This window comes from Thermobia domestica, chromosome 4, assembly GCF_964235325.1.
Source record: "Thermobia domestica chromosome 4, izTheDome1.hap1.1, whole genome shotgun sequence".
Lineage (NCBI taxonomy): Eukaryota > Metazoa > Arthropoda > Insecta > Zygentoma > Lepismatidae > Thermobia > Thermobia domestica.
In genome coordinates, this window is record NC_137457.1 from 230,887,496 (window position 1) to 231,031,674 (window position 144,179).

Consider the following 144,179-nt stretch of genomic DNA (forward strand, 5'->3'; position numbering starts at 1 on the left):
AGACTCGTTGCTTTAACTAACTGAGCTATTTGTTTTTTTACGTGAACTGAGCCTGTTCCGGTAAAGACGATATTTCATTACGATCGTCCTACCAATTCGTCCTTTTCCATAGATAATTTCCACTATTTGCTCTATCTTTATGTTAATACTTAGCATATATTCATATATTTGGAGTTTGCAGATAATGCATATAATAAGACATACTAGAAATATTCGTTAAAAGTTTAGTTTGTAGATTTAATCCACATTTCTCTCAATGTCATAGATGTCGCTGCTTCGTGTTGAACTGCAGAATTCCCTCGTGTTCTTGAAAATTTCCCACTTTAGCAGAGTTGGTAATTCTCGAGATTTCTGTCGATTTAATGTTTTTTGCTTCTAATTTCTTTATTTTAAGCTAATATCTAACACAAATATTAAAAACGGGTTTGTTATTAACCTGTCCTGCTGGGGAAACCTTCCGAAATTTCGAACATATAAAGAAAACGGAGATATTTTCAAAAAACTTCAAAATAAAGAGACGCGTCATTTATTTTGCTCATGGTAGTACAAATTCCTCCAGTTTCATTAGATTTTCAAGCAATTAGTGATATGACAAATTCTCATTCTGTTTACGTCTTAAGGGGAGATGTCCGTCTTTGGAGTGAAAATTTTCGATTTTTGAAAGTATCATTTTTAGAATCTACGATCTTTGAAGTTTTATTTCTGGAAGTTTCATGTTCGTACGACATCAGCTTCACTTCGAGAAATGCAAATTATTATCTGCTTCCGTTGTATTTTCAAGCTTAAATGTATCTATTTTCAGTTTTGACGTTCATTCCAGATTGTTCGACCACCCCATTCTTCTGTAATGATGCAATAAATATACTTTTTGCTTTGTCGTTCCGAAAAGAATACACAGTTCATTTTGCTTACTGTTGTTTACTGTTCTGTGTTCATAATTCTTTATTTTCCTTATTAATCTGTGTTAGTAATCTGTCTTAGTGCCAAAAAATTTGATACCTTGCAGGTATATTGTGCCAAAGCAATCAGAGAAAACGTTGGTAACCTTCAGGAGATGAAGAAAGCAGTGTGGACAATTTACTTTCGTAGATACGAGAAACCAACTCATATACCATGTCCCAAAGGAGAAAATTTTGGTGTGTTAATAACAGATTTCAAGCAACTGGAGAACATTATGAACATAAGCATTCATTGCCTGCTGCAGTGATGGAGGATACCAAACCTATCTACAGAATTTGCGGATGCCGAATTTTTGGGAAAGTGTTTGCAATGGAAAACACAGAACCCCAATGAAAGTTTCAATGGAATGTTATGGCCACGATGCCCAAAATCTAAATTTGCGGATTCTAAAAGTGCAGTGTATGATGCTGTTCTGTGTTTTAATAGTGACGGTAAAGCAAGAACTGGTGTTCTGAAAAAGATGGGAATTTCAGGCGGTGACTACTGCGAGACATGAACAGAAAGCGTATAACAAAATCTGAGTTGGCAATTCTGAATCTTACTAAGGAATCAAGAATGAAGAAAAGGTGTAGGAAAGATGAAGAAGTCACAGCCGAAGACTTAAAAAGTGGTTATGGTGCTTTCTGAATGGTGAGATAAGCCTTATTTATGAAAAGCAATAGTTAATTTTAAAGTTTTGAAAGGCAAGATAGAGGGGAACAAAATAACACAGATATGCTGAACTTCTACGCACACCTACCTACCAAATATTAAACTTCTACATGCAATAGGAAAGTGTGTGTTGGCAAATTTCTCGCAAGGGGCCAAAACACGGACATCCACCTTAAACAAATCTGACGATGTAAATCAAAATAAAGGGTTGAAATCGCGTTTAGAGTTACTTAGGAAAAACTTGCAATTAGATCATTTGGATCCTGAAGAGAAAACTTTAATATCGCATTGTGAGGAATATCATGATTCATTTTATTTCGAAGGAGACAAGCTCCTGATGTGATTAAACATAGTATCCCCATTTATCCCAACAAACGAGATAACTTTGTGACTCACAAACCGGACCGCATTCCCGAGGTACATAAAGAAGGAGTGCGAATCAAATTGGTTAGATGTTAGATGAAGGTATAATTTCTCCAATTAAGAGCCCTTGGAATTTTCCGATACTGATAATGCCAAAAAAGATGGATGCATCTGGCAAACCGGAGATTCGTATATGTTTAGATTTTCGTAGATTATACCAGATTACAATTGAAGATAGTTTTCCTTTACTGAATATTACTGACATTTTAGATCAATTAGTGCAATCCAAGTACTTTATAACCTTGGACTTAGCAAGTTCGTATCAACAAATAAGAATCAAACCTCAAGACCATAGCAAGACCGCTTTCAGTGTCCCATTATGAGTATAACCAAGTGAGTTTTGGATTATGTGGTGCCCCCGCAACTTTTCAGAGAATGATGAATATTGTTTTATCCGGATTACAAGAATTCAAATACCTTCCTTATTTAGATGATTGTTGTATTTATAGTTGATACTTAAAGGAACATATGTCACGGTCATGGGCGGCGATTAGGGGGGCAAAGGGGGGCAGTTGCCCCCGCACTTTTTTGAAGTAGCCAATTAATGTATGTAGTTTCATTTGGAAATGTAAAGTTTTTGCATGTATTACTGGTTCATAGAAAAAACGGTGCCATATAATATTTGGCGTTGCGTGAGTACGTGTTGGTTGTCTTTCCGTGGAGTAAAGGAAACAACAGAAATTGCGTTTTAATTGCCACAGAAAATAACCCAGAAATTAACCTATTGGAGCACAATTCCAGCATATTTTCACTTCTTCTTACAAGGGCTCGATATGTTAGCCAGCCGTTTTGGAACTAATTGAGAGAACATTTCGCAGAAAAAAGAAGTATGTATTTTACAAGTTATTCTTTAATTGCAATTCTTTCTAAAGTAAGGAATATTGATTAGAAAGAGCGTAATAAGAAACAACTTCCACTTTTTCCATTATTTTGTAGTGTAATATACTAGTGAAGTGATGTGTTTAGGGGTGTACGAGTGTGTATACAATTAAATTTAGTGAATTCAACATATTGTAGATTTTAGGATTATTTTGTATAACTGGAGTGTGGAATGATTCTATGTATTGTTGTGTTTTGATGTGTTCCAAGAAAGTGAAAACTGCAACTAATGGCAACGAACATGTTTCGGGAAGTTGCAAAAGCAAATATTTCTTTAAATGTCGTAACATATGCTTGTAGTATTTACTGTCTTTCATTTTCTAAGAGTAATAACATACATTTAATAGCATGTGTGAATTAACAATTAAGTTGTTCATTAATCCCTAGTTTCAATGTAACTTGCAAAACAAGCATCATTATTCATTATTATGATTAATATTATCCTTTCTATTTATTTGTTTTGCAAATTTGTTATTAAATAATCTGATCACATAATTTTCCAGACAGAATTTTAAGATGTTCATGAGCTAGGAATCACATCTCTTCTTAGACTTTCGTTGTTTAATTGTACAAAGGGCTAGTATCTACCTGCTTTGCTCTTGTCAATTTATTTAATGAAATATGAAATACGATATACGTATTTTAACTGATAAAGATAGTATCCAATTAGTTATACAACCTTTCGTCAAACAAAGTGTTAGAAACAATCAGGAAAACTAACATTTATATACAAATATTAAGATCATGTCTTGCCCCCTCTTTTAACGTCCAACCGCCGCCACTGGTCACGTTTGAATTTTGTACTTGATAGATTTCGAACCTACAACCTCAAACTCCAGCCCAATAAATTACAGATCAAGGTCCTAAACCAGACAAATGCTTAATTGAAAAAGTGTTGCTGCATTTTCCTGAATAGGAAAATGTCAAGCATTTCCTGGATTTTTATGATGAAGTTCTTACTATCGTAGATTTATCGAAGGTTATAACAATATAGCAAAACCTCTCACCTTTTTGCTCAAGAAAATGTTCCATTCAATTGAGTAACCAAACAAGAACTAGCTTTCCAAACTTTGAAGGAAAAACTGACTTCACCACCTCTCCTTCAATATCCTGACATGAGTCGTCAAATCGTTATTACCTGTGGCTCCTAAGAGGTCACGATTGGAGCTATCTTGTCTGAGGGCCAAATTGGCCACGACAATCCAATCGCCTATGCTAGTCGTACCCTCAACTGCACTCAGAAATTATTCCACAACCGAACATGAATTATTTGCGATAGTTTGGGCTGCATACTATTTCGTCCATACATCTTTGGAAAAGAAACAACCATTGTGACAGATTATAAACCTTTGCTTTGAGTGTTTAGTGTAAAAGACCCTAGTAGTCGACTTTTAAGATGGAGAATCAAATTAGTGGAATATAACTATAAAATTGTTTACAAAGCCGGTGTCCGTAACGCCAATGCTGATGCATTGAGTCGTATTGCTCACTTAGGTCCAGAAGGACAACCTTCTCCCCTTGATGAAGAAACGAAAGAAAGGATCCTCAAAGAGTTTCACAAACTTCCTATCGCCGGACACCAAGGTTTCCATCAAACTATAGCCAAAATTAAAGCATACTTAGAGTTGAATAATATTTATCCGAAATCATAGAAAAGACTAAACACCGACGCTGAAGAATACATCAAGAAAGGTGAGTCGTTCTAATATTTTATGTATGTTTAGACAGACTCTAGATTTATTGCCTAGCTAGCTTAAACACACCTATAGATCAAACAGTCACTCTTGTACACCTAAACCTTCTCTGGTAAAGCTCCTCTGTTTGATGTGTGTTTAGATAGTCTCTAAGTTTAATGCCTAACTAGCTTAAACACATCGGTAGATCAAATAGTTACACCTATGTCCCTAAACCTTCTACTAGGACTCACTCGTGCCCTCCCAGTCTAGTGAAGTTTTGTTTTATTTTGTGAGTTTTTCTCTGTGAAAGCATTTAGAGATTGGAACCTGCCACGTAAGTCATATAAACATTTTCTGTAGACAATTAATTACACTCAAAGCCCCGGCTCGTGGACTTGTAATATCAGTAGGACCAATAAACTGCACGCTTACTGCAAGGAACTGTGCTTCTGAGTTTTTGTTCTCAAATGATATCCCGAAGGGTTGCTAGGTAATATGTTTTTGTCTAGATAACGAACTCCATCCTTATTAGAAGTCTTGGCCAAGACCAACGTTACCTTGTAAACTAAGATCTTCAGATTGGTTATTAGTTGAGTTTTTGTTCCAGTTCATAACTTTGCCGCTCGAGTTATAATTGTTGATTTGCAGAAACTTTCTTGACCAATTAGGGGTATTTAGGTTAATTACTAAACTCTCTTGTGTTGGTGTCGGTTTACACAAACTCATACCGCCTGCCCGCAACACAGATTTACCGAGAGCAATAGCATCCAAGATAATGAGGTTATATACAATTTGTGACAAAAACATAACCAGAGAAGAGGAATAGTGGATAAAAACCAAGTTTGGGTGAGGGGTATTACTCAACATTGAAGTGAATAGTTACAAAGAATTATAGAATTAATTGTCACGAAAACTAGGGTCTTATATTCCCAGATCTGCGTCCCCGGCTTAAGCAATTTCAAGATGTGCTCGTGTATGCATGTTAACCTCTTAACCACGAAGAATTACACAACTACTGTATAACTCTGCAGTCACAAATTGTAAAGAAAAATGGAGGTTGTAATTACACATTTCTAAATATTTCGAGACTATAAATACAGAACTAATCACGGAAGAGATCATTCCGATTTGGTGAATTCAATTGCTGAAAATGATTGCTAGCACTGGATTCAGCACGAAAAGAAACAGAGAAAAAGGAGGTGTTTAGCGGCAGACCATATACAGGGTTGGAGAGAAATAGGAGTAAAGTGCGAAGGTAGAACGTAGAAAATGTCTAGAAATGCCATATTGATCTTGAAACTAATAGAGGGATTAAGGTCAATATGAGGAATGCATGTAGAGCTCCATCGAATAGGTGTAATGCGAATCATGGGAGACATATGAGAAACCGATGTTACACTTAGCGCAAGAAGAATATACGGGAAAGGGATAATGTTACATGTGGCTCTTGACGCACACCGTCTATTGAAATCAATAGTGGCCAATACAGTTTGAGACCTCTGTAACAGGAGGCGTTTCATGCTATGGCAATGTATCAATACTGTCGTAAAGGTGATGTGAATGAGGAACTAGAGACCCTGTAGTGCGGCCGATGAACACGTTCTTTGTACGAGGCGTAGAAAAGATAGAATCGAATCCTGGACATCAAGAAGAATGTTTGCAACGTGTAACTTAATGAGTAGTAGTTCCACTTGGTGAATGCTGGTTTGGTACCTTGCACAAAGACACCTGTCCCATTCAGGGTGAATGCTGGTTTGGTACCTTGCACAAAGACACCGGGGATATATTAATGACCCTCTCCAACATAACATGCCGGTTGTAACACTGGTGACTCTTCTTACAACCAGTTATATACAATTGGCAGTTAACACACTGTTGATTGTAATGTTGCACACGAGACAAGTATTCGAGCTGTGTCGTCTGGATTTCAATACAGATCAGTCTGACTCGTCTCATTCGACCTGTGATGTTGGTATTGTTAAACCTCGTCTTGTCTCTTATGATTTCGTGGATGTTTCGTCGTCTGGTCTCGTGTGCATGACCCATTGATTTTTTGCACCCATCGCTTAAACGTCTTATTGAAACAGCCATATTCGTCTATCTTCTTATGCAGAACAACCATATTTTCGGGAGCAACTCAGTCATTGGTAGTCCAGAACATGCGTTATCTTTAGTTGATACTTCGCCTCTTTCAAACGCAGCAATTGACTCCTTGATAATATTATGTCTAGGATAATGTTCTTTCATATTGACGCTCATATCATAATCTATTTCTTTTGTTGTAATGCCTCTGAACTCCTGGAATAAAAGATACTTGACCCAAGTATCATTTTACCATGTTAAGAGTGGATCCAGATACTTTTATACCTGTCAGAGATGGCGTGGGACAGTCAAAACCTGGCCCACGAATCACTGGCCCACTATCCATAGTTACCCACGACCCACCATGATCTATTCTGACCCACTACCTACCATGACCCACCAACCACCATGAAACACTCCGACCCATCACCCACCATGACCCATGACCCATCCGGCCTACCACTCACCATGACCCATGACCCATCCGACCTACCACCCACCATGAACCACTCCGACCCATTAAAACCCATCGTTATCAACTGTAGTTCATAATCCATGGCCTCCTCTCCACTGACTAACAGAGTTTACACTAGTAATAAAACAAGGCTGTGAAATTATCACTAATCAGAGTTTAAATTTATATGGTCAATTGCTCAAGCACTGCTCTGTTACAATACCAGTGGATCTTACCTTTACGATATAAAATGCTAAGTGTTTGTCATGGGCCAAATTACGATGAATTTCAATTTAATTACCATATATAATTATTTCCTTGTTGAATTACAGATACTTTTCAGTGGAAAATAGGATGAAATTTGAAAGTCTCAAGTCAAGGTAAAGTAGACCAACGTAAAGAGGAAAAAAGTGTAATTAAGCATGGTACAAAACTAAAATTTACAATCTACAAATTTTATTTCTCTTTTCTTGACAACTTTATGGCTTGATTGCCTTGGCTCTGAACTCTCAATATGATAAACACAGGCTTCAGTAATTATAAGAGAAAGCAGTGGATATAAAATGCGAAGCACTGTAGTTTTTGACTCTCAATTAATAAGTGTTTCTCAACTAGTATCGATCGTTGTCGATTATTTTTACAAATCAAACCACTACCAATTTCCCATATATAGAAAGTCCTCCTGCCCCATAAAAGAGAATTTTAAAAAGTACTAGGACACGTTCCGCACTATGCAAAGTCGTTTTGACTTATGATCAGTGTCATACTAAAGCCCTAACTACTGCAACATATGTTAGTTGAACTCTTTAGTATAACACTAATCACGCGCCAGAACGACTCTGCATAGGCCCGTTCTGTTTATTTTTAATTCAGAGTTATTTTACTGAATTTCAGCTCCCTGCGTTGAACGGATCATGAGATACTCAATTTTTCGCAAAAATTCGGACTCCCGCTCCTTTTAAAGGATATGTATTATATTATAATGCAAACGTTACGATTATAACCCAGTTTGGATTAAGGCCTAACTATATACCAAAAATTTCATTTGACTTTGTAATTTGGCCATGATGATCACGCACTGACCCGTCGAGAGCCAACTCGGGCACCAGCGTTGAGTTATCATCGGACCCGATATAAAAACTAGCAAGTTATATCATATATTTACTAGTTACATTATACTAATTGCATTAAACACATATACTAATTACATTACTAGAGTTACACTTCGTAATTTACAAAACAGCCTTTCTTACTTTCCTGCTAGCAAATGTGTCTATGATATTACTAAAGTTTAACTGACGGGCCAAAGTAGACTCTATTATACGAGTTCCCAAGTTGGATAATCTTTGTTGAGCCATCGATGACTGAAGGACATTCTTTACTCTTGTAAGTGCACTAAACGATCTTTCAGCCTCCGCCACAGACACTGGTAGAGTATAAAAATACGAAGAGCAATAGGAACATTTGGAAAGATGTTGATTAAATTTTGATCAAGAATTGTGTTGAGCAACTGAAATGATGTCAGAGCAGCACTAAAGTTGGCAGATTGGATTGCTTGTAGATTAACCATTTCATTAATGATATCATCTGATAAAATATCCTTGTAAAGTTCTAACCACATTCTTACTTTTCCCTCAAGTTCATCATTGTTCAACGTTGGACACTTCCACAAGAAATTAAAAAAAAAAAAAAAAAAAAAAAAGAAATGAAATCTTTGAGTTTTACGTCCCACGGTTATGCCGGTTAGGCTAAAAGAGAATGTGATGATGAATAATGAATGAAATGGTGGAATGAAGAAAGTGGTAGGAAACGGGAGAACCCCGAGAAAACCCACACACACGGTGTTTGTCCACCACAAAGTTCACTTGGCGGGGGCTGGGATCGATCCTGGGACCCAAGCACCAGAGGTGAATGCTCTATCACACAAGAAATTGAATTTCGTGTTTAGAGAAATGCTATTCAACCTTTTTTCTCGGTACTCCTAGACACAGTTCGCCATACAACTGTGTGCCCCTGAAGTTGTTTAAAAAAAATCGAAATGAACTTATTAAACTTCATACACATATTCTGTTTATTAAAAAGGGGGACAAATAAATACCCAACAAAAGGACAGTGTGCCAAACAAAAGGCTATTTACAGGGGAATAAAAATGAAAATGAAATGAAATTTTTGAGTTTTACGTCCCACGGTTATGCCGATTAGGCTAAAGGAGACGGTGATGATAAGAGATGAATGAAATAGTGGAATGAAGAAAGTGGGAGGAAACGGGAGAACCCCGAGAAAACCCACGCACACGGTGTTTGTCCACCACAAAGTTCACTTGGCGGGAGCAGGGTTTGAACCCGAGACCCGTAGCACCAGAGGTGAACGCTCTACCACTGAGCCAAACAGGGGAATAAAGTGCTAATCAGAAAAAAAAAATAACATGGAAAATTTCAAAACATATGGGAGACACCCAGCAGTTCTACTGACGAGGATTTTCCCCTCATCCTCCCTGATAATTCGCACACTGAGGACAATGTTAAAAATTCAAGAACTAAAAGTAACTTTAGAACTAACCTGTTAATGAGATGTATTATATATTTTTCCAAAATGAGATGCGCATACGGTTTGACGGACTACAGATATAATTAATAAAGACTACAAACTACATGACTGTGGTATTTTTTGTCGAGTTTCCAAAACTGTGGGATGATTTAGAGGTGTAAAAAAATGGATTCATGTGTGTGGAAAAAAAATGAGACTGTGTGCAGTAAATATTAACCGATTATTTGGAAATATTAGACGCGCGTGACGCCATCGCGAAAATCGTTCATTGTAAAGTAGAAATTTTCTTCAAATATAATCATTCAATAAGTATTGGAAACTGCTTATTTTAGGATTATGTACCCCTAAAAACATCTTCACGTACCCCCGGTTGAATAGCACTGGATTAGATCATGTAATGCCTCATAGCGGCATTTAGGGTCTAAGGTTGACTGTAACACAATCCAGAGTTTAAAGAAAGAAAAAAAAACTGCCTGAAAATTTTTCGGGTTTCCTTCTTTCTTGTTTTTCAACAGTTCTGTCTGCTAAACGTTTCTTGATTATGTGCTTTTCTGGAAAATCTGATGTCATTCGCCGATTTCTGCTTACAAGCAGTGTTCGAAGTGAGACGGTATGCGGTGGTATGCCATACCGCCTCTGGTTTTTCAGTGATGAAGGGATACCACCTGTAGTTTCTCAGTGATCAACACATACCTTCACGGAAGAGTAGATGCTAAATACTATTAATAAATTCACTTTTAAACAAAGAAATTGACGGATAGCTTTGCAGTAAAAAGATTTTATTTCTTCTGTAGAAATAATTTCTAAGTTGACAACATCGACATTTTTATCCTTTATCTACCTTTTCCTTTAAAAATGAGGTGTCTTCAAAAAAGTTAATCTAGTTTACATTTTGATGTCTATATTGAATTGTTTCTTTCGTATGTATGTGTGTGTCTTCTTGTCTCAATGCATATAAATGTCGTGTATTGAGCATAGACGGATTTAGGGGTTGTTTGCTGTGGGAGCGGATCTTACGGGGGTTTGAAATACCCTCCATTCGAGTGGGGTCCGGGAGATTTCCCGCAGGAAATTGTTAATATTGAAACTAGGTTTTTGAGAATTTTGTGTATAATTCTCTATTATACCACATAATATATTTTTTTCATTTTTTTCAGGAAGTTCTTGGCGATGGATTAAAGTCTATTCATGTCTCCCCCCCCCCTTTACCGTAACTAAAGACAAACTGTCCATTGCTTTTTCACTCATTATGTAAGTAGAAATGCAATCTTTTAGGCAACATACCCTCACTGTATTTTAGCGTTTAGATAACCGGTATGTCGAGTCAAAATCATAATGAAACATATCGCCTCTGCTTTTTTCCACTTCGAACACTGCTTACAAGTTTACATTCTTGCAAAATGTTTTCTTATTTACTGCGTAGTAGTACTAGATCTTCTATCAAACATGTGCTATTGTCAACTTCGACATCCAAAGTAATTTCTCTTACTTGCTTGGAAAATATTTGTAGCAATTTTCTCTTTAGCACAAGGGTTAAAACACTTGCAGTATTCGCCGGGTCACTCAGCAGCCCAGTCCCTGGGGGAAAAGGCCAGGCTCCCCCACCCCTCCTCGGGCCTGATCACGCACATATAGTTACATTCATGTTTTAATATAATAATTCATATATTACAGGTGATTCAAAGAAATATTTTGAAATATTTTCCAATAGTTAGTTAGCTCCTCCTTTAAAAACACCCAAGTTGTGACTCGAAAGCTAAGTAGTAAGTCTTATTACTATTATTACAAATGTCAATATCCAAAAGTACTTGAAGTTCTTTTTTCACTTAGATTACTCATCTCGGACAAGTAAATAGAAACAAATGAAAAAGGATGAAAAAGAGACCTTGAAAGTAAAACGTAAACAAATTCACCAGAGTTCAAAAGCTGCTCTCCACAATACAATGAGCAGAGTGGGTCGTAGTGCGTCTGAGCGGATCACGGCGGGTGGAGGGTCGCAGTGGGTCACCTCCTGCTGACCCACGATCCACTCACAAATCTTGACCCATTCCATCTCTGATCTCTGTTAAGCAGATAATATTTTCTTCTCATCAATGGCGGATCTAGAAAATAAAAACTGGGGGCGGTCAGAACCCAGACTATGATAGGTATACCATGAGTTTACTACAAACTTTTAAAAATATATAAATAATAGCTTAAATTATTTTTGCCCATTCAATAAACTGGAGGACTAGGTCCCCAGGCCCCAGGCTAGACCCGCCACCAGGGATGCGCACGAGTCGAGTCGAGTCGAGATTTAAGCCTATCTCGACTCGTCTCGCGAAAATGTTGTCCCGACTTGTGTCTCGACTCGACAGTCTCTGTTTTGACTCGACTCGAATTCGAGTGGAGACAAAATATACGAGTTAAAATATACGCACACATCAGCCAGACCATTATGACTACCTACCTAATTGTCAGTATGTCGACCTTTGGCACGGATAACAACGGCGACAAGACTTGGCATGCACGCATTGACCCTTGGTAGGTCGCTGGAAAGAGTTGACACCACATATGCACACACAGGTCACCTAATTCCCGTAAATTCTGGGGTGGGGGGCGATGCGCCTTGACGTCACGTTCAATCACATTCCAGATGTGTTCGATAGGGTTCAGATCCGGCGAGTTGGGAGGCCAGCACATCACTTGGAACTCGCTCCTGCGTTCTCCGAACCACTCCATCACACTCCTGGCATTGTTACATGGTGCATTATCTTGTCGAAAAATGCCACTACAGTTGGGAAACATGGTCATCATGAAGGAGTGTGCATAGTCTGCAAGCAGTGTGCGATATACCTCGCTGTCACTGTGCCTTGCTCGAGCTCCACTAGCCACATGGATGCTCACGTGAATGTTCCCCAGATAATAATTAAGCCACAGCCAGCTTGTCTCCGTTCCGCAGTAGAGGTGTCAAGGAGCTGTTCCCTTGGAATACGACGGATTCGCACCCTCCCATTGTCATGATGAAGAAGGTATCGGGATTCATCAGACAATGCAACTCTCTGTCACTATGTTAAGGTCCAGTAGCGTTGGTCACGTATTCATATCAGTCGTAGTTGCCGATATCGTGGTGTTAACATTCACAAATGAATGGTTTGTCGGCTGCGGAGGCCCATTGTTAGGAGTGTTCAGTGCACTGTGTGTTCAGACTAGTGTTGTGAAGGCCTAGGAAAGAAAACGGAAATTTTGGCTTAAAAAGACAGTTTATTACGGTTTTCCCGAACTTGAAAAAAAATGGAAAATTTAGGTAAAATTGAAAGTTTTTAATATTTTATTATATTATGCTTTAAAAAGTAAAACTATTTTGTATTTACTAGTTTAGAGTTAAGATAATTGAGTACTTATGTTTGCTGTATTAGAATAGGAAAATTTTGTGCACAACTCATCCAAACACTTCAAAGATAGCACCGTGATAGAATGGAGTTATGGCTACAAAAGAAACTTAAATATAATCCTAGTTAGCTTAATTAATATAAACGCATTAAAATTATCTTGAGCAATCTTATGAAGTTCCCCCTTCATGGCAGGGAAGTGTTAAAATAACGGGGCCAGAATCATTTTAGTTAATATGTTAAATCAAACATATATTTTATAGAGATGTCTTCCTTGTTCTATGTAAAATTTCCGGAAATTTTGAAGCCATTAAAAAAAAATAATTTGTTCGGAAATATTGGCAAAAACAGGAAAATATAGCTTAAAAACTATTTCTTGGCCTGATGCTAGTCATCTTACTTGCTGCAACATGTCTGCAGCATATACAGTAGGAAGTTCAAAATCCGACTAATTGGGACCACAGATAGTTCGAATTTTCAAATTGTTCGGATTTTCAAAATTAACAAGAAAATGCCATTTAGGCTTACATATACTGTACGGTATGTTCTTCTATCGATACAGTGGTTATTCAGTACATACAGTAATTACAATACCGTACGTAAGGCTACTTACGTTTAATATTTCAGAAGAACCTGCTCGTACACTAAATTACACTGATCTTGTAAGTCACACTTAAAACTTGTAGGCCTAAGAGAAAATAAAAAATAAAAATAGGTATGACAAACAATTACGTATGAATGAACTTTTGTAAAAACACTTACTTCACACAACGTCGACGGACACACTATTGTTTGTTTATCGCTAGCGTTATATTAAGACAAAATGTAAAAAGCTTCTAGGGACCGCGTTCGGATTATCGACGTCCTGCTGTATATACAATGTATTTCGCTAACGGAAAAATACTTAAAGCAACAGGTTTTAATTCTACTTTTTATTTTTCTGATTTCTGGTCCCTCTTTATTCTTTGTATATTTTTCGAATAAATCAAAAAGAGAGAGGATCTTATTTATATATACACATATACCGCACAAGTGAGTAAATTTGAGCAGCGAGAAATATATTAAAGGGTTGAGTATGTGGAACTTCCGTTCGTTATTATTACAGACTGGCTGAATACCCGTTCTTCGCACGGGGAGAATACGTTTCATTTTGGACACAAAGGACACTAAAACTGTCACTAATGAACTTATGGAGCCCCAAAACTATGAATTCGACATTAATATCGGTAATTTTCAATTATCTTTACATGTCACCATCCCCCCTTAGAGTACTAATGGGTCTGAATTTGGATTTGAACGGCCGGAAGTGTCATTGTACATCTCAGCGACCCCAAAAACTATCGATTTGACACTAATAACGGTCATTTTCAATAATTTTTACATATCTTCTCCCTCTTCCAAGTTGTGGGGCCGAATTTGGATTTAAACGGCATCGGAAGTGTCACTGTTCATTTCTGCGACCCCGAAAACTGTGGATTCGACACTAATATCTGTCATTTTCCCCTCTCCCCTTCCCTCAATTTGCATCTTCAAAGTGAAATAATAAAAACCATCACGAAACCTCATCTATGTTGAATATTTTATCGAGATCGATAAAATTTCCAAAACTTTTGAAGCCATTAATAAAAAAAAACTAATTTGTTCGGAAATATTAACAAAAACCGGAAAATATAATTTAAAAACTATTTCTACCTCTGATGCTAGTAATATTACTTGCTGTAACATGTTTGCAGGATTATACAATATATTTTGCTAACAGGAAAAATACCGAAAGCAACAGGTTTTAGTTTTACTTTTTTAGTTTTCGGATTTCTGGTAAAATCCTCCCTCTTTATTATTTGTATATTTTTCGAATAACTCAAAAAGAGAGAGGATCTTATTTACACATACACACATATACCGCAGAAGTGAGTAAATTTGAACAACGAGAAATATATTAAAGGCTTGAATATGTGAAACTTCCGTTCGTTATTATTACAGATTAGCCGAATAACTTGTACGGGGAGAATAGTTTTATTTTGGACATAAAGGGCACCAAAACTGTCACCAATGAAGTTATCGAGCCCCAAAACTATGAATTCGACACTAATGTCAGTAATTTTCAATTACCTTTACCTGTTCCCGTCCCCCCTTAGGACTGCTAATGAGACTGAATTTCTGGATTTAAACGGCATCTTCTGTTCATCTCAGGGGCCCCGAAAAGTATGGACTCGACCGCCATATTCGATCATGTATCTCTCTCTCTTTATATATATATATATATATATATATATATATATATATATATATATATATAGTGTTTTTTAAATAATAAAGGTGCCGGTATGCTGGACCTCACGTTCACAATGGTAAAAACGATGGAAAGTTGATTGCATACCTTTCAGGGTATTAATAATAATAATAATAATAATAAGAAGAAGAAGAAGAAGAAAAAGAAGGAGAAGAAGAAGAAGCACAATATATATAGCACAATTAGCTCCCAATGTTCAGACTTCAAACCCTACACTTTTGCGTAGAACTGCATTTTCATAAAAGATAATTGAAATATAAACACGTACGCATTAATTTATTTCGGAAGGGAAAATAAAATGAAATCTTAAATTTTACGTCCCATGGTTATGCCGGTTCGGCTAATGAAGACGGTGATAATGAGAAATGAATGAAATGGTGGAATAAGGAAAGTGGAAGGAAACGGGAGAACCCGAGGAAACCCACGAGCGCGGTGTTTGTCCACCACAAAGTCCACATGGCGCTAGCTGGAATCGAACCAGGGACCCCAAGCACCGGAGGTGAACACTCTATCACTGAGCCACCGCGCCCCCTGTTTATTCCTGAAGGGTCAAAGGTATTCGGGGGGTTCAAATTTAATTAGAGGTTAAATTATGTTAAAATTTGTAAACTTGCCCCTAGAATTAGACTAAATTTGCAGAAAGATTAGGATTTCGGTGGATCTGGACCCCCAAATTCCACCCCCTGCGTTCTGTTGAAATATCTACGTTTTATAGCCTATTCCAGACAGCAACGTAAATTACAAAAAGACAGCATAATATTTTAAAGCATGGTTCATAGGATAAGAAGAAATGTACTCAAATGGTCCTTGGCAATTTTAAAAAAGCGACTTCATTTTTTGTCATATCTGGAGATAACTACTCGACGTTCCTCTACACACTGCACTTTTATACCTACGTTTAAGATTCAATTAAAATTTTCAAAATTCGAAAATATTTACAGCTTTACTGTCTGCCACATCACACAACAAATTATACGACCAACTAAATTAAAGAAAATCTATCCCACGACATTTTAGTGTCCCCAAAACCGAAGCCGCTTGCAAAATGTTAAGATTCACAGGATCTCTTGAACCACTGTGGTTGGAACTACAATCTTTTCCACTTGTAATTGAGCACAAACTCGAGAGTGCGACAAAAGGCTTCTCAATGCGAAAAAAACAACAACTAAGATTTTAGACAGAAAGCTTGGTTTGCTAAATTGATTTTCTCAACGTGTCCGCAAGCAACAAAAGTAAGCGGGTTTCGATATCTAAAAAAGTTTCTGCCGAAGCATACAAAGAAACAATAGCACAATAGTTTCGATAACATCTGTGTTGTCCTTCGGTAGCCTACATATCCCGTAAGAAGCTCAATCCTAAATTGTAAAATTAGTAGGAGGAAAGGGCACTTTGGACTGCACCTGTGGCCAAAACAAGACTCGTAGCCGGCTTATATATATAATTGAATGCTAATTTTCTAGTATTTCTCCATCTTGAATGCACATTCCCATTTACTGAATACCCATGTCGTGTATGCATATATATATATATATATATATATATATATATATATATATATATATATGTGTGTGTGTGTGTGTGTGTGTGTGTGTGTGAGAGAGAGAGAGAGAGAGAGAGAGTCTGACTTTTGCTCACCGTCCACTTTTGCCTTATTGCTTTATTTATCTCAGGAATTCAACCCTGAACTTTCCATCTCTAATGGCCATTGAATTAGCGACAGACAAATTTGTGAGACGCCAGTCTTTTCAGAATAAAAATCTGGTCGGTTCAGAGCCTTTATGGTTTATATTACCATGCGAAAAAGGAATGAACAAAGAGAAGCACGAGGACGTACCAGCAAGGGAAAGATCCCTGAATATTATTAACTGGCTTCAAGAAGAAACAAAGATTCGCAGCTCTTTCTCCAGAAAGAAAAAAGGAAAACGAAAACAAACAAACAAAAAAACTGATTTTTCAATAAACCTATACATTTACTATTTGGTATTTTTTAAAGTTTCTTGTCAACCCATTTTTAAGACAGAAAAGGAAATATTCCATTACATTAAAAGGTGCCGGTATGCCGTAGCTTTGCGTACCGCCAGAAAAAATCGTCATATATATATATATATCCTCCCCCTTCCGCAAAATTGCGGGGCTGAATTTGGATTTAAACAGCCGGAAGTGTCACTGTTCATCTCAGCGGCCCCGAAAACTGTCGATTCGACACTAATATCGGTCATTTTCAATATTTTTTATATATCTTCTCCCTCTTCCAAGTTGTGGGGCCGAAATTGGATTTAAACGGCATCGGAAGTGTCATTGTTCATTTCAGCGACCTCGAAAATTATGGATTCGACACTAATATCTGTCATTTTCCCCTCTCCCCTTGTCTCAAGTTACACCTTCAAAGTGAAATGATAAAAAACCGTTCCGAACCTCATCTATATTGAAAATTTTATTGAGGTCGGTCTGATGATTCAATGGTTATTAAGTTAGAAACATAGTCACTTTCATTTTGATTGTAATAGATAATCTGTCGCACTAGAAAACATGTATTTGTTTATATACGTGATTTTGTACATAAAGTTTATATAAGTGTCTATATTAAAATGTTAAATAATAGTAATTATATGTTTTAGTGCATGAGTATTAGTGAAATTTGCCTACTGCTCTTTCTCTTAAGAAGTAATTTAGTTAAAATTAACAAAACTTCACCAGACCTAAGAGCATATTGAGAACTCAGTTTCATTCAAGAGACCTATTTGTTGCAACAGAACATTTCATGTTGGTAGGCTTGTATGTAACTGTAATTAATGTATGTAACTGTATGTAACTGTACCTGTAAGTTCTGTAATTAATGCACATCCACAAATAAACGACATAACATAAATAAGTGCAGATTATTAATTTTCAATTAGCTGAACCTGCGCTCTCTGCACAGCGCATCATTCACATACGTCCTCATTGACATTCCTCCTTGTCATTCCTCATATCCGTACATGTCCCTTTAGAGATACAGTGAAGGACGCCTTCATAAAAATCCGCAAGGGGTATCATAAAGGGAAAAATTTTTTCCATTATTTTTTTAATATCTCGCACCGTTTGCAAGATTTGAGCCCACTTGTGATTGGAAATTCTAATTCATATATGACCAGTGTTTTCTTTCTTTTTGCATGCATTATGTAATAAGTACAGAGCGGATTTTAAGATGCGGTACCTTTTTTAAATGGTAGTTATTATAAGAACCAAAAACGAAGTGAAATGAACGCACTTTGTTCCACCTTTTTAGTGAATTTTGCACCTTTTTTGGTAGATTCATAAAATTTCCCCCTTTTTACTTTTTTTTAGACTTCAGCACCTCTATTGTCCCTTTTTTCCCTCTTTTTTTAAAAAAATGGACACGACAATCAGTTTTATTTTCAATCTAGTTTACACATTCCATAAATTAGACGCAATCTTGACGGATTTGCTAGGGATAAATTTGAACTGAATTTGCGAAACAATCCGGACATGGAAACCTTTGCAACGTTAACTGAACTTCCTGTCCATGTGCTTACAAGATATGTACCACTGGTTTCCGTTGAAGTTTCTCCACATACAAGGATCTCCTGAGCTCCAAGCGACAGATACTAACATTCGAAAACATAGAAATTTGCATAATTAAGTGTAACCAGTTCCTGAAGACCCAGTAGTATGTAACGGTTTCTCAAGCCACAATATTGCTAAATTAAAGTTTTCTCTTTTAAAATACTTAGTTCGTTTTAACCACAATTTTATTACAAGAGTGTTAAATGTTATACAAGTTTGGGATTAAATAAAACAATTTTGCAATCTGTGTCAAACGTTTAAAGCCAAGATTTTAACAATATTTGCTGGTGTAATGAATAAAGAATGTTCATGTAACTGTATACTATAGCACTTAATAAAGATATCCTATTAGCACCTTTTTTGCACCTTTTTGAATGATTTTTCAGTCCCTTTTATTCCCTTTTTCCTACCATATTTTTGCACCTTAAAATCCGGTCTCTAGTAATAAGTAAATAAATTACACACACAATTAATTATGTCAGTGATATACGGAGTTCATAAGGAAAAAAAACTCTCCAAACAATGAAGATCCATCTTAGACTGGAGAAATGGTTATTCTTCGTTTTCTTATAATTTGGCCATGAAACAAACACTTGAGAGCAGGGGCGGATCCAGGACCGATTTCTGAGGGGGGGCGGTAGGTTGTCATACCGCTACTTTTAAGGGCTTGTGATGGGTTTTATTTATATATATAAAATAAGAAAGTCTCCTCTTCTGGGGGGAGCGATCGCCCCGATCGCCCCCTGGATCCGCCCCTGCTTGAGAGATATATAACCTCTATATACAACTATGTGATGTTGGAATATATAACTCGTAGGGTATGATGCTTTACTTTTTCAAAAATTTCAGTACTTCCAGTGTACCCCTAAAAATTTAATGAAGAACTAATGACCACGTTTTTTTAAATATTCATTAGAACTGGACAATTTGGAATCGACCAATGAAAACGGCACGTTTCTAGCATTTCTGGGTTCAAGATCTCATTGTCGAAAGGACCGGAGACAAACATATAAACTTTTCTGTAGGGAGAAGCAAACATATACGCGTAAATCTAGTATTTTAATACAGGTAATAATAGTTTTATATTCGAGTGCTATTTTTTAATATTTGCAATATTGAAATTTTTGAAATTTTTCTCGCGTTTGAAAAAAAAAAAGATATCATTACTAGTAAAATTAACCTAATACAAACATTTTTTATTTTTTCAATGTTTCCAATTTTTCCGGAAAGAAATCGAACAAAACGGATCTTTTACCAACAGGTTCAAAATTTTCGGAAATTTTACAACACTAGTTCATACACACTTGTACTTTGCCCAACATTAAACTCTGATGTTAGTACCGACGCAGTTCGCTGCCTGTCCTATTCTACCAGTCTGCCCAGCCTACGACGTCCGACATATGTAATGAGGTGGGGGGCGCCCAATCCCTCGACGTTTGGACGTCGTTTCCCCTTGGTTTCGCCACTTGTTGAAGACACTCACCACAGCACTCCTCGAACACTTGACAAGTCCTGTAGTTTGCGAAATTCTCGTGCCGAGTGTTTCTGAGTGAGTACTTTTTTCAAAATAATATTAAAAATTATAGAAAGATTTTCGAGACTTTCTAGTCGAGTCGCGATTTTTACGAGCTATCTCGACTCGAAAATTCGAGTCGAGAAATATGTTTGTTTCGACTAGTCTCGAATTTTACAAAGGGTGTCTCGACTCGTGCGCATTCCTATCCGCCAATGTTTCTCCTTTCTTGTAATACTCTCTCAAGTTCACAAAACTGAATTTAAATCAGTTGACTTATTGACGAAACGACACGTACGGTATGGTATGTATGTCTACTTTTGTGCGTAACGGTATGCTGGTTACTTTCGTTACATGAAGTTCACAAATTTTCATTCAATCAAACGAACAGTTTTAGACAATAAAATTAATCTGGGTAGAAAGAAGAAATAAAGGTTGAAGGCAAGAGAATATCTGAAGACCAATATTCGTTTTTACTGCTTGACGTTTTTACTGTTTCTACCCATCTCTTGCAATGTATTAGGTATAGAAATAACACTCTATAGATCTCTATCCAAATAATGAATAGACACTATTTCGCGATAAACTGTTGCAAGAGTAGTAAGAAGAAATCAGGTCAGTTGAAATCAGAATCACAACGTAGAGTAAGACTCGAACCCATTTGCTCTCCACATTATTACTGGCGCCAATGTATACATCCCTCTTATATGGACTGAATGCCGAGAAAGCTTGGCTACAAATTACCTTTATTATACACGTAAAATCAATATAATAAATATAGTAACGCTTTATTTTTTGTCTTAGTAATAGCCTTCAAGTAGTCACTAAAAAAATTTAAAAAATGAAATAAATAAAAGAAGAAAACCAAAGCATTGTAAGCAAATTGGCTTCTAGATTAGGTACCTCCTTCAAGACTTCCCCCCTCCTCCTTGAGACGAAACCTGAAAAAGAAGACAAGAAGAACAATTTACTACATCATCATATATGTATTTCCCCCACCCTCTCTCCATTCCTTGAGGGGCTCCGGAATTTAATGAAGGTGTTTTTCCCATGGCTCGGTTGGCACCACTGGGGAGGATCGAGGAGGCAGGTAGCGCAAGCAGCGCAGTCGAGCGACCGCCAGAGTTTCGGGCTACTGACACTGAGCCAACCAACAACAGGCAGGCTGCGAGTCGGGTTGCCTGGTAACAGCAACCAGTGAGTTAGTAGTGAGTCTTGCCTTGTCGGTGGAGTGAGTAGTGGTGCTGTGTATTGTGTGGCGTTTTTACTCGCATGCGCCGTTGTACCGGAGCGCGGAGCGACAATCACCAATATTGTGTATTGATAGACGAAGTAGGATAACTCTTTTAGCTTGTTTGACCCTTTTGTTAAAGAAAGAAAAGATCCGAAAAGCGAGAAATAAGAGGCGTAAACACTGGACCTGGAACAGCAAGGACGGAAGGTAATTTTTTTTTTCTTCTACTGACATCACTGTTTAGATTTTTCATTTTCTGTTGTCTCTGTTTCTTTGTTTTGTAAGTAAACTTCCAAATATATAGAAAGTCAACGTTCTCGCTTGAAAATATGAGAAGAGTACCGCTATAAGTTATAAAAAGGATCATTTTACACCCACATGCTGTTTACGCTATGTGAGGTAGCCATTTTGTTTAATCTGGTAACCCTTTCCTCCCTGCTACTTCTCCTCTCTTGTTTCATGTCATCCTGATGCTGTGCTCACATGTTGACAAAAGAACAGCCCAACCCATTCATTGTATTTACAAGTCAAAGGAGGTGTATATAGGTGATATATTTTTGTTTCTTTCTCGTTGCAGCAGCCGTCATGCCAACTGACGGAGAGAGATCCTCCACAGGAGTTTCGGAGCATCCAAGGCCAAGAGCGGAAGCGTTTGAAGTTTCCAACATGGCGGCAGCGCACCGTGCTGGCTTTGCTGCTCTTCAAGGATCTTCGCCCGGGTCCTCGTCCTCGTCTTCAACGATGCAACCTCCGTTGTCCTATTTGGGCTCAATGTCAGGACTAGGATTACTTTCGGGCGCCCGGGAATCATCTGCTTTTGTGCCCGTGGTGCCCTCGCGACCCCTGCATCTTGTTCCGTATCCCCCGGAGTTACATCCATTGATATCCGGAAGCAGTGCCGCTGCAAGTGTTGCTGCCAAATTAGATGACACTTCAGGAGGAACTTCCCCAGCGTCTTTCGGGGTGCGAAAATCAGGGTTTGATCTCATATCCCTCATGGCTGACAAACAAAAAGAACTTCGTCTTCGTGACGAGGCAGCAGCAGCGGCAGCTTTGGTTCCTCGTCCCGGTGTGCTTGACCTTCCAAACCCCCATTATTTACATCCTAAATTGCCTGTGTTTCATGGACCTTTTCCGTTTCCTGCTGTGTTTCCTCAACATCTGGATCGAAGGTTACTGAGAGGTCCCGGCCGTGCCTCTCGTCCCAAGAAACAATTTATCTGCAAGTTCTGCAACCGTCAGTTCACCAAATCGTACAACCTGTTGATCCACGAGAGGACCCATACGGACGAGAGACCTTATTCATGTGACATCTGTGGAAAGGCGTTCAGAAGACAGGATCATCTCAGGGACCACAGGTGAGTCTGAAATTTCATTTACATTTATGATTTATTGTATTAATAGTGGAAACATGATGATAGTGTATATAATATTAGGGCTCCCCTGGACCTGGATTGGTATTTTCTAATCATAATATTTGAAGAATACTTCCATTCTACTCTTCAAACGGAAATAACATGAGAATTATTAGAAATATTGGTGTACGTTATTTGAAATACGTTTTTCTTTCTTTAACTCGAAAAAATAATTTAAAGTAAGTAAGTTGAAATTTGATTTTTAGATTATCTCCTTTCGTTTATACTATATTTTAAAATCTCCAGAACGTTATTCAACCAAAGTTCAAAAACAAATCCTAATAATTAATAAATACTGTTCCTATTTCTGTTCAGCAGCAACATTTCAGATTTTGCTTACTTCTTACGTCTTCACCCATATAAAAGCTTCAAGTTTTTTTTATTAGTATATTATTATAAAATTGATTTTAAAAATATATATTTCTCAAAGTCAGGGGAAGAGGCAATTTCCCCCTTCTTCCCGAAATGATGCCCCTGTTACTAGAATGTACCAAACTTTGAATGTACCAAATAAATAGGATGATATTGTACTCTACGCAAATGTTAACAAATAGTATTTACCAGAAAAACATTTACTAAAAAAGACAATATTTAAAAACATTGTTTATTCTTCTTCAAATAATATATTACTTTGTTCTGAACATTTTGTCAAGCTAAAGTTACTCCCACACACTATAACATAAATTGCTGGAAGTGCAGTAAGATCTTTTCCTTAAATGTTAATTTTAGTTTTGGTAAGAAAGTAAAAAATCAAGTTTTAAAATTTAAATTATTATGGTCTAGTATTCAGGTCAAATTAAACCATTTGATCATGTAGATAGATAATGAGTATAGCTTCATTGTTATCGTTCTAGTTGCGAAATAGGGGGTTCCAAGCTCAAACTATTTTCATTTTTTGCATAATAATAATAATAATAATAATAATAATAATAATAATAATAGTAATTGAGACAGACAAATGTGGGGATGGTAGCTACATCTAAATACTTAATCCTTAATTGAGTTTCTACCAAATTATTTCTTATCATTAATTGTGAATTCATGGGGTATGAAAGGCTTTAGCACCTGTACCTGGAACAATAATTAATAAATTAGTTTTTCAATAATAAATAATGAAAGACGTGATTAGATTGAATGAAAAAATAATGAAAGAAAGAGGACATTAAGTCTACTTGAAAAACCCGAAAATTACCAACGTTATTATTTTTATTTATTAAACTTGGTAAGTCAAAGAAAATTTGGAGTAGGTGGATATTTATATCCAAACGAGAAACCTTGCGATTATTCATTCAAAGACTTATTCTAAATTGAGGAAATGTTGCTGACAGTAAAATCTCTATAATTTAAATACTTCTAATTCCACCAAAAAGTGTTCAGTTTTTAAAGATGTTCAGGTCAGAGAGAGAGGTCTGAAATAGTACCACATGTGCAGAAGATTCTTTCAAGTATGCGTAAGATCATTTATAATTAGGAACATAAAAAATATTTCTACGTAGAAACATTCTTACACCTAAAAATTTCCTAATCAGGAAGGTGTAAGAATAAGAAGTAAAATATTATCCACTCTGGTGGGTTTAAATATTGTGACTGAAAATTCTGATAATGTTGGGTTTTAGTTGGATCAAATTGTTCATATATGGTTTATTATTGCGATTGATGATCAGATAATTACACGTTACATTAAACTGCATTAAAATGACGAATGAAGAAAATGAAGGTAGATGTAATACGGTAGACTGTTCAAGTAAAATTTAAAATAATTTTAGAACCTAATAGACAGCAAGATGGAACTTTCTATTTTGGGTATAATGAAAGATAAGTTTAATAATTATTTTTTTCTGATATGTTATTTCTTCCTAAAAGTAAGTGAAATTATTAAAATTTTTATTTCGTTGTGGTCATTCAGAAAATTAACTGGTTGTATTGTTATAAATCTATCATTTAATGTGTTTTAATTGCGACATACTGATATACGAATGCTCAGGGTAGTGCATATATTGGTGATTCTACTCAGTCAGCACATAATAGAATGAGAAGAGTTAGAAGCCAAATAAATTCAACAAATCAAACACATTTCGGTAACGTGTTGATTTTATTCACTTAATGTCCTAAGTACGAACACAACACTTTTTTCATTTCTATGACAAGCTACTGTGGATCAAGAAAGTCAGATATAATGCCCTGGGAAAAGTAAACTGAAATCTTTTAGTTTAACGTCCCACGGTTATACGCTTTAGGCTAAGGGAGATGATGTTTAACGCATACGAATGATGGAAGAATTGGTGCAATGATAGTGTGGGAGGAAACGGAAGTACCCCATGAAAACATACGGACACGATGTTGTCTACCACAAACTAACTTGTCCGGGAATCGAGTCAGGGACCCCATGCACCACAGTAAGTCGCCTACCACTGAGCCATCGTGCCTCTATAATAATGGCCTGGAAATGGGGTGGGTTGACCACGCATCACGTAGCTGAACTTTGTCAATTAGGTTTCTTCATGGGCAGGAAAGTACAGTTTATTATTGTTAATGAGTTATTAGTGCGACTAATGAAAAATGAATCACTGAAAAACTTTGTATCAAATAAGATAATGGTTTTGAAACTTGAAAATATTTCAAGTATTTCTCTGACCTACACTTTTTAGTGCAAACTGTAGAAGCGCTTTAATTTATTTACACCTATTACTTTGATGTATTTACTGAGTTATTTTCTTTCCGTTGTACCTCGTACCGTAATAATGTCACTAGATTCTTTCAATAGCACATTGATGATTCAAACCCTACCTTGACTATCTTTGCGTCGTGTATATTAAGTCACTGATACTTTTGCAACGGAAAAGGGCCAATTTAATACGAGATTCAACATTTGTTTTTGTTGATACCAAAGAACTTTCTGTAAAACAACAACAACAAAAATAGTGACATAAAATCATATATTCAACACATAGGGCCTATGTCAGATAATTTTTAATCCTTTGATGCGAATTGTTTCCTTCGAATTTTGGAAGCAATTTTATTGAATTCTCATGAGAACGTACTCAAAATATTTCGCAATTTTGAAGAGAACCAGTTCACCAGTGGCTGAAATGTGTTATAATCCTTATAAACAATGTTAAGAATTGATCGACTTCTATTTCCACCTTTTCCAAAGCACAACTGACTCGTAAGTAGGCATTCTATTATGTTCTACAATGTCAACCCTGATTCTTCAAAAAAAAGTTCGAAACAATCTTTTAAAAAATACCAAAGTACAAATTTCAATTTTATTAAACTATCTTCATGTCATGACATATTCAATTCACCATGATTACAGTAAATAAATAAATAAATAAATAAATAACAGTAGATCCATCTGCTTGTTTTACCATAATGTCTTCAGGCACATAGCCGAGGAGGGGGGCCGGGAGGTTAGGACCACCCCCTCCCTTTGAAACCAGAAATGAAAAAATAAGAAAGGATGAAACAAAAAGAAACGAGAAAAAGAAGAATTAACGTTAAAAATAAAAAGCTACAGCAAGCGTTTGGTTATTCTTTCTTATGAGGAGCTTTGTATTACTTGCAATATATAGTGGCGAATGAGCGGGATATACTAGAAAAGTCAGGGAATTTGAGAAGTTACGGAATTCTCAGAATTTAAGCTACTAGTCAGGGAAATTTCAACCTTTCGACAACTTAGTACCGTTCTGTAAGAGTATGGACATTTTTTTATCATACTTTTTCGCTTCTCTGCAATATCAAATAGGCCCTATGTTCTTTCAGAAACAGTTTTCTACTGCTCCATTACCTTCTCATTTGGAACAGACAGTAGATGACGAAATAATGAAAATAAAAAGTCACCTAGAAAGAAAATTCTGTTAACGTTTGATTCAATCCTGAAAGGAACGCAGATGTAAAATATTTTACAAGTCATTATTAAATACACAGTAGTTGACGTCATAATGAAAGGAAAATTGTTATATTTGAATGAACAGAGGAAGGAACGTAGATATTGTAAAATCTTTTCAAATACTTTTTTTTTTTTAATCTTCTTTTACTCGAGATTTCTTCATAGTTCATTAAAATACTTACCGTACTAACATATCCTCATTTTATTGTCCTAACTAACCAGTATATGTTTCCAGTAAAATAGCTTAGGTTTGATCGAGCTTCTGGTATGATAACCACAACATTTCATGTCACGCCAATCGCCCCCTCCGCCTCCGCCCGATACAAAATCCTGGCTAAACGAACCAATATATGTTGCCAGTAAAACAGTTTATAATGATCGAGCCCTGGTGTGATAGAAGTATTTCATATCACGGACTCCCTTTACAAAATCCTGGCTACGTTCCTGATATACATAATAATCATATTTATATGTCGTGTTATTTCTTGTTTGACTTATTATTTAATACCACCAGATTAACAGTGTTCCCAAACCAACACAAAGTTATATTTTTCAAATGATACTATGTTAAATTATCACCCATTTCAAATCTACATGTGAAACGAAAATTTACAATATCTCATTTGTTATCCAGTATTGCACCAAATAAGGTTTTACCTTAAGAAAACGTGCACAGAAAATGAGCAAACTAGCTGCATTCCTAGATAAGGACATTATAAAATGTATATTAGAAGGAAAACTAGGAAGGCGTACACAAAGATTGAAGTTGATGAATGATGACCATTCTCGTATATGAAGATGAAAAGGTTGGTTAGGAATCATCATGCATACAATCTTCGCACCTTATACTGCATAAGAGATGCAAGTAATGGGAAAGAACGTATGATAATAATCAAACCTAAGATATGACGAATATGTCAACTATTCTTTTGTGAGGCTTTTATAGACTACATTAATTTCCTCCTCGTTCTAAAAGGAATGCTTTTAATATCAATCTTGCTTGTTTCAAAATATTTTATGTTAGAGCTTTACGATCATTTTGTGGTGACCTTTCGAATTTTAGGTCATGTTAACTATCTTTATAACAAAAAAATACTGTAAACATAGCACTGGATTGAAAAAACATGGCATTATATGCGAAATACTACCTGCTATTGATTTTAATGACAAAATTTATTATTATTATTATTATTATTATTATTATTATTATTATTATTATTATTATTATTATTATTATTATTAAGAATAATTTCTTAATTTCTTGGTTAAGCTGTCAACATTCAAATAATTAGGTTTCAAATATTCTAATAACTGTTCGCGGATATGAATCATTATTCGAAAACATTCAAGTAATTGTTTAAATATTGATTCGAGTAACAGAAAAAAGAATCCATTGATGAATATTTAAATAATTTTAACAGCACTGTTGAGTACTGAGGCTACACAAGACCTTCACCAAAACTTAACTTGGGGGTTTGAAATTCATGAACTTTCATTGTGAACTGAAACCGAGTTTTCTGGAAAATGAGAACGCTAACCATTTAAGTACAAAAGTTCTCTAATGAAATGAAATTAAATGAAATCTTTCAGTTTTACGTCCCACGGTTATGCCGGCTAGGGTAAAGGAGACGGTGATGATGAGAAATGGATGAAATTAAGAAAGTGGAAGGAAACGGGAGAACCCCGAGGAAATCCACACACACGGTGTTTGTCCAGCACAAAGTTCACTTGGCGCGAGCTGGGGTATCTCAGTTGATAAAATTTTTAGATGTTGAATTAGATTAAAATGTAAGTGTAAGAACAAAAGAAATTGCGTTGTAATTCGCTATGTTCTCTTAGGTTGGGAAATATATTTGGTGTGAAATAAGAAATAACGTTTTCTCAAACTAGTATTCATAGATTTTTCATCCCTGTTTCTAATAAAATTTAGGTCAACAAAATTCGGACTGTGGTATGTAAAAGATCCCTCATATTTTACAGGTATACTTCAGATTGCAGAAAAAAAAGATCGTACTTTTCAGAATAAAGAAATGCGTGTAGTTACAATTTCCAACATCTGCGCTGTTTTAATTGTAGTGACAGCAATAGAGCGTCTGCCTCTTGATTTTCTCGTACTATTATTGTGATCTAGGAAGAAATGGAAATGTAGTTAGAGGAAATGACTCCGCTTACCTTGCATTAAGAGGACATTACTGCGTAATAAAATGAATATACATCCTCCTGATCATCTGCATCTTCTACGATTGTATTCAGCAGAAAAATGTTGAATAAAACCCTATTGAAATGAAAACGCATTTACTATTTAGAAACTGATTTTGCTGTACTGTTTATTGTCAGTTGATTCTAAAAATAAATGACACTTTTTTTTTTCTCCGTTACACTCAAATATATTCTGATCCTGCTGACAGATGAAAGAATAAGAATTTAATACTGTTTCACGTTTAATGTAATTCCCGTGAGAACAACAACTAAAAACTAAACTCTGTGACACAGAAGGACTTCAAAACCTGTGCCTTGTATTTGTTGCCCACAAGAGAAAGAATTTCTCGTCTCATGTTTCGGAAACAAGACGATATGACAAATTCTTCGAGTGTCGTGGATAACATTAGATCATTTAGATCTTAGACCTCAAACACTATTTTAGTGTTACGTGATTTATAATATAAAAACTATAAATGTATGAAGTTATTGTACGAACACAATGAATAGCAGTTACCAACGTATTGAAGATGCATATATCATTACACAATATCCTCCAATAATAAATGTTGTTATATCACATCTTTCGTGAACCTTTCGTGTCGCAGAAGGCTTCTGATAACTTCTAGGTGAAATTAAAAAAGAAAAAGAACGACTTAAAGTTTATACATACATTTACAAAATAAGACGAGGCTAAAAAATATTTTCGGCAATCGGGACGAGACATAAAAGTTACGAGACCGATACAAGAAAACCTTGTTTCCCGTCTCGTCTCGTCTCGTCTCGTCTCGTAGACAACACTAGTACCAAGTAGCCGCTTTATGAATTACATGTAGACCTTGTAGTGCACACTGTTATTTCTTCCATACTGTTATTTCTGTTTGTAGTTCGATGCGTTTTTATTCAGGCGTCATATTCTAGTTGTCTCACTGTAACGCTCAGCACCATAAGTTCTGTGTTTCCGTCGGGAATGTGTCTCGAATTGCGTTCACCAAAGACACGCATACAAACCGATCGGCTACGGGGGTATAGCAGGCAGGTGGAAGAAGCAAATAAGCCACAAATTGAATACTGAAGTTTTCCATGTTATAGTTTCTTATTCTGCGTGAAAAACATTTCCGTGTAATCAGAAGCAAACGAAAGACAATTTGAATTATGTTTCTGTGTTTGAATTATAATTTTATGTTTACTAAGGATTGTCGATAAGTGTTTAAATGTGGTGAATTATCAACCATCAGATTAAAACTAATTGTACCCTGTCAAAGAAAGTTTATACTAACATACTCAATGTGTTCAGCAGAACTCGACAAGTGGGGAAATGTAAATTTGTATTATTCCTTGTAGCCAATTCCTACTCACGTGTAGTAGTTTTTATTTGTATAGTTTCAGGTTCTAACCGATGTCTGGTGCTCAGAATGTCCATATTAAACCATTATCCCACATTGATTGGGGACAGTGTTTTATGTAGGGGGATTCGATTTCGAGGCAGGGAGAGGGGAATCTAAAGCTCATGGGGAAGAGCATCACCTATATGCTCAAAGTTTTGGAGGGAATCTCCCTTAACATGTCTGGATAATAGGGGGATAACATGTATGTAGGGGGTTGGTACGGACCCCCTGAAATCCCGACTTCTCTGTAAATTTAGACCTAGTCTAATTTTAGGGATGATTGTACAAAATTTTAATGTAACCTATCCTCATATTGAATTTGGACCCTCCTTCCCTCGAAATAAATTCTTACATACGTGCCTGCTGGATAATATACTGATGGGGAAAACTACTTGATTAAAGCTCACTCAAGAAGGCCGTTCATTGGATTGGAGCTATGACACTGTCTGAAGTAGTTCGGAAGAAATTAGAACTGAGGTAGATTAGAACTGATTTATTGAATGATTTCAGTTACGACATATTTACTTTCTTAGTGATTACTCATTTGTAGTATAACGCTCATTTGTAGCACAGAACTACATGTTCTCTCCTTCGGAGATTGGGACAGTCACTCAGAAAACACTTCCGATGCGTAATTGCTAAAGTCAACTGAACATAGTATATTCTCAGTTTACTAGTACTGGCTTCTTATCAGTTTACTAGTACTATTTTTTGTCCTGATACCTCTAAAAGTGAAAAAAATAATCCAATTGAGACATATTGACACGTTTAAAACTGAAATTCTCAGTTATTTTTTAAAAATATTTTAATTCAGTATTCAACTTTATATTTTCGAATTAGAAAGTATAAACAGCTGATGTAATTAATTACATGAGTATATTATGATGAGAGTTAAGAAAATAATATTATGTAATTATCTCCAAATGGTTCAGATTTCACATTAAAATGTAGGTTCACGTCTCACATGACCTCAGTGCTGAAAAGAACGTTAAACTCAAATAAAATATGTATTGTTTTAAAATTATTTAACTCCTTAACATTTTCAAAAGTAGTGCAAATATTAGCTCAATTAAAATCGAAAATGGAGGCGATTATACAGCAAAAAAGTGGAGAGAATATGGAGAAGTCAGAAGCCAGGATGTTGTCTTTTATTCGCGAGCTTTTTTTTGCGTGTGCATGCGTGCACTCCATGTTACGGATAATTATTCACAATGTGTTTATATACTGAACATATATATGTGTGTGCGTGCGGAGGCAGGAAGCTACTGGTTTATCACTTAGTGCTGCATCACATAGCACAGCAGACACGCGGCTCACAAAAAATAGTGGAAGCTCATGTTACGAGTTGACTCATCAATGACGCCCCTCTGTCACACTTTCGCAGATGGAGTCTTGTTGGAACGATCAACAAGTGGTTCTGTCCACAACCACAAAGAGAGAGAGAGAGAGAGATGGTATAGAAGATTCATTAAATATGTTATGAGTATCAATATCCCAATCGACCTTCTCCCATTAAAAGAAAAAAAAATGTAGATTTGAAAGTGATGAGTGTGCCCTTATTTAACATCTTTTAATTGGACAGTCTACAATGCAGAGTCTGCGCCGATGCAAGGCGGATGCATAAACTTTGCCAGTCAGAGGCGGATATCTTTAAAGTTCTTTAAATTGATTTATAAGCATTTAAGTACGGTTCATTAAATAATTGTCCTTCACCCTCCGTTTAATCCATGTTCTTTTGTAAACAGTTAAAAAAAAGAATATAATAAGTGGGCGACTAGGAACACTTGTATTGCGGTTCATTGTTATTTCGCAGAATCATATCCTTATTCAGCGATGTTGGAGTTAGCATTGAACAACTGTTTCACATCTATCACAACAAAACCAAATTATAGAAACAGTAAAAATAAAGTTTATTCTTAAGCTTCCTTCCAATACCACCCGATAATTGACATGCTTACTTTTTGCACTTGATAGTGGGTTCGATTCCGGATAAGACAATTGGAAATTACTTGAACTAAAAGGTAGTGGCATGAATGAACCTGGGCTGACACGGCTTCTGCTCATTATCCTAGGGTGGGTCTTAGCCAAACTCCACTGTGCCACTTGGCCATGTGGTCTCTGAAACTAATAAGCGTGAGTATACATAGATGCTAAATAGAAGTACAGTTAAGAAAGTAAGATATTAAACATTACTTTTTGAGATTATTTCAGAAAAAGATACTAAAATTGAAATATAAAAAATAAAAATTACGGAATGAGATTTTTAAAAGGCATTTATTTATTTATTTTTAGAAACATATTAGTAAGACTTTCACAAAGTCTTTGTGCAAAAATGCATGCTTCAAATAGCCCAAAACTTCAAATAACTAACGAACAGCATACTTGCAAACAGCATGTTTCTTACGATAACACTTTGCTGATTGCATAAACATAGGATATAATGCGTGAAGTCGTTGTGATGGCCACTAAATGCTTAACTAACAAAACCTAACATAAACCGTAAAATATTGTGTACTATAATGACCTTTTAGGTAATTGAAGAGTTAAAATAGAGATAAACAAAGACAATAACTTACTTAAAAAAGACCAGATTTTTAACCAAAAAGTCATCTTTTTCTGAATCTCCAAGCATCAAATCACAGAGCTTCGAAGTGATAATAGAGGTCTCTAAAAAGTAACCACAAATACAAAACTATAAGTACAAAAGGAGACCGACTTCTCGGTCAAGCATCATCATCATCAGCAATAGGTAGGGTATGGTATTTAAATGCTTAAACTGCCTATTTGAATACATGACTTTGAAACGTTTCTGAAATTTGCAAATTTATAACATTCAGCTTATTTCTATTAGTTAACTCAATTATGATTGCTTTATTGTTGAGTAAGCATATAAATTATGTTAAGCAGTTAAGCTTACATACTGTGTTAGGTGTCAAACTCAATACTATTAAATCCTTCCAGTTAAATGATTGCATTATATTATTAATGAAACAAATGGTTTACAGAAGAATTGGCACACACAGAAATATAGTAAAATATAGCATAGTGGATACATATTCCTGAATATACAGGGTGTTTCAAAACAACACCGACATTGTTTAAGACTTGGTTCCAAGAACCAAGATAAGACAAAAAAATATAGACCATCTTGGGTGCACAAATGGTTCCTAGGCTGCCGAAAACATGAAAAAATGAACTTTAAAGGTCCATAGCTCAAAAACTATGGGACCTACTGTGGTTGGGTCAATATTTCACTTGAGTACTTCAAATTATATGCCCGTAGCCAAACTCTCTATAAAAATTGCTTTGTGAGTACCTTAGGATTTTGAAACGTGTATTTTGGAATAGCGCATATATTAGTTCCTAACTGAAGTCTTGACCCGACGACGGTAGATCCCATAGTTTTGGAGCTGTGGACCTTAAAATTTCATTTTATTTTCATGTGGCAGCCTATAACTCGAAAGGAAGCATTTGTGCACCCAAGTTGATTAATACTTTTTGTCTTATCTTAGTTTAAGGAATCACCTTCCAAACGTTGTAGGTGTTGTTTTGAAACACCCTGTATATCCAATATACTATCGTACTTCCTTTCTATATGTGCCGCTGTAAACCATTTGTTTCATTAATAAAATATTGTCATTCGTGACAATAAAAAAAATTGTAACCACTTCTCTTTACTTTCATCGGGGGCCGCGGTGGCTCAGTGGTAGAGCGTCCACCTCTGGTGCTTGGGGTCCCGGGTTCGATCCCAGCCCCCGCCAAGTGAACTTTGTGGTGGACAAACACCGTGTGCGTGGGTTTTCTCGGGGTTCTCCCGTTTCCTATCACTTTCTTTATTCCACCATTTCATTCATCACTCATCATCACCGTCTCCTTTAGCCTAACCGGCATAAACGTGGGACGTAAAACTCAAAAAAAAATTTCTTTACTTTCATTTACTAATTCACTGTCTTTTTAAATTACTAATATAATTAAAATTAATCTTTTTTCTCAAATTGTTTGGCTGTACGGCTCAAAAATTTTATTATTATTATTATTATTATTATTATTATTATTATTATTATTATTATTATTATTATTATATGAAGTATGAAAAATTCTCAGTCATAAATTCTTAAATTTATTGGATTATGTAAAGTTTTACTCAGAGCCCAACAAGTGAGGTCTGTTTTTGTGTTTTAACATTTTTTATAATAAGAATGTCCATATTATTACATTCATTCTTTATATTGGAAATAATTACTAGCATTTCAAGATGCACATCATGAAACAATGTGTAACGTTTCGAATATTGAAATGAATCAAAAATAATTTTAATACAATCATAGGAATTATAAAGTTTATTTCTTTACTTTGTCTTTCTGCTTATTAATATTTCGAATTCACTAACAATAATTGTGCTTAGATTCATGATAGGTTTGGACGGCACACACACTAAAGAGCGCAGTATACTATTATTAGCTAAATGCTTCATCAGGTATTCACAATTCATTGTAAATTACCTTCAAATTGCTAAACATAACAGCTTTCCATCTTCTTTCTTCTCTTTTCGCTCACCCACAATGAACTTTGGAAGAAAGTAACCGCGATATTATGAAGCTGTTATTGATCTCAAAGAAGGTGGAGAGTATGAGGAGAGGAACAATTTGAGAAGTGTTTGTTTATAATACGGGTTCCCCTTCCTCTTCTCCATAGCAAAATGATTGGTGCTGTAAAAAGGAGACTGCTGTGTGCGATGGTAAATCACGCAAACGACTCGTTTGCTTACTCATTTCAGCCCATTGTTTATGTCTCCTAGTATTTATCCGTAGTTTATGTGCTTTACGATGCAATGCAAACCAAAACAAAAGAAACATGAATGTAAGAAGCTGTATCTTCCACGCAATTTCATTTGCAATACTGTACGAATATGCAGTACAGTATGTATGAAATTCAACACCATTGTAAGCAAGTAAACTACTTTGTAGAGGTTATGATTGACTCATATATATATAAGGCTATATTAAAAGGGTTATTAAACTGAAGGGGAGAGTATAGTTTGTAGAATGTTGAAATATTATTCACGTCTGACTTCAAGGGGGCCGCGGTGGCTCGGTGGTTTAGCGTTCACCATTGGTGCATGGGGTCATTGGTTCGATCCCAGCTCGCTCCAAGTGAGCTTTGTGGTGGATAAACACCGTGTGCGTGAGTTTTCTCGGGGTTCTCCCGTTTCCTCTCACTTTCTTCATTACGCTATTTCATTCATTTCTCATCATCACTGTCTCCTATAGCCTAGCCGGCATAACTGTGGGACGTAAAACTTAATGATTTCATATCTAACTTTAAATAATTATAAAATAATTTGTGAAAACTAGAAGCTTTTTATCGTTTTACAGTAAACGTTGACATTGATAAAGATACGTCCAAGTCCACCACACACTATTCTACTGAAGATACTGTCTGTCTATAGTCGTAAATACAATACAGAACCATGAGTTAACTTTAGTATTGGAAGTCCATATTAATTGTTAACTCCTTACGATTGGACAATATTTTTTCCTTCATTCCTTGCTGTATTTTTAAACTTGTTTATTTGCCACTAGCATATATTACCCGCTTCGCTGGGTTGAAATGAAAATTTAAATGCACAACTCCATATCTCATGTGTTTAATACCCGTGAAATATGCTTGCAGTAAATGTTAACATTATATCGCCTGTCATTTATGTTAACCCGCCGAGTGACACGGTCATGCGGGTTGCATATAAATACGTTTATTTTTACCTATGATGAACTAACAAAGGATTTGTACGTTATGGACACTTGAATGGTCAATTATCTCAAGACACTGGTAATTAAAAATTAAAGTGATATGATAAAAACCATCTAGGGTCCAAATCCTAATAACCCCCCAAAAATGAAAGAAATTGGTTCAGCCGTATTAGCGTGATGAGGGAACAAAGGATTTGTACGTTCTCTTTTATATATAAGATAGCATATATTACCCGCTTCGCTGGGTTGAAATGAAAATTTAAATGCACAACTCCATATCTCATGTGTTTAATACCCGTGAAATATGCTTGCAGTAAATGTTAACATTATATCGCCTGTCATTTATGTTAACCCGCCGAGTGACACGGTCATGCGGGTTGCATATAAATACGTTTATTTTTACCTATGATGAACTAACAAAGGATTTGTACGTTATGGACACTTGAATGGTCAATTATCTCAAGACACTGGTAATTAAAAATTAAAGTGATATGATAAAAACCATCTAGGGTCCAAATCCTAATAACCCCCCAAAAATGAAAGAAATTGGTTCAGCCGTATTAGCGTGATGAGGGAACAAAGGATTTCTACGTTCTCTTTTATATATAAGATAATTCCCACGCTTTCTTATCTGGAAACCTTAAGTTAAGGATTTGACTTCTTAATATCGTGGTATCTTTGTATGTTAATTGACGTATGCAAATGGATATCTCTGCAATGAACACTGGCGGCTCGTGAGGGTAGTCACATCGGTAAACATTTAAATTTAATTCCAGGGAAGGAAAGAACTTACAACTACTTAGTTCTTGTATACAGGATAAACGTACTTCAATTTTTAATCTATCCTTTCACCCTAGCTTCCTAATTTGCAGCTTTCCATCCAGCTGTGTGGACCACAAGGGAAAGAGACTGGCCACTCTGTCCCTCTCACAGGGGCTTAGTGTCCTTAACTTACTTGTTGAGAAAATAAACTAGAGACTGCCTTCGGGAACAACATTCAAACAGTTGCGGGAATTACAAAATTCAAGGTAATTGAACCCAAAAATTTCAATTTGTGGACATGTATTTACTGCAGTTCACTTGGTTTGATATTGCTTTAAACATTAGCAAGCAACAGCAAGATCAAAGCGTACTACATCTGTTAAACTACATATATATGTGTTTTTAAATTGATCGAATATATAAAGATTTTGCTCTTTTTATAAAAGGCCTTGATAATGTATTGCATATTTGATTTCCAATTACAGTCCACGTTGGAAAGGCAATTTGAATAAATGTGCAATCTTCTTTAATAAGCTATAGATGTAACCTTTATAAAGCGAGTGAACGGCACTTTTTAATATTCGAAGTGTGTTGAACGAGAAGCCAGAGCCAACCTGCTTTCTGTCGCATTGCCCTCCTCTTTCTGTAACACAAGAGTAGCAATAACGTCACGTGACAACCAGAGATAATCATCGCATTCACATTGTGGCGACTCCACCATGGGATTTATTAAAACGAACAAAAAGCTAATAACTTGCCTCTCCAGTTCCCGGACACTGCTACCATCCAGCATTGTGGCAACGAAAGAAGTTTGAGAAATTGTTCATCTCAAGGTTATACTACGAGTCTTTTCTTTCCCTTGACTTGTGTTGGCGTCCAGCATTAATTATAAAAGAACCAGCTAGCTACGTTCAGAGGAAAAAAGGATCATGGCCTGGCTGTTGTGAACAACTTTTCAGACCAGCCAAGCGCGACAGCAGCGACACATAACTAACTCCATCTACAATCTGTGGCATTTAGCACTTTTTCTCCTGTGTACACCCTTGGATGTAGCTCCATACACAAAAACTCTAAATTGAAATTATTCTCTTCTTCCCCTTCCAGTCAAAAAATATTACGATACTAGAAATAGGCGTGACTTTAGGTTTCCTCTTCACTGTCTCATTTTTTTCTTGATTCTCAATTGTAATAAGAGATGCCTATTCCAGTAGAATCTCAGGAAATAGTACTTCATAAAATAAGTTACAGGATCGCTTTTATGGTTTACGATGTATATAGATGTGCAATTTTCTTTACAAAGTTGAAATATTTTTCCTAAATGTAAGTCCTTTTAAGCAATACATTTTCTTTTTGCATTTTCTTTTCTTTTCTTCCTTCCCTCTTCCCCTCTCTCCCTGTCTGTGTGTGTGTGTATGTTTTAAACATGACGCTTAGGTCATCGATCCTTCTGAATATATCATCGCTGGACAACAAACTCAGTTCAATGTTATCAGGTAGTAAACTAATTTTAATAGCCCATACACAGGTGACAGATAGCGTTAAAAAATTCGTTTACAAATAGAGGAACTTTTTCGAGTTTCTGGGCGAAGGGCCGTTCTGTTTTCATATCCTGCCTCACTGTTTCAAACTGTTTGTGCGTATCCACAGAAATACATTCAAAACTTGGTCGCTTGGGGCACATTTAATATTATTTAACTGAACTATTTTTTTTTCATGGGTTACTTAGGTCTAAGTCATTGTGTGGGGCGAGACAAAAAAAACTGAAGTTGAAAAAGGACCACTTTATTGTATATATAGAGGATTCGAAGAAAATTCCGGGGCGCCAGCTAGCTGTGGCGACTGGAAATACGAGTTTGCGCCTATCTAATGTATGAACACCACATCCATGAAATCCTCTCAAGCTGTTTAGGTTCTACGTAGGAATTGGAAGGTTTACACAATTACACGTCCACATTCATACGTGTATCCCATGACTAAACGATGTTCTGATTTGGAGAAAGTTGATAGTGATCACTCTTAAAATTCCAAGACATAATAAAACATTAGGATGTAATACTAGTCATACTTTCATTGTACACCCGTGCTTAAATAACTAATTGATATTTCAACAGAAATAATGTTACTTTATTCTAACCGTTCAGCATCATTTTTCTAATGAAACTTGGTTTCGTTAGTACTGACAGAATTTTAATTTCTTGTGAATAATGAGAGCTGTTGTAAGGAAGAGTAATTCTGTTAAGTTCAACGAAAAAAATCATGACTTTGCAGTCCCTCAAACGTTTCCCGTTGTTCTTTTTTTTCTAATCTCTTTTACAATCATAAAACCTGAAATATTTGCAGAGTCATTTTAACATCCGTTCTGAAACACTTAATAAGAAATCTGTTATAAGCAGAACAATTTGTCTGAATTAAAATAAAGTTGCCGAAAACTTGATTTGTTGTTGAACACTACATACGGTTCTTGTGAAGTCATTTTTTTCTGTTGTCTCCGTAGTTAATCGAAATCATATTCGAATACACTTTGAGTAATATTGGATCCTGACCAAACTGATCAAACGAATTTTACTTCGATGTACTCGTGCTTATTTTGATTAGTTTGCATTTTTATATAAAAAAAAAAACTGTATTATATTAATTATTATCCAGACTTTATTATGTTTTTGTTAAATATAAATAAATAAATGTGTATATAAAGTGAATACTGGGATATAAAATAGTTTCCGTTCTGATCTTCTTTGTAAGTTGTTGGAGCCCAAAGAATCAATAATAATTTTAATTTTCTTTCAACACACCAGCTCATTTCCCCACCTTCCCAGAATAGTGCAGAAAAATGCCGGATAAAATTAACTGAATAAGTAAACTCTGGTAAAGATAGTAAAGAGGACCAGCCGAAATATTTTCGTATATGTTATATAGCCACCGTTAACATCACCGTTACCCGTTAAGATGTTAATAAATTGATTGTATTAACGATCTCGCCCAAGATGGTCCTTGTAGGTATCTGTTGCCGTTTCGGTTTTGGAGAAAACCGAAATATCGGTTTTCGGATTTCGGTGTTTCTAGAAACTGGTTTCCGGTTTTTATATATATATATATATATATATATATATATATATATATATACAGTGGCGGATCCAGGATATGATCAAGGGAGGGGCTAAACCATAATTTGCCGTTTCATCCAGTGTAAAGCTGAATTGAAGCCCATTTTATCCAGTGTAAACCTGAGCGTCAAGGGGGGGGCTATAGCCCCGTAGCCCCCCCCTTAGATCCGCCCTTGTATATATATATATATATATAAACTGGGTTTGCCCATCCCTAGTTCAAACCCCAATGTTGGTGGTCCATAATTCGAGAAGAAAGGCCTTCAAACGGGTACAAATCAAGATCAGATGAGTTATTTAAAAATCGCATTCAATATGTGCTGTTCTTGTGATTGATTTTTCTTTTTTTAAATATACAAATCAAATGAAGAATCTAAAAATAATAATGTGGAAAAGCTAGTATATATCCTCAAGCGAATTCGAGAAATACTAGCAGAATGGCCGTTCTTCGCACGGGAAGTAGATTTATAGAAAACATTTACTGTTTTACTAGAGTTACGCAAATATCCATCCTTGTTTGCCCTCTTAGAGGTAACATTTCGTAAAATGTTATCTTATCGTTAGTGTAGGGAACATTAGGAACATTTATATAAGTTTTGGAGATCTGGAGTGCGAAAATAAACAAATAGGGTCTAAATAAACTTTCAAGACTCCTTCTCCTCCTTAAGGGTCACATTTCGTAAAACTTCATCTTATGTCAGCTTTGACTACATGGGTTATTTTCAGAATTTCGCTTCTAAGGAGAGGAAAGGAGCAATTTCTTTAATATTTTAGCTATATATGTCAAGTTTATTTGTTACGGAAATTAATTATACGTAAAAAAACTTATATTAGTAAATGCACTATATTTAAGAGAATTAACATCGTATGGGTAAGTTGAATATATATATATATATATAATATTCAGAACGTTCATAAGGACATTGTTCTTTTAAACTTATAATTACTTTACCGTAGCACCATATATTAAGAGAGAATCAACAAAAGAAAAGAACCAGTAGGGGAGTGGTTGATAGAATGAAATTCTCAAACTAATTACTTACGTTTTTATGTCTCACAATAAAAAAATCTTCGATTTGCATTTTAACAACATTATATATCAAAACACGTGCTATTAGCTAGCGTAACTAACCCCCTTAAAAGAAAAAAAAATCTGGTGTGAAAATGTGCCTTAAGCTATGGGAGTATGTTTAATTAAAATTTAATAATATTCTTAAGTCATTAACCGTGCCATAATACCATAAGTATCAAACTTAAAGCATACAGTCGGACACACCTTGTAATTTCTGTATAACAATTAAGTGAATGTTAATTAAACAAAAGAGGGAATACACATTTCAAGGTTTTGCAAACACCCAAGAGTGTAGTCACCGTGGCATTCAAGGTCGCAGTGGCGTGTTCAAGGGAGCGGAATTAAAATAAAGAAGCCACTACTGGCTTCCGTTCTCACTTGGTCATCGACTTTGTAATTTTGAAGTAATTATACATAAAAAGGATAAGATATGAGAAGATAGAACGCCTCCTCTTGCCTAATTAAGCAACATTGCAATTTTTGCTATATTTTCACGGAAAGAATATTCCAAAGACTTTATCTAGATTATCATTGTCGTGATTTATGTTTTAAACGTGGGGAACATGAAAGACCATCAAGGGGAAAGAAGGCTACTAGACCTAACAGGTCGTATCTTTTAGTGTAAAAGAGATTATGAAAAATCATTTAATGCACCTCCCATCTGGAATTAAGCCTTGGATCATATCCATAACCCAGATCCAGGGCCCTCAAGCAGTTAACAATCGGGATTATTTTTGATAAATTAGCCAAAAAAAAACTAACTATACTTTTTTAATTGATTTAACGTATTTTGGTTTTAGAAAATAGAAATAGTGTTGCCCACGACATGAGACGATACGATTAATAAGGATCCTCGAAAAGTCTTTTTCGTCTCGTTTCGTAAATTTATGTACAAAATTTAAGGCCTAATTTTCTTCTTAATTTTATCAGAGGTTATCAAAATCCTTCCGCGTCATAAGAGATTCACGAATGATTAATGTAACAACATTTAAACCGTCTTTATTAGGAAGAATATTGCGTAATGACTTACGGATTTAAAAAAAAAAAAACTGATAAATCCTTTTCACTATGTACAATTACCTTATTAATTTATAGTTTTTATACTACGAAACATTTAACACTAAAATAGTGTTTGACATCTAGGACTTGTGCGAACTAGTGTACCTCACAAGACTCGAGAAATTTCTCGTCTCGAAAACGAGACGATGAGAAATGCAATATTTCTTGTCTTGTCTCATCCTGTGGGTAGCACTACACAGTAATACACTAAGCTCCTTGAGAGAAAATTGATTTATTTTTATAAATCTCTCCTTGACGGAGATTTGTTTGACGTTAAAAATCAGATAATAGTCAATACTTACTTTGAAAATTTGTTGATGCTCCTTGTATGGATATTATAGCTATACCTAACGTTCTTGCTTTGCAATCGGGAGACAGGTGGCCGGCCATCCTGACTGACGTTTTACCTCAGTTCCATAAGGTGAATATTAGGATGATACCTTCAAATATATGCCTTGGTTGACTTCCACTTCCTTTCTCTACACTGTTGATGTTATTTTCGAGTGTAAATTGGTTTTACGAACTGTATTTGCAAGAAAAAATAAATAAGTAAAAGGGTACATTTTATTTATAAATTTTCAATTTCATTCTAAAACCTATGAACTGACAATAAAAAGGAATGGAAGGGATAACATGGAAATAAATAAGAATTGTAAATGTGTCGAAATATCAGCTTCTCTGTTACTAATTTGATCCGCTAAAGATCTGTAGCGAGAATGAGATTTGTAATGTACATTTTCATCTTTCTCCAAAGCAAAAGTTCAATAATAATAATAATAATAATAATAATAATAATAATAATAATAATAATAATAATAATAATAATAATAATAATAATAATAATAATAATAAGGATGAAGATACCTGCGACATTATAGTAAGAATAAATCCTTGTTTATTACTCGTCTATCCCCATTATTCTTTTAACCCTCCATTATTCTTCTTAGTCTTTCAAACTATGCTATGCATAAGTATGGGAAGTCTTGGGTGTATAATGGTTATGTCCGTCCGTTTGTCGACAAGTATCAGAGCAAGAACGGTGAAAGATATCGAGAAGTGGTTTCTATGCAGTTGATTTAGCGTCTCACTTTCGTCAACTATCTATTGAAATTGAAAGTGATTTAAACTGTCGATGTCGACGTTTATCGTCATAGAACAAAAACGAATCGATTTAGTGTCTCAACAGGACATATCACAACCACCCACAACACACTACCAAAAACAGAATTTAAAATTTAGTAATGCTTCCGGTTTCAATACTGATTTGCATAGAGCAACACTGGCAAAAGATATCGAGAAGTGTTATTTTTTTAAGTCGATTCAGCGTTCCACGAACAATGTTCCAGCTTTTAAAATATTGTAGTCCAGTGATTTAGGGACGTACGCAGAGGGTGGGTCCTGGGGGTCCGGATCCCCGAAATTTCAACTTTTATGTAAATTCAGCCTAATTTTAGGAATTTTAATACAAAACTAGCTGAACCTGCGTTCTCTACACAGCGCATCATTCACATATTAGCATGAATCTCCTTGTCATTCCTCAGAACATCTGTACGTGTTCCTTTACAGACACAAGTGAAAGACGTCTTGATAAAAATCGGCAAGGGATACCTTAAAAGGGAGATTTTTCGATTATTTTTTTCAATATCTCGCACTGTTTTCAAGATTGAGCCTACTTCCAGTTTAAGTTTCTAATTCATGTATGACCAGCGTTTCCTTTCTTCTTGCAAGCAGTATGTAATAAACAAATATATTACATACATAGCAATTAATTAATATGAGTGATAAGTTACGTGGTGTTCATTGGGCAAAACACTCGAAACAATAAAGATTCATCTTAGCCTGGAGAAATGGCTATCCTTCGTTTTTCATCATTTAGCCATGAAACAATAACGCCTGAGAGATATACAACTCCTATATACAAGAATGTTGTGTGGGAGTGTATAACTCATAGGGTATGATGCTTTACTTTTTTAAAATTTCAACACTTCAAATGTACCCTAAAAATGTAACAAGGAATTAACGGCCACGTTTTTTGTTGAATAGAGCTGAAGAATATACACAAAATTTGGAATCGACCAGCGACAACGGCACGTTTCTAGCACATGTGGTTTTCGAGATCTCATTGTCAAAAGGATTGGAGACAAACATGTAAACTTTTCTTTGGAGACAAACATATAAACCTAGCATTTTAATATATAGATACCCTCATTTGAGTTTGCATCCCTTCCGAAATAAATTCCTGCGTACGCTACTGCAGTGGTTTTCAAGCAAGGCACGGATCCCACACCTTTAAATTTTGGTTCCTGCGCAGTAACAGTAGTACTTGAGATGCAGTGGTGTCATTTGGGGAGGAAAGGAGTGCAGTTGCCCTCCACTGTAAGCTTTAGAAACATGCTTTTTAATAAGATTATATATATATATATATATATATATATATATATATATATATATATAATTTGAATATTAGGAAGGAGTCAAATAAAAGAGTAATATTTTAGTGGTAGATAGTCTATATATATAAAAGAGAACGCACAAATCCTTTGTGAACTCATCACGCTAATACGGCTGAACCAATTTCTTTCATTTTTGGGGGGTTATTAGGATTTGGACCCTAGATGGTTTTTATCATATCACTTTAATTTTTAATTACCAGTGTCTTGAGATAATTGACCATTCAAGTGTCCATACGTACAAATCCTTTGTTATTAGTTCATCATAGGTAAAAATAAACGTATTTATATGCAACCCGCATGACCATGTGACTCGGCGGGTTAACATAAATGACAGGCGCTATAATGTTAACATTTACTGCAATTTGAAAGCGAAAAAGTAAAAATTATCTAAGTAACAAAGTTTATTGCGTTCCGGGGTGACCGCAGCGAAGCGGGGTGAACGCTGCTAGTTAGAGATAATTCTTAAAATTTGTGCTTTAAAATTAGGAGCGAGCCCTTCACGTAAAACACACGAAGTTAATACTACAGTATTTATTCATAAAGTTTAATCACTGGTGTTTTTCGCGTATTTTTATTTAATTATTCATATAAATGTTATACTCTTTATCAAATGACCTCCAGGCAATGTTTTATGTATCTTCGTTCATTTTTTCGTTATATTCAAAAGAAAAATGTAATAATAGGCCTTAATTGTTGTTACTAGTATCATTTAGCCACAGCGAAGACACGAGTAGATTTGGTTCTTTGGAGTTCAAGATTTCTTTTAAACAGCAAGGCTACGAGCATATGAGACCTGACGTTCGAGAATTACGTCAGAGTTTTATGTAATATTTGAATTGAGCCGGAATGAGTCTGTATGGCGTACTGCTAGCAAATGAAAATGGCAATTATCACGTAAACTGTAAATAAATTCAAAATAAGCTTTATTATATTGAAGTATACCTAAGACAGGTGTATACATATTGGGTTGTTCATGAGACAATTGGCGCACATAAACTTTGGGGGACAGACTACTGGAGGTACTGGGTTGTATGGAATATGGAACCAGGAAAGTGGGGTTCGGGGGTCCTCCTCTGGAGTATTTTCTTAAAAAAAAACTTTTCTTACATTGCATTTTATAGGATTTTTAATTTAAAAAGCAAATAAAAACATAAAAATTTTGTGTTTTATTTTTACCTTTCATAGTTTTTTTTTTAAGTACACACACACTTTAGAGATAGATTGTTGATTCAAACAGTAAAATCGAACCTAGTTTTAAATTTACAATTTTAGTTAAACTCAAATGACACTAAGTGTATGTGAAAAGTTACGGTATTGTGAAATGAATACTCAGAAATAATGGAGTTTTGGAAACAAGTTTTGGGACTACAAATGTATAACTAAGGTAGCTAAATGAGTAACAGTGTATAGTTAAAAAGTTAGTTGATTTTTTAAAAGCTAAACCAAACTCGCTTTACAGTTTGTTATTTTACAGTTTACTCATAGGACCAAAAACTGACTACATTCTCTCACAATTGGAAACAAACGTTTATGCTAACGTAGCGACCTGATACATGGTTGAGCCTCGTTTGGGTCATAGTTGACCTAAGTTACTGGAAGTATTGGGGGGGGGGGGTTGAAAACCGTTTTACAAATATTGGAGGGACGTCCCGGTAGGATTGACGCCGATGCATGAGACGAGACAAATAATTAATTATACCAGATATGAGACGAGACAGAAGATACAAAAAGAGACAGAGCTCTTCCAATAGAAACAAATACGTTCTTTGAGACAAGACAATCTCAACTCTTTGTCTTATGGCCAACCCTATATGCATACCAGGATACTGGTAGTAATTTATTTCCGGTTCGACCACTGGTTATTTAGCCACATTGAATCAATAATCAGAAATGGTTTATTGGATAACGTTGAAACTTCATGGAAACTAAATTCATTGTACAGTAAATGGTCATCAATGTACTCATCAACATTTAATCACAGTTTTGAAAACAAAATAGACCGTGTTCGTTTACAGCTCGTTTTATCATATTACACATTTTCATTCTGCCGTGAAATGGAAGGAGAATAATTGTCCCGTAATTTTTGCGAAAAACGGTGGTTCAGTAGCTACGCTTTTAAAATTAAGTGTCATGCAGTTATTAGCAACAAAAGACTCCGGTCGACCGATTTAGGTCATGATCGTTTATTATCTGTTGTATTAAAATACATGTTTATAACAACACTCTTAGTGCACTGTATTTTAGTAATTAGTACACTATCATGCTCAATTTATTATATTATGTGGGTATTATTATACCCATATTTTATCCCATATCTTACTGGACTGAAAAAGAGATACATATGTATATATAAATACAAGTTTACTTATGCTTTAGACAAAATTGCATATGCGTTAGTGGTACAGTGTAAACATTTTTGTGTCAGTTTTTCATGAATCTCGGTTGTCTTGTGTCAACTTGCTTGCTTTTGTGTGTTAGCGCTCGTATCTATCTGGGTTCGATTCCCGGTGCGAGTTCATATGATTCGGATGTCATGTTAAGCTGTAGACCAACATCTGATATAGCCACGGTGCCGAAAAGCAATACTAAACCCCAAATCAACTAACCAATTGCCTTGAGCTGCACTACGCTGCTGCCTAAGAGAATAACTTTCTTATTTCACCATGAGACTGTTAGGTGTCTACTGTATTTAGGATCAAAACGCATTTGTTGCTAATTGACTTGTCGGTCATTGCCTTTACTGTCTCGTTCTGAAGGATAAAAGTATACTTAACGCTTCTATAACCAGTTCAATTTAATGCATCAAGGATGTTGGACATTTATTTTAGCGATCTTACTACCATGTTTTAAAACATTATATCGTCGTTATATTTTTTTATGTCCAAAAGCTTTTATTTGATTGTTTTGAACGTTCAAAATAGCAGCTTTGAAGATGTTCAACCTACATCAACTTTAAAAAGTCTTTTTATATTTACTGAGTTAGTATTGCCGTGTACTTGCTAGTTTAGGTTTACAAGGGTTTTAAAATATATATAATAAGTATACATGAAGTGGAGACCATTTTAAACGATTCTTCAGGCGGGTTAAGAACTGAAAACTGAAGATTGCAAATGCAAAGAAAAACAGGGGGAAAAACGAAAGAAAAATACATAGAAAAATTTAGAAAACAATCAGCTGTAATTAAATATATTGAGAATAATCAAAAGTACTTTGAGATTATCAATATTGCAGTCTCCGAAATATTTATTATTAAAATCTGTTTCATTTCGAATAGTTATTGTTTCGTTGTTAATTTGCTTCACTGGCACAAAAAAAAAAAAAAAAAAAAATACATAAAGAAAGAAAACGGAACGAGTTCTTATTTAATATCCTCTTGTTGTGGTATAAAAATTGCCGAAGACCTTTTATAATGGATTTTTTATAGTAAATAGAAATGGTAGAACTGGTCCTCGAAAAAATAAACAGTCAGGCAGATGTTCAAGGACGACGATTCGGTGATCTGCCTCATTGCGTTGTTCCCTTCATACCATTTCCCCTCTTCTGGAGAAAGGAAGGGGCAACAGCTACTCAATAGATTATCGTTCTCTGCAACAGGTTTTACTCTTCACGGCTGGAACAGAGGAGAGAGAAGAGTTGTTGCATTTCTTTTAGGATGTTGTCATCTGATTGCTGTCTTCTTATGTATTGCAAGGAATCTGACTCATATTTTTCCCCTAACAACAATGCATAAACATGTAAAAAAGATAGAAGACAAACAATGCAAGAATACAAGTGTATCCTGTAGCTTAAAGATGTTGCAGTAAATAAAGTAAGTTTTTCATTATATTCAAGATTCTGTTCTTGTTCTATTCAAACAAGATTAAATAGCTCTGGAAATAGCTGTAGAAGGCGTGGTATGTGACTTCCACTTGATGAGAACATAGCCTTCTCTCGAGAACGAGTTACGATAACTTTCCTTGAACAGTCACTTGTTCTTGCAGCTAATAGAAGACATTGCTACACATGCTTTTGCATTATTTACGAATCATAAATATTTATTTATAATTTTTGTATAACTTTGAGGGGTTCTTAATAAACAAAATGTTATTGATTATATCCTGTGTCAAGTGAGTCCCCTCTGGGTTGTTATTACTTACCTCCCGCAGATTGTTTTTACATTAACGTCCCATTTTCATGTTGGCGTCACCAAATCTCTCTCTCTTGGACTTCGCGATTAGGATTCTATAGTGGTGCTATTAACATTCGATTAATTCATTACTCAAATAATGGATTCTTAGAATATTCGTTATTAGATTAATGGGATCTTAGAATATTCGTTATTAGATTAATAGATTCTTAGAATGTGTTATTAGATTAATGAATTCTTGAAATATTCGTTATTCGAATAGATTTTTTAGTATATTCGTTATTCGAATAATGGATTCTTAGATTGTGCGTTATTAGATTAATGGATTATTGGAATGTTCGTTATTCGAATGATTATTCGGTTAATGAACAAGTTTATGAATAACGAATAATTATTAAAACCATTATTGGAAAATTGGAAACGAATATTCAGATAATCAAATAGTAGGAGAAAAATATCAAATAGCGAATAATTTTAAAAGCGCTGCAGTTTACATCCCGCCGTATTTGTCGAAGCGAGCAACATTTCATTCCAAATCTGATCGATTGAAATCATGGCACTACAGTAAGACCCCCCCCCAAAAAAAATCACTGTTTTGTCTTTATTTTATTTTCTTCTTCGTATTTTTTTATGTACGGGAAATCCCTTGTAATTTGTCCTTAAAACACTGCCTTTTTGGTGATGCTGCAGATAAAATAATATTTTTTGATAATAAGTACTTATCAAAGGGCCCGCACTGCAGTGAACTACACTCACAACTACTGTAACTCAACAATCACCATTCCATACCAACTGACTACTGAGAACTGAAATTACAGGAACATTCCCATGTTGAGTTGAGGTGTCTAGGACGTGATCATTGTTGAGTGTGTGGCAACACAAACTATTAAATTTCTATCTCCTAGTTTTCTACCAGAGTTTTTGAATATTTTCCATTTTTGCATTTCCGATATTGGAAACTTAATCAAAACTCGCTATTTGAATCTTCTCAATATAAATGTAAACCATAACTTTCTCCTAAATTATTTGCAGAGAGAGAATATCAATTGTTTTATTGGAGGAAGTTCTTGTTGGTGAAGAAATTATGCAAATATTTACGTAAATGATTTAATCTTATAACTAACATTGCCGTATCATATCTAATAGGAACTGTATGCATTTCCCATCACACTGTAAGGAAAGAAGTCGACGGTAATTGTTTTGAGTTTCAGACTTTTCTGATATATTTTTTAATAAGTTCTACTGTAATCTTTATACTGCGCCACTGAACTGTTTCCTAGCTAGAATGTGTATTCTGTTAGCGTAACGGACCTCTTGTACATGACAAAAAAACTTGCATTTATTTTTACATTATTCAAACAAACCATACACGCATCTGTTTCATATGTATCTGAATCTATAGACATTTAAATTGTCAATACTATCACCTTTTTTTCTTTTTTTTTTTTTTTTTTTACTTCTAAAAGCCCGTGTAAGAAATTGTAATTACTTGAATTACAGAGACAAGGTAAATTATAATGTATGTTATCAAACGATAGACCTGCATAAAATTATTTCATCTTCTAAACACAGAAAGGATAAGGCAAATGTAAGAAACACCGTTGTTCATTTATTCTTTCTTGTGGTTCGCAGGATAACAAAAGCTGTTTTAATCCAAGTTCTGAGAAATACGAAACCCTAACCAAACAAATGCTGTTTTGAACAGTTGAGAATCTGAGTAAACATAGCATACTAATGATAAAAGAGGCAACCGACCGTCATCACGTGATTTTTTTTTTCTGTTTTGTTTTTACCATCATCCACCACCCATCTGTCCAATGATCATCAGGCTTTGAAGGCCATGACTAGAGAATCTCTGTCCAATTTGTTTTTGTCGGCTTCTGTTTGACGTCTGCCCTGGATGAGTCTAAGGTTACACCATCCAATTCGTTTATTATGTCCTCCTCCTTCCGTTTCTTTATGCTCAAATGCCGCGAACTGTTCAGATACATACTCAGAGGAGCTGAAGAATTATTCTTTATCCTTTTTTCTAAAATCATAACTCGTAAGGTAAACAGAAAAGATTTTCCTTGTGCTAACAAAAGTGCTCTTTTTGCGACAGTGTCCTCTTTGAAGCAGAAAAGAGACACCGGCCACTTTAATGCGGTCGCAAAGGAAAACACTTGAAGAAACATCTTTACTTGTTATTTGTGTAGTAGACGAGGTTCTGTCGTGAGAACTTAGATGCAAATGACAAATTACTTTCCCTAAGTAGGGTCATTACTACTGTAAGAGCTAGACAAACGTTCACAATGGTACTGAGTTTTAACGAAACTTTCTAGCCTGTAAAATACCGTATATTAGCACCGAAGTTATTTAAGCGTGTCTTTATGTTGGTACGGAATTTATATATCTATAAATTATACTAAAATGGATTCCAGCTCATAGATGTTGGGTCCGCTGACGTGGTCCTGTAATCCTGTGTGTCTTGAAGGCGTTATAGTGTGGAGGGAAACGACCTGCCTATGAAAATTGATCTTGTTTCATGGTGAAACCATGGAGAATTGGTGGTTTCATTTCTTCGATTTTTCCCACGTGCACTGAAGAGGAATCTGCATCTTAAAAGTATAAACGTAATTGTACTCGTATACTGTGCTAATTAAAACACTATCGTTGCTCTTTTCTTTTTTTAATTAATTGGAGTAATGTGGATAATTTGGCTAAAAGTAGGAAACAATTAATTGAAAAATATGGAGTAAACTGGTTAAATCAAATCAAGAATGTATTTCTACTGTACAGAAGACTTGCGAAAAAAAATCAATCAGCATATTTGCAATGGACATTTATATTATATTTTTGTTATAAGTCAAAAAATAGTTTAGAGGTAGCTGATCATGAAAATTCGTTTGTATTAATTCTAACTATTTGAACTTGGCAATGAAATTTAGATTTCTCATGCATAAGCTGAAAACATTCACCGCCATATTTGAAAGTAATGGCTTAGTTTCTTGGAAAACGGCCTTTTGTATTAACGCAGCTCCAAGTTGCTTATTGTGAATGTTCACAGTATGTATAACACATTTGATTTTCAAGTCTCTTATTTATTCATCCAGTGCCCTTCAAAATATAGTATTCTTTTTAATCTGACGAGTTTTTAAGTTAAAAGATTTGTTGTTTTCATTATATGTCTTTCATATCTCATAAACTCCGTATTGTGAATCCACGAACTTGTATGTATATTTGTTGTCCTTTATTTTTAGTTTGTTTGTTTATTTGTAAAAAAAAAAAAAAATGTAAAATAAAATCAGTCACTGAACTTGCTTGATGGCCAGTGTTTCTTCCAGGTAGGGTCTATACTTCCGGGGGACAATCCCTCCCACCAGAGTACACCAACCGCCCCTCCTCCTCGGCGCTAAGATTAATTAAATTGCGATTACACATCTCCTTTAACAGATAATGCCCCAGTTTAGTCCTTTCATATTTTGACTCCCTGAAAAAAAAAGTTGTAAGAAAGCCTGTATAGGCCTATAACTACTAGAAATGGTATCACAGTGAAACATATGAGCAACATCTAACCGATCACAAATTGTTTCCCTTTCTGTGACGTAGGCAGGCGATTTCATGAAGTTGTGGCGTGATTTCTCAATAACTTAAAAATATTGTGCGAAAAGACTAACTAGTTTATGCTTTAGAATCATTAAATTAAAACTATTGGTCGGAAAATAAATGTCCATTATCAGAAAATATTTATATACGTACGAGTTTTCTTATAAAACATTTTCTGCACTTCGAATAAAGAAGAAGAAGAAAGGACAACATCTTTCAGAACTGAACACAAAATGTATTTGTTCTGTGTACGTGATATAGAATGTCCCAGATTTTAATATCCCAGTAGAGGAGGTAAATGTGAATATATTTAAAAGTCCTCTCCATCTCTTATTTGGCACAAAACAATGTGGCCTTCGAACATGTGAAGGTGGGGTTTCACATTTCCATGACCTTGCCACCATGGAGGAGCTGATGTGAGCACCACACTCCGTTCACATACGTAAGTCTATCCGTTTGACAGAGGCTGTGTGGTGGATTCCTAAGCCGCACTTAGAAGAACGTAGAATGAGATGAATCCCGCCCTCATCGGGATAGACCGGTTGTCATTTGGCAGATAGATCGCGGCTGTATTACGAAAATACATTGAAAAGAAAAGCACTTAAGGAGCCCATGAAGAAGATCATGGTGAAATTAAAATACCGCTAATTTTAAAGTAATTATATATCTTCAAATAGCTTCGAAAGCTCCTTAAACAATATGAGACACCGTTATCACGACTCACTTATCTGCTTTCGATTTCCAGCCATTTAGAAAACCGGCATTTATTTTCGTGTTTCTAAATGGCTACGAATGGTAAGCTACTAGGTGACTCGTGATAACCTCATGCAAAATAATATTGTCTAGGGCGCTCTTGTTCCCCATTTCGAATATCTTCTATCTATTTGAAGATGCCACATAATTATTGTAAAATTAGAGGTATTTTAATTTCGCAGTGATTAGGCCTCTTAATACTGAATGAAACAAGATTCTACAATATTATTAGCGTTTAACGAAACGCAAACTTTTCTGTTTTAGTTTTTGTGGGATCTTGAGGTGGTGATGACGTTTCTCTTTTTTTTTTGGATGATGATACTTGTCGTTTTTGTGATTGTAGTAATAGTAAAGAAGCGCTGGTTTTGTTGATAAATATGAGGCGTGTGCAGGATGTAAATGTACAGGGTGTTACAAAATTTTGTCAAGATTTTGGGAATAGATTCCTCACATCAAAATAAGAAAAAAAAAAGTTGATATGTACGTGTGGTTGGAAGTACATAGTTTCGTACTTATAGGGTGCCGAAAATGTGAAGAAATGAACTTTAAAGGTTGTTAGTCCCACTACTATAGGACCGATCGTAGTCGGCTCAAGACATCACTGAGGAACTAGTATCGGAACTATCCAAATATCCATCTTTCAGAACCTCCGATACTTGCACGATCATTTTTAGAGAGAGGCTGTTTGAGAGTACTTGATCACTCTCCACCTACCTCTCAAAAAATTGATGTACAAGCACATAGGTCACATACCAATTCCTCAGTGATGTCTTCACCCGACTATGATAAGTCCCATAGTAGTGGAGCTATTGGTGCTATGAACTTTTAAAATTCACTTTTTTCACATTTAAGATCTCTATAACTCCGAAACTATCCACTTTTGAGCGCAGGCCCATATGAACTTTTTTTTCTTATTTAAATGTGAGGAATCTGTTTCCAAAATATTGTGACACATTTTAACACTCTGTATATATGGAACAATGTTAAGTAGCAGATCTTATCTATAGTTTTTTTTCTAACGGTGACACACATACTCTTAACAGTGACACATATACTCCTAATACAGGGACGCAAATATGAAAGCAACAAAATTTTACTAACCCAAGAAAAAAACGTCGTCGGCAATTCAAAACCTGCTATGTGCATTTTGCAGGAGAAGCGAAAAACAGTATCCTGGTTAGATTTTTCGCTTTATGAAAGTGATGTTATAAGTAATATTTAATGCTGCACGTAACTTGATACCTTCTCAAGTAACTTGAGAAGATATCAAGTTACGTGCAGCATTAAATATTACTTATAACCACTTTTATAAAGCGAAAAATCTAACCAGGATACTGTTTTTCGCTTCTCCTGCAAAATGCACATAGCAGGTTTTGAATTGCCGACGACGAAAAGCTACTAGCCCCACATCCCACAATACAAATTATTTACTTACCTTCGGTATTGATATTAGAAACTCGCCCGCACCGATGAACCACTCGCCCCGAGCGAGTGACTATTTGTATCTCTGTCCTAACAGTACCGCACGTACTACTTCTAATTAGTTCGCTAAGGATACTGCTCATTCTGGCGATTTTTAGCCGGCGTTGTATGATGTAGTGAGTGATGTGCAATCAAATTGTGTAGTGATGAATTGTAAGTAAATATAGCCTACTTTGAGTAAATTACTTTGATACTGATAACGTTCATATAATAAAGTAACATGGTTTATCCTTATGAACAATGTCCCTCCATTCCAGGACAATATGGGCTTCAAGAAGGGTTAGTACGCTTGGTCAGAAAATAGTGCTGTCCATGAGACCAGACTTGGGGCTGTCTCCTTTCCAAGAGGTGTCGTGGAAATGTTATCTCTTCTCGGAAAGTACTTATGTTTCTATTAGAAGAGTTTTGTCTCGTATCGTATCTCGTCACAAAAATTAAATGTCGTCTCGTCTCATGATGAGACATCGGATTTTTATAAACTTAAAATTCATGATATAGGCCTATGCATGCAATTATGCTGTTATATGTGTTAAAATATACACTAACAAACATTTTGCACTAAAATAGAACACTTGAAACACGCAGCTAAGCTGTCACGGAAGTTTTGCAGGTGAAATATAACATCGAAAGTGTACTCTACGTTTTAGGGATTTCTCTTTAGAACTTATTTTGATGATGTTTACTGTTTGTATATCCTAAATGTTTAAAACCATACACAGATAATAATGAGATTAAAATGAACACATTGATAATGAGATTAAAAAGGAAAACAATGATATTAGAACACAACTTCTAGTGTTTCTTTGCAATTGTATTTTAGAGTGCATTTACTTTGACAAGCCTGTTTTCTACAAAATTCCACTGTACAAAAAATAAGTGTTCGTTTCCAAGGATTTACTCCTTCCCGTAATTAACCTTACAGTATATCACGACATGCTTCTCTCCATTTTCTTGTGTCAGTTTGTGACATGTTGTAGCCTGAAAATGACCTATCAATATCAACAGATGTTTCCAGACAGCATTTATCATGATCAGATTTCTATTAACGTCTTAACAGTTGAAGGTGTCTTTGCTCTACTGATTAGTTGCCATGGCGTATTTGGGGGGGGGGGGCTTCCGGGCTTAAGTCCCCCCCGAAATCTTACTATAGTAAAGTATGTGAAATAACTTGCAGAATTTTCACATTTTCAGGCAAAGCCCCTCCCCCGAAAGTTAGCAAAGCCCCTCCCGAAACAAAATCGTAAATACGCCACTGTTAGTTCCTAACAATATTAGTCCTTCATAAACTAAGCATTCCTTTATCATCCCATGCAAAAAGCCATTTTCTTGTATAAACATTAAAATAATTTGAAAATAAAATTTAAAATTGATTTATTGCATGCTATAATCGTATATTTGAAATTAAAACTTACAGAATATGCTGAATATAATCTTAACCATTAATATATGCTTTAATCTTTGAAATATGCATTCATATGCACTACTATAGAACTTCAAATTCGAGCTATATTATTGTTGTTAGAAACTCCTACCAAGTTTAACAGAAATCAATATAAGCAAACAAAATATGCATTTGCATAAAAATCCGATGCCATGAGCAACACTAATCATGATAATAGTTGTCACGGAACTGTTAGTATCAAAGATACATATTTCTCTCCTCGTATAACGATTTTGTTTCATAGTACCAGGGGCTGTTCTTGTACAGTGATCCGGCAGAATTTAAATCTTGTTAGTTTGAAGCCCATGTAAATAGTATGTCTCGTCCATTACAACTTCAGTGATGTATAAGAACGTGAAGCCAAATCAAAGTTTGATTTTTCTGTTATTCCGTTATTTTCAAAACTAAAGAATGGTAAATCCACGTAGCCTCTGCTAATGTTGTATGTATGTGAGCATATGGGAATTATTCGTTGTACCCCCTAGTTCTTCCGTTGTATTAACGGGAGAATTTCGCAAAGAAGTTCGAATTAGCTTTAACAAACATACTACTACTTAAGAAAAAAAAAAACTGGAATATCACAACTGTTGTATATTCCGTTCACGCCATACAATTTTTTTTGAAACAAACTGACAACGGGAAACACACAGAAGGCCACTTTGATGGAAGTTACATATAGCTCAGCTACTAAGGTTATTCCGTTGAATAGCTAACATGAAACATGTACTACAATTCTGTTTGATATTAGTTCTGGAAGGGAAGAAACACAAAGGGCATAATATTATCCGAACTAAATATAAAATCCACGTCTTGATGAGTGGAAGTTCCAGATGGATAAAATGATAATATTATTTTTTTTTTTTTTATAGATGTACAGTGTATATGTTTTTCTTTTTTATATACGTATAATTTAATTCAGCAACGGGGGCAGCACCTGCTTCCGCCAACAGGATGTGCTGTAGAATGTGTTTTGACAGTTCGAAGTAGTAATTGGACACCGAAATGCAACCCGTATCTTTTTGTTTTAAACGTATAACATATATCTGAGTACATGAAAGCTGGCTGTTTTGTGTTCTGAATTTGTCAGCAGTGATCTGTGGGAGCTTTGAGCCCCTGCTGCTTCTTACCTGAAGGTCCGTTATATGGAGGGATGGCTCGTAAGAGAATACTGGGGAGCCACTCAGTGTGCATCACGTTACTGATCCACCCACACGCCTCTTCGGCGGATATGATGTGATGAAGATCACACAGGAGGCTTAAGCAGGTGACCTATTCTAAAAAAGAAAAAAATAATGCTGTTTTATTTGTTTGTTCTCGAATTCTAAAAACAATTTGGGAGAGGAAAAGAAGGAAATTCACATAAGATGGCATTTGGAATACTCTGTCTTTATAGATAACGTTGTTATATCTGCATTTCTAGTAGCTAGGGTGAATATAGAAACAGAGAAGTAGTAATAAAAGATGCTAAAAGGCAACCAGATGCTTTTATGACCGCCAGGAACGAACGCATTCAAAATTTTATGCGTTATAAAGTGGTTCATCATTTTACATTTTCTAACAGCTGCTGTTGAAATACAAAATGCATAAATATTAAGTTGTGGAGAAAGCGTAGCGTGGCAGTGATATTACATTGTATGATTCTACCAGAAGACATAAGGTTCTAGAATTATATATTTAGTTGGACTAGAAAACAGAGATAGATTAATAGGGATTTCAATTAACTATCATAGTACTCCAGGGGTGGTCAGTTATAGCGCTTTGAATTCGACGAATATGTGTGTATATTGGCTTTCATTAATGTCACGTATCCCTAGTTTTCTAAACTGATGTTCGGTCTTTCTTAATTGAAATAACTCCACAGTTGCGTCATTATACTTGTTCATCGCCGAAAATTCTTCGTCCCAATTACGAATTTGAAGGCGGAACCATACCCACAAACAAGAATATTTTAGTTTTTCCGTTACATTAGGATAGCCTCATGTTATATTGTGTGTTACTGCTTTGTCACTAGTAGTAAATTCGGTTTATCATTTTTAAATCTAAGAAAGGCTATTCAGTATATTTGGTAATGTAAAATAAAACTACAAATAGAATATTTCTCTCTTTTTTTTCTTTCTTTCTTCAGTGATATCAGGACCTTGAATAAAGAATTGAGAAAAAGACTCATAAAATGTACTTTACGAGTACGAGTATTGTACTGTATGGGTCAGAAACATGGACATCACGCAAAAATGATGAGAAAGGACTAGAAGCTTTCGAAATTGGGTGTGGAGAAGAATGGAGCGAATTAGCTGGGTCGAGCGGAAAACGAATGAGAGGACGTTAGAAATGGTGAGGGAGAAGAGAACAATTTTAGATATTATTAAGAAGAGGAAGAGAAACTGAGTGGGACGTTGGATAAGAAGGAACTGTATCATCAGGGATGTGCTAGAGGGTATGGTGGCAGGAAAGAGAGGGAGAGGTCGAAGGAGACTACAATTAATGGACGATATCAAAACAGAAAAATCATAGTGAAGACGAGAAGTTAGGGAAGACCGTGGAGCATGGAAGCTTCTCAGTTGCAGCAAGTGACCTTCCATTAATGGCAGAACATCTATGATGATGATGGTGGTGTCAGGAAAACGGTAATAGCCGTTAAGAAAACTTCTTAAAAGTGAAACACACTAAATAAGAGAAAAACAAATTTAGGTAAATCAGTGTTATTGCCGTATTAACAAAAGTATAGAAAAAAGGCACTAAAGGAGAAAAGACTTTTTGGGGGTGGGGATAAAATGAAGAAACAGTAGTAAGACTAAAAGCATTGGACATGTCCGAACCACTTCCCTTAATATCCATAAGAAATTCTCGTGGTTATATGGTTATTGTACGCGCCTTAGGCGCCGGAGACCCGGCTCGATTCCAGGTGGGAACTCGTAGTTCGGATCCCACGTTAAGCTGTAGTTCCACGTTTCATATACTTTCTGTGCTGAACGGGACGTTTAACTCCAAATCAATCAATCAACCTAATTATTCATTTTAAAAATTAGAATAACACTCAACCTTAGGAAGAGCATCCTCGTCTTAATTCCATTTTTTATTTTACTCTATCCCCGCCCTCCAAAAATCCTTTTTTAGTACATCGTATAAAAGCACTACTTTTAAAAGTTTTTTTAGAACGGTTGTCAGTTTTTATACTTGTATATTTATACTCGTTAGTTCTTACACTAGTTTGTATTCAATATGTTATGAAGGCCAGTGGTCTTTTTCGTAGTATTGCCAAGAGTAAAATGTTCGGAGTTGTTGATGTCAATAAAATGCCTAGTCATTTGCAACCACCCAAACTTCCGTGGAAAGTGGGTGCATAAGAAACAGGCGCACCTAAACTCGTTCTGCGCGTAAATAATATTAATTCTATTAATTTTGCAGTAAAACGAAAAGCTAGAGCGAAAATTGTGTCGAAATATTGTATTGTCATCGTGTTTACGTATTTAAAAAAAAAAAAAAAAAAAAAAAAAAACTGAACCCTTGTTAAGTATGGAAATCTGTAAAATTTAAGTTCCAAGATTTTATTCTACAAATAGAAAACTATGTTAATAAGAGCGTTATAAAAAGTTCAATGATAATTCTATTTCTATTCTTAAAGTGTACTTTTTATGCATGAGAACACTGATGGCCAACTTCTTTGAACTAAGGGGACGCATTATAGAAATTTCTATGTGGCGAAAGCCACAACTTCATATGATACTTTAAATTCACTTTCCCACTTATCTTGAAATTTTCGGTTTTCATACCTTAATCTTCTTTTTCTTACTCATACTGAAGTGACACTGACTTAAAAAAAAAAACTGGAAATAATGTAATTCTGAAGTACGGTATGCTAATGATGTATTGCTCCGGTCTGATACACAGACTCAACGACAAAATACCTTCAACCAGTCATAAAAACTCATTTTGCTCAATAAATATAATGTCATTCTCAAGGTTTGTGTGAAGATAACTTGGATAATTTCTCAAACATAAAAATATATGTAAGAAATTGAAAAAAATATTAAATCGCAAGTAAAGACATATATCTGCCCTCAGTAGTGCTGACATTTAAAAATATTCACAGCCACTCATTTTTCATGCTCCTGTGTGAACAAAAATGTTAGGCCAAATTTTTAGATACTTAACGTACTCAAATAAACTAAATAAAACACTAATCTATCTCATCTTAACCTTAAATTTATTTTTGGTTTCCGCGCCTAGAATGTACATGCACTTTGTGTATTAGTCCAAGTTATTACATTTTAATTATTTTTAAAGATTTTTATATACGTAATAAAATATATAAAAATGTTATCACTTATCTTCTCGAGGACTGCACGAGAAGACCTCGCGGGCCGCATGACGCCCGCTGGCCCGTAGTTGGCCATCCCTGTATTAGAAGGTCAGGAGCTGAGCCGTTAATTCGTCCCTTCTGTTAAGTCGAATGTTAAGTTGATCTCATATGGTAAATATATGCAAAGTATGTTTCGTTTGATGTATTTTTATCGTCTGCGTTAAAACCCGAATATTGTTTTTTTCTGTTTACTTTTTATTGATAATCATTCTTCATGTATTTTGTAAAGCTACGTAAAAAAGAAAATAGTTTATAGATCGGTGATTATACAAGGGCGGAAGAAAGACCGAATTATGAAATCTTGTCCTAATTATAAACGGCAAACTTCTTAGTCACTCTAATAGGTGACGCTATCTGCACTATCACTAGCCTGAATGACAAAATCCTTGAATAATTAGATAAATGTATTCAGGGTGATTGGTAGGCATACTCAAAACAGCCAATTTGTTGGATGACTTTAACCTATCGGCACAATGGGAGGAAGAGAACACCGTAGCCTAGTGGTTGGAGCGTTGGATTCATGTCCGCGTGGTTCCGGGTTCGATTCTCGGCCGGTGCTTTCGGCGTCCACCTAGCTTCGTGAGGCAAACTGGAAAGTCACGTGAATATAAGACATGGTCTAGAAAGCTCTCAATGACGCGGCGTGCTGACTACGCGTTCGTCACTAAGCGGGACGTAGTTCCACCAGTCACTAACAGATATCATGGAGCGGCTCAGGCTCACAAATCGGGCCGTTACGCTAAGTGGTTTGGTACAATGCAATGGGAGGAGGCTCGGACGATACAACTCTGAAAACATAAATTTTAAAATATTATATTTAAAGTTAAAGGTAAAGAGTTACTATGATCTGTTCTCTTACCAGTGTAATAATAAAAGGCGCGGTATATTTTAGTAGTAGTTTCTCCTTAATAAGTGGCGCGTTATTGAGTCTATTATTGGTGATCTCGAATGACGTACAGCATTTCTTTCTTTCGTTTTTTTGGCGCTACAAAATTCACTCCCGTAGATTTTTGGAAAGATTCTCAAGAACATTTACCCTCACGCATGTATAATTTTGCTACACGCATTGAGATCTATTGGTTATATATGCCTCATGTTTGATTTTTTTTCATTATATGCTAATAAATTGCTGAATTTACTTTATATTCATATGAATATACGTGCTTACCATATCTTACGTTTCTGTGCTATTTTGATCTAAGGTCAGTTTTATGCTGTATTAATTTACTCGGATTAACTTAATAATAGAATAGCAAGTGCGTTTGTGTTGAGTGTTAGTAGCACATATATTTAAAAATTCCATGAATATGGACAATGTTTACATCCAATAATGGATATATATATAATTAAGAAAGAAAATGAAGCTAATGGGCTCATAACATAATCCTCAAATTACTTCCAGATGTTCAAGAAGCAGAATCTGAATGCAATATTTATATCCTCTCTTTTCTTTTATTAAAACCCCAGCATGGATGTAATTGTAAGCTCGATTAGCCACTGGGTATGTTGGAAGATGGCCTGTTTGATACATTTCAACCATTACAAACTATCCTTTATGTTCAGCGTTGCTTGTTCACATGTGTTTCGGCGCCCAAGAAGCAATCTGTGTTGAATGATGCAAGCTTCTGCGACAAGGGGCCGTTTCATGCCAGCTGTTTTATCTCAGTAGTTTAGCCATCATGAGTTTCAACTTTATGACGTCATTTTCGGCTGATTGTTGAAAAGGCGGCTTTGAATTAAAAGAGTTCGAAAAGAAGATGCAGTGTTGAAAGAAAGAAACATTTTGTAATAATAATGCACTCAACTGTACGATTATGTATCCTTATCTCTTTTTTTTTCCATACCCTGAATATACAGGAGTTTGTATGAAATTCCTCTTTGCAAGTACTGTAGATTATACGTAGTTTATATATAACAATTTGTCCAAACATATATATAACAACTTGTGACTTTCATCTACAAATTTCGTTTGTTTAGTTTGTTTCCAGCCCACAAAAGTTTGTATAAGACATGGACTGCCTTCTGCTGTTCGAGCTATATATGTGTCAGTGGCGGCTCATGAGGGAAGTTGCATCGGTAAAAAGTACGATTTTATCGCTACAAGCTCAAGGATAAAAGAATTAGAACATTAAGTAGTTTTCCTTCCGTTATTCTGTAGCGATAAAGTAATTTTTTGCCGATGTGTCTTCTAGTGTCTTTCACGAGACGGGGAATACGGGTTTCTTGTCTCATCTCGTATTTTCTTTTTGTTGAAGTCTCGGGTCTATTCTCGAAACATTGTTTCTCACCTCGTTTTGATTCTCGGCAAGCTTCTTCTCGTCTCGTAAATGTATATGCACTAAATTCCCAACTATCCAGCTTATAAGGAAACTTGCGGAAGTATAACTCACTGATTTGATCGAAATTTTGCATTTTTTTTTTTTTTTATTTCGACATTGGTGTGGGCTTAGGGGTAGAAACTACTCTTTGAAAGTTAGGGGTTGTCTCCAAACATAGACAGAAAACAATCATTTAATGTAAAAGAAAACATATTGCCAGGGGGATTTTAGACAGCTGATTTCAAAATTCAAAATAGCGAATTCAATATGGTGATTACAATTTAAAAAAAAAAAGTCTTAAGGTTTGAAAGCTCTGCAGTTAGCCAAGAACAATTATAGTTGGGAGGGGTTACTACGAGAAGGTTGCAGACCAATTTGAAACCTCCTTCTGTACTTATTTTAAGGAATGCTTGATTAAAGTGAGTCTCTGTACCTCTCACTATTTGGGGTTCCTCTTTAAAGTGTCTTCTTGTCTTGTTTTGTTAATTAATGATGAAAATTTATATCTTTGATATTTTTTTTCTTAATTTCATCACTTCATCCAAAAGTTATTAGAAGCCTTCTGTGTCACGAGAGGTCTACGAAGGGTGTAATGTAATAACATTTAAACTATATTTGTTTTTAGAATATATTGTTTAATGACTTACGTATCTTTAAATGTTCATAAATGTTCTTTATTGCGATTGTACACATCACTTTATCAATTCATTAGTTTTTTTTTTTTTAATTATGAATCATGTAACACTAAAACAGAATTTGAGATTTAAGGCTTGGGTGAGATAAGTGTTGCTTAATTATGAGATTCATAAAACTTTCTTGTCTTGTTTTCGAGACGAGACGTGAAATTTCTCGTCTCATATAGAAAGTCTTCTGTTGCATTTACACACACACACACACTTAAATCCTTACTTATATGTTGTGGTCATTTAACAAGAAAACATTAGCCGAAACACTTAAATTAAAATGCATGTTTGTTATGTATATGGAATTGCCTGGAATAAATTAGCTTAGAACAGTGATCCTCAACTTTTTTTTTTTTTTTTTTTTTTTTTTTTTTTTGACTGGCGACACACTTTACTAGACACCTAGGACATCGAGACGCACTTGTTTGAAATTTTGTTATAAATAATAATAATATTTATTCTAATAGTTAAACCTATTAGTTTTTATAATGACTCTATATAGCACTGAGCATTATCGCTGCCGCTGGAGGTGTTGAATAGTAGTCTGTCTTGATTTTAACTAATTGTTATTAAATTTTTCTTAATTTTTAAATTCTAAAATTTTGCGACATACCTTAGAGGACTGCGTGGCACAGCAGTGTATCGCCACACATCGGTTGAGAACCACTAATCTGGAACAATGAATAAAGAGTTTCAATGAAAGATTTTTAAATTTATTTATTTATTTATTTATTTATTGGAAGAGAATTGAATATACAGTATATGGAAATTGACTTGAGCTGAAAATATTATGAATGATATTAGTCTCAAAAATGAATGAATCGTTGACGTCCTCAGCACCAGGAGACATTCCTAGAACTCATCTGCTGGCATTTTCTTAACACTGAATAAAGTACGAAAATTCAAAGAGCGACCCTTAGTTGAACACCTACTAACATCTTACAGTTATATCCCCAATAGTAATGTAGTTTTCTTCAAAACAATATATATAGTAGGGATGGGCAAAACCGCCTTTTATAAAAACCGGAAACCGGTTTCTAGAAAAGCCGAAATCTGAAAAACAGACATTTCGGTTTTCTCCGATGCCGGTTCGGTTTTCACCAAAAAGCGGTTCGGTTTTTCGCCAAAAGCATTTTCGGTTTTATCAAAAAACTGGTTCAGTTTTCACCGAAAACTAAAAGCTAAAAACCCAAAACTGTTTTGAAAAAAAATATATATATATATATATATATATATATATATATATATATATATATATATATATATATATATATATATATATATATATATATATATATATATATATATATATATATTTCTGTCTAAACGGAATCGGTTTTCGGAGAACAACGAAACACTTTTCTGGTCAGAAATAGAACCAGTTTTGGAAAAAACTGAAACCAGTTTCGATGAAAAACTGAACTGGTTTTCGAGGAAACCGAAACCGGTTTCGGTAAAGAAAACGAACCGGTTTTTGGAGGAAAACGGAACCGGTTTTGAAGAAAACCGAAACTGATTCGGTGAAAAACCGAAACTGGGTTCGGGGTAAAACCAGTTTTTTGAAAATTTTCAAAAACCGGAAAACGAAAACCCGGTTTTCGTGCCCATCACTAGGATGTAACGAGAACTTTAGGTTTTGCAATATACTATTAACGTCGAATCACGATCGGGACTGGGATCAAGTACATTTGTCGGGTACACTGAAATTTTGCAAACTTTCACTCCCTTATCTGTTGATACAGATAAAGCCTTAATGAGCAGGCAACAAAATTTGAAATTGCGCAAAAAATGTTGTGTAACGTTGCCATCATTACCATAAGCATTTCGACTAACAAAACATTTTATTTCAGTCAAAATTTCCTGAATCCTGTAGTTGGCAACGTCGCAGTGGAAATTTGCTCAATTTCAACAGTTTCTGCTCCTCGTTAATAAGTCATAGATTAAAGAGATTATCAACGATCTAATCTTCAGGGGAAAAAATGCGCAATGTCGTTGCACCGTATTTGTCAGGTACAGTGACTGTCATGTAAGATCAACCTCCATAGTATTTTGGTCCGTTCCCTATCACATTATCTCGCCTCCAAGAGAGCTGGATTACAGGACCTTGCTATCGGTCACGGCCAGAAAGAACTGTAGATAGAATTACATAAATGTGTTTGTTCTAATTTTATGAATTTTCTTTGTCGCTTTTCCGAATATTAGAAGTTTAATTTAAACGAAATATTCTTTTCATATATTTCGTTGTAATTTCATCGCTGGTGTTTTCCTTTCGAAATTTTGTAACCTGATTTTTTTTTTTTTCTGTTTAATTTTCACACTAGGAACTACAAACAATACGTACGAAGCTGTATTCCAATGAAACCTAATATTCCTGAGTGAAGTATAAATTGTAATGGTTAGCCTCGGGTGTAATTATTATTCCTACGTTTCTCAACCTTCCATATTATTTCTTCCATTGGTTAGAGTGACCCTGGGGCAATTTTTAACTTTCATATTCAACATCGATGAAACGTTAGATATGACGTCACAAGCAGAAATGCTAACGAGCTTGTTAGTGGAGAATGCCCAGAGACACATTTTTACGAAATTAACATGTAGTTTCGATTGTTTACATAAATTAATTTTCTCGTATCATAAATCAAATGTTCTAGAGGTTTAGCCTGGATTTGTTGAGTGTAAGAGAAATCTTTGTTATAGCTTTTGATATCAGTTTTAATTCCTTGTTTTGCGCTTTCGTTTATTTAGAAATCTACATTTCCTTTTTTGACTATATAAAAGTCCTATATTCCCTTTGGTTTATAAAAATATGTGATACATGTAATATATGTATATGAATCTAATATCATATATTAATATTACAAATTACAATATAATTATATTGTAATTAATTATCCTATATTAATATTAATATTAGCATATTACAATGTACTGTGTACAACATACAACTATAACTAATAGATATTTAATATGGAAACTGGCTAGCTATCGTATGTCTACAAGTTGTCCATTGAACATCACGAATACGAAGGTTAGAAATCATCTCAGTCTATATGTGTGTCTGAGGAGAGAATAAGAAAACCTTCTTTACATAGAGAATTCGCATATTTGAATATCGGTAATTATTAAACTATGTGGAATAAGGGATATCGTTAACATACGTTATAGAAAGTGTAGAACAAGGTACAAGTACAGAAAAATATTAAGAACATACGCTTCCATTCGAATACTGTAATTACTTTGAAAATTTCTGACAATAGTGTCGCTCTTATCTATTTATCCCCGAGTAAGTTAATAGTGGGGGATTTTATTCCAAAAGTATTTAGTAGGGATAATTACCCCGATATATGCAGTATGTATGTTTTTCATAACGGAGCTGGCCTATAGTCCCGGACTTTTGATACATCCGCAAGGGCGCCCATTAGAGGGGGCAAGGTGAGGCGCTCGTCCCCTTGAAGAAATTGTATTTCGGAATATCGAAAACTCAATTGAATTTTTAGAACAGTTACAGCAAAATTTGAAACTATATTTGAAATGTCGCTTATACTTGCCCCCCTTGAAAACCACAACATAGGCGCCCTTGTACACCCGGCATATATACATGCCTCTTGAGTGCTTTCTCGGAAGTAAAAAAGCAATAGCTCGGGCTGTAAAATAGTAGGCAAAGATTTCGTGTTAGAAGATAGAAGAGAAAGGGTCCAATAATATCCATGCCGTATCGGGGGAAAGGGGCATTCGGGAATACATATAGGCCTACATAGGGTATATATATATAGAGAGAGAGATTCAAAATGACATGTGACAATATTCTTTATCCGTGATAACGCTGATGCATAGAACGAAGGAAAGTATTTTAAAGAGGGTCACAAGTGTTATGCAGGAAAAAATGTTATTTTCGCCTTCTGGTTTCTGTTTTCTTCCCTACTAGAGAAATGTTATACCGGTATTGTTTTGCTTGGTGAATCCTTCTCCTTTAACCTTCAGAAAATCGACTAAAATTGTTGCTTTTGCAAAGCTGTGCTCTCTTCTAAGCCTCAAACGGAATCATGATGGCAGAAAGTTTCGGAAAATGTTGCTATTTTCACTGCTAGCTTCCCATTTTAGATAGTGTATATTTACAACGAAAGGGGTGTACGTGCACCTCCCTAAATCCAGCCTCCCTAAATTTTGAACCAGATGATAAGGTTGATCCGAACGAATATGAAAATTGACGCTTGATTGAATATAGTAAAATCTGGTTGTCTGTTCTCCAGCCTCGGAGAAGTATGCAGTTATAAACCCATCAGTGCACTTTTCTATTATAAAGTAATCTAAGCAGAATGCCGCAAAATGTGTTATTCGACACATTTTCAATTGCTCTGATGTTTCAATGCAGTACCAGCAAGGGCGCCGATTTCTCTGTAAATTTGGGGGGAGGGTCCCATTCAGATGCAGACGGCATATATATGAGGATTTTAAGACAACGATTCAAATTATGCCAAATATTGTATATTCACAAATACAACGAGGGGGCCCACATGAGCTTTGTGGGGCCCGGGCCCCCCAGGATCGGCGCCCTTGAGTACCAGTCTTAAGCAAAGTTTCCGGTGTATATCTTGATTTACGCAGATTAACGTATGAACGTAATAGCAAGTGCTGTGTGTTCGTAACATATCTAAAAATACCCTGCAACTGAAGTAATTCCTTATGTATTGTTTGATGTCCCAATGAACCCACCAGACATCTATTTCAGCACCTATTCGAAACTTTTTGCGAAATATTTCATTTTTGCCAGTCTCTCTGTGTTAATTTCTTCCTGGCTTTATACGGAGGACTGAAGCATTAAGTTAACAAAACACAATCAGTGTAAGATTCACATGATGTTCAGTGACTTCTGTCTTGTCTAGCATGATCATAAGAAACAAAAGGCGTCAAAAAACTAAAGAAGTTTAAAAAAATATATAGGGACCTAACAGGCTGTCAACCTTGCAAATGCCTATTGTTCTTTCTCCCGTTTGTTGGCGGTGAATAACCCGTGAAATGTTTCAACGTTAATTATTAACAATTAGCGTCTCCGTAATGTTCATTTCAAGATATTTCCGCTGAACATGGTAGTCACAGAGATGTTCCTCAACTGAAAGAAACCCCTTCTGCAGTTGACAGTAGCTAACATACAGCTGTTCTCATCGCAGGCGATTGTTTTTTTGTTTCTTAATGTTATATAAAGAAAGAAAAGGAAGTTAGCAATTATGTTAGCTATCCCAGACAGCTGAGAAAGACAGTCAGGAATAAAGTTAGAAGTTGGAAAAATCCGTGAGAACGGGATGATTGCATGCGAACCAGTTGCTTACTGAACCCACCAAGGGATGACTTTTTTTTTTTTTTTTTTTGCCTCTTTTTTTCTTACCTGTTCATTAAATCATTCCTCCCTGTAAGGGGGCTATGCTTACGATTTTGAAAGGCATTTTTCCTTCACACTCTGACCCATTCACGGTTTACCGGGCTACTGAGAACAGCTCTTTCTTGGTGGGCTTTTGCTAGGGACAATGTTATTATTTCGAAGGAAATTATTATAATTTAAAACATTTTCTTAGTGTAAAGGAAGTATTGAAAACCAACGCCTAAGAACATTTTTGAAATTCGGTTCATATTCTTTTCAATGTACTATACACGTACCGTAGTTTTTAGCTTGTAATTTATGTTTTCTTTGAGTACGCTTAGTCCCCCGTTCGAGCACAGGTTCACATACACTGTTTTAAGTTCGAAACGTGTCAGTTACAATTCACGTAGTCTTGTTGCTGAAAAGAGACTATCTCAAGCTAACAAATAAACAGAAATACTGTTTGATAAATTCTTGCTGGGGTTGTGTTGAATCAGTGGTAAAATGTCTTCTGGGTTGTAAATAAGTTCAATTTCAAGTCACAATAAATGAATTTTATGATCCACCAGAATTTTAATATAAATATGGAAATCCTTGCTAGCTCCAATTTACTATAAGTGAAATTAAAATTAAATAAAGTGCCTGTTTAGTTTTTTTATGATTATACATCGTAGGATAAAAGTATGAATGAATAACAAATACTCTGAATAATGATTAAAGGGGATACGTGGCTCAGCGGTAGAGCGCTTACCTTTGGTGCGTGGGGTCTCTGGTTCGATCCCCAAGTAAGTTTGTGGTGGACAACATCGTGAGTTTTCTCGGGGTATTCCCGTTTCCTTCCAGTTTCCCTTTCCTCCAATTCTTCCATTATCAGTCACTTCCTTTAACCATCGTCTCCCTTAGCCTAACAGGCACAATCATGGGACGTTAAATTCAAAAATTTTATTTGGATGATAATTAAACTAATTCATGGGATGCAAAATTGGAGGAAGCGGGTAAACTAAGAGAGAATTTGGCAACAATAGTCCATCAGAAGCTCACATAATCGGAAATCGAATCGACACCTGTGTATCAGACGTGAGTGTTTTCCCACTATTTCTCCAAATTAAGTGGGATACGTGTGCGATTTAAGACTGATAAAGTGAAAGAAACTTAGGGCGCCACAATATATTTGCTTACCACAGAGCTTAGTAGTTCGAGCAAAACTCAAGCTTTCAACCCTTCCGTGTACCACTGAGTACCATGAATGATAGTAAATAATTATCTGGAATATTTTACATTAAAAGTTGTGTAACATGTGGGTAGTTGTCAAGTGTCTTTAATTTAACATAAACATATTTTGGTTCAAATTTAATCACGGCAATGTCACTCTCAATTAGAATATTTTTGCATAAAGAGATTGCAAGTTTAAGTGTTTCTGATCCGTCGAAAACTTTACACTTGGTTTATTGCATATGCATAATTTAAAGTAATTTAGCATAGATTTAATTCTTCTACCAAATGGAGGACACTAGAGCATTCTTATGTCTGACAGGTAACTACGTAGTTTAACAGTAAAAATTCACACCAAATGCAATGCAATCAGTTTGTATGATCACGAGAAATACATATTTTAGTATTTTACTGTTTAGATTTCCTTCAAATAGTGAGTGTAGGAGTGGCTTTGGATCATATACATAGTTTTATCATGTAGTATAAGAACGAGGGAAACATATTAACCGAAATTACGTCATTTATTAACCAGATGATATTTTCTCGTCTTTTGAAAATTAAATTTTGCAAATAAACATCTTTCTGAACATAGGGTATTCGTAGATGAGAATTGTAGAAATTATGGATTAGATGAATCTACAATCAATTAGACACAGGAAAACTTAGAAGGAATTTATTCATTGCAATTTCTGTGTTTAAGGTCCCTTTTCTAATCACCGTAGCTGTATCAGACAGTAGATCTCAACTTCATTTAGTATTTAACAAATTTACACTCAATCCATTAATTAAAAAAAAAAACATTAAAACAATCAACATTAATTGCAACAACAATGGAATATGAAATCGGATGTGAGACATTTAATTCTACCATCACGGCATTTGCCTGATGGAGAGGATGAATAATAGAAAACCTCAGTCGGAACGTGAATTACGAATCACGCTCTTACCGAGAATCGAAGCAGAACCAGGGTCACACACATGAAAGAACACAAATGTTAAATAATATTTAGCCACACGGGAACACATTTTAGAATGTACTTTTGAGTGTAGGAAATTTTCTGAATAGGTACAGTGAAATATAGAGAACGCCAGGTTTTATACTGACGTAAAAAGATGTTAAACTCTTGCAGTCCCACATCATTGTCATTGAAACAATGTATTGTTGTTGCCAAAGATCTGTTAAAAAAGTCATTTAACCTCACTCCTCAGTGATACAACTTAAACATAAAGACCTCCCGCCATGGATGTGCATAGTCTCTTAGAGTAGCCCCAGAGTTATTTCAATAATGAATCTTAATACATTGATAATTAGCATTAGAAGAGTAATTCAAAAGTTTGACTAAACTCACAATGTATGAATGCATAACTGAATATATACAGAATGATCATCTTCTCGATATGATTTTCAAGGTTTGAGCAATAAGTTGAGCTCCCGCGTGGTTTTATGGTTAGTACATTCGCTATATATGACCCCAGGTTCAATTCTCGATTTAAGCCTAGGGTTTTTCAGCATTGATCTAGTGTAATAATAACAAGTGAGAAAAGTACTGAAGTAAATTAGTTATAGGTCAAGAAAGCAAGTAATAAAATTTGTGAGTCAATGTACTGATCACGCATCTCACTGTTGAATGTAAAACTATCTGATCGGCCAGATTCCTTTACGGTCTGTGGAACCAAATGAGTCTTCATATGCGCTACTTTAATATCACTTCTACCAGTAATTGATTAAAATAAATAACCCAAACTAAATGGTACACTCCATTAAATGTCAAAGCAAACTTGTATTGGAAACATTGGTTTAAAACACGTGGATTACATGAAAGAATATTTGCATATACTTATGATAATAAAGGAAACAGTTTTTTGGTCTTTAGAGAGCTACAACCAGTAGAACTATATTTTGGAAGCCTGACAGCAGCCGCATTTTCTCTTCGTCTGCGAAGAGAATAAATAGTAGGTTGAAAAGAAGTAAATCAAAGGAGTTTTGTGTTAATGGAAAAATATTATGTTCCGTGACAATGTATAGAATTCCAAAGGTTGTGAAGGTTCACGCAGTTTGTGCAAATCTTTCTCTCACGCTTAATTCTTCGGCTGGCCGGGAGCAAGCGAGCATTCGCTACACGTTCCCACGCTTCACTTGCATAAATTATCGGTGAAACGAAATATCAATTTTGACGTGTGTGTTGTTTGTCCTCTACCCGGCAGCACTTGAAGGCCCACTTCCTGCTTTTATGAGTATTGCTTGCATCGCTTAATGATGCTTTTCTTCCTGTGATTTTTGCACGATAGTTCCTTGGTTTTGTAAGCTGTGGAATATGCGTGTGATATTCACGTTTTCTACATTTCTGATGAATGAGTTATGTTTTTGTGCTTTCGTTTCCAGCAGTTATTCTTTGATGAAAACTGATTTGAATGGGTACATCAGCATAAAGATAGATGAAAGCAATGTTCCTTTCAGAAATAATGTTCCGGGGGGAAGTATACCAGGCGATCACTGATGTATTATTTTAGTCTCCTCCGGGGGACACTCTCAGAGCTCCGGGGGGCCAGTGTCTCCCCACCCCCCCAAAAAAAGTCTGGAAGAAACACTGGATGAAAGTATAGCAGAAGTACACGCGGGAAACATACGAAATTACGTGGGATTTTCTTTTAATGATTTTGCTTAGTTAATACAAAATGTATTTCTAACGCGAGGGACGTGTAAATCAGCGTAATTAAATGAATAAAAACACCAAAACATCATATTAAATGTAGGAAATGCATTGCAACTAGAAATATGGCATTTGTGCGTTTTATCTCTACTAGTGTTTTTCTTTTCTTACCATTATTATTATTATTATTATTATTATTATTATTATTATTATTATTATTATTATTATTATTATTATTATTATTATTATTATTGTTGTTGTTGTTGTTGTTGTACTCGTTACTAGTTCTAGATTGTACCTCTTATTGTAAACTACTCTAATACGAGAGGACACGGTGGCTCAGTGCTAGAGCTCTTACCTCTAGTGCGTAGGGTCCCTGCTTCAATCCCTGCCAAGTAAGTTTGTGGTGGACAACATCGCGTCCATGGGTTTTCTTGGGGTACTCTTGTTTCCTCCCACTTTCTCATTCCACCGATATTGTTCCATCATCGTCTCCCTTGGTCTAAAGGGCATAGGTGTAGGACGTTAAACCGAAAGATTTCATATTCTAATACGATAAAACCTAAAGGGCAATCAAGAGCTCTTTCGCGGCTATATGATTGCCGGCATGGTGAGGTCGAGCGTTACGCTGACGCTCCGCCCCTGAGGAAAAACCGTTCGGGGGTTTGAGTTCCTCCGAAGAGCATGGGCGTTTTTAACTGTCCTCAAACTTTCTGTGGTGGTGTTGTTGTCGAATTGGTTAACATACAATTTAGAACTGAGAAGAAGTAAGAGAAAAATATGTGGAATAAATCCAAGCTGGGACAAAAAAAAAAAAAAGTTAGCATGTGCGCCTTCGGGCACCAAGATTCAACTCCCAGTGGGAGCACATGTTATACCTATATGTCCATATTTCATACAACCTTGTGCCGAAAAGGGACGTTGAATTCCAAATCAACCAATAGTTTTTTTTTTTTTTTTAAATTATAGTTTTAATCTATTGAGGAAAAATTAATGGTGTTATTGATAAAGCCTACAAAAGCTTTATTTATGCATTTTCTTTCAAGAATGAACTAAGAATAAATTCAAGCAAATTTTTAACTTAAAATTTTTATCCAATTTTGAGGGTGGAAGATGATAACTTCTTAGTGCTTTTAGTGGCAGTTCTTGGCATAACATTCTGGAATGAAGGCATGTATAATTGAATATTTTAGGTGGACGTATAGTAAACAATGGTCTTAAAGATACAATTTCTGAAACCAATTTTACAATACCCCTCCGTTCCACAGTTCTCTGCTAGTTGCATGCCTAAATTGATAGTTCCCTCTTATATACGTGTTGAGAAAGTCATAAGAAAAGCTGACGGCATGAAACAATTTGTTTACTTTCGCAACCGTGCGAGAATCTGATAAAAATATTCTCTTGCAATTCAATTTGAGGACCTTTATCATCACATGGATTTCATGAATAAACGATATCTCCGCATTTTTTATTGAAACAAACCATTGTCTGCACTTTAGATCTGTGTTTTCGATTCTTTGGACAGCGTAAGTCTAGTATAATACCGCTTCTTAAATACGGTGTTCTCGGCAAAGAGCAGAATTTTTTTCATATTCTGTATAGATTCTTTTAGACGTTTTCTAGTTAATGATGCAGTAAAACAATATTTATTTAATATTCTGCAAAAGTTTAAGAGTACTCACATCCTTTAATTTACTATTTGAAAGACATAATTATCAAAGGAAAGCTTGTGCCTAGTAGCGAGGAAAGCTCGTGAAAACGGGAAGCAAAATCCGCAGATGATTATATAACTAATAAATAACGTATTGATAACAAGCAGTCGTCAATCAGTCATTTTGTGAGCAGTCTTCTGTTTAGTCATACAGTTGTTGCGTAAATTGCCAGAAACTCAATGTGATAGAAAAAGAAGAAATATAACTTGTTTGATGATTGATTGATTAATTTGGAGATTAGTATCCCTTTCAGCGCCTAGACTACATGAGAAGTTGACCTACAGCTTAATGTGGAATGTGAAGCTTATGAGCTTCCATCTGGTATTGAAGTCGGCTTTGCTGCGTGAACCTCATCTTGTCTGTATAAAAGCTTACTTAAAGACTCTTCGTTTTGTAAGCTCACTCTCACTATTTTTTTTTTTTTTTTTTTAATTTTGAAGAATAACTTTTAGGCAAGGAAGAATATCAAAAATGTAGGAATTAATTAGGTAGTAACCCAATCTCTGTAGTCTCCATGCTGAAAAAAAAAAAAAAACAAGAAACATGAAAACACTGCGATATAAGTTTCCTAGTATTCATAAAACGTGATGAATTTTAAAAATCTCTCTAACAAAGATTAATAATAATAATAATAATAATAATAATAATAATAATAATAACAATAATAAAAGTAGTAGTAGTAGTATACTCCTAACATAGTATTCTTAACGTTCTGAATTTGACAGTCCAATAGACGGGGTGAGCGCAACAGTAGTCTAACCCACATTTTTAAAAAATGGAGAAAAATCAAATTAAACACATGTGCTGTTTGTACAATAGGCCTATACCAAAAGCAACCACAAGTGGTTGAATGTGTCATACATCGTGCATATATGTATTGTACAAAAAAAAAAAACACATGTGTTTAACTTGATTTTTCTCCATTTTTAAAAATGTGAGTTAGACCCCTGTTGCGCTCACCCCCTCAATTCTAACTTCCTTCAAAATTTTCCAAGTCGCTTTCTCTCATGTCATTGGTGCTTGTGGTATGTAGCCTCAGCGTTTAATTTTACCTTGTTTTCGCCTTCCCTGCTAGCCTACTTGCTAGCACGTGTACCTTTAGTCCACAGGGTTCCGGGTTAGACTCACGTGAGAGAGCCTTGAATGCACTACCTGGTCCAGATTTCACCTTTAACTACAGGTTTAGGTCTCGTGTAGCCTCGGTGCTGAAAAAGGACGCTAGTTGTTCGTAAATACCTAGGAAGAATAAATTTCCAATCTTGGTAATGGTAATTTCGAGGCACCTTATGTAGTCGTCATCATCACACTTTCAAAAAGAAGGAAGTAAAATGCTTTTATTCTTAATCACACTCAGAAATATAGTGTATCTAGTTCACCTTGTGTTTCCTTGGTAACGCAAGAACCAATAGAAATAGCATAGCGGCAAGGGCGCCGATCCTGGGCCTACCAATTCTAATATCTGCCCCATGTATTTTTATGAATATATATTTTTATTGTTATATGTATTTTTATGAATATACAATATTTGGCACAATTTGAATTCAGTTTGTCTTAAAATCCTCATATATGCCTTCTTAGACCCTTGTCTGCAACCAAACACACATCTGAATGCCCCTTTCCCCCCCGTTGCCAAAGTTACAAAGAAATTGGCGCCCTTGCATAGCAGTAATAAACAATGTGGGGAGGGAAAATAGTGTTATTCAAGAATCAAGAGTGTCACATTTCCTATGAGAAGTGTTGTCAACTCAAGATGAAGTTGTATTTTTTTAAAAAATGCATTATATATCTTAAAATAACATGTAAAACGAAAATCTACAAGTTGTATCATTCAGTACATTTCTTCTGCTGCAGCAGTATAAACATCGGAATTCTAGTGAGGAGGATGAAAAAGTACCAGTAGCGTATGGCTCTGTTGCATAATTAGTATACTTCAATAGTATATTATAAATAAGTATTATTTTTAAATATGATAAAAGGAACTATATCTAGCAGAAGCATGTATTACATTGTATCGTGTAGAAACTTCCCTGCAGATATAAGAATCGTAATACTATACAAATGAATTTAATATTTAACCTTTTCGGAGATATGAAAAGTAGGTTCCCAGTATGCGAGAAATATTGAAAATCAATGTTTTTTTTCTTCTTCTTTCTTTTAACATTATTTAACTCTTAATTCTTTAAATGCTTGTTCTACTCATAGTCTATTTCGATTTACTTACAACCTTCAGGAACCTTCTTGTTGAAGTTAGCTTGATTAGAAATTTATGATTTCTAACAACCACATTAAATATGTATGAAGGAGAAAAGGAAAAAAAAATGAACACTAGTTGAGGCATATGGTGATGTGGGTGTGATGACGATGACGGAAGGGATGAAGTGGCTGTAGGCTTCAGACGATGGTATCAGGTAAATAAAAGAATAAAATGTGTAGGATCAAAAGAATAGGGGATGGTATAAATATGATACGAAAACAAAAGAATGGGATTGGTTTCTGGTTCAAATAGTGCCAGGGGCAAGAAAGAAAACTCAGGCCAGGTGATGGAAAAGAAGTCTTCCGTGAGCTTATGAGAAGTAACAGAAGAGAGTAAAATTGACGACAATGATAATATAGAATATGAAATAGAACGCATCTAAATCGTTTCGATGAATTTAAACAAGAAGACTTGTCGCGAATTTTCTGGGTAAATTACATGGAAATGTTAGTGACACTTTCTGTTTTTCTCGACGATAATTTCAAGCCTTTTTATTATTATTATTATTATTATTATTATTATTATTATTATTATTATTATTATTATTATTATTATTATTATTATTATTATTATTATTTTATCGATGTGTTATTAAGTTGAGGGCGCAAAAATGTTTCGAGCTGGAGTACTCATAATTTCAAACATGTCGGTATTCAGGAAAATCATAGTTTTAAGCAGCCAAGATGTCAATAGAAAGTCAGTCGAATAACTAATTTTGATTCACTTCCAGTGTCGTAACTTGAAGCTGCGGGGGTGCAGTTTACACCTATATTCATTTCACACAATGCCTAATTTAAAATTCTATTCTGGCTAAATGGTTAACGTTCTCGCCATCTTTAAACGCGGAAGACCCGGTTTGATTCTCGATGAGAACTCGTGCCGTTAGGATTCCATGAAAGACAGTAGATCCACGTCGTATATAGCCTCGATGCTAAAAGGAAACCCTAACCTGCAAGGAACAAACAACAAAGTGTCTTATTTTACAAGATTATAGTCATATGTAGGGTCTTTGTAAAAGCAATAATAAAGTGGACAAATAGCATGGGAATTTAAATTATTAAAGATATGTGAGACTGTTGTGGAGAGCTGTGAAAAATCCGTTTCTGATTTACGGACAGAAAATTTCTCTTTGCCTAATAAATATAATGGCACTGACAAATTTATGTGAATATTTTTCCTTTCACTATTCGAGTAATTGTTCAGTATTCCAATAATCATTTGAACAATTCTTCGTTACTCATTTATTTATTTATTTATTCAAACGAGTATTCGAATTTTAATAACACTGATATTGACTCTACCTCATTTTGTAGAGGTTACTATTTTAATATCTTTATAAGTATTGCAGATAGTTCTGCGTGGATGTCATTTTTTTTTATGATTTTCAATGCTTATACCACATTATTGGTTAAGTGTGGCTAAACGCAGAAAGAAGAGACAAAATTTAAAAATCGCTTAAGAAAACTACTTGCGCCATCCATACGAAAAGTGCTCTAAAACTTGTTACTTTGACCATCCGCTTAATTTGGACACGTAATATTTGTGGAACCAGCTAGATATACGAATGAACTATTGTTACAGACAGGTCAGTTGTGTAAGTTGGGCATTTTCTGTGGAACCAAGTGTGATCAACGTAGATAGGTTTCTCTGTAGACCTATGTAAAATGAAATGCAGTAAACAGGAGTAAAATTCAAATAAAGATATAGACAAGTGGCATTGAAATGAAACCAAAGTTATATGGAAATGTGGTCATGTTGCAAGATTACTGTACTTAACCTTTGACTTGCTTAACGTAGGTCTATGTTGATAAAACTTCTGAAGTAGTGGAATTAAGTGTTTATCCTGTGACTAGAATTTCCCTATGATTTCTTCCTTTAGCACCTGCTGTGCCTCTAGACAAATCCATGCAGTTGCAGCTGACTCAAACAAACCAGTGGAAAAAGAGAGAGAGAGAAACATTTCTTCCTTGCCTGCCTAACGTTGCTTCTTCTTCTTTTGTTCCGATCAAGGACATTTTTTTCGTTGTCCATGATTTAGAGCTGGAAGTTGCCCAGCGACTTCACGGAACGCGAGGTCATGGCACAGCGCCGCGCGCGGTAGAAACAGGAATTAAAACTTTTTTTGACAAGAAGCATGAAGAATATAGAATTTTACTGCCTAATGGTTAGTTAATACGATTTTATGTGTATCGGTTCTTCAGATGACGTTAAACACAGACTTAAAAAATAAACATTTTGAAGGGAGAAATTGATACCACATGAAAGGGAAAAAATAACAAGAAATACAACTAAAAAGAACTGGAACGACCTGCAACTTCATAGTTCACGAAACTTCATCCAACTCAGAGGTCACGTGACTTGAATGTTATATCCGAGGAACTACATCATGGTCAAGCAAAACCAACACACGTGTATCCAGCTGTGGATAAGATATTCTTGCATCACAAGAAAGAAAGAAAAAAAAAAGTGGCTCTCGTGAGCAGAAACAAATTATTGCTGTCATATATGGAAGTTTACTAACAAGCTAAGCAAGAGACTAAACCAAACAAACGTAATAATGTGATGTAACATTTCTACTCCAACGTGATAGATAATTGAAACTGAAAACTAGTAATTTTTCATTCGAGCTATTTAAAATTGCTGTTTTTATTATAGTTGACATTGAAACAGGCTAAGTTATTCATACCAATGGAATTTTTTTCATCTCTTTGAACGCTGCAAGCTATTATAGATTTTGAAATTAGTGTTTGAACTTCTACAAGAGGGATACTGAAAAGCCTAGTAGATAGCGCGCATGTGTTTGGTACATGAGTTTTCCAGTTCGATTTCCAGTTGGAGAGTCGGACTCACCACTGCTGTAGATCTTGTTCTATATACTCTCGCTGCTGATAGAGGACGTGAAGAAAAAATTAAGAAATTGTAAACTGATTGGACAATTTTGATAGAAAATCCTTCGAACCATAACAATCATTACACTTTAGATCTCATCCATAACCTCATGGCTAAGCTTTCGATACGTGTGGTTAAGGCCGCGCCTCCATTGCATCCGAATGCGACTGCGAACGCGAATGCGAATGCGAACTGCGAATTCATGTGCCTCTACTACATCCGAAGTTTTGTGAATGCGAATCAAGTTGTAATATCTCTTTCAAACCTTCAATGTAAAATATTTTTGCTTGAAAATTCATATCTTAAAGTTTTCAGAGCAATGATAATAATAATAATAATAATAATAATAATAATAATAATAATACTGTATTAATTTCCTGTGTGCAAAATAGAGTGAATGTCGCAAATGTCGCTCCTGTTATTATTATGCTTCTGTGGTAACCGCTATGTTCACTTTAAAATAAATAAACTAAATACAATTAGAGATTGCAAAATCAACCAACTTTCTAAGAAAATTTTCTCCATGAGTAAAAAACCCGTTTTTGCTATTTCAAACATATTAGTCAATAATTATATGTATTCGTAAAATCATTATTTGAGGAACAAAGAGGAAATATAAATTGAATAAAAAGTTGCGGTTCGTGTATTAATTAGATCTTCATATTTTAAAGAGAAAACAAACAAAATTATAAATATTTTCCACTCCAAGTTCTTTACTTACATCTGCCCATAATTTGTTCACGACGTGTCGTTTGTGGTAATCTGGATGACCTTGGATCCACAATGGAACTTTATAAAAAACACAATTTATTAAAACATCAACATATATTTCCATTATTATTTTCATTTTTATCTCCGCACCTCGCACCATCGACTACTTTCACGCAAAAAGAACTTTCTTCTCTCACGTAGCGCTCAATTTCTCTGCAGACGACGCTCCATTCGCATCAATTCGGACGAACAATCCCAGCATGTTGGGATCGTTCGCATTCGCATCTTTTCGTCGGTTTTCGCAATTCGCAGGTCGGAACTAGTCGGCACTCCAATTCATTTACACGTGCTGGGAAATTCGCATTCGCATTCGCAATCGCATTCGGATGCAATGGAGGCGCGGCCTAAGAACCAAACCTTGCTAGGAATGTACCTTAGACGTAAACTGTAGCAGTGGTTCGGTCCTGCTTTAATAATGGGTCACTTCCGTTATAACCTCGGTGCAATATGTATATACAAAGTCATCAGTCCATATTATACTACAATGTTTGGTGGTTATAGATTGGCAGTGTGCTCTAGGCCTACTCGGTAGGAGTACAATTATTATGTATATCTCAAGGACAAAGGGTAAAAAGATCGATAAACAAATGCAAAACGTAGGCATTCGAATGAGACACAGGGAAGAATATTGTGGTGATCAGTTGTGGAATCCAAATTTAGTTTCCAATTATGAAGCAAGAATGTAATTAATTCTGCTACGCCCAATCTCTGTGAGTATTTAAATGAAGGAATTATTAACACTCGACAATGTAAAAGAAACATATTAAAATTCCTTTGTCTCTTCACTCGGGATGAAATAGGTACGGGGGGAAAATATCACACCAAGAACTTTGGTGTTCGTTGTTCATGAATATCTTATTTTATATAAAGAATAAAATCTAAGTAATAAGTTATTGACTTGTTAATTTAGAATATACATAATAGCTTAATTTCTATTTATGTAAAAGATAATTGCTCAGAAGAGTTTTAAGTAGCTTAACTTTACTTTAAAGGAAACGATTGAAATGTTAACAAATTACAGCAAATTATTTTAGTTGTAGGATTGGCTTGTGGTAAAAAATCGGGCGTATATTGAGAAAATCCACACATTCACTTCTTTCATCTACCATAAAACTCTCATTCAGTGAATTAGCACTCTAGAGTGGACTTTCACCACGGAGCCCATTCTCACCCCAATAATATTATTTGTTTTAGTATAGTATATTAATGTTTTGTAATTCAATTTGTGGCCCTTGCTAATGGTTACTGCATGCTATCCGAAGTTCGGTCAGCAGTGAGATCACTGAATTTTCGGTTGATTCAGTTAGAGATGCTCATAAGAATATGTGCCCCCTAACACAAATCACGGTTCCAATATCTAGGTAGCCCATTGTCAAAACTTTTAATAAATCATAACCATTCTTTTTAGATTTTATTTTTCGAAGATTGGATGAATTAATCAGTTCGTACTGCTAGACAATAAGATAATACTATGGCGATCTAGGAACATTTTTCTTTTCAGCAAAAGAAAAATCGCTGTCCTTCATTCCAAATGAACAATATATGCATATGGATTGGTAAAGATTAAATAATTTCCTTTCCTTAATTTTAAACTAGTAGCTATTAGTATTAAGTAAAATTGTTGAAATTTGATGAACTGACTGCACATCGCTCAGTTGAACGTTTATCATCTGAGCGATCATAAAGCTCTTCATGGGTTCCTACCACTAGTAAAAAATATTCTCTGAGTGATAGAATGGAATCTGTCAATTTGTTCAATGTGCAATAAGGGGAGGGGTGCTCATCTCTGGTGTGCATAGTCGTGATATGATACAAATCTATGTGAATTTTTCGAAACTATGGATGTTTCCTACATCATAGGTTTCATCAGCATTTACTTGTAATCACTGTCATCTTTTAAGTGTACCTTGCGTAAGTTTATGCTCCATTTCGTTTCAATACAGAATCTTCTGTAATAATAATAATAATAATAATAATAATAATAATAATAATAATAATAATAATAATAATAATAATAATAATAATAATAATAATAATAATAATAGTGTGTGTGTGTGTGTGTGTATTTAATGTGATTTTCACACACACATGAGTCACCTAGTGCTACCAAATTTCGTTCACAGACAGACCTTCATAGAATCGCGTGCGGAGCCGTTTTTTCGATTTTCGGCTCGGGGAAAGGATTGGTGGGGATCAAAATGTATGCACGTTATTGGGTATGTCTCAGAACGTTTGTATGCAACCAACATTGCATAGTTGTGGGCAATAGAACGGTTGTGGGAACATTCCTTCTGTAAGAACATTCTCTTTCCCTCTTTTTTCTTTTATTCAGGTTCTGAATTAAAACTCGAGAACGACGGATGCTTACAGCTAATACAAAATAAAATAACTAAAAATTGCATGAGAAGAAAGATGAGAATAAGAGAGAGAGAGAGAAATGAAACAACCGTGTCACAAAATGAACTTTTGCAGAAAATTTTGAACTTGAAACTGAATTTTCTGAGAGCTTCAGTTTCTGCATAAAATATTCGTTTCTTGGTGATAGAAGAAACGTTCCAGAAGTGTATCTTTCGTTGAAAACTTTTCAACACAGCATAATATTATGTATAACTCAAAATCGTAGAAAAACCATGAAGCTAGATTTCTGAAATAACTTATTCAGATATGGTATCTATCTTTACCAACAAAAAACTTGTGATAATATTCAAAGTACGAAGATTCCAAAGTTAAGAATATTTTGAGTGATATTTAAAATTGGAAATGTCTACTGAATGTCATAAGTATTTATCAAAAATTGTGTTTTTGCGTATGCACTAGTGCTGTTGAAATTCGTATACTGGATTCTTCTGATATTCGTTATTCGAATTGTTCGAATAACGAATATCTCTTTCGAATATTAAAGACAAATGTTGGGATATTTGAATAATTGTAACAACACTAATATGCACTGTTATACATGTTGGCCTACGAGCATCTTGGCATACGTGCCTTCATACCAGGGAGATCTCATCTTCCAGCATCCGCATACAGACCATGCTGCAACCTGTTTCTCGATTTTCTCTGACTAGTGACCACGTTCAATATCTCTATCTCTCTCTCTCTCTCTCGCTGCCAACCAACCGGTTTTGCTTCAACGGAGAGAGAAAGAGAGAGAAAAGATTAAAAGAGTGAGCAGATGTATGAAACGAGAGAGGAAAGAGGGAAAAAATCCTGCAGTTCGGTGACATGCAGTGCTACCAACTTTTGGTGCTGTTGTTTACTAGGAGCTGCGCTTGTCTCCCCGACCACATACTTGCGACATCAACCACGGTTGGCTGAACGGCGGCAGGGCAGAGGCTGAGCCGGATGCAAAAGACACCTGCCGGCCGCTTGCTCACTTTGCTGACTGATGCCATCAATTTTCATGCATAGCTTCTGACATCAACAGCCACAACATAACATGGGAATGTCCACCTGTTGACAAGTTACACGAAGAAGAAGAAGAAAAAAAGCTTCTAGTTTTAGGTAGTACCGTTTGTTTTTGTTGAAAAGTTATTTTATGTTACAAAGTTATTTCCTACTTTTGGAACAAAATGTTTCCGGGTTCTGGTGGCGCGTCATTCTTATTTCTATAAAGACAAACTTCCTATTTTTTTTTTTTTTCGGTCAGAGTAAACCTGACTTAAATTGTGTTTCTTTATATTTTTTAACTGAAAGCTACTTACAGTATTTATAGGCGAGGATGAGGAGGACCAAGGGGGTATCCACTTCTATTCTCGGAAAGGTCAGGGTAATTTCAAAAATAACAGTGGTCGTATAGAAGCAAATTCATATCTCAGAAAAATCATCTTCATGAATTTTATCGTAGTAGGCGTTAACACGTACAGTAACATGTTATAGTCTTCTTTAATACGACGAACTCATTTATCCTCCCCACCCTTTGAGAAAGGAACATTAATATTTTTCTTTTGTTTCTTTCTCTCTTTCCTTCTTTTTACGAAAGTTTAATATTTGTCTTTTTCTTTTAAAAATATTACTTGTTTGCGAGTACTTACTGACGTCTACATCGTGGTTTCCAGTTATTTGCTACAGCATCATAACTTCCTAGTAGTTGATTGGTTATCATCCCCGTTGTCCTAAAAAGAACATTTAGTTACCAATAAGAAAATAAACAAAGTGCAGCATTATAGAGAGGGAGATGTTGGCGGGATAGTATTCCAGTTACCGCTCCTTCCATTTCCGTAGCATTATTTTTATTTCTGTGGTGCATTGAAAGTAGAAACAGTCATCTACTCTTTAGTAGCATATATCGAACAAGCAGTGCTGCGTGTGTGTGGTACTTCATTTTATTCGTATATCCGTCTGAGAATTCCCTACAGTGCATTTATTCTTGCCCAAACGTGAAGTTTTACTATCCTCTCAATAAATTATAGTTAAATGTAATGGCTTTTAGGAACAGTTGCAATTTTGAAAACGTAGAATTTCATAATGTTTCATGATAATAAAACATTATCAAAATATAACGTCTTGAAATTGATTTGCCGTTACAAACCTACAGTATTTTCATTCTTTGGCCGGGAGGAGGGACATGATGGCTCGGTGGTACAGCGCTTGTCTCTGGTGTGTGGGGTCCCTGGTTCGATCCCCGACCAAGTAAGTTTGTGGGTGGACAACATCGTGTTCTTGAAGTACTCTCGTTTTCTCCCACTTTCTCATTCTACCAATTCTTAGGGCATAATCGCAAGGCATTAAACGAAAGATTTTTCTTTTTTTTCTTTTTTTTAATACTTTCGAGCGACGAAACGAAAGAAGAAAGTTTGATGACCATGAAAAACAACGGATTTACACGTTTCATGGCCCTGAAATATAATACCGAAAAAGTTATATTTCGACATCTATCTGTCTGTTCGTCCTGATGTACACTCACCTAGAGACCATTCTATTTAACGTACGCTCAACCAAATTTTGTGATCCTTCAAGATTCTTTTCGAATTTTCTTCCTACCTCTAAAAATAAGGGTGTTTAAGTAAGGGTAAAAATAAAAAAAAAAAAATGAAATTTTCTCAGAAACGATTTTGTTTATATTCCATAAATCAATTTTCTAAAAACAACCCCATGCCGTGGTATAAGTCATTTCTCTGGGAAAATCGAGGAGTAGTAGTTTATTTTGGGGGTAATTTTCTTTCGGATGATTTACTCAAAAACAACTCAGGCGATTTTGTTCATATTTCATTAATAACATGACAATTTGACATAATTCATTTGTCCTAAAAAATGTACGAGGGATGCTTTATTCTCGGGGTTGAGTTTTATTTAGACGATTTTCTCAAAAACGACTAAAGCGATTTTGTCCATATCTGGACTGCGCGGGAGAAACAGTGTAAGTCAGAAATTAGCCAAAACGAGATAAGTCAAAATTGAGTATCCATGTGTCATGCTCCACCTCCGGTTAACTTGGTATAACTCAATTCTAAACGGAGTTGAATAATCTCGTCTTGGTACTGTTAGCATAAGTTACCCATACTTAAGTTTGGTAAGATAATAAAAAAAAAATCACGTTCTGAAAACGTGTCTTTTTTGACATACTGTTTCTCCCACACAGTCTCGATATCATAAATAAATGTTTCATTAATAACATGACAGTATAACATAACTTTTTTTTTTTTTTTTTGTCCTGTAAAATGTACGAGGAGTGGTTTATTCTTGAGGTGAGTTTGTTGGGCGATTTTTTCGAAAAGCAACTCAAGCGATTTTGTTTGTACTTCATAAATTTATATTTCATTAAGAACGTGAAAATATGTCATAAATCATTCGTCATGAAAAAAAATTATGAGGATAGTTTAATCTTAAAGTGAGATTTTTGCTGACGATTTTATCAGTAACGAGTGCTACCATTTTGTTCATTTTCATAAATAAATACTTCATTAATAAATTTCATAATATTATGTAAATTATTCCTTACGGAAAAAGATCACAAAGGATAGTTTTCTCTTGGAATGAGTTTATTTCCAGATTACTTTTCCAAAAACGATACGGGTGATTTTGGTCATATTTCATAATGTTTATAAATAATTATTATACTTATAATGTTGCACATATCACTTTTGTGATATATGCACAAGGGTGGAGCAAATGTGACTGTTGTGGTGCTTATATATATATATATATATATATATATATATATATATATATATATATATATATATATATATATATATATATATATATATATATATATATATGAGCACTCTTCAATTTTAACGTCTATAAATGGATGTTGTCTTGTGCAAGAAGAGCAAATGCTAACGCGAAATACTTTGGAATATATACCATTCATATTAACATTTGCCTTTCTTTCACAAGAAAATGTCCTTTTTAAAGGCGTTAAAATTGACGAACATCTCATTTTTGCTAACAAGTGACATTGGCCCTTTTAGATCCAAGCTACAGAGATACATATATACTATTTGTTTATATGTACCACTCATAAGATTTGTTACATTGTAAATAAATATTTCATTAATAACTGCAACACATGATTTAATTTAATGAGAGCAAGAAAGTTTAGTGCAGTGGCTCATACCATTTATTACAAGTAAATTAGTAAATAGCAATTAAAAAAAAAATAATTCTCTGATTACAAAATATTTCTTAAAACATAATATATTACGTCTAAAGCTATTTGTAGCTAAAGAATCCAGGATAAAATAGAAATATTTTGACGTTCATAGTCTTTTGTGAGTTTCATCTGACTTTTCTTTAGTGTTCATCTTCTGGTCACAGATCATAGAAGAAAGTTCTTCAAAGCCTATTGTGGAGCATTGTTGCGGTGAGTCGCCTCTAGTGTTGAGTCAGGCAACCCAAACCAAACCATCCGCCAGGGCCACTTCTGTTTTTCTTCGTACGTTCTGTTTGTCGTGTGTGTGTGTGTGTGCTTGACTCAGACAGAGAACGGACCGGTTTCTCTGTTTTTCCTCGGAGCTGGCAGCGTTGTCAGATGGTGTATTCTTGTGATATCGTCCACGTAAAAGATATTCATTCCGCTGCGAGAAAGATTTGGCGCCCACGCGCTTTTCCACTCTAAATACAGTTTTTTTTTTTATCTCTCTTGGAAGAATATCTATTTTCTTTCTTTTGTATTCTTTTTAAACCTCTCTCTCGACAAGGTAAGGAGCATCTTGCCTTTAGTGAGGACTTTTTCACCTGTAAAATCAATAAATCTAATCACGGGTTAGTGTATCAACTTGAGCTCAAATCGTTATGGTGCATCTTGATTTCCCATATAAGAAGAGTGTAAATATTTTGCTTCTCTAGCAAACATATCTAATACGAAGGTGAAAATGTCGTTTAAAGTCACACAAAAAACATTGAGTAGTTAATAATAATTTGAAGAGAACGACTTGATGATGCTTGTATCATTAGTTTTTTTCTTTTTCACCCTAATATCGTCTTGGTCTTCGTAAAGACCCTGGTTTCTTGATATAGTAAGAAGTCAAGAATGCCTAATCGGTTGAATATTAGTTGACATTTGCAAGTGAATATCATGCAATAAAGTCTAAATACTCAGTTGCAGGGTTCCTACTGGTCAGGAAAGTTAAGAAAAATTATGCAAATCAGGGAAGTTCAGGGAAATTTTATAAAATATAGGCCTATGTTTTGTAACATTAATCGTATACCAATTTCAGCTTAGCCAACCATTATAATGGACGTTGTTCAGATTTTTATTGAAGGCAAGTGAAATGTACGTATGAGCAATTGATTACTATTTATCCCTATAGAATAAATGTTCTTACGTATAAATATTCACTCTTCTTTATTCCTTATTTATATGTCAGCATCATCCGACACGTGTTTTGAAAGTCAGGGAATTTATTGCCAAAGATCAGGGAAAGTCAGGGAATTTATTGCCAAAGGTCAGGGAAGTCAGGGAATTTATTGCCAAAGGTCAGGGAAAGTCAGGGAAATAGATTTCTTCAGATCAGTAGGAACCCTGAGTTGATGTATCAGCGTAAGTATCCTGATTCTCAATCAGTGAATTCACTCTAACTTCTTAATTTCTAATTTTCAATGTTCCCTTTTGAATCTCAAGCGAAAGGTTCTGGTCACACTGTCCCTGCTCTGCTGGCTTAAGCTCCCGAATAGCTGCGTTACGTAAATGGCTAAAATCTGCCTTCAGAAAGAACAGCTGAAGACAATTCTTGAACCCAATCAATAGCATTAAATTACTTTTTGCTTTGACCATTATTTTCAGCGAAATATAAATTGTCTACGAAATAGAATCATACATTTAAAATGTCAGCTATCTGTAACTCAAGTTCCCTGATAAATACAGTATTCTGAATCATCGGAGTTTTTTTTTTTTTTTTTTTTTTTTAATCTCATATATTAAATTTCTATATATGAAATTGATCTTTCTATGTCTACATGCTAGGTTCAAACTGTGAATAAATATCCTTCATTAGAATTTAAGTAGAATCTGAACTCCCTTTCTTCCCTCGATGATCGAACTTCGGATCATGTGTTTAGCCTTTGAACTTGGGAGCTCTGTGCCCATGAATGATTGTATAGATGTTGTTTTTCATTTACTAATTTGCGAATAGTAGTATTTCGTAAATAGGGATAGGGGTATAGAAATAAATTTTAAGAAACACTTCTTGTGAACTCCACCAGGTAAAACATGGCGTTTTCTTTCAAATGACTCGGATTCGCAGTCCAATAATTGTCACCCTTTATTCTAGTGTTTACTTTAGTCAGAATCACAATCAGGGCCATAGCAAGAAGTTGCTGAACTGGCGGTCATCACAGTTACAAAGTTTAAGAGGTGCAAACCGGCTGATTCCAGAAATTGTTCCTTACTTCTCTAAGGCAATGCACTGAAACCTTACCCTTTCTTATTCATTTGTTTATACGTAACGGTCACAACAACGTTAAATTGACTGGAATTTTCCACGGAGAATTACGAAATTAACTGAACAGCGCACTTTTTCTTTCCTAAATCACTATTAACCATATTATTGTGTCTCAAAGATTAAGAAAACAAAGTTTTCATTCAATTGTCTATGATTGTGGTTATGATCAGTCAAAAATGGGATTTTCAATGGTGTAAAATCTACGTCTGGTATACTTAGTGCCACAGTCAATGTCCCTGAGGTTAACTTGTACAAGAGATTAATTTATGTAGTTTCACTATACTAACTCACGGTGATATCTACAAAATTGAACAATTTCACCTGCATATTTGAATTATCTGAAACTACCAAAAAATCAATAATATTTTTCTGTATTACTCTATAAATTGTGCCCACTGAAAGCTATTAAAATTAATAAGCAGAAAGTAAAATGTTAGAAAACTTGGCAATTACCCAGTCATAGTTTTTCAAATAGTCTTAACCAGGCCCGTATTTATATATTGTGTGCCCCTGTGCTCTAAATAGTTTTCCACCCCCCTCTAAAACGACCAATATTATAGTTGAATTTATAGTTTTGGGGGTCGCTGAGATGAATACTGACAGTTAATCCAATTCAACTTCACGGTCATAATCCGTGATTTTATAAGTAATTAATTTTAAAAGTAATCAAAAACGACAGATATTAGTGTTGAATTCATAGTTTCCGAGGTCGCTGAGTTTAATGGTATCAGTTTTCATAATGTTCAAGTTCATCCTCACTCCTGGGTGAGGTGGGAGAGGATGACTTCTTAAAAATAATCAGATAAGCTAGCTGATTAGTAATACTGTAATTAGCGCGAATTAAACACATTAACATATTTTCTCCCGCTTGCGTGGGGCTCTTCGGGTTGTTAGTTTTAAATGTTACTTTATTGGAAATCTTAAAAAAAAAAAAATCAAAATTTTGCCGCCCCCAAATTCTGCCGCCCTGTGCTCGAGCATAGAATAGCACTTATGTAAATACGGGCCTGGTCGTAACAAATAATTTATGTATCCACCCTTATAATTTGACTGTTCATCAAGTATTAATGTATAGTACATATGAAGAGGAAATTTTCCTCGAATTCCTTACAAGGAAAATCGTGTTTTCTTGGAATTACTGAAATAATGTAATTACAGAAGAAAGCAAAATTCATCGAAGTCTTTTCTAAAAACCACATATAGTATGTGTATGCTTTACTCTAGCTTCTGTTGAATCCCACGATATGGTGCACTACACACAAGAAGCTTTTGGCGTTTTTCGGCACTTGGTAGATAGACGCTTCCAAAGAAAGAAGAAAAAGAAAAAAATGGTTCTTTTCGACACGCACAGGTTGGGAATTTTGCTTGCGGTCATCATCTATTCACACACAGAGAATCCCAGAGAGAGAGAGAGAAAAGAAGAAAATAGCTTGATATGAGCATTCAACAAAAATAAAGTAAAATGAAAAGAAAAGGCATTCAGAAATACTTTCCTAATTGATGAATAGTCAGAGAATAAAACTTAAAGAAAGAAATATTCAGGATAGGATATTCTAGCAGATTTTCTGTACTGTAGCTAGTATAACTGTTTTCCTTGATTATACATATAATCAACATTCTTGAATAACCGTTAAAGTTTACAAGCCATAAATATAGTTTTCCATATTCGGAGGCATTTCTGTCTATGACCATAAGAAATCAAGGAGTATTAGTTGCATATATATATATATATATATATATATATATATATATATATATATATATATATATATATATATATATATATATATATATATATATATATATATATAATATGGGTGAATCTATAAATACGCAGTGGAGTATAGTTATTTTACACGTGACATTTCTAATCTTAATTGTCAATCTGTTCACCTGTTAATTCAAGTTGCCCATATATTGTTTCTAACTACATAGAGGAATTGGTCAACTATAGTGGCTTGCCCCTCTAGGCTAGGTGAACCTTGTTCAGGCAGCATACTCCAACAACGTTTCCAAAATTCAGACAAGCTTCCAGTTGAAGGGTAAGAGGAAAAAACAAGGATTGTCCACGTGTGTGCTTTAACGGGTGCTTTGCCCTGTCTGTTGATGACTCTTGGTATTATTTGACTGTATATGACATGCATGCGTAGATGTACATATGTCTAAAAAAAGGGGGGGGGCAGAAGATTTGACTAACCCTATTCATTTTGTACGCGGTTTACAATATTAAAACGTCGTTTTCTCGAAAATACAGTTTTGTGACAATCCTTTTTTTTTTTCTTACCCTTCAGTTGGAAATACGAAAAACTGACATAATAACGATCACATGACCGATGAACATAATCCAATATAAATTGATAACTATTTGAAATCGTAATCCGTTATGATGCCATTATACTTCAGATGGCAAAATATTGGCAAAATTCTTATTTGGTAATGGATGATTTTAAATTTAACTTGACACTAAATATGTATTTTATATTATTCGACAGATTCATTTTATCATATTATTTATTATGATTTCATTATCATTTCATCAAAGTATATGTTAGCTTGAGCGCACTAGAACGAAGACTTGAGCCTTTGAGAGGCAAAAATTCGCTACTATACTTACTATATACTCTGTTGAATTTTCCAATTGTTTTAAACGAATAAAAGTCATAGTAGAATACTCGTAGTTGTCCAGTAAGGTGACATAATTAAAAAAATACAACTACCGGAATAATATTTATCTTGCTGTGCATATAGCATATATTCGTAGCTATTATATGAATATTTTGCATTTTTGGTTAAGAGATAAATAATCCTCATGGGTTTAATGTAACTACTGACATTTATAAGCATATTTAAAACAAGTGAAAAGTGCTGTTACAATGTCAACAACTGTTTCTATCTAATAAAGTCGCTTGCTATGAATATAATTAAATCGCAATCAGGTTAACAAGTTTTGATTTAAACTTCGCGTAGCAAAAGGTTTCCATATTCTCACGGCGTATTAGTTGGATTTGTAGAAATAAATGTATTTATACTGTATTTGGTAGAATTGAATGTAATTGTATTAGTAAATTCTTGACTTGTATTAGTAAATTGTATTAGTAAATTAGGTTACGTCTTAAAATAAATAGAGCAGGCAAGGGAGACAAGGCATCGGATAGAGCTGGAACACGAAACTGGTGACAATTTTGTGAATATCGTGGTGAAACATTATTAATTGCCTATGTAATTGATTGTTTTCTCCAATTTCTTTAGATGGACAATATATCTATTAATGTCATTAATTTATTAAAATAATTTCGAATTGCAATTTTAAAATATTAGGTTAAATTTATTCCTGCCTTTAGAAGGTGCCTAAAATTAAACACTAGTATAAAAATAAATTTTAGATTGATTGTATAAAGTAAAGTTGTCAGTGATTTTTGCGACACTATTTACGTGTTGCGTTTTCTTTGATTTGTTGCCAGCACATTTTGAGTTGTACAGAAGGTCATACATTTAATTTATGTTACAAGTAAAAAGAAACAAAATTCTGGATCCATTGTATGAGATTATAATTAGTTACATTTTACAATGCGGGATTGTACGGGTGCTAATTTAGCTGGATAGTATTTTTATTCTGTGTGCAAACACAATTTGCATTTATATAACGACATTTTTTTTTTTTTTTTTTTTTTTATTCATTACAGAATGGAAAGTTACTGTAAGACATAAAATCTAAAATTTGGCATTTATGCTCTGTAGACTTGAAGCACCGTTTAGCCTTAACAGTTGTCAGTATTAGGTATTATAGGATGTGAGTATAGTATCTTTTTAAATAGAGCTGAAGCTTCTGTATTATACGATCACGTCATTCGTTAGATATGACTTTAGAAACATAATGATTTGCTTTAAAACAATCACACATAAACAAGAACTTCCAACACTGAGAACTGGGAAAGATGATGTATTGCGTGAGGTTTCATCTCGTGCTGTCGAATCAAATCTCAGACGAGAATCTTTTTTCTCTTGAGGCAACAAACCAAAGGACGCCGCTGGAAGCACACAGACATAGCCGATCGGATGGCATGGTTAGATCCCTTCATCACAAACATTGTAGCCTATTTTGTTCTCCCATTTTTCCTCTTCCCCTCGAGAGAATAACAATTGTTCCATTTTCTAAGCTGAAGGGAAGGTTATAGGATTTGTAGCTTAGTAACCAACCCACTCATTACTGGGATCTATAGGTCTACCTGTTTTTCTCTTTTTTTAAACTTGTATTACACTTTGGTTGTCTCCGCCCCCTTATTTCTAGAGCGCCCAAGAAAAGCAGTCTCTTCAGATTAACTTCGTGTGTATGTGTGTGTGTGAGTGCAGAGTGCACCATATGGTACCCCATCAAAGCATACAACCACCCTAACAAAACTAGTGGATATTATCTTCTTTTAATTGATTATTTGTTTGTTCAGAAGCAGTATAATAGCTTAATAATAATAGCACTATTCAACACTAGAGGATTCGTTCTGTACAACAATTTAATATATTGTTATTATACAAAGAAAGATAAACAAGTAAATATTTCTGCTTCTGTTATTATTATTAAATTATCTTAGAAAATTTGTTATGATAACTTTCATGAGACTTTGTTGAGTTTCCATGGGATCTGTTCTACTGTCGTATGACAAATTTTGTCACGTAGAAAATTCGTACCTAGATATTATGAAGCTTATTACAATTTATAGCAAAATAAAGCACAGTTGTTTGAAAACTTTTGATACTGAAGTAAATTAAACCAAAAATACTGCTGACAGTTTTGGAAGAACGTGTTATTTTTTTCCTCAGACCAGGTACAATAAGCATTAACATTTTCTAGTTATTCGAAATAAAATTCACGCCAACTTACGTCTTTCATACCAGTATCAACTGAAAACACAAATATTCAAGCTTGAAGAACATAACACCGTACAATATAGAAAGTACAATGAAAGGGGAAAGTGAGCTCTTTGGATATATGATAGAAAAGCTTCATGAAGCTATGGTATGATAATGGCATCATAGTTCACAGCTGAAAATACCGTCCAAAAATCTTTATCTTTATTTGCTAGCACTTTCTTATGGATAAAAACTCTAGCACTCTCTAGATGGATAAAAACACGAGTTTGTATTCTATTTTAAGCAGTACATCTCTTATTCTCTACCTTCGATGCTGAAATGTAACGTTAAATCAAATGCAAATTTTAATATTACCTTTTACTATGCAGTTACTTTGAAAGAAATGAAGGAAAAAGTGGAAATTTCTTCTTGGTAGTTGTTAAACATTTGCTGCTGAATCTCGTGTACGAAATTCGTATAGCTCTACGTGTAAATATTCATGTTCTAACTTAGCATATTAAGCAGTTGTATTTTAAATTTTATTTATAATAATCAGTTTGATAAATTAAAAATTTAGAAGTTTTAGTGTTGTTAATAAATTTACGTTCAAACTGCCTTCCAGGCTTATCAAAATTTCTCATATCCAAAGTCGAAACGTCTATCTCAAACGTTTGTTGTTTTACGGCATAACGAACAAGCCTGTGATCCATCTACGTAGATATACATAACCTAACGCTACTGTGATGCATGCAGAAATATAATCTTTGATTTAGATTATGGTATGTGATTTGCAATTACCAACTATGATACTGGTGCTTGTATATTGATAGTTTTATTTATTTATTTAGTTAATTAGTTATTTGATATTTTGTAATTTCAAATTCTTGTTGCTCAGTTTTAAAATTGTCTAATATAACTGTATTTGAGCTAAATAGATAAAATAATACGTCATTGTATTCGTTATTGAAAATAAACTTTTTCGGACTTAGGTTAAACACATTTTATTCTTTAAACATCATTTTAATAGTTCATGCTTGAACTTGTCTTTCGTTCTCAAATTCAGAATAACACTTTAATTCAATGTATACAACACTAATGAGAAAAAGACAAGTAATAAATAGTTAACCTTAGACATCTATCTCTTTGACATATTGTGCTTAATTGAAATCTTTTATATAATGCTATTAATCTTAGAGTCATTATTAACATGGAAATTCGTTACTATGAACATATATTGCAAGGCCTGTATGGTTATGGTACGAAAAATTATTTGAGAAACTCCAAAATGCCATAGAAACGTATTACCCTTTCCAATTTGTCAAATTTGTAGAAATAAGTGTATCCATCCCTTTAGAAAGTTCCATCATTTTTATGTAAGATAAGCAGAAGATCAATATAATATAACATATTAAACTACCGGAATAATCCTCGATATGTAAGCAATTTATTTCACTTTTGCATTTGTGTAGCCGGGCAGACGAAAATATTGTGGTAATAAAATGCTTATGTCGAGGACTATTAAAACTTTTATTATATTTCATATCAAAAAGGACTTTAACATTTAATAAGAATTCGTAAAGAAATTGGGTACAATTTTAACGCTTCAACGAAAACAATCAACTCAAGCAAAAAAAAAGTAAAACACTATGACCAAGTGGTGCATACTACATATATTTTCCAAAAGCCAAAAGAGTTCATTATCATTTTGTAAATAGTACGCGTCGTTGTTAATCTTTTACTTATTTCCTATTTTTGAAGTGTTGAAACGTCATCCAATTACTTTAGATTTTCTCCTTACTTGTTGATATACTAGTGATGTCTGTAGTCAGACAGACAGACCAAAATATCACTGTGATGATAAAATGCTTCCACATCAAGGATTATTAAAATATTTCATTATATTCCATTTCATAAAGTCATTGTATTATTACTTCCTAGTTGCATTTCTGTTATTTCAAAAATGTTTATGTGATACATCTAAACTTGATAGGCCAAGTAACTGTTGTGGCATTATAATAACCTTAGGATTGATTGATTTTTTTCTAGCTTTGATATATTGTATATGTAGCATGCATATTATATGGTTTTCTAGTCACTGTATTTGTTTAATATATTATGTTCTTCTTTTCCAGATACATTCACTCGAAAGAGAAGCCTTTCAAGTGTTCAGAATGTGGCAAAGGCTTTTGTCAGTCGAGGACGTTGGCTGTTCACAAAATTCTTCACATGGAAGAGTCTCCACACAAATGTCCAGTCTGCAGTCGCAGCTTCAACCAAAGGAGCAATCTAAAGACTCATCTCCTCACACATACAGACCATAAACCATACGAATGCACAAGTTGTGGGAAAGTATTCAGAAGAAATTGTGACCTTAGGAGACATGCACTTACACATGCTGTAGGGGACGTTCCTCCTGAAGTTTCTGGGCTCAATTCTTCTCCGTCTTCCTCATCATCAAGTGCTCAACCACCACGATTGGTGGCCGGCAACGCTCCCGAAACTATTCACAAAGACATTCCTTCAGGGTCTTCTGGAATTGGTTCCAGTCATTCCAGCTTAGATGCACCTGGACCTAGCTCCAGTGCCAGTAGTTCTAGTAGTGGTGCATCAAGTTCTTTAGCTTCTAGGGAAGACCTCTTCCGTTCTCAATATCCACATTTAGCTAGAACGTCTGCAATTCGGTGTGCTCCTCCATATATGAGAATAGATTTGGACCCGCATATTCGGCGCGAAAGTGGATCGTCTTCTTTAAAACCGGCTACTGTTACTAGTAATGAGGGAGCAACAAATATTGACAGTGAGCGAAGAAGGCCGGATCACGAACCGCCGCGAACAATATTTGAAATTCCGTCATCATCTTCACGAAGACCTTCCACCCCGTTAGTCCCATTAGCCCCTGAAACATCCTCATCAACGTCAACTGCAGTCTCTGGATCGTCCCCAGCCCAAAGCACTAGTAGTAGCAGTAGCAATAGTCATCCACAGTCGTGTTCAAGTAATAGTAACGCTACTGCTAGTAGCACTAGTAGTAATCATAATGGGAACAGTAGTGACGGTAACAGCAATAAGAAAGAGACATCATCGTCATCATCAGTTCCACCTCCCCCTCCTCCTCCACGAAATCCACCCAAACTTCATGGATTCAGTATAGAAGAAATAATGAGACGGTGAGCAATAGTGTGTGAAGTTCAGTTTATATACCAAACAATAATAAGTAATCATGGTTGTATTTTGTACATTTTATTGATCTCTGTGATACAATCAACAGTACGTCGTTATCCCTAGTTGACATATGAGCTGGTTGTATACTGTAAAATTTACGTAGTTGCTGATCAGCTGGTGACATGTTGCAAACTAAAGCTTCACACTGAATTGATAAAAGCTACTTTCCTTATCATATAAAAGTAAAATTAATTTTTAAATATAAACTCTTATGAATACACGCACATTTCAATAATCGTAGCCTACTTGTCTCATGTTTATATTGTATAATTGAAATTCAAACCGATATATTATATCTTCAATATTACTCTTGTATTTTAGTCTAGTACGTCGACTTTGAATGCAACTAGCTTGCTTAAGTACCGGTTCTGTTATTTTTGACTCTCGTATACTTTATGTCGTGCTTAAGTCAGAAAGTTACAGGAGTGAATAAGATAAAGCGTACTGTAAATGTAATATTTAAGTTAATAGTGTACAAAGAATCTATCATTGTAACAAAAATAATAGACAAAAATATGTAAAGTTTTCAAATAAATAGGATCATCGAATAAGAAACTGGAATAAGAAATAGAAATAAATATTTTAGTGGAGTACACTAAAACTATGTATTAGTGTGTAATTTCAGTTGTTATCTCGTTGTTTCTTTATATATTTATAGATGTAAAATATTTTTCTATTTCCTTATTTTCCATACGTAATAGTTATTATTGCAAATAGACATATACTTGTGTGTGTTCATGCTTTTCATAATTTTATGAAAACATTTTTCCCTTTATATTATGAAGTTTTATTAACATTACATATCGATATGTATCACTTTGATCTATTGATTTTTTAAAAAAAATGTATATTTAATGCGTGGTCACTGGCTGATCCTCGAACAAAATTATTTCACTGAGAATTTGTAAATCTAGGGTTACCCCAATCTTTCCTTATGTGTGTTCTTGCTTGTATCGTTCCGAGAAAAAAAATCCCGAGTAAAACAAAATATTGATTTTGTTCTGTACAATACTTATTTGTTGTTTTGTAAATAATAAGAAAGAAATGTGATGATTGTCAGTGATTTATGTGATTTCAGTCAAAAATGGTGCGACGTAAGAAAACATTCTGTAAATATATAATCTATAAAAAATACTGATAGCGCTATTGATCTCTTAGCCAATGTGCAAGAAGTTACGAATACTTGAGTTTTAACTTTCTGCATGATAGAAACCATGATCTTGAGAGTGAACAAAGGAGAAGAGTCGAAATGTGAATATATTGTGTGAAAAAAGATTCGCTTTTGTTATAGTCATCATCCAAATATTTTTAATTCTATATGTAATGTGTTTGTGTCTCATTTCATGTTTGTCACTATATATATATACTAGATACCTGCACGGGTCGGGCTTGGGCTGGCCGACTGTGTTATTTCTTTGAACCGGGCGGGCTTGGGCGGGCCGACACTGATTTCTCTTCAGGTCGGACCGGGCTGGGGCCGACTAATTGCAATTCTTTAATAATTATTGACTTTCGTTAAACAATAATTGGAATAAAACCAAACGTTGAAGAAGTGTGCCCATGAAAAATGTTAGAAAGAATGCATTAGCTATTTACAGTTTATGTTGCTTAGCGGCTCCACTTTCACTATAGAGGATTGCAGGCATTGCGCGATAAATTGAGCTCTGACCTTGACCTTCACTGAGCCCAAAATATGACAAGAAGGGATGGGAAAGTTTTGCCTGTCGCTAAACAATATTGCCATCGTCACTTTATGCTAAAATCAATTAAGTTAGATTTTTGTTACAGGAAATGGAGTTTTTGTTCTCTCGATGACAGGCAAAGTTCTAGGAGGCAATGGTACCATTCGGGAGGCAAGCGTCAGGTTGTGAACCAGAGTTTAGAAAATGTTTCTGAGGGTTAGGTCAAGTTTAATACTAAATTTTGAGAAAGATTGAGGCTCGAGCTAAATTTTCGGACCGGGTTCGGGCCAAAAACTTTTAAAATTTATCGGGCCTGGCTTGGGCCAAGAATTTTAAAAAACTTATCGGGCCGGGCCGGGCTCGGGCCGAAAATCTCCAAAACTTTTCGGGCCCGGGCTGGGCCGATCCTAGGTACTTTCGGGCAGGATTGGGCTCGGGCCGAAACATTCGGCCCGTGCAGGTCTCTAATATATACCTAGGTATATATTTTGTACATATTACATTTCATTTGAGTATGCGTGTGTGAGGGAGGGCAAATATCAAATCCCTCCTTTATTGTTACTTGTCTGCGTCTCAACGCTATTGTCTGGTGAAGCTCACTAAAGAATGTGGTATATATATATATATATAAATAAATGTTGGATTTAAAATATGCTGTCTATGTTTATTTGTTTTATCTTTCTCGTAAGTAATATTTTTATCAAGTAAGTGTTACGGAAATTAAAAAAAAAAAAAAAAAAAAAAAAGCTAAGAAAACATACAGAACTGTGAGAAACGAATTTAGAAATTGAACCACTCAATATAAAAATGACTTAAACATGTCTAAGTTATTTTGCAACGAATTATGATTTGTATATGTACAAACAGTTCAAATATAATGTAAACCTTTTTTCACTTTCAGTAACGTTATTCCCGAGCCTATAATGAAAGTATGAAAAATATATTTTCTTTTAATTTTTTATTTTCTTTTTCAATATGAGTTAAGAGCATGATGAAGCGACACTGTTAATTTTTTGTATTTCTCCATCTGTCACAATTCAAATTAAGTTTGCTCGTAATGGTAGCTTAATTAATATGACTATGAGTTACAGAAAACTAGTATGCATTATCACAATATCAAGAGAACGTAATTTCGCTTCGGAGATGGCAGTGCTTACTTCTTTAAAACGCTATCTTCTTAGTAGACCTGGATTTTACTTCAAAGCTATATAAAATATTTATTTAATTTGAAATTTCAATGTCAAAATAATTTACGTTGTTAGTCAGAATACAGTTTGGTAAAGACATTTAGGAAAAAGGAATATTTTGTATAGTATTCTGAGACATATTCTAGTATTACCTGCTGACAGATTACATTCACTATGATATTCTTATATAAATACGTACATGTTAATTGTATTTCCACGTAAAATCTGATTAGCATTTTTTTAAATTAAGTGTTCTGTCTTTTGACAGATCCTGGATTTTTTTTTTTTTTTTTTTTTTTTAATCTGGAAATGTTTCTTCCACATTTCTCGATTTTCAGCTTTCTATTTTAATTCCCAATATTTTCATCTACATTTCTATTTGGAAAAAGAAAAAGCTAGTATACGAACAAATGGTAAATACTAGAGGATCCTAGGGTTGCAACTTGCTTGATATTCCAGATCAATTGTTCGCAATGTGCTTGTGGAAAATATTGAAATGAAAGGAAATCGTTAACTTTTCTGTCCCACGGTTATGCCGGCAAATCTAAAGGAGACGGTGATACTGAGAAATGAAGGAAATGGTAAAATAAAAAAAGTGGGAGGAAGCGGGAGAACTCCGAGAAAATCCACGCACACGGCGTTTGTTGGAAAATATTGTGTGTAAAAATACATATACATACTATATACACAGATTTCTTCTGTTAACTAAAGGCTGGTATGATAATGAAGGAATAAATCTGAGCTGATTCTGTAAAAAAAAAAAAAAAAAAAAAAAAGTACAATACGTCGATACCTGAATTTTTCCTGTTTCGTGTAATTGAAATGCAATACACGATTATACTCTTCGGCTAAAGAAAACAGATGAAATGGTGACAATTGATAGGACAAAATGGCCACCAATAAATCCACATATGTAATCAGGGTTCGAATCTGCAAACATCCGCTTTAATTGTCAGCTCTTTAGTGCTGCCCCACTGTATTCCTGTTACACTTTGATCATGCTGTGCTCAGCAGTATGAAAGAATTCCTTATGATTAAATTCTCTGATCTTAAGAATTCGAATTTTAAGTAACAAGATACAGCATTTCAATATTTTTTGACAATGTGCTTCCTCAAACATTTTTTCTTAACTTTTAGAAACAGATAAAACAACGCACTGTGTGTAGATATAATATTTTTCCCACAAGCAAATAAACATAGTTTGATAATGGTGACAAGCATGGGAATTTTTGTTATGCCAAAAAGATTTTTTTTCCTTACATTGAAGTAGATTGGATTTAAGTACTATAAAGAGTGGTTCAATTTCAAATCAATTTGTAGCATGTACAGTTATTTTGAAAAGGGCTTTATCTATGAAAATTATATTCCTGATAATTTTATCATAGAATGCTTTAATATTAGTCTCCATTCTTTGGAATTATGATAGTATGTACCCGTCATTTTCCAAAAATTTCATTGATCATTTATCCTCTGGAAGTCCTATAGGAATAGCAATTCTACGTAAACTTACGAAAATTCATTCTTAATCACTCTTACGTTGCATATTGCTCATGGGCTTGCTTAAACTTCATTTAAAAAGGGGGAGGGGGGGAATTGTGGCAATAATTTTGAGTGTAACCGCATAATGAACAAAGAAATGTTACGTACAGCACCAGCGAAAATCAGGAACAATACCTTCGAAATGAATACATTAATTTGGACACAGTTTTATTCCATTTGAGTACAGAATGGTAGTTTTTAAAACAAGATTACTGAAGAGCAATGGAGTAATTAATTTGTTCAGGTGCTATTAATGAGATCAATTAGTTGTATTAAGCGTATGTAGGTTTTGGGCCAGGTATAGAGAATACTGTCTCATACTGATGTCACACGGAAGCAGAAAAAAAAAAGCTTGCTGTGAGGTAATTTTCATCATGTTTCTGGGTTGCGTAATTGAAGTGCTTGATCGCCAAAAGGAATATGTAGAAATGAGGCTAATTATGATTTAGGTGTAATAATACTGAGAGTTCCTTAAGTTACAAGAATTGTTCATGCAATATTAAGGATACTACAAAAGCTTAAGAAGTGATAAATAAGGAAAGAAAATCTAAGTAAACTGTTTTCGTATTTTTCCACATCTTTATTATTTCGAAGGTGAACAAAGTTGTCCCACGTGTCCAAGTATATTTACTTTCGATGCAGTAGGTTTTTCGTACTAGCGTTTATTATTAAGAAGTTGTGCACAAAGAACAAAGAATTAAAAATATACACAATCATACAAAATCAATTCATTTAACAGGTGATCATAAGTCAAGAACAGAGAGAAAAAAATTCGCTCGTGGATTCCTTGCAAAGTAAACTTTTAAAAATAAAATAATAAAATTACAAATATATACGGTTAGTAGCTTAAAGTGACACATATTTAAAAAATGTATTTTTTTATTAATAAGATACTAAAATATTGAATAATCCAAAAAAATAAATTTGATTTTTAGTATAAAATAACAGAAAACTGCTAGGAGGGGAATCAGTGATAGATAAGATTGACAATAGCAACTAGATAGAGAGACTACTCACTAAACAAAGATTTATTTATTTACAACTCTTACAAAATTTGAAGTGGTTTCTAAGCTTATGGCACCTTAAAACACAGCAAATTTCGTGAATTAAGAATTCATACAAATCGATCAGTAAAATTATTGATTGATTGCCTGATTAAATTTTATGGTCGTTTTCAGCATCTAGACTATATAAGATTGAACCTACTATTTAATAGTGAGATGCGAACAGATACTTGTGTTTTACCAACCTAGGGCAACGAGCACAAAAATCATATGCGTTAGTCATTTATTGAATTCTTTATATGATGCAAAATCATGGAGTTTTTAATAGTATAGTACTTAAAATCGATTAGCAATCCAGTATATTATATTGTTAGAATATACTCGTACAAAAGTAAATAAAAGGTGAAGGAATTACCTTAATGTATTTCTTAACATATAGAATTACTGAGATTATTTGACAGTAATTTACATATTGAACATTTATTTCAGGAAATTGATAATTCTGAGAGACACATAAAATAAAATTGCAGAAACACATATTAGCTTTCCGCACCACAAACACAATATACATGTAACAAGTGAGCAGGAGCATTGTAACAATGATTTCAATAGACTGATAGATTCAGACCTTGATTTTTATAGAGAAACATTATCTTAGTTACTCCGAGATAATAGAAAATTTCACAGCATTGCAGTGTTATTTCCAGATAACACAAAATCATCGAGATACAATATGCTTGATTTTTTCCCAGTACTTTGAAATACGAAACCAGGGGCGGATCCAGGACGGACTTCTGGGGGAAGGGGTAATACTGCTACTTAGAGCTACTTTTAAGAGCTCCAAATTCTGGGATGGGTTTTATTTATATATAAAATATTTAAAAAAGTTTCCTCTTCTGGGGGGGGGGGCGATCGCACCCCCCTGGATCCGCCACCGTACGAAACTATAGTAATAATAGAGAATTTCAATGCAATAGTCGAATTTGAAGATACGCATAAAGTTACAGGAAAACACGTTAAAAAAAACTAAAATAGAAGTTTGTAGTAGGAAATTAGACACAAATTAAACATAACTTTCTTACAAGGCTGTCTAATTCTTTATTATAAATTAACGAGAAATGTTACAGTTTCGGAAGTATATCTACTTATTTTCGGAAGTATATCTACATATTCGGAAGTATAGAAGATTAAGTAAATATCGGAAGTATATTTACTTAATGTGTGTTAAGAGTTTAAAATTGTCACAACAATGGGCATAGATTCTGAATTTTAAGGAAAAAAATTGAAAAAAGAAATGATTCTTGATTGGTAGAGATAACAAATTATGTTATGTTATCTATGAATTCAGTTGGAATAGTAGTCTGAAGAAGGAAGTGATATACTTCCGAAACTGTAACATTTCTCGTTAATTTATAATAAAGAATTAGACAGCCTTGTAAGAAAGTTATGTTTAATTTGTGTTTAAGATGGACACAAGGCCTTTTTATAAAAATATCTATGTAGGAAATTAGTTAATTGCAAAATGTACAAGCTTTTCACATAATAATAGGCCCTACAAAAAATATATTTAGAAACACGAAATCACTGGATACTTAATCATATAATAAATGAGGCTGGCAGTGTACAATTTGGTTACAGATATTCATTTTCAATAGGACATACGAGAAACCACAAAGAACTAAAGTATGATTCAGATCATTTCCTCGTCGAAAGAAAATTTAGAAATAGAAAATATATGCGGAGAAGCAGAGTACAGACAAGAAAAAAAGACATGTTGGAATGTAAAAAAAAAAAAAAAAAAAAAAAAATTAAAAAGACAATAAGAAGTGAATTTATAGAACAGCAGATAGAAGAAAAACGGGTGATAACCATGCAGCGCAGATAGCAGAAAATACAAACTATAGTGAAAGAAGTTGTTGAGTACAAGAGAAATACAACACCAATGATTTGATGTGGAACGACAAGAAGCAATAAATGAAGAGTGAAGGTAGAGGAAAAATTATACAACAAGAAACAAAAGAAACTGTGAGAAATGTGAAAATAGGCAAAACGAATAAATAAAATAAAGTACACGGAAACAAAAATGGAAAAATTTTGACATCCAAATTAAAGAAATTGAAAATTTCAGCACACAAAATGAAACTGCAAAGCTTTATGCAACAGTCAGAAGAATAAATAGAACATACCTACCCCGACTAGTTGGATGTAAGAATAAGAAAGAAGAAATGTCAAGTGAGGAGAAATGGACTCTTATTATCATATAATAAGTGAATTATCACTTAATAGTGCATAAAGTTGTTTTTTTATTAACATGAAACAGAATGAACAATTAAAATAATATTTTTTAGTGCGAATATTTGGTACGTGGAAGGTGAGAGAATACCCAAAGCATTCAAAAATAAAAATAACATGAGGCCAAGGTTGTGTGAACTGAAAAATAAACTTTCCCATAACAAGCTATAACATAACACCTAGCTGACCATAAAAGAAAGTTAAAAACAAAATATTTGGTGATGTTCTGGTCGACAAATAGACGGATTTTCCAAAACTAAACAAGAAAACAAAAATAACCAACACTTTATATTTGTATACATAACAATAATATTTATCAGAAAACTATTATTTGACTGGTCTAAGATTCAAAAATATAGTGCCAACTAGTTGTGACAAACAACGACATTTACAAGTATAAAAAAATAGATTTTATAAACCAAGGATCATTCATTCGGAATCAATCGATCATTCATTCGGCTTCCACCATTTCGGATTCACTTCGTTCCGTTCAAAGTTTCGATATGAAGTCTCTGAGTAGCTGTCGTCAGGACATTAAATATAAACTCAAAAAGAAAGTAGAACTAATGTATAGTATAGTGTAACAAGTCAAAATTATCTATTAGCAATTTACATGCTTTTGTAGTTATTGTATGCTTCTTTCATTTAATACCGTAATATATTTATGCATTTAACTTATATATAACTATTTATTTTATTCTAAATATTAATTAATTACATTATGCATTCTTATTATTATTTTTATTCAATCTCTTCTATTCTACTATCTGTCACATCTAAATAAAATGTCGTGGATCATTTGGGTAATGGTCTCCATGTGACAAGGAATACACTATAACTATAATCCCACTATACTAGCCGTTCCATTATTGTAATATACTAATACACTTTACCCATTACACCGTTAAGAATTAATTTTATTTATTTTTTATGTATGTTACTATGAAGATATGAAGATAGATGAAACATTTTAGAAAACAACTGAATATTTTGGGACTGTTCTAAAATTTCCAGAAAGAGAAGAGTTGAAGAGAGAAATAGTTGAAGATAGTGGCGCATGCAAGGGAGGGATTCCGTTCGGATTTCAATGCATTTCGTCTTGAAAATACATTATGAAAAAATAATCATATATAATGCTGAAACGGTATGAGCTTGGGACGTTGAACCTCCCTCCCCTCTCCGTTGTTGAAATTCTGCGTATGATATAGGTTGAAGAAATAGTAGGACAAGAAGAGAAGAGAAGAGTTGACTGGGCAGAAAAAGCATCATCAGAGGGGAAAATAGAAAAGACGGCCAGAAAATGATTTTTTTTTTTTAATGAGAAATTTCAAAGCTCCAGGACAACTGAACAGAATTACAACTGAATTAAAAATATCCAAACCCAACAGTGAAAAAGGAATCACATGAATTACGTAATATAACAGAACTAGAAGGAAGGAAAGATAACCATAGGATGCAAAGAAGACACACTATAACTATTACATAAAAAGGAGGTAAATAACTTGTTCAAATTATAGGATTATGATGCTCTTTCATATTTAAAATTCTTATTAGAATAATTAACAAGTTCTAACAAGGGACCATTCCGATTTGGTGAATTCAATTGCTGAAAATCATTGCCAGCACTGGATTTAGCACCGATTGAAACAGAGAAAAAGAGGCTGTTTAGTGGCAGACCGTATACAGGGTGGGAGATAAGTGAGGGCAAAGTGCAAAGATAGAACGTAGAAAATGTGTAGAAATGCCATGTTAATTTTGAAAAGAGTAGAGTAGAGTAAGAAATTTTCTGGGTGCTTCGACGCCGAGGTCATTTTGCACGCATACAAAGTCAGGGAAACCAATTGAATACAAAATCAACAATAATAAAACTGGAAATAAGTTAATTAAAATACAAGAAAAACATCCAGAAACGAGTTAAAATTAAATTGCATGCAAATCCTGAATGTCTCGTAAAAATACCAGAAGTCAAAAAAAAAAAAAAAAAAAAAAAACCGAGTGTCATCCCCAAGGTCAAATGTTGGATATGAGAAATGCCTGTAGAGCTCCACTTAATAGGCGTAATGTGAACAGTGTTTTAACTGCCAATTGTATGTAACTGTTGTGAGAAGAGTCACTAGTGTCACAACCGGCACGTTTTGTTGGAGGAGGTCATTAATATGTCAGAACTCTGAATGGGATAGGTGTCTTTGTGCCAGGTACCACGCCAGCATTACTCCAGTGGAACTACTACTCATTCCGTTACACTTGGCAAACATTCTTCTTCATGTTTCAGGATTCGATTCTTATCTCTTTCCACTCCTCGTGCATACAATGTGCCCATGGTCCGTACTGCAGGGTCTTTGGTTCCTGATTCACGACTGTATCGATACATAACCCATCGTGCAATGCCTCCTGTTACAGAGGTTTCAAACTGCATTGACCACTATTGATTTCAATAGACGGTGTGCGTCAAGAGCCATACGTCACATGACTCCTTTCCGGTCTTCTTGCGCCATATATTCTTCTTATGCAAAGCCATGGCGACTTTTTAATGTCCCCGATGGTTCACATTAAGCTTATTCAGTAGACCTCTACATGCATTCCTAACATCCAACATTTGACCTCAATCTCTTTAGCCGTTTCAAAATTAACACTGCATTTCTAGACATTTTCTACATTCTATCTTCGCACTTTGCCCTCATTTATCTCCCACCCTGTATACGGTCTGCCACTAAATAACCTCTTATTCTCTGTTTCTTTTGGTGCTGAATCCAGTGATAGCAATCATTTTCAGCAATGAATTCACCAAATCGGAATGGTCATTTGTAAGAATTCTTAGAAAACATGATTGATGAATATAAGTATGAATTTTAGAACAAGGGCAATATAAATTAATTTATTCGTGATTAGGAAAATAATAAAAAAAAATGTGAGTATGGAATAACTTTACACATGTACTTCACTGACTTTAAACCAGTATTTGGGATAATAATAAGAATAGACTCCTTCGAGGGTGTATTAACGATTAAAGTAAAGAGCTCTAGAGAAGATAACATATAACATATAATACTGAAATAATATATATACAGAGTGGACGATTTGTCTTGAAACGCTCTTGTAACTTTTTAACTAATAACTAGAAAATGGTGAATTTTCTACAATTCAGATATAGACAGGAGAAAATTATGAGGTATACTTTCATATACCGTCAGATTAATAGCGTTGACAACCCAACATGAAGTTGTACTTTGTCAAAAATCACTACGTCAGATTATTACATATTTCAAATCTACATGTAAAACGAAAAGTTAAAATATCACTACAATATCACAAACATTGAAATTTTGGAGTCATATATTACAAGAATTAGTCAAAAAGTCTTGCAATATTTTTACAACAAAAACAGCAGCCGCGCGTAAACGCCGTGATCGACCGTAAGTACAAAGTCAAAGTGGCCCAAGAAGTAGTGTAACAAGCAGGCTATTTAGCATGCAGGCTACCATTCCGTCGTCGGTGTCTTCGTGAGTCTTTAGTGTCAATGATGATGTGTGATCAACAACATCTGATACGTGAACTGTTATGAGTTCGAACTCGGGCATAACGCTGTGGTAGCAACCCAAACAACTGCACCCAAAGGAGAGGACACAGTCAACCACAGCACTGTAACTCGTTGGTTTCACATATTTCATGCGAGTTGTAAAGATGTCGATGATCAGCCAAAGCCCGGCTGCCTTAGGCTAACATATTCTGAGGTCATACGACATACTATTGAAGAATATCTATCCACCAATACACAATGATTGTCAAAGCAACTCGACATGTCCCAATTGACTTGCGCCTCCATCATCAGGAGCTGCTGCATTCTGCCACCTGAGATGTCCCAGAAGACAAGTGCTGTAAAATCCGTCTGATTTGCGTTTCCTGAAACGGATTGTCACATGTGACGAAAAGTTGGTGCTTTCCCGAAATTCGAATGTGCAAAAACAGTGGGGGAGCAATAGGGCCGTTTTGAGCATAAAGCTATGCTCTGTGTGTATTGGAACTACAAGAAGTAATTCACTTGAAGTTCGCTCCTAATGGTCGTACCATTAATGCCAAGCTTTATTCCAAACAGTTGGAGCGGATGTGTGTTGCAGTACGCCTAGAGTATCATACACGGATGAACCGAAAGTGCGCGCTGCTACAACAAGATAACGCAAAACTACATTCGGGTCGAAAAATACAATAAAAAAAAATCAGTAACTTGATGAAATTGAACTGATATCACACCTGGTATCTTCGGATTACTACACGTTTCTGTCCATGACACACTTCTGAAATCACGATAAGTCCCCAACTAGCAGGAGGAGGAATCAGCAGTGTCTGGTTTCTTTGTCTATCAGGATAGCACGTGGTATTGACGTGTAATCAAGGAATTGGCAGTGGCTGCAGATAGTTCAACACGAGGGGGCTATATTTTGAATGTTAACTGCTTTAATTGCACTGTAATAAATACAAGTATGTTGTATACCACAATATTGCTAGACCTATGATTCTTTCTTGTACAATAACCCAAATCAGACGTACTTACTATTCTTTAGTGTTTAATAGTCTTCATCCCGGCGAAATTAAAATACCGCTAATTTTACAGTAATTATGTGATATCTTCAAATAGATAAAAGATAATCGAAATATGGAACAAGAGCGCCCTAGATAATATTATTTTGCGTGAAGTACTGTTATCACAAGTCACCTAGCGGCTTTCCGTTTTCAGCTGTTTAGAAACGCGAAAATAAATGCCGATTTTCAAAATGGCTCGAAATCGAAAGCAGATATGTGAGTCGTGATAACGGTTTCTCATGTAAAATGATATTGTCTAGGGCGCTCTTGTTCCACATTTCGATTATTTTTTATCTATTTGAAGATATCACATAATTACTGTAAAATTAGCAGTATTTTAATGTCGCCGGGATGAAGACTCTTAATACTTTGACTATGATATGTTTATTTCGAATAAATAGGAAGGAAGTTAAGAGATTCAAAATTTTACCTTTTTTTTTTTAAAAAAAAAAAAAGCATCACATCTATTCTCATAGGTTGTTTATAATACAACAAGTGATTATAATGCTGTTTACAGCAATGTGATATCTCAAACTATTTCGGAGATGTGAAAAACAGGTAAAGTTTGCAACGTTACTTAAAATTATGTAACTGCGAATCCTTAATTACAACTACCAAATACAGTTGCAGTAATGTTATAGAAGAAAAGCAAAACAACAATCTTAAAACAATCCACAAATAGTACATAGTTCACAAATAATATATGATATATGCAAGGTGGATCATTTATCTTGAAACGCTCTTGTATTGGCAAATTTCTGCCGAGCCGAGCGATTCAAGATGATAGCACGGCAAGAACTCAATTTGTATTCTACCCACTTTGTTCTCTTTCTAACTAAAATACGAAGAAACGCAGAAACTTTTGTTTAATAAATTTTAAAGAAATGTCTAAATACCAAATTTCATGTTTACCTAAATCTAATGAATTTTGCCATCTTAATCAATCATCCCGACCTTTCTTCTACCAACATAGGTTAAATATTAAAAATCGTTGCAATATGAAAATTACAGGGGAAGAAGGAAGTGTGTCACTTTCTTATGATTTTATACAATTGCTCTGTTTTCCATTGACTTACCTACTTCTTTCCCTATAAGCAAACTCTTTAGCATTAAATTTCTTAGTGACTAACCTTCTTGTTATTGTGAGATTTAGTCCATGTAAACTACACCTTTCAGGCTACATTATTATACAGTTAGCTCATTTTCGAGTATTTCTTGACTTACCTTCTTTTTCCCCTGTAGTCTTCAATGTTTAGTTATTTTATTATTTTTTTAATCCAAATTTTGTGTCTATGCTAGACATCTTGATACGATAACTGCAACCCTACTTCCTTTTTTTTCCCTTTGTAGGTCAAGTGAAAAAAAAAAAGCGTGTTTAATAATTTAAAATGAAATGTCCAAATATACTACCAAATTTCATGTCTCTAACGTTAAGCGATTCCGAGATTAGAGTTGCCACCTTTTGGTAGGGAACATGTGCAGATTGCCGAATACTCATATCCAAATTTGTATGTGGAACAATTTTTTAAATAATAATAATGGAAGGAAGTACATATATTCGTGAATAAGGAAGTACATATATTGAAAATTTAAACCTTAAACGTAAAATAGAAAACTCATAGCGTCAACTTGTTGGTGGGGAGTTGGGTAGAAGCTATCAATCATTGAGCTGGCCAAAGAATAACATTATTGGCGATGATTTCACTGCTACCAACACGGAAAGATTTTATCAATTGAAGCAATCGATATCTCGATAGTCATATATACATATCGTGGATCGAAATTTACAAATGTCACATTAAGAATTTCGGTCTCGGTCATATATTTTGAAAATGATTTTGGATAATTTGGTGTCCCTCTTAAATGTAATTCGGGAGCGGGACACTGAAAATGTTCTTAAAATTTGAGATGTCCCGCCCAGTTCGGGACAAATTGCAACCCTATCCGCGATATAGACGTGTTATAATAATTGTATACCCATTTCTTCCCTTTCACATTAAATTTCCAGAGTTCCCTTGTGGCTAAGCAGTTAGTATACGCATCTTTGGCGTGGGAGATCCGGGTTCAATTCCCGGCGGGAGCTCTTGTGGTTCGGATCCAATGTTAAATTGTAAATCCATGTACAGTGGAGTCTCGTTAATTCGAACTTGGATAATTCGAAATATTGGATAATTCGAATAGAAGTCCATTCCCCTTGAAAATTGTATTGAAAACAATAGCAAAAAATCGTGGATAAATCGAACTTTTGAATCTATGTTCTGGATAATTCGAAGTAAATACAGTTGAAAATTTTTAAGATTGGACAGATGTAAAAGGAGAAATACAGTTTTAACGTGTTTTCGGTTATCCAGATGCAGCCATAGGGAAAAGTAATACAAAAGGTCAATAGAAAATCTATGTAATGATAAATATCAAGGTGAGTTGGGGAAGAAGTAAAGCTAGAGAACGTGTGCCAATCTCATCTTGTTTCAGAATTGGTTGGAAATTTAAGATGAATTATTGATAAAGTCAACCAAATGTTATTAATATCGTGTTCCACGCAATACATGAAATTCAAGATTTATTGACCGTACAAAACAATCAAATTTAAGTAAATGAGGTTTACGACTTCTTAAAAGTGAATACAGAATATTCAAATTGTTACTGGTGTTTAATTGTTTGGGCTATTCGATGTATGTTGTAGTGTTGTACGTAAATATATTTTTCATTGTACACGTAGTTTGAATTATGTGGAGTCGTTTGTTAGTTTGCCGTATTCGATCACGCAAATAATAAACTGCTTTAAAGGTAAAGTCTACACCATATGAATATGTTTTTGATGCACAGTATGTTGTTATATATGTGAGAATGAATGTTGTTGGATAATTCGAATTTTGGATAATTCGAAGTTTTTTCGTGTCCCCTTGGACTTCGAATTAAAAAGAATCCACTGTATCATGTAGTCTCGCTGCTGAATGGGACGCTAAACTAAACTAAAATAAAATCAATCACATTAACTTTCCGAAAACCCTTCTGTAGTAGTTAGCATCTTACGTCATAAATCTCTTCCAAATTACAAGTCTCTAGATTAAACAGTTTATCGTAAGCGTCGGTCAGTCAGTCAGTCGTGAATTTTTTTTCTTACTATTAGAGCTTACGCGATGAATGTTCCACTTAGACGTTCAGAAAAACATTCGATGTATATTTCATGGTTGTCTGGAACACCTGTCATTGAAGCCCCCGAAACTAAAGTTTGTCAACTCTAATGCCAATTAAAGATGTAAAAGGGTCTGGGAGGTGAGGGTAGAGGTTTTGTCTCATAAAAAGAACTGCTTGAGAAAGAAGTTTTCGTTTTTTAATGATTTTTTCTAATTCAACTACCACCTTTGTTTGGTTATACTTGTCTCAGGCGTTCCAGAGTTACACTGAAACGTAATATACTCCTCTCTCTCTCTCTCTCTCTCTCTCTCTCTATCTCTCTCTCTCTCTCTCTCTCTCTCTATATATATATATATATATATATATATATATATTGCAAAATTAGTTTATTCTCCAAAGGATATATTAAAGAAACATTTTTGTGTTTTGGTTTGATAGTTTTGCACTTTTTCAATGTAATCACCTTTCTGCAGCTTCTTTCAATGTTATGTTTTTGCATCTTTTTTTTTCTCCTTTCTCGCATTTTGTTCTTATAATAATTAAACAAGGAACACCTAGTGTGTGCGGCATCACATAACTTTTGCTTCAGTACAGTCCTGTTAGTTGAAATATATTGCATTGAAAGTAAAGAGAGGTGGCAACATCAAACTGACCAATACGGGTGTCACCAATTGGTATTATTGAGTGACTGAATGATCGATTTACTTTGACTCTTGAATGTTTCATTTTTATTTTATTTTTTTTTTAAGGAATACAGGAAATAAATATCTTTTCATTTTGTAATGGGAAAAGGAAAGTGGAACATTACTGTTTTGTTAGCGTTATTTTCTCATTAAAGTTCAAATGTTTTACACAGCTCAAAATTTCCCAGACAAAAACGGTCACGGAAAAGAACATTGTTTCTTCCTTCAAAATAATCTATTTTTCAAGAACCTTGAATTTTTTACCAATAATAATTAAATAATAAGATTTAATAGACGTAATGTGAGCCACATAATATCTGCATAATATCAAGTTTCTCGCTACTTCATTTACTTCGTACTTGGAAGCATATGTAGAAAGATTGACAATTGGAATTCCCTCAAGACACATACTCGTGAGATGGAATGCATATGGTTTCATGTAGAAACCCCTAGCCTCTTGTTAACTTATGAACATAATATTATGCATAAGCCGCTCATCTATTCCTTTCACGTAAAACAAACTGCAGGTAATTTAGGAAGCTATGCAATAGAACACTAACGCGTGTTAATTGACATTTAATAATGGGTTTCTCTCCTAATTCCTTTCTACTAATTTTCACTTGTCCCTAAGAGCTAGGTTAATACTGTTGTGAGGTAGATGCAATATTATAAAGGTAGTTTCTCCTTCGGGTATCTTATGAACAGAAAGAGAAACTGAAAATTAAAAGAACTAATGATGTGTTATTAATCTATAAGGTATTCATTTCAAAGACAAAAGAATGTATCGTCTTCTTCTTTGCAAATATATATTGTGGTTTGGTACATTCTGCCCCTTGTAATTTTAGTTTCTTCTGTACCTGAATTGGATGTTATATAGATAAATGCAATCCCGTCCCTTCTTCATCAATCTCGCACCTCCCACCCTCCATACACGCAATCAAATATATATGAACAGAAAGCAGTTAGCAGAATCCGAACATGCCAACATGGTGAACATTCGAAGAATTATTGCGATCATTTGCAGATATATTTTTATTTCTTTGAACTTCATTCTATTAGATAGACCTTAATATGAATTATATGAAGTTCTCACTGTTGGTCTTGTGGTTAGCGCGAGCACCTTTTGAGCATGGAGTCCCGGTGGAAGATATTAGAAAAAAATGAACGCGTTACTGCAGTCCGAATTCCACCTTAACTGTAGATCGACGTCTCATATAATCTCGGTGCTGAAAGGGATGCCAAACTCTAATCCAACAACAACGAATTAATATGTATCTATAGCTATTCTACAGGGTGTCCAATATACAATGCAACCTGGAGTTTGGGATAGTAGAACTTTTGAACCTGAAGTGATACACAAATAATGGTTATACAAAAATGAAGCATTGTTCATGCATATATTTTAAAACTAGGAAGCAACGATTGAAGTACACTAGGAACCACACAGTGTTGGCAGATGTAACCAAAGGTGTAAATCTTTTTTTTTTTTTTTTTCAAAACTTGTAAATTGACTCATAACTCATACGTATAGATGTTCTGTCGTTAATTTTCAGTTTGATTAGTTGGAGTAGTACGGAAACTATGGAGCAGAAAAAAGAATTTTTCATTTCCACCGATAACTAATCGGATGAGGCCTCTGTAAGGGGGAACTAGGGAAATCGTAGTTTTCATAAATTAACACTCTGAATTAGCAACTCTGCTGATGTTTCAGTGCATCAAAAGATGTGTTAAGGATCTGTCTACATTATGCAATTCCTGAAAACAATGGAAAACAAACTTTGAAATTATCATTCCCCCAGTCACGACCCCTCTTCAGTTCTATTAGAAAGGGGAAAAGAAAGAGTGAGAAAGAAAAGAAGGTAGAAGAAAGGAGGACAAGAGAAAGAGGAAAAGGAGAAAAGAAGAAGGAACTAGGGATAAAGGATTACTGGATAATTATTGAGACATGGTAAAGGAACTTGAATAGTTATTAAAAGGTGATTTATATTTGAAAGTTATTACTTGAGAATCAGTTATGAAGTGATCCCTAAAGACACATGTTCCCTCATACAACCCCGACCTGGATCCAGGCAACTGCACAAGTGAAAGTTGCCCTAACCCAGCCCAGGTGACGAGAAGTTTTAATTTAATTGTTTGACTATTGTTTCGAAATGTTGAATAATCTGTACCCAGTATTTGAACTTCTAAAATGAAAATCGAACATACATTTGAATCAGCCAATAAAAAAAAAAAAAAAGTCAAAGTGTATATTTTCTACAAATAGAAGTTTCGAGATTTCTGAGAAGACTGTCGTTATTCTGGCTCATTCTGTTATTTTGGCTTTTCTCCTAGAGCCGATTTAAACTATTTTATCGGTTATCTTTCATAACCTTCGTCATACACTAACACATATGAGATGTTATTATACACTTATTATGAATACTATCACATAAATCAATATTAAATGCTACTACTTAAGACTAAATTAACCATTCATTCACACACACATATATACAGGACAGCATATTAACATGGGTAATAATAGTTTTTTTTTTTTAAAAAAAAACATCTAACTACAATTTGGTGAACATTTATTACATTTACTAAGAAATTAAGACACAAAATTTCATAAACATGCAATAAGTATACATTTACATGGGTCAATTCCCATACGAAATTGCATAATAGTAATGTAGTAGTACACCTATATTTATATATTTTTTTATTAATATACATGCTCAAAAGAAAAAAGGAAATTATATTTTTATTTAGCTTTTGGTAAAAAATAATACACATTTGTTAATAAGTTTAATATACAAATTTGACGAATGGAAAGAAAAGAAAAAATCTTAAAATGAAGATTTGTAATGAGTCTCTGTCTCATTTATGAGTATTTTGAAAGTGATTTTAAACGAGTCCTTTCTCGTACTTCAGGTTAACTATAATATTCCGTATATCGTCGAAGCACCCTTTCTAGTGTCCATATTTTTCACTTTTTGCATTTCTTATCTTTGTACATAAGGATGTATATACGTTAATCATATTTATTCGATTTTATAAAGAATTAAACACATATCCAGTTTGTACAGGTATTCATCAACACTTCTCCCATTTCGGCGGTTTAAAAGATAAAAGTCTCGTCAATCGTATCACGATGACCATGTTACCAATTCTGTCATTGGTTTACTATCACATTCACTATCTTTCAATAAATGTTGCTTTGTACTACTAATTACACATATTTATCGCTAGACTTGCACTATATATATGCCTGCACGAGAATATTCCAAGTTCAGAAGGATTTTTGCTTGTATGGTAAACACAACTATTAAGACAGAAACACTGGGGAAGTTTGAGGATTCGTATGGGAGGGACGGAAATAGAAGTGTAGTTCTAGAGAAGAATTTTAGTTTATTAATTTGATGGTTGATTCAAGGACACATTAGAGTTACGATGACCTGCCTAAATCCCATGCTACATGCAGTTAGTATATTACATACAATGTTAGTTTGTTACATGGATTACTTAATAACATTACAAAGTTTGACGAGAATATCTAACATACGGCGGTATTTTACAAATTTTCCATTTTATGTACCTTTATCGGATATTTTGTAACTATGGCAACCAAGAAGCATACGGGCTAAGTACTAAGACCCTTTACACATTTATCCACTCACTTCAACATTATACATTTTACTTCAATATTATATTCATATTCCACACATATTCATATCTCAACATACATATACATATATATATATATATATATATATATATATATATATATATATATATATATATATATATATATATATTCAATAATTATTTAATCTTTCAAATTATTAACCCCGACAAATTGAGTTTTAAGGTTGCAACACTTTATATAAAAGATCCGACCTATCGTATATATACAAATTAAACTAATTACCCGCGCAAAATGATAAAATTAGAATTCTCAAATATTTTATTTAAACTGGGAAACATTTAACTAGCATGGCAGGCACGTAAACACATAATATGTATAAATATATAGTTCTAAAATGTTAACACTATTTTGGGCCCAATACAACTACAACAACATTTACATTTGTGGTTATCAATGGAACAAAAGTAGAAAATGATTGATAATGGTGTAGGAATTCTGAACGAATAATGAAAAAGTAAAATTATATCGTGTACTGAATCCTCGCTCACTACAGCAGTGGGTCGGAATATAATGTAAAGCGTTCCCTTGACCTTCCACATTAACGAATACCTCTACGAGTCGTGTCTCGCGACATCTCAGCTTTGGTAAGTTAAGTCCAAATGATACATGTCGAATGATTGATATATGTCAAGTTCAAAACTAGAGGGGAAGTTTAAAAATTAAAAAAAAAACTTGAAGAAGAGAATAGAGGAATAGATAGGAGAGAGAGAGAAATCAAAAGCGGCGCCAAAGAAATAAGTTAGGACACTAGAACTACAATGATAAGTGGTCAAATTTCAACATACAACAATCCACAGCCAAATATACTTTCAAATACCGAAAAAAGTGGCCTACTAAAATGCTTAGCCAAAGATAAATATCTCCAAACCCATAGCTAGTCCGTGCCCGGAGCGAGATTTCCAGAAAAACTGGCTTTATGCAAATCTCACTTCGCGCTGTATCCGGCTGAAACCTTGGAGACTCCAGCACTATCGCAAAGTCAGTGTGATTTCTTAATTGAGGATTTCAAAAAAAATTATCCGACCCCTCAGAAACTGAGAAGAGTTATGAGTAAAGTCTGGAAAACTAGAGTAAACTCGAAAAAACAGAAGAAATCCTAACAGGGATTTGCTAGATTTAAAGAAAAAATTAAATAAACTAAATTTTGTATTAGTAAGTTGTCTGCTAAATCTTACTAGTCGCTCCCAGTACGCAAGGGCGCTAACCTTGAGGCGTCAACTAATTTCAAACACTATATACTAGAGGTAAAAGAAGAGAAGAATTATGGGTATTGGGGTTTAGACGCCCTGGTACTGTAATACTAGAGTTTACTGTAACAAATTTTCTATATTATTCGATCCTATCCACTTCGTCACCTCTGCGGACAATAGTGAACTTAGCTTAGAAAGGTGACGTGGGAAAAATTTTCAAAGTTGCAGAGTAGTATCGCAAAAGTAAACTAAACGAGTATTTTTAAATTGTATCCATTCTGCAGACGGTTATTCTATTCTTTGATTGACTGGAAAATATCCGGAATCATTTGCCATATTACTATTATTTATATTTCAGGCCAATTGATCAGCTAACTGGTATGTTTACTATTGGATTCAAGCCACGAAGTGAAAATACCATCCATCATTTTTACGTAACACACTGCCCTCATACAAAATTCTAACGTGATAATTAATGCACTAAGAAATTTATCATTATATATATGCAATCAATATCTCGTAGCAAACTATCACTGGGCACATATACACATGAGCGTCCGACTGTTTATTCATACTCTCTACTATACACATCTATACAGGTATATCAATATTATCATTACTCACTTATTCTCTTATATATGTATTTTTTCTCTACGACGTCGATTTATTTTCAGACACCCTATACTTTATCATTACGCCAAAGACTTCAAAGCAGTCTTACTATGTATATTAAAATCAGCAAATTATCATAATACAGTAACTAACACGTGTGATTTTATATGAACTAAATATGAAATTCTTTCACAACAAACTATGGTATATTTCACTTCACGGTTTCGAATTTATTTTGTATGCAATTAGAATTCAATGTTCTGAATAGCATGCAACTATATATCAGAAAATGTCAACAATGTAATTGCTCACAGAAAGCAACGGATAGAGAGAATTCGTAAATGTAGCCTGGCAACAAAAATAATATCATTTAAACAATCTTTGAGTTAAGTGGAAACACGAAGTTTAATATTATTAATAATTTGATTACTAGGTTATATAAATGATCGTGCTTTTTCGGAAGGGTAATTTACAACATGAATTATCTAAATATTTATTTATATGGGCCACAACTAATATTTACTTATTATTTATAGCGAAAAAGGGGTCATTTTCGTGTTGACGAGATCACTAACTATTTGAGTAACAGAACACTAGCAGCGAATAATTTTTAACTCGGACGAGATGGCGTTAGTAGTACGAAAACAACCTGTGCACGATTAAATATTCTTTGCACTCTGATATCGTCTATAAGTAGTATACGGTACAAAATTACTATAAATTTTAATTATGGATCAATGCACTTACTACGAGGGACCAAATAAGATGAATAATCAATAAACAACAATACACAGTCCGTACATAACTAAATCATACACTCATTGACATGTTACTAAATATACTCACACACATGCATGCTACATATTACATAAACTAAGTAACATATCAAAACATATCATTACGTATGTTAAATGATGTTATCCCACGAATTCACTATATGCACACTGAATGAATCATTGTTTTCACCTTTCTAAATCGGCTCTATAAACTGGGTACAAAGAAACGGAAATAATTAGAGCCCAATGGCCCTACTACTGATTTAAATCATAGTTTTTCAAACACTTTTAATGCCCCAGAAAGGACATATTGAAACTACTAATGGTAAGGGTTCCTTTCCTGAAGGGAAAAGAACCCCAACAAAAAATCGTTCAACCCATCTCTGTCGGAAGCTTGATCAATTCAGGAATAAGTAAGAGCCCCTGTTTATGTTTACTCTGACATAATAATAATCATTCTAACTACAACGAAATTATATATCGCCATGTTAATAGTAGAAAAAAATCACACTTATTACATATACACTACGTGGACAGGTCTATCGTAACCTAACAGGAAAATTTTCAGCATAAAGGAGTTATCTAAAGGAAAACACTAATGTTCACACAATTTTGAAGTGGTTCACACACTATGACGAATCCTGTCCATAGCTATCTGTAGATGCACGAACATGGCGTCTGTCAAGCTGACTTCTATATTTAACCACTTTTCTGACTGTTTTGATGAAATTTTCTGTAAGTTTAGTCTCTCAGAAGCTTCCTGGATGGATCATTTTGTAATTAGAACTAATTTTACCCGGTTTCTGCTGCTTTTTCCTGCCAAAATCCAAATTTTCTGAGAGCTGAAGTTACGTGCTGTAGCTTCAAACTCGTCCCAATTGAGAATGAGAATAATCGCGCCTTAATACTAGCGTTTCAGAAATAGCTCCAATCATAACAAAGAGTTTTGGCGGTCGAAAGAATATAAAACGAATAGAAAGGGAAAAACTGGATGTAACCGGATTTTGGGAGGATGTGGGCATCTCAGATGGACAAAGGAAGTCTAAATTATTCTGCCAAATATCAGGTTGGTAGATAATTTCAAGAAATTCGGTCCAATTGCGGGCCTATGTTTTCGTATAGCATTAAAGTGTATAATTTCAATACTCATCCATTTGAAATGCCCATATACAGGGTTTACATTAAAATAATGTATAAATAAAGATATTATTCCCCGAAATATAATTTCTACTAGATTATTCAAGGCTTTCACGTTAATTTTTACTTAAATAAAGAACTAATGAATTTACTACATAGACCGAAAACATATTTTGAAAAAATCGTATAGTACAGTACGTTCAAAAAATATTGGACCCCTCCAAACAAAGAATCTCATTACATCGACTGGAATGGTACATTACATTGTTATACGAAGGTCATTCCGAGGTAAATTTAATCATTTCTAAGGACTTTGGTTTATCAAATCTGCTTTAAAAATTTTCTCTGCCTGTCCGTCCGTCCGGGAGATAATTATCAAGAACCAATTAATGGATCATCACTAAATTTAATCAGTATGTAGAGGATCAAAAATTAGAAATCGAGTTCGTTGACGGAGGTGGATCCAGTCCGTAAGTGATAGAAATAAACCATTTCCAATTTTTTACGTTGATCACTATAGGGCAAAAAGGAGCGATTAGCGGTTTACTCATATATTTCGAGTGTCCTAAGCATACGATTTATTTTCATCATTAACTCTCTAGTAAATCCGAAAGTGGTAGAAATAAGCTATTTCGAGTTTAACACTGATTACTATAGAGTAAAAACGGTAACGGTAGCGAGAAACTTTTTTTTTTTTTTTTTTTTTTGTAATCAATTAAGCGTCCCAAGAATATATTCCATATCCTCTCTACTTTCCCTAGTAAAATCGGAAGTGACATAAATCAATCACTTCCGGTGTTAATGTTGATTGTTATAGACTGAAAAAGGGTAACAGATAGCGAGAAGCGGTTTTCTGCAATCAATTAGATCTCTCAAGACTATATTTCATCTCCACTGTAATCTCTCTATTAAAACCGGATGTGACAGTAAATGAATACTTCTAGTTTTAACGGATATCGTAATAGAGTAAAAACGGTAAGAGATAACAAAAAGCGATTTTCTGCAATCAATTAAGCATCCGAAGAGTATATTCCACCTCTACTCTAATTTCTTTGAAAAAAATATCACCCTATACAACACAGAATCTTTCACGTGTGTACATGGGACACTGCTACTTTTTCTTCTCTAGAGAATCTGTATTACAAAATGATAAAAACACATGGCCACACACATACACAAACATTTCCTTAAGTCATGACGGAAGGAGTGAGCGGAGGAACAGTGGCGCATGTACAGAGCGCCGAAGAATAGAGTAAAATAGCAGATTTACGTGCCCAAGCACAGTCGAGCCCAAACCAGTATGTCAGAAAGACATGTACTGGAAACGTGGTCTCGAATGGAAGCGTGTGTCGTTCTGTGTTATGAATGGTGGTGTGGGAATATTGTTCTACATAATCATATACGCCTACAGAGCCTCTCTGAAGACAACTTCATGTCCTGTCAAATGATTGAGCATTGGTGTGCAATGTTCAATGAAGGAAGGCAGAGTGTAAAAGATAAAGACCGATATGGCCACTCCTCCATGTCCACGATTGCAACAAATGTACGCGAAATAGTGTTAGCTTAACTGTGTTTGATATCGCATCCACATCAAGTGTTGAACATACTCAAGCCCACTACATGATTCACGACTTGTTGGGATATCGAGGGAAATGATGGCATTGGTTTCTTGTTCAGGATCAATACAGCCGGTGAGATGTGGGTGTACATCTTTACCCCAGAGACCAGAGCCACCTCAATGAAATGGAAACATGCCAGCTCACATATCACGAAAAAATCAGTGAAGGTTCAGGGAAGGTTGTGCTAACAGTGTTCTGGAACCGAAAAGTGTCACATTGCTTGATTTCCTCACTACAGGAACTGTCAATATGGCACGCTGTTGCTACACACTAAACAAGCACCACACGAGACTAGGGCTCTTGAATCGAAGGATTTTGTTCTTAGACAATAATGCAAGACAACACATAGCAAGGAACATTGTGGAATATATTCATCGTCTGCAATTAGGGAGATTATATCATCTGGTCTACAGCCCCAACGTTGCCCCATCAGACTTCCACTTTTTACCTGCTTTGAAGTCAGCATTATCGGGACATCACTTCGGACGCAACGAAGAAGTGCAACAGGCTGTGGAGAACTTACTCAAATCGTTGGACAACGATTTTCACCGGGATGGTTTCTTAAAGTTGATTTCACGGACAACAAATACATCAATGTGTGTGGCGACGATATGATAAAATATCATTTTTTTGACATTGTATTTTTGTTATTTGTAGTACAGTCTCCTTGTAAAAAATATGACGAAACTTAATTTAGGAACGTCTCTCATAGACCAAAAATACAATTCAGGCGAAAATAAGATCGCAATCATGTAACCTTTGTAACTGCATAAATCATTCTGGAAGAAAAGATATTATTATTTCTGATCAAGTATTTACATTATTATTTGATTATTTTCTTAATAAATCTATACTTTAAGTCTTTTTTTCACTGAGCGTGAAGTTATGCTGAATGTGTTGATTGTAGGTTAACGAATGAACAAAATTGGCCACAAACAGTGATATAGGGCTACACAGAATGTCATCAAGGATAGGAGGTTCAAGCCGCCAAGTTCATATCGCTTCAGGACATGTGCGATTTTTTATTCATATCTAAACATAATAAATTTATATTTTTCATAATATGAGTGGGAGGAGCGGGAGAGAAGTTAAACCCCAGAAAGTCTGCCTTTAGGTACGCCACTGTTTATGATTTAAGTTTACTTAAACATCTGTACTTTGATTTGAAGTTTGAACACATTGAAACAATAATTATTCAATACTAGCGCAGAAATTTAAGTTGAATTGGATTTTGGTCTGGGGAATTAGACAGCCACCAGATCTTTTCAACTCCCAGATTTAAATTCTAATATATACGAAATCGAAGCTATAGTTTGAACCCTACACATGTTTAGTTCTCTCTCTCTCTCTCTCTCTCTCTTCGTGCATTTCAGAAAGTCTTTTAGCAATATTTGATGTGATACTTCTTCACAAAATTTATGAAAGAATAATCAAGAACTACTCTGTGCTTCTAAGGAACTCTTTTCAGAACTCTACGTAACCGAAGGCTAAGATTTTTTCGTTAATCACATATTGATCTCAAGGACATAATTTGTTTGTTTTTATTATTTTTAAAATATATTTTCAATAACCTTACGATCAAAATTCACTTTTATTTCCCAATATTCTATGTGAAAGTATTTAAGAAGCAACAACATAATCTTAAGAATTCGTCTCCACTTCTTGAAACTTTATTATTATTATTATTATTATTATTATTATTATTATTATTATTATTATTATTATTATTATTATTATTGTGTACTCTGAAGGTATAAATTATAAATGTTTATAACTCTTTTTCTTTTTTAATCTCACAGAAATAGGAAAACACTTTAATCACTGAGCAGCTAAAAGCAAATAGTAAAATGCCTTCACACATATTGACCAGAACACGAACAGTTCCATCTGTATTAAACATTCAACAATAAATGTTTCGTTATTTTCATAGTTTAGGTGGGAGTATGTAGGTTTCTTTAAACAGGACAGAACAAAGGATTCACAAACTACAGTAAACGATTAACAAATCTCAAAGAATAATCAAACAAAAATGTAAAAATTAGAACAGAAACAAGTCGAGTCTATGGATTGGGTTAATTCTTACATTGGATCAAAATGTACAATGAATACATATAAATCATTGTATACCAAAATTAATTTGTAAAACAAATAAATAAGTAAAATAAAAATGCGCCAACATTCGTATGATCCTTAACTAAACTCTCTATTTTCAATCTATCAGCATTATTACGTGACTCTGGTACCCTTGGCAGCAGCTATGATATTCCTCACCTACTAATCTTCTCTTTAATATTTCCTTTCTTCCTTTTTACTTCATCGCATTGGCTCCCTCTGTGATGAAGCATAAGCGAAAGGACTTCCCATAATATTTCGTTATTTGGGCTTTGAAAAAGTGTTTTATAACTAATTTCTACTGAGAAGTTTGTTTGTATATAATAATAATTATTGTTAATTGTTTGATACAAATGTAACTGATTACATTCTGGTCAAGATATTAGAAGGTATTTCTTCTGTAGTTTAACTTTCCACGATTATGCACCGATGCTAAGAGAGACGGTGATAATGAGGAAGATAATAATGGTGTAATGATGAAAGTAAGAGGAAATGGGAGAAGTCACGCACACGCTGTTTGTCCACCACAAGGTCCCCTTGGCAGGAGCTGGGATCGCACCAGGAACCCCACACGTCATAGATGATCGAAGGCATTTTCTTATTTGCTTATAACTGCTTAGTGATTAATTTTTGGTTTCTGTACTTTCGCATAATTTAAAAAGTTATAAAGTTTGTAATTTTTATATTTTTCAAATAGAGAAATTGAGGGCTTGAACGCAACAGTGGTCTAACCCACATTTTTAAAAATGGAGAAAAATCAAGTTAAACTTAAACACATGTGTTTTTTTGTACACTATATATATGTACAATGTTTGACATATTCAACCAGTTGTGGTTACTTTTGGTATAGGCTTATTGTACAAAAAGCACGTTTGTTTAACTTTAACTTGATTTTTCTCCATTAAAAAAAATGTGGGTTAGACCACTGTTGCGCTCATCCCCTCAGTTGCAAGAAAGTAAATTTGGTCGTAGGGTTGATGAAATGTAATTAAGAAACAAAATTATCAATTTAATGGCCCTAGAGATCGAACTGTATATGAACACAAAGTACACCTTCGATTTTAGTCTTCATTCATTAGAAATATAATTAACGGCTCGCTCATTTTTTAAATTCTCAATTTATTAGGTGACTAAGTGTCCCAGTTTATCCGGGATTCTTCCAATCAAAACTTGGTTCCACTTCCTGAATAAACATATTTAAAGTTGTTACAACCTAAATTAACTTGCATGTTAAGTTTTCAAATAGAAGTTCATTTCTTTCAAATTAAAAGCTTAGACGGTAAGAACGGGAGTTACTGGCGCAACACCATTTTTTTAAAGCAAATTTGTATATAAAAATTACATCAACACATTTTACCGCATATGTGACTGTCACTTTTATGTTCAATTTTTATTTGAAGATTCATTATAAAAACGCCTAAGACCCTTACCTAAGACCCTACGCAAAACATTTACTAAGATTAAGATAATTACAAAAGAATATATAAGATGTAACATTAGCATCATTATTTGAAGTGAGTTATGTGAAATAAAAAAATGAAATACATCTAGTGTATAAGAACCCCTAGTAAATTCTCTTTCAAATCATTGAAAACGGATAAAAATTAAACGTACTACGACATAATATTTGTTCTTCATATTTAAAATGGGAGAAAGAAAATATACTTACATACATACACTCACCATATTCAGTTGTTATGATTGATTGCTTTTCACAGCACAGTGCCCGGAACTTTTCGCAAACTTTGGTTCACATCGTATTATCACCATAAACTGTAGTATGAAAGATTTGAAAAGTTCTCAACAGATTATTACTGAAGTTGCCAGAGCCAAGCGCGGGCGAATACATAGAAAGAAAGAATTTACCCCTCTCTCTTTCTTCTTCTACATTTTTCTTCACACACTTCTGTAACAAACCCACTCATGTCCAAAATGACCGATATTAGTGTTGAATTCATAGTTTTTGGGATTTCCAAGCTGATTGGTGACAGAGTCCAAGTTTAGCTAAAAAGAAAATGTCAGCTGGCACGTGAATTGACAGAGATAGCACTAAAAGGAATTGGTCCTCGTTTTTAATTTACTTCACTCATGTTGACATATACAACGAGTTTCACTTATTTCTTAATTTACAAATATAAAATCTTGCATAAATATATTCCTCCGCGTGTGAAGGACGAGTATTTCAACTAGTAATTAAATAATTTCTGATTGATCCTCAGTATTGTCATCTCATACTGAAATATTGTACTTCTCTGTGGACATGCACATAATTAGATTTCATTTGAGAAAAGATCCAAACTTTTACCATCTTAAATAGTCCATGTTCTATTTGCCCTAAAGCCCTTATTTTCTTCGTTTTTCCTCAATTTTTCAGGGGGTTGGAGCCCGTGGAGTATCTCTTGGCTACGTTCCTCTGTATTAACGCCAGAGACAGTGATAGTATTCAGGCGCGAACCCAGAAATTTTTGATTAGAGGGGTCCGAGCTTTGGGACGGAGATCCAATACTACAGGTCACTATGTCTATGTAGTATTAAACGGATATTATTCCACACCCGGAAAGACGATAAACAATCGCAAAATTCCTCCACATGTATTTCCAGATAAAATGATAGCACTAGATGGTTTTTTTTATAAGATAAAGACTACAGATGAGGTGTAAGATCAAATTTTCATGTTACATCAATCATTTCCCTGCTAAGTAAGTATAGTTTAATTGACAAAGTGCACAAACGTATGTTGAATTAAGAAGATTTGGGGGAGTCCGTATCCAGTAGACCAGGCCGGTAGCCAGCCCAAAAATGTAGGGGGGGGGGGGCGGCTGAAGTTAGGGGGAGCCGATCGAACCAAATTATAGTTCATCACCATATTATAGTTCGTTTGCAAACTCACCTTGAAAATTTTAGAGGGGGCCCGCAAAAATTTAGGGGGGCCATCCTCCTAGACCCCCCTGGATACGGGCCTGCAGTAGACCCCGTGAGTGCGCCCCTGGTCATGTTGTAATGATGTAAGTTAGGGAGATATGAACACTTACTCATAATTTCAATCCAAGAAACAAAAGGAAACACAAAAGGTTATCATTATCAATTTATTCAGATCGACTGATCAGGAAAATCTGAATTGTCAACTTCAACGTTTTTTTTTTTTTTTTTTTTTTTTTTAATGCGAATCCTGTTTATATTTTGAATGCAAATTTTATATTTTGAATGTAATGTTTTGTAATGTTTTGAAGTATATACGAGAATAGCTCTACTAATATTTCGAAAATAATATTAATTTAAATTCCCTTTTTGTTGTTTAATGTCGCACGATTATGCACCGAGGCTAAAAGAGATGGCGATGTTGATAATGAATGGAAAGTTTGAGCGGAGAAAGTGAGAGCAAACGGAGAATCTTGGAAAAACACGCACACACTACGTTTGTCACCACAAAGCCACTTGGCGCGAACTGGGATGGAATTAGGTACCTCACACTTCAGAGGTGAATGCTCTATCACTGAGCCACCACGATCCCTAACATTCCCTTAATTTTATGTTGGTATTTATGGAAGTATATATATATACAGTGGCGGATACAAGGGGAGGGCTATAGGGGCTATAACCCCCCTTCCTTGACGCTCAGGTTTACACTGGATAAAATGGGCTTCAATTCTGCTTTACACTGGATAAAACGGCAAACTATGATTTAGCCCCTCCCTTGATCATATCCTGGATCCGCCACTGTGTATATATATATATATATATATATATATATATATATATATATATATATATATATATATATATATAGTGGCGGATCCAGGATATGATCAAGGGAGGGGTTAAACCATAGTTTGCAGCTTTATCCAGTGTAAAGCAGGATTGAAGCCCATTTTATCCAGTGTATACCTGAGCGTCAAGGGGAGCTATAGCTCCTATAGCCCTCCTTGGATTCGCGCCTAATATATATATATATATATATATATATATATACATACCTAGGTTATGATTTTGTAATACAATACATTTATATATCTATTAGAATGTATATAAGTTTTATCTTATTAACTTATGTAATCTACTATTTATATATTCGATGCCTATCTGAAACACGCAAGTCACAATTTTAATGTGTATTACCCAATTTATTTTAACTTAATCTTTTCTGTCTGTTTAATTAACATTTTTGACTAGTGTTCAATCTCAGAGAAACACAAAGGCAGTTCGACTTCGGGGGCCAGTTGTAATCCGCGGATCACAGTTTGAAAAACCATGCACTATACGAAAGCTCATCAAAACAGCTACTGGCTGATATAATATTTAATTTTGTAGATATTTACTACCTTAGTCCAAATATCTTTATTGCCTTCCTTATTGGAGGACAAATCATTAACATGATCATGTTTTCAGATGATCCGGTTATAGCTAGAACCGAAGAAAGACTACAGGAGATGATTAACAAAATAGAGTACACTGGAAAACTATATCGAATGGAAATCAACATCGAAAAGTCGAAAGTCGTGAGAACATGGGCGGCGATTAGAGGGGGCAAAGTTGGGCGGTTGCCGTTCCCCCACTTTTTTGAAATGACCCATTAATGTATATAGTTTCATTTGGAAATGTGAAGTTTTTGTATGTATTAATGGTTCAAAGAAAAAATGGTGCCATACAATATTTACCGTTGCGTGAGTACGTGTTGGTTGTCTTCCCGTGGAATCAAGAAAGCTACAGGAATTTCGTTTTAATTGCCACGAAAAATGGCCCAAAAATTAACCTATTGGAGCGCAACAATTCGAGCGTACCTTAATTTCTTCTTACAAGGGCTCGATAAGTTAGTCAGCCGCTTTGAAACTAATTGAGATAACATATTGCAACAAAAAAATCTTTCATAAGTTATCCTTTAATTGCACAAAAATTGATAGTTCCTAATAGTAATCGCTTTTCTATCTAATAGTAAGGAATATTTGGATTTGATTTGATTTCTTTTAACATCCCGTTCAGCAGCGAGGCTATATGAGACATGGACCTACTGATTAACGTGGAATCCGAACTACATGAGCTCCTGATGGAAATCGAACCCGGGTTTCTTACGGCAAAGGTTCGTACGCTAAAAGCTTAGCCACTAAGCTCAGTAAGAAATCTAAATTATAAAATTGAGTGGGTATACAAAAGCAAGAGTTTGTGACTCTTAATCTCTTGAACTGTCCGACCGATCTCTATCAAATTTTCAACGTAGATGCGGTTCTGGCCTTAAAGTGTTTTTAACTATTCGCTTTGACGGTAGAATTTAGGGGAGGGGAGGGGAGGAGGGAAATATATGAAAATGAATAAAACTTAATAACTTGAACCACCCGACCAATCTCGATCAAACTTTCAACATAGATAAGGTTCGGTCCTGGAATGTTTTCTTCACTTCACTTTTAGAGTGCAACGAAGGGGAGGGGGAGATATGTATGTAAAAAGAATAAAAATAAAAGTGACTTTCTCTGTAACTTCATAACGTTTTAACCACTGGAGCGATCTTAATCAAATTTTCAATATGGGTGAAGTTCGGGCCTGGAGTGATTTTTATCATATCACTTTGAGGGTAAAACTTAGGGGAGGGGAAGGAGAGGGGATAGATATAAAAAAATAAATATTTCTAAAACTTAATAACTCTTGAACCACCAGAACGATCTTAATAAAACTTTCAACATAGATGACCTGGGATGTTTTCGTCATTTCACTTTTACGGTGGAACGTAGGGGAGGGGGAGGAGGAGATATATATGTAAAAAAATGAAAATGAAAGTGACTGTCTATGTGAAGTCACTGTTGAACCAGCTGACCGATCTCGATCAAAGTTTCAACATAGATGAGGTTTGGGCCTGGGATGGTATTTATCTATTCACTTTGACGATAGAACTTAGGGGAGGAGGTAGGAGATGGATAAATATATATATATATATATATAACTTAACATCTCTTGAACCACCGGAGCGATCTCGATTAAATTTTCAACCTAGATGGAGTTCGAATACGAGATTATTTTTGTCATATCATTTTGACGATGTAACTTAAAGGAGGGGAAAGACATTTACAAATGATGAAATGATCGAAAATGACCGATATTAGTGTCGAATCTATAGTTTTTGAGGTCACTGAGATGAACATTGACACTTCAGATGCCATTTAAATCCAAATTCAGCCCCGCAAAAATTTTGGGGAGGGTATATATATATATATACAGGACCGGATCCAGGATTTTCTGAGGGGGTGCACCAATAACTATCAGTACATTGGAATCAAATTTAAATTTTTTAAATGCCTTTAGGCATCTGTGATGTCTATGAGAAACTGACTTAAACTATTGTGTTTAGCAAAACTGCTTTCTTTTAAGCCCGAAACGGAAACATGACATGAAATTTTAGGAAAGTATTGCTATTTCCACTGCCAGTTTCTCACTTTAGATAGTGTATATTCAGAACGGACGGGAGGTGCACGTGCTCCAGTGCACCCCCCTAAATCCGGCCGTATATATATATATATATATATATATATATATATATATATATATATATATATATAAAATCGAAATGACCAATATCAGTGTCGAATTCATACTTTTCGGGGTCGCTGAGATGAACAATGACACTTCCGATGCCGTGGCCCGCAACATAGGGAGGAGAGGGGATATATAAAAATCATCGAAAATTACCAATATCAAGGAGCGCTTTAGTAATAGTAAAAAGTGACTGACTAACGAAACATATTACTAGTTTTATAAAATTTAACCCAGCGAAGTGGGTAATTGATGTTAGTATTAGTGTAATTAAAAAGAGAATATTATGACACAACTATCTTTTTTATTGTTTTGCAGTGTAATTTACGAGCGAAAAAAATGGTGTGTTTAGGGTTGTACGAGTGCATATCAATTAAGTTTAGTAAATTCAACATAATTCTAGGTTTTAGGATTATTTTGTATAACTGGAGTGTGCAGTGATTTTAAGTATTGTTGGGTTTTGATATGATCCAAGAAAGTGAAACTGTACCTAATGGCAACGAACATGTTTCGGGAAGCTGCAAAAGTTAGAATATTTCTTTAAATGTCATAGCATATGCTTGTAGTATTTACTGTCTTTCTAAGAGTAATAACATACATATAATAGCATGCGTGGAATTAAAAATATAAGTTGTTCATTAATCTGCACTTTCAATATAACTTTTGCAAAATAAGCCTCATTATCCATTACTATGATTAATAGAGCCTAGAACCTCTTATCCTTTCTATTTATTTGTTTTGAAAATATGTTATTAAATAGTCTGATCATACAATTTTCCAGACAGAATTTTAAAATGTTCATGAGCAATGAACCAAATCTCTTCTTACACCTTCGTTTAACCCTTTCCGGATCAGGGGTTTTTGGGGTATTTTTTTAGACTTTCAATCAAGCAGCTACTGCATCGTTACTATTTATCCTAGGATCATGGTTCATACCTCATTCTCTTCAGAATGGAGCTGGCTTTCAAATGGTTCCACTTGCATGCCCATACCGTATACCAGGAGAGGGAAAAGTGATGTCAAAGGGAAAATTTTGAGGGAATTTTTTTCACACTTTGGGCCCCTATGGGACGGCCCTGTGTGAACGTAGAGATCTCACAAAAATCTGATAAATAGTACTTGGTATACTGAATGTGTGTGCAAAATTTCAAGTATCTATCTTGAATACTAAGGGCGGGAGAAATTTTATCAAGGATCCCCAAGATGCCCCAAATTACCGTAAAACACCATGATCTCAGGTAAAAACTTTCCTGAGACATCCTTAATTACCGTAGGGTCATGTTTCGCCCATCATTCTCTTCAGAATAGAACTGCCTTTCAGGTGGTATGACTCACGTGTCTCCATCATGTATCTAAGGCGAAAAAATCCCGAAAAAAGGGATTTTTTGGATCTAAATATCCTTTTTTTCAACTTTTAGCCCCTCTGGACCCCCCTGTTTTAACGCAGAGATCTGAAAAATCTGATAAATACTACTAGGTGGGCTGAATGTTTATGCACAATTCCAATTTTCCAGGTGCAAAAGTAAGCCTGCCAAAAAAATATATACCGACAATGTCCCATATTCCCGTATACAGAGGGAAATTTTTAAACATTCCCTGAGACATCCGTAATTACCCTAGGATCGTGGTTTGCACATCATTCTCTTCAGACTAGAACTGCCTTTCAGGCGGTCCCATTCACTTGCCTCCATCATGTATCTAAGGCGGTAAAATCTCGTGAAAGGGATTTTTTGGTTAAAAAATCCCTTTTCAACTTTTAGCCCCTCTGTACCCCTCTGTTTTAACACAGAAGTACGAAAGAAAATCTGTTAAATACTCCTCGGTTGTACTGAATATTTGTGCACAATTTCAATCTTCTAGGTGCAAAAATAAGCCCGCAAAAAATAATACCGAAAATGTCCAAAATTCCCCTATACAGAAGTATATTTTGAAAAAAAATCCCTGAAACTTCCGTAATTACCCTAGGGTCATGTTTCGCACATCATTCTCTTCAGAATAGAACTGCCTTTCAGGCGGTACCATTCACATGTCACCATCATGTATCTAAGGCGGGAAAATCGTGAAGAAAGGGATTTTTTGGTAAAAATATCCCTTTTTCAACTTTTTGCCCCTCTGGATCCCCCCTGTTTTAACGCAGAAATCTGAAAAAAACCTGGTAAATACTACTCGGTGGACTGAATGTTTGTGCAAAATTTCAATCTTCTACGTGCAAAAATAAGCCCCCCCCCCAAAAAATGAACATAGACCGGCCCCAAAATATTAAAAGAAAATATATATTTTAGAATTATGACCTCATCACCTCCTATGTCTCGACGCAGGAAGGTGTGAAACCATACGTAAGGTCTTCTACAATGCCTCTGGACTTGAAGAAAAACCCCTGACGAAAAAGCTCAAATAGGAAAGTTATAACGCGAAGTACCATGGAACACTCGTATGGTACAAATTGTACCATGGGATTACGAAATGGTTAAGAGTACAAAGGGTTAGTACACCTACTTGCGTTGCTCTTGTCAATACCGAAATACGATATTTTAACTGAAAAAGATAGTATCCTATTAGTCATACAACCTTTCGTCAAACGAAATGTTAGAAGCAACCAATGAAACTAACATTGATATAAAAATATTCAGATCATGTCTTGCCCCCCACTTTAACGTCCAATCGCCGCCACTGCGTGAGAATATCCCGAGGAAACGCACCCTTACAGATCAGAGTAGATGAAAGAGAACTTGAAGATGTCAAGCACCGCCTCCTCGATTCACTTACCTGCCTGTTCATTCTTTTCAAAAACCATTGTCTCCCGCGTGAACGCTTGTTTTCTAATTTCGACGCTAGAGTGCAGCACGTACTGTCCATTTTTGTGAGTAAATCTTTATGGTTTGCATAGGAATTACCACACTTTCCCAATAGTTTAGAAAAGAAAATGGTCTTATATTGTTGGGTATCATTCTGCAAAGCAAGAAAAGGCAAGTTGGAATACAATGGAGTGTTATTTCATGAAATACCATCCGATAATGAACTATGTAAGAAAATTAATAGGGGTATACATGAGGGATACTAGATTTTCCGTTTTTTCCTCAAGCCTTTGGCAGTTGCATATACGAAACTCTCTAAGTCAATAAACTAACTGTATACTCCACATTTGATGAGTTCAACAACGGGGTATATTGACGAGGAGTTATAAAATGAAAATGATATCCAGTATTAGACTTCCAAACTATACTATGTATAAGTATTGGCAGTCTTATAGAACGGCTATGTCCTTCGGTTGACAGGTATCAGAGCAAAAACGGCAAGTTGGAATACAATGGAGTGTTATTTCATTGTACGTATATAATAACATGCAGTTTTCGGGAATCGATTCAGTGTCCCAGGAATATTTTCCATCTCCTTGGACTACCTTATACTTAAGCCGAAAGTGGTTGCAAATGACCACTTTCGGTTTCAACAGTAAAGCTTATAATTCAAAACGGTGATAGATAGCCACAAACTGCTTTCGGAAATTGATTCATGGTCTCAGGGAAATAACCCATCTGCATCCCTATATCTTAGTAAAACTGGAAGTTGAAGAAATTCAGTAATGCGTCCAGTTTCAATGTTGATTTTCATATAGCAAAACCGGGAAGAGATTTTGCGAAAGGTTTCTCAGTAATCGATTCAGTCCCAAGAATGTACTCCATGTCTTCAATATAGTATCCAATTTGCATAGCTTTGAAGTCTACTGTAGTTTCACTGTCTGAAACGATACTCACTTGTATATTTTGGATATTGTTGCTCTCGAGACAAGATTTAAGCTACTTCATCTCAAGACTTCATTGCTATATTGTGAGACAGCTTTGTCATCTCGTTTCTCATAGACAGTTGCTTTTTCGTATCGTGGGCAACACTAAATAATACTAAAACAATGTACAATTTAGCTTAGAGTAAAAACATCTATATAACATGTTGTGTGTGGTTTGCGATAGCCCAAAGTCTGGAAAGTGTATTAGAAAAGGTACAATTCTTTGTATTCCACATTTGTATTAGTAATGACTAGTGTTGGAGTTTAAACTTCCTTATTATATATAGGGTGGCCCAAAAGTAGGTATACAGTAACTTACTAATCAACCCATTGCTTTTTATATCATTTCTTATTGCTATCCATAAGGTAGACTTAGTTTCTTTATTATTTATTCTTAATGTCTTTGTACTTATATCTTAAGCTCGGAACAGCCGAAACAAATGAACCTATAAGCTAGAATGATATACCTGATCGATGCAGGGGTGTAGGCGTATACCTACTTTTGAGCCACCCTGTATAATTATAGTTAATGGCACCGATTTCTCAGTAAATTTGGGAGGGGGGGGGGGCATTCAGATGCAGAAGACATATATGAGGAGGATTTTAAGACAATTTGCATTCAAATTATATCAAATATCGCATATTCATAAGTACAATGCGGGGGGCCGGGGCCCCCGCTCCCAGGATCGGCACCCTTGCTTATAGCATCGGAGTTCCTTCACACGAGAGCTTAAAATTATATAATTCTATTTCGGCCAATCTATGATTGTGCGTATTCTTTCATTTTTGTGCCTCAACCGTAACATCAACAAATGTGCTTCTATTTGAACATTTTTTTTTTGTACTTCTTCTCTTCAATGACTACCGTATATTATATCTACGCAAACCATTTAGATTTCTTTACATTCTTTCTATTAACATGTATTATATACGTACAAATGTCAAACTGCAACGCTACAGGATTGACTGTCAAACGGTAGGATGCCATGGTAGGACCTGCCATCTAGTGGCGAATTCGTGATGAAACGTACACGCATTTTTTGGCTGATTGAGCAGGCAGCTAAAGGGAGCGGACGACGGATGTAGAAGGCAGTGATGTCAAGAATTTCATGTATCTGGGAAATATTTTGACAAGAGACGTTTACTGTACCAAAGAAATCAGGTCAAGAATAGTCATAGCCAAAGAAGCATTCAACAAGAAAAGATTACTGTTAAGTAGCAGGCTCAATACTGGACTTAGGAAGAAGCTAGCCAAGTGCTATATCTGGAGCATTGGACTGTATGGTTCAGAGACTTGGGCATTACGGAAGTTCGAGAAGAAATATTTAGAGAGCTTCGAAATGTGGTGTTGGAGGAAGATTGAGAAGATAAAATGGAGAGCAACAAACGAAGATGTTTTAAAACGGATAGGAGAGAAAACGACACTTCTAGCGAGAATCCTTCATATGAAGGCCAATTGTATTGGACACATCTTGCGAAGAAAGTGTCTTCTTCATAGTGGCATAGAAGGAAAGATGGAAGGAAAGCTAGGAATAGTAAGAAGAAGAAGAACACAACTGATTGATGATTTGAGAAACAAAAGAAAATATTGGGTGTTAAAAGAGGAAGCTGAAGATCGAAAAACCGTGGAAGAAACATTTCCAGGCCTAAATCTAAAATTGAAAAAAAAAAAAAAAAAGAAAAAGAAAGAAAGAAACTCTTTAGTCCCAGGACTAAATAATAATTGTCATGTTCCTCATTGTCTTTAAGTTATTCTCTACAATAGAAAAAAAAAGCGGGATAGGTGGACTGAACTCTGTGAATTCTCTTAATATGCACATTTAAAAGATAGGCCTACATATAATTAATTTATTTATTTTATTACTCTAATTAGTAATATTCTTTTCTGTAATTTGTGAAGGAATATTGTTATTCAATATTTCAACATATAGACCTATTTAAATAGCATTAACTTCTCCACAGGATTTGATGTGTGTGTGTTTTTATTATGTATAATAATTTATAGTTTTGATAATAAATATGATTACACATCGCAGAAGTTGGTAGCCCTGTCCGTGCCCTTCTACGAGCTTTTTTTTTTTTTATGTTGGCCCGGATCCTGTTGGTTAGACAGCCTCCGGCAAAGGAATGCGCATGCGTCAGTGAGTCGCTCTTTTAAGAGAAACAGCCCCACCCATCCCCACTGCCTGCCTGCTTTGGTGGAATGGATCTTCTATAAACTCCGTGGCTTCTCGATCGTTCGCTCTGCTGCTTGAGCTTCTCTCTGCCTGCATCTTCATGGACCGAGGATGGATGGAGGCAAAACTGAAACCGAATGTTTCCGAGATCAGCCGAGCCCCAGATCATGTCACAAAGGGATGTACACTGTGCAGCAGGAATGTCAATATGTACGCGAAGGAATGCCGCCGCAGACCATTTATCCCCCTCTCCCATGCTAACAAAAAGGGGACGCCATCAGCCTCCTCCATCGGCTTTCTTATGCTTTCTGACTCAGATATGAAATATGAGACACAACGTTGCAACAAGTTGAATAAGTAGATAGTTAAAGTACTAAGCGATCTCAAGGTCACTTGTTAGGGCAGTAAATAGCGCATTTAGAAACCGATTATTTTTTTTCCTCTTCGGAAAGGTCTTTGACAACAAAATAGAAAGAAAAAACAGAGCATTGCCTAGCATAATAGTAATTGAAGATATTAACCCTTTTAGGACTAAACTGATGCTAATAGGGGGGAAAAATCTGCTCTTTCGAAGATTATTGTCTAAAATGTATACCATTTATATAAGACGAGATAACCTTTAGGATCGTGTAGAAAAAAATGTTACCAGCGATCTTGATACCATTCTACAGTTTCCTCTAAATATAGTTTGAACTTTCACGAAATATTATCTTCTTCAGCTAGTAGTCAAATCAACTAGTCCACGCGAAATAAATAAGCAATATGCGTTATTTTAAATTAAAGCATATAACGCCGAATATAGTAACTTTCATTACGAATATGAATTTATAAACGTGCAGAACGCTTTAAAATTCAACATTTACCCAAATAACATCACAAAAGAAAAAAAAAAAGAGCATTGAACACCACGGATAAAAAAAAAATAGTAGAAGGGGCCATAGTGGCTCAGTGGTAGAGCACTCACCTCTGGCCGCTCAGATTGGATTTCAGCTCCCGTCAAGGGAGTTTTGTAGTGGGCGAACACCGTGTGCGTGGGTTTTCTCGGGATTTTCCCGTTTCCTCTCACTTTTGTCATCCCGCCATTATCATCCATTTCATCACTGTCTCCTTTGCCTCCTTGCATAATCATGGTACATTTAACTAAAAAAAAAAGGTAGTAAAACAACACATTTCAAAATTAATTTAGGAAACATTTACTATCAGACTCCTAGAAATTCCTAACATATGGTTAAAGGAAAAATCTGAAGGAAGGACCTAAAAGGGGCACATCTGAATGATACCAAAAAAGAACGACCATATCAAACTATCAAACATTTAGCAATGCCTAAGTATAATAATAATAATAATAATAATAATAATAATAATAATAATAATAATAATAATAATAATAATAATAATAATAATAATAATAATAATAATAATTCGACTAACTCTATGGCCTATGAAACCCGGAGGTTCAATGCCTCGTTCACAAAAGCTCTCTGACTGACTTCTGTCTTTAGCCAACTGGATCCAGTTTCTACTTTGTATTCCTATTTCTGTGAGATCCATCTTAATATTGTTCTCCCATGTGCGTCTAGGTCTACCTAATGGTCGTTTTACTATTTGTCTTCCAGTTCAGACTTTGAAAGCATTCCTACTTTCTTCCATTCTGGCTACATGACCTTCCCACCTGAGCCTCCTAGATTTGATGACCCTAACAAGGTTCGGTAAATCGTATAAATTATGTAGTTCCTTGTTATGGAGTTTTCGCCATTCCCCATTCCCGTTCCTCTTGGGTCCGCATATTCGTCTCAGGATCTTGTTCTCAAATACTTTCAGTCTACATTCTTCCCTCAGAATAAGTCGACTATCGAACGTTAAGTTTTGTTCTTTTTTCTTGAGCATTACTAATATAACGTATTATATAATTTTAATCACTGTTACGAAATTCTGTGCATTCTATATAGCGGCCAAACTCACTTAATTACTTCATATAATATACAGTAAATTTAACAGAGCACAATCCACCACCGCTTTAAGCTCTCATAGTAGAGTTGACAGTTGAAAAACAAAGACAGGAAGGAGAAGGAAGCTTCAAAAAGATTACAAAGTCGTGCAAAGCATTTGTTCTCACCACCAACTACAATAAGTCACCAAAATCAAGAAGAAAACTGAGACCAACAAAGCAATTATTCGCCATCTTCCAATTGATACCAGGATAGAAGACATAACAACAGCATTCAGGAAGAAGGATTCAATATTCTCCGTTTCACAAATGCGAACCTAGGATTGTGAAGGCGGGAAAGGGAAAGTCTCCATCCCACTATTCTTGATTACATTGAAGAAGACTCTACAAGCCACCAGAATCTTCAAAAAGACTTATTACTACACATGTAAAAGATCGCATAGAACTACTACAAAAGAAACATTATTTACAATGCTCCAAATACCAAAGTTTTTGCATTCGCAAGCAACTTGTCAAGCTCTGCCTCGGTAGGTTAAGTGCGCCTGTTTTTATTGAACGTACCAATGTGAAAAGAAAACCAAAAACATACCAGTGAAATGTGTCAACTATAAAGGCGCTCGTCTTGCTAATTATTTCGGGTGTCCGCGAATACAACAAATGCTACACGTAAAAAGGAAAACAACACTATCAAGCACAATCTCACATTCAGCACCTCTTCAAGACACCATTGCTACATCGACTTCAAGACCTGAGACTACAATATCACGTACTATCACAGCTTTAACGCTGAAGACGTCTCCTGATGGTAATTCATCCTCTGAAGACATCATCTAAACTATTAAAGAACTTCTGAAGGATTTAAACTTGACCAACATAGTACATACGCTACGCACCTACATGCCAAACCTGAAAGCTGCTCCAGATCTGCTAAGCAATATTCATCATCCCCATGGATTTCTTCTCTGAACTATTGTTGTAAGAGTCACGAAGACTTTTCAGTACTTCAGCGTTTCATTGCTTGTTGTAGGAAGCATTTTTCTGGTTTTATTTGTGTTGTTCTGTACTTTTGTATTTTGTAATTTTATATTGTGAACAACCAAAATCAATCAATAAATAAATCAATCATCTAACAATGAAAACTACAAATAAATAAATACTCATGGTCCAAGGGAAGCCGTTAATCCTGCGGTTCGCCCATCTTCAGATGGGAATGAAGTTGCAATTAAAAAATAAAAAAGTCTAAAGGAAATAAGGTTCTTTTAAATCTAACAATTTTCTAATTAAATCTAAATATTTTCTAGCCTCATTAGCATGGTTGGGTTAGTCTGATAGCTGCTTCTTCATATGAAATCTTGATTTTGATAAGCCTTCCTTTTAGCAAAATAAAGACGACAATGAACACAAATAAATACGTAATTTTCAATTAATTTCTGCAAATTATAGATTTCCCGGACTTGTTTCATTTAATATGGGACAATCTAGATTCGAATCGGCAAATTTGGACCACAAAAGTGTGCCACTTACAACTGCGTCTTAGTGGTTTTTGGGACGACATTATGACGAAATAATTTGAAAGCTGTTAATTTGCGTGGCTGATTTATCTTGTTTATTGGCAGATAAACAGAAAATGGCCGTGATATGGAAAATAAAAAGTAATATTAATAACACAGACAACTTGCATACCGTTTGCTGTAAGCTTGAATTGCAAGTCGGTCAAGCTTGCATCTAGCTTGATTGGAAATCGTGCAAGCATGCCGCAAGCTGGATTCCAATAAGGAAGTTAGATGGGGGCAACGTTGCATTCAGTGTTCTATTTAAGCTTGACGCAAGCGTTTTACAAGTGAAGTCAAGTCAATAGCCAATGAACGGCCAGTGATACTATAATGCTCTGTGAAGGGTTTAAAGCATCGCTTGGAAGTAGAACAAAAGGCAGATTGTATGAAAGTTTGCGTTTCAAATGCAAGCGTAGAAAGCCAAAAGCCGAGCACGCGCCAACTAACCGAAAGCTTTCTTGCTACTAGGAAAGGAGTAATACAATTTTACCATCTGTATGAATCATACCTATATTACTAGAAAATAGGTTGTAATTATCCTGGATTTGATGTTGGAAAAGGAGTAAAAACAGCTTTATAATAATACAGATGAATATTTAAATGAAATGTAGCCATTAAGAGCTCAATTGATTATTGAATAAGTATTTATAGCAGAGTTTCCCAACCGGTGTGCCGCGGCACACTGGTGTGCCGCGAATGGGCCGCTCGTGTGCCGCGAGGAAGTCGAAACAAAATTATTAATTCTATAACAATCAAATTGCAAGACATTGAGTCTCACATTATATTTATGAGGAAAAATGTGTATCTGTGTTTCACATTACTATGAACATCTACTATAAATCTACAATTTTAAGTTTCATACTCTGTTAATATTCTGTACATTTTTAATGTTGAAAAAAGTATTTGTTATCGTTGTTATCACCATTATTACTTCTTTATTGTTGCAGATTATTTCGGAACTCGAAATTTTGAAATATCATTCAATCCTTTCGACAAAGCAAACATGGATACAAATTACCTACATTTGTGTTTTAAAAGTACAAGAGATTTGTTTCTTTGTTCTTTAATGATGTTCCTTCTTAATGAAAATTTGGATACAGTTTTCGAAAAAGAAAGCGTATTTTTAATTACCACGGAGGAAACCAAGTGATCGAGCTTTCTTCTCTGTGAAAAGGATATCAGTAATCACAGAAAAATATTACCACGGTATTTTATATTTACAAATAATAATAATAATAATATAATAATAATAATAATAATAATAATAATAATAATAATAATAATAATAATAATATCTATATGAGTGTGCCTCGAGAATTCAAGTTACATCTGTAGTGTGCCGCAAGTTGAAAAAGGTTGGGAAACGCTGATTTATAGGGTATGTAAAATGTAAAAATAATCGAAGAATTGTATTAAAATTTTTCGTTATTACAAGATTATCTTTATGCTACTTCTGTAGTTTATTCCCGGCCGGTGTTTCCCGATTTTCGGCGTCAACCCAGGCAAACTAGGGGAGCCACGTGAATAAAAGAGGTGACGGCCACTAGGTATAGAAAGCTCCTGATATACCTATTAGAAATAGGGCGACGTCATTGCTAGGCTGGACGTAGTTCAGCCGGTCGCTAACAGATGGCGTTGGAGCGAATCAAGTCCAGAAAGGGCTGTTTACTCCAAGTGATGGTACTTCTGTAGTTTATAGATTATCTAAAGTTGAGAAATGATGGATTATGGTTGAATCCTTTACCATATCGTGAGATCAATTTCAGCATCTTCTTATGCTAATAAAGTTCGAAAACATAGTGTTTTTAATTTATTAATTGCCTTTTTTTGTTTTAAGTTTTTATGCACACCGAGGCTATGAAGTACAAAATCTACGATTAACGTGAGTTTCCAACAACAATCGGAGCAGGTGCCGCGGTGGTTCAGTGGCAGAGCGCTCACCTCTGGTCCTTGGTTCGATCCCAGCTCGCGCCAAGTGAGCTTTGTGGTGGACAAACACAGTGTTCGTGGGTTTTCTCGAGGTTCTCCCGTTTCCTCCCACTTTTCTTCATTCCACCATTTTATTCATTTCTCATTATCACCACCTCCTTTAGCCTAGCCGGCATAAACGTGGGATGTAAAACTCAAAATATTTCATTTCATTTCACAATCAGGGTTTTAGTCTGGTATAGTATGCGAGTGCATGGGCTTCATGCAAAATCAATCCTAACAGCCGTTCCTCACTATATTACTTCCACTCCAAGAGGAGTGGATTATAGGACCAAGCCACTTGTTTCGAATAATTCCTTAAAAACTTACACATTGATTTTATGAAACTGTATCTCGAATAAACGCTCCATAAAATGAGGTGTTGATATTAACACATTGTTTACAAGTTGTATCATAATATTATTGCTTCGGAATGGGGACAAATAGCCTCATTGCTTCCGTCTCCATTAAACCCCAATCAATCAATAATTAGGGATGGTATCGAGACGAGACGAGACGAGACTTTGTACAGTCTCGGTCTCGTCTCGGTGGATAATTAATGGTCTCGGTCTCGGTCTCGAGTACCAAGTCTCGGTCTCGTCTCGAAAGTTTCGAAAGTCTCGAAATAAATAGTGTGAAATTAAAATAGTGAAAGTATTATTCTCGTACAGTCTGTCGTTTCCGCTTACTTTTTCCTTTCATTTTTGACTTAGAAATATGGTATGGTGTACCTCTTCATAGCTAATTTGCTAGTGCTACTGTTTTCCATGCGTGTATTCCAGGTTCAATGATCAGTGGGTATATCACCCTAAAACCATAATAGTAACCTATATTTCACTTTCAGCAATAGACTTTGTATCATATAGCCTCAGTACTGTCTATACAATTAAACTCTATTAAATTAACTCCAGTACTATACAGTAGTTTATTTCCTTTCTTTGAATCAGAATTGTTCAATACCTTCTAACGGATAAGGCAACATATACCAGCACGAATGTATTTAATCGTACCGAAATTGGAATTTTACAATTTCTCATTTATTATCCAGTAAATTCTGCTTTCACTGTCATTTTCAAAACAGAATATAACGTTCATTTCTTAACAAATAGGGTAAATTATTACTACAATATATACGTATTTTGTTTCAAATCGATGAAATGCTTTATTTCCGTTTCACATCTCCGTGTTTAATTGACACTTTATATCACGAACGTCCTGAACCTAGTGGTGGGAGCTACTACACTCATCTTTGCTATGTGAGGTCTCGAGTTGGATCATAAATCAAGTTATATTCAAAGTCCGATGTTTCGCATAGTTCGTGTCTCATTTTAAGTGCATTCTGTTTCTTATACAAGTTCATAAGGTCGTAATGCAATATATAAGCACATATCCAGTGCCGTAACATAGATTAATCATATTCCTGAGCTGAGTGAGTAGAAAATAGCATAAATGTATACAGGAAGTCCGGTGAGATAAGACTGATTTATCAATGTATTTCCGGTATTGGTATACACTATGTTATAGAGACTTTATGTTTTTTGATATCAATGTTTTCCGGATGTTGATAATGATAAACGTTAATTGGATGTAGTGGAAGGGGGTGAGTGGTATGTTGTTGATAAGTAGAAAATGATAAATAGGAACAGGATGTAATAGAAGAGGGGTGAGTATCATATAAATGATAATAATAAAGATAAGTTCCGGAAAAACGCG

At 34.8% G+C, this 144,179-nt stretch overlaps 1 protein-coding gene across 2 annotated transcripts; it reads left to right on the forward strand.

The window, feature by feature from the left end:
- Window positions 1–21,487: 21,487 nt before the first annotated feature.
- Window positions 21,488–99,620, forward strand: LOC145683898 (uncharacterized). 2 transcript variants are annotated; one of them, XM_081755553.1, is made up of 3 exons: window positions 21,488–21,854; window positions 22,228–23,005; window positions 96,197–99,620. In XM_081755553.1, the coding sequence occupies exons 2-3, from the start codon at window positions 22,233–22,235 to the stop codon at window positions 97,233–97,235; spliced, it is 1,812 nt and encodes a 603-aa protein (XP_081611679.1). In that variant the 5' UTR covers window positions 21,488–21,854; window positions 22,228–22,232; the 3' UTR covers window positions 97,236–99,620. The 2 variants fall into 2 exon arrangements, with proteins under 2 accessions (XP_081611679.1, XP_081611678.1); XM_081755552.1 differs by having other exon boundaries at window positions 21,489–21,854; window positions 22,225–23,005.
- Window positions 99,621–144,179: the final 44,559 nt, after the last annotated feature.

Bases quoted from the DNA above. Each gene is read 5' to 3' on its own strand.
- LOC145683898 (XM_081755553.1), top strand. From the start codon at position 22,233: ATGCCAACTGACGGAGAGAGATCCTCCACAGGAGTTTCGGAGCATCCA. The intron at 23,006-96,196 runs GTGAGTCTGAAA...CTTCTTTTCCAG, and splicing joins GATCATCTCAGGGACCACAG to ATACATTCACTCGAAAGAGA.